At 45.8% G+C, this 111,755-nt stretch overlaps 1 long non-coding RNA gene across 3 annotated transcripts; it reads right to left on the bottom strand.

Annotated features, from left to right (window-relative positions):
* Positions 1-6,049: 6,049 nt before the first annotated feature.
* LOC141277176 (uncharacterized) lies at positions 6,050-86,094 on the bottom strand. 3 transcript variants are annotated; one of them, XR_012328123.1, is made up of 3 exons: positions 85,764-86,094; positions 83,483-83,559; positions 6,050-6,333 (listed from the first exon to the last, which is right to left on the bottom strand). It is a non-coding gene; the product is annotated as an uncharacterized lncRNA (long non-coding RNA). The 3 variants fall into 3 exon arrangements; XR_012328122.1 differs by lacking the exon at positions 6,050-6,333 and adding an exon at positions 21,336-21,450; XR_012328124.1 differs by lacking the exon at positions 6,050-6,333 and adding an exon at positions 23,093-25,228.
* Positions 86,095-111,755: the final 25,661 nt, after the last annotated feature.

The following is a 111,755-nucleotide window of genomic DNA, read 5'->3' as shown; positions in this document are numbered from 1 at the left end:
CTCAGGCTCCCCGACCCAGAGCCTGGAGGGCTGATGCTGCCAGGGCCTGGGGACGCGAGGGGTCCCTCCACCAACGCTGCTCGGCCCCTCCTGCCCAGTTTCCAGGGGAGGGAAGCCCCGTGGAGTCTGAGGACCGGCACAGGCGAAGCTCGTACCTCCCCCCGCCCGGACCTCCAGCCCCGCCCTGCTTCCTCAGGCCCACCGCCTGCCCCTCCCGGTGCCCGCGTCCCACCGACCCACATTCCCGGTGTGGACGTCCACGTGCACAAGCCGCTCCATGTCCTGTTCCCACATGGGACACTCCCATCCCTGCTTCCCCCTAATGATGGCCCGGACCCCGAATGTTCTGGGCAGGAAGAGGGCCGAGGAGGATGCCGGCCTGTCCCACCTGCCTCCCGGGGGCCCAGACACAGGGCTCGGGGCTGCTGGGCCTTGAGGTCTGGATGCTCCCAGGTGTGGGATGAAGCTGCCACTGCCCGCTGGAGCTGCTCCTTCCGAGATTCAGGAAACAGGGAGACCCACCAAATGGAGCCCGTCCTCAGGCTCTGCTGCAAGTCTGCTTGGATTTGCTCTCCCGATCCTGAAGACAGACCTGCGGGAAACAGGGCCTGCGATTCCCATACTGACGGTGTTCTGTGGAATTTCCACTAGACCCGTTCCTACCCTGTTCTGAGCAAATTACTAGTCAGTCCATGCTACCATCACCCCACGAGCAGACCAGGAAGCTGAGGCTCCGAGAAGCCAAGTAATCCAGCCGGAAGCACAGCTGTGGGACCACGGAGTGGGGTCTGCACCCGCCACCCGCCCAGGGGGACTGCCCACTCCCCACAGCTTCCACGCCTGTTCCCTTCACCCCCTCCCGGGGCCAGCTCACAGAGCCTCCTCCTGGGGGGACCCACTTACCTTCTTCTAACAGGATCCGTCTCACTATCCTGTTCTGGGATCACCCGGAAGGCTTGTCACTGAAGCAGGTTCAGCCTCACATCACCAGGGCAGCTTTCCTGGATCACACTCACCACCTGAACGTCCACTCCCAGCTCAGACCCAGAAAGGCCCCCTCGGCCCCGAGCCCCATGGCTATGCCTGGGCTCCCACCCCCTCCTGCCTGGTCCGTCCCTCTCATGACCCCTGCAGGATCACCAGGAGCTCCCACCTGCCCCAGACAGGCTGTCTGCTCTGTCCTGGGGAGGCCTCTGTGGTGTCAGGTGGAAGACACAAGAGGTACCCGTGGGGCCTCCCTCATGCAGCACAGTGGCCAGCACCTGCCTACTGACCTCATCACCCTGGATGGACAGGGGTTCAGGGGGTCCGTGGCATCTGCTGGTCCATGGTTCTCATTTCATCCCAGCACTGCCCACAGGGAAGTTGCTAAGCAACTCTCTGCTGGCTGCACAGAGAGGACGCTCATACATATACCCCCCTCCCAGCCCACTGGGCTCTCATGGCCAGGCCCCTCCCAGGATATGGGGCTCACCTGGGCATGTACCCAGCAGCCCATGGGGCTCTCGTCGTCAGGCCCCTCCCAGGATATGGAGCTCACCTGGACAGGCACCCAGCAGCCCCCGGGGCTCTCGTGGTCAGGCCCCTCCCAGGATATGGAGCTCACCTGGACAGGCACCCAGCAGCCCACGGGGCTCTAGTGGTCAGGCCCCTCCGCGGGTATGGAGCTCACCTGGGCAGGCACCCAGCAGCCCACGGGGCTCTCGTGGTCAGGCCCCTCCCAGGATATGGAGCTCACCTGGGCAGGCACCCAGCAGCCCACGGGGCTCTAGTGGTCAGGCCCCTCCCTGGATATGGAGCTCACTCGGGCAGGCACCCAGCAGCCCCTGGGGCCCTCGTGGTCAGGCCCCTCCGCGGGTATGGAGCTCACCTGTGCAGGCACCCAGCAGGTCTGGGCACACAGGAACCGTGCACGTAGCCCTCAATGCAGAACAACCCCAGCTCACCTGTCGCTCAGAGCTGACACAGAGCACCTCAGAGCAGGACTTGAACGAACAGACAGCAGCTCCGACAGGTCTGTGACCCTGGGCTTCACTCTGGACGGCCTCCCTCTGCCTGGTCTTCCAGAGACTTCCACTGCAGCCGGGGCACCAGGCCCCTGGCTCCACCCACCACCCCTCCTCTCCCTGACTCCTGGGTTCCTCTCATTAGGAAAGGGTCTTCTTGAAGTTGTCTCCCACTCATGGGCCAGATAAAATTATTAGAAAACAAGCTAGAGCTGCAGCCCCTTGTCTATCCTGACCCTCAAGAGCCCACACCTGTTCCTTGGACCTGGCCGGTTCAGCAAGGCCCATTTTCTGCAGCTATGAGCCCGTGATGGGCGAGGATTGGCTGACCTGGGCAGCATGACCCGGCCGGCCAGCCCTTCCCAGGTGTGCCTGGTTTGAGGTCAATATAAACCGCTCCAGGCAGCAAGAGCCCCTGCAGCTGTGCCTGACGCCATATTCTCTGCCCCGTCAGCAGTGTCGGGGCTGGGCTGCTGGGAGGGAGTGAGGGGCCACGGCTCTGTGGGTGGCCCGGTGTGAGTGGGGCTCTGCTGGATTTTCTGCAGGAGTTGCCATCTGCCAGCTGCTAAAGGAGAGGATGTGTCACCCATACCTGCCGCTGGAATTTCTCCCCGGGCAGAGGTAAGGAAGGAAAAAAGCAGTGGGGGCCGGGACAGGAGGGGTATCTCAGGCAGGGAAATGGAAAGCTTCCAGAAGAGCGCCCGGGGCCAGGACCATCCCGGCTGGCCTGCAGGCACCAAGTCGGCCTGCGTGCTGTCGCTGGGGTGGCTCCACGGCTCTTCCTGTAGGCTTTCAAGTCCTTGCACACATTCGGGTGTTTTACCTGGGAAGGGTGGGAACAGTTCAGCAGCAGCTGGCCTGGGGCTCAGCTCACGTTTACTCACAGACGCCTCGGCACCGTCCCCCAGGCTTGCAATGAGGACGCTCCTTGCGGGGGGGCTGCTGGCTGCATGCGAGACGATTCCCCACCTCTGACCAACTTCAGAATTGTTTACCACTGGAGCAAGTGCCCTGATAGGGTTTTCATCTGTGTAACTAGTGGGTTCTTAATTAGCAACGTGAACGGTGACATCAGAGGCCCTGAATCAGGATGGAAATACTTATCCCTAGCATGTACAGGCGTAAAAACCTGGGGAGGCCATGTGCAGCCGGCACCCTTAGGAATGGGCTTCTGACTGACCCCTCAACATTCTGGTGTCCAGCCACTGCTTTATGATTTTTGGGGCCCAGTGCTGACTCTAAGGGCTCTGCAATCCAGCCTCTATCGGCCTTTAATGAGACCCGCACTCCAGGATCCTATAGAGCAGGGTCTGTGTGACTGCTCTGTGGCTTCTGTAACAAATGACCACAAGCTGGGTGGTTTAGAACAACAAGAATTCATCCTCCCCGCAGGCCTGGAGACCAGACATCTGAGATCAAGGTGTTGCAGGACGGAAGTCTCTCCAGAGGCTCCAGGCTAGGGTTCTTCCTGCCTTTTCCAGCTTTTGGGGGCTCCAGGCATTCCCAGGCTTGCGGCTGCATCCCTCCCGTCTCTGCCTCTGTCTTCACGTGGCTTCTCCTCTGTGTCTGTGTTTCTCCTCTTTTGTCTCTCATAAGGACTTTCTCAATTGGATTGAGGGCCACCCTAACCCAAGATGACCTCACTTTGAGATCCTTAACTACATATAGAAAGAACCTTTTCCCAGATATGGTCCTGTTCACGTGTTCTGGGGGGGGGGGCACATCTTTCAGGACCAGCATTCAATCCATTGCCTGTGTATAAAATAACCTTCATTTTAGGAGATTGCCAATGTCCCGTATGGACTGGCACAGACAGCAGCCATGTGGGTGGGGTCTGGGGAGAATGAGGACCCTGGAATCACCTGGAAGGGATGAAGTCCTGGCTGCATTAGGTGAGCTCTTCCACCAAGGGGCCGGCAGAAACAGCCACTGCACTCTGTGCGTAGAAAGGGACCCAGTGCCGAGTCCAGAAATGGTTATATTGCAAAGCTGACTCTTCTGGGATTTCATCATCAATAGCATCATGTGACCAATAACTACGGGCTTGGGGGAATCGGTTTCTGGCACGTGATGACAGCACTGTCACTTTAGGCTCATCAAGTCTAGAATAGGAATGTTTGAAGAAGAGTTTGGGAGATTATGAAGCTTGGTTGTCCAGGAAACTGAGAAGGTTTGTCAAGGAAACTTCTCCCTTAAACTGAAGGCAGGGCTGGGAGAGCTGAACTCCAGGGATCTTTTAAAGGGGCTGCTCTGAAGCACCATCACCTGAGAGGTGGTCCCAGCATGAGCTGGGGTTTGAGAAAAGTGTGATGAGATGAAGCCTTTCTGTGACAGCTGGGGAGGGGTTTGTAAAGCACCTTGGCTTTTAAGGCAGAAGTTTGTTGCTGGAACAAAGTGTCTCCCAAAACTGGGCTGGAGCTCAAGATGTGTCTGTCCCCTTCTTGTGAGAGTCCAGGGCAGGTGGGTGTCAGGTCCCAGGCTCTGGCCCCCTTGTTTCTTCTCCCTGCTTCCAGGTGAGAGCTCCAACCAGCAGGGTGGGGTGACCAGGTGGGCATCATACCCTCTGTCCTAGGATGCAGGCTGGCCAAGGCCCTCACCACCTCCACCCCTTCCCCTTGGTAACATGAGACACTGCGCCCCAGCTGGAAGGGGTGGGAAGGCTGGGAGGTGCAGGGTAGCTGTGAACAGGAAAAAGGGAAATGGGTTCTGATGGCCAGCTGCACGGCCCTGTTGTGAGGGTCACCTGGACGGTAGCGCACAGACCCTGGGTCCTGTGAAGCTTCGATGCTTTGTGGTTCTGGAAGTCCTATAGGAGACGGTCCACAACAGGCGAAGCTAATGCTCTCAGTGGAGCTGGTGAAGCCAGAGATCTGCAGTTCAGACTGAAGGTGCCGACGTACATACAGGACAAAACCATCTTGTGTGAATGGACTTCAGGCACGTTTAACATGAATGCAGCCATGTTAATGCCTAGCATCTTCTATCTTGTGCCTCCCATCAGGGACCCGCTCCTCAGTTCCTGGGGTTCCTGTAACTCACGTACAGGGGGATGGAGAGTGGGCTCTGGACAGTTTGAGCCCTGAGTTACCCTGCGTGTGAGTCTGCTCAGCACCGCCGTAACAAATAGCACAGACAGGGCAGCTTGAATAGCAGACCTATCTCCCAGTCCTGGATGCTGTCGGAGATCAAGGTGTGTGCACGCTGGCTTCTCCTGAGGCCTCTCTCCTTGGTGCCTAGACAGCCGTCTTCTCCCCAGGTCCTCACATGGTCTCCCCCTGTGCCTATCTGTGTCCTAATCTCTTCTTGTAGGACATCAATCGTATTGGATTAGGATCCACCCTAGTGACCTCATTTTTACCTTGATCACCTCTTTAAAAATCCCATCTCCACCTCGTCCTGGGGTCCTGGGGGTTAGGGATTCAGCATGTGAATTTGGGGGGACGTGACTGAGCCTATACCATCCTCCTTAGGAACCAGGTGTGCTTCAGTCCTTCCTTCCGTCAAGTCACATGAGGTGATGTAATGGCTCAGGGAGAGGCCACTCGTGCAGAGTTTGTGTCCCAGCCGGGGAAGCCTTCTCTGCTCTCTTTGATGAGGCCATGGCAGTTGCTGCCCCGTCCTGAGGTGAGCAGTTCTGGGGTTTCCTGCCGTATCTCCCGGCCTGCTGAGGTGCCCATTGTCAGGGAACTCAGGAACCAGCAGCCTAGTGGGGATGCCGGGGACTCTCAGGGCCTTGGCAGATGTCTCTCCCGGCAGATACCCTAGCGAAAGTGGGGAAACATTTGGGGGATTACAGGCGGGAGAGAGTCAGTCTCGTTTATGCTTCAGAAAGACCAGGTTGGGGTGGGATGTGAGACGCACCGTGCGGGCAGGGAGCTTTGTCAGGCCTGATGGGGGAACCAGGCACAAGATCGGGCTTGGGCCAGGGCTGTGGGCGTAGAGGGGAATTAGTGTGGGAACTGGCCACAGATTGTTGTCGAAATCTTGGCTTCCCTGTGCACCGAGGCTGAACAGAAATACGGAGACAGGGATTTTGGAGGAAGAGAGAGATGGCTTTATTTTTCTGCCAGGCAGAAGGGAAGACACAGCTGGCTAGAGCCTCAAGAACATGGCACCCCTCCTTGAGAATCAGGGAAGAATTTATATGTGGGGCTCCCGCAGTCTGGGGTATAGGATAAGGATAAAAGTAGTGAAGGTCTTGCATTCCTCCTTTCTTCTGCATTATTTCAAAACAGTCATAGCTGGCATCAGGCTGCGTGGTAATTGGGGTCCAGTAGTCTGGTAATTGCATACGTTTGCCTCTGGTTTATCGGCGGTGACCTCGTTTCTGAAATGCAAAATCTATAGGGGGCAATTTGTTATGAGGGGCGTATAGAATGTAAGTGCCGGACATAATAAGGTTAGGGAGTGAGAGGCAGGGGATGTAACTCACACGGAGTCAGGGGTGATGGGTGCCGAATGTAAATTACATAGTGTCAGGGAGTGAGGTTAGCTTTGTAAAGTACAAATCTAGTTACTACAAATGAGTGACAAAGGAAAACAAGGAGTGATTAACTCTTTCAGACCAGGTTATGTTTCTTCTCTAGCCTGTTCGCTGTTCCTTTTGTTTTCCTTGTTCTCAGGGCAGGGGAAACTTCATTTCTACTTTTGCTGCAACAAGACTGGAAGAGCAGATGACAGTCACTGGGGCACAAGGAGGGTGGGAGCCTGGGAGGCCCCAGTGTTACCGAACAAAACTTTGGGCCCCTTGCCCGAGTGCAGTAAAGCCAGTCTACTGACACTGGGTGTGGTGGAGGAAAGTGCAGCTTTAATTGTAAAAGTGCCAATACAAGGAGGCCAGGTGGCTTGTGCTCTAAAACCCCAAGCTCCCTGAAGGATTTCAGTAAAGCAATATGAAAGGCCAGGTGAAGGAGGGGGGTCGCAGGGTATGTGATCAGCTGGTGCACAATTCTCTGGTTGATGGTGAGGTAACAGGCGGTTAACATTATAAATTCTTAGGCGCCAGAAGCTCCGGGGCTACATGTTCATGATCATCAAGTACTTAAGTTCTTCCACTTGGTGGTGGTTTTAGCATCTGTAAAACAACTCAGGAAGCGTGCATCAGATACTGTTATCCAGGCACTTCAGAGAGGAGCTACAGCAGAGCATGTGGGGGAGGGTTCTGCCCTGGGAAGGCCCCGTAGGGTCCTCCTGCTCGGTTACACCCTGTGCCTGGGCTGGGCAACCTGGGAAGGTGGGGCTGCTCCTGGGTGTGGGGAGCTGCGGGCCTAGTCCTCTGAGGGGCCTGTTAGCCCCCAAGGTGAGATGGGGATGCAGTGGCTGGACGGAGGCGTCTGGCCTGGGAGAGGGGTCAGGGCTGGAAATGTCACTGGAATCATTGCAGGGAGGAAGAGGAAAGGCCAGTGGGGGCAGGTAGGTCACAGCAGACTACATGCAGGTGACTGTGGTCCTGTTGGAAGCAATTCAGAGCCAGAAAGGAGTGGCCATTAGGGACTCAGCTCCATTCTCTTGTTCCTTTGTAAAACCGCTGTGTCAGAGTTTGAGACACCGCCAGGAGACGTCTGGGCCCAGTGCTGCCATGGCTTCATCAAAGGGCCCAGGGGGAACAGAGAGCCACTGCAGGCCCCGTCCATGTCCGCACTGGGAATGAGCCCCATTGGGGCTCCTGGGCTCACAGACTTGAGGGAACCTCTGTCCTCAGGACCAGTCTTCCTCCCTCCTCTCACCTGCTGGTCAGAGGCCCAGGAACCCCCAACCTGGCTCCACCCCCGGGGCCTGGATTCAGAGGCCCAGGAACCCCCAACCTGGCTCCACCCCCAGGGCCTGGATTCTGGGACAGCTTAAGGGTAAGCAAGCCCTTCATGCTCCTTTATCTGCCTGGGGGTAAGAATGTCTTAAACGCTGCAATTGACTGATTATGGAGGGCTGAGTGTTTCCAGCAGGTATGTGTGGAAAGATGAGGCATGAAGTTCCTTTGTCTGCAGGGTCTTCCCAGCATGAAGATCTGTGTGTTTCCCCCGGCCAGTGAGCATCCTCCCAGGAAGCCCAGATCCAGGATTACGAGGGCAGAGGCTCTCCCCTTGCTTATCTGTAACTTCCCACTCCCACAGCAAGGCTGTGGCTGGCTCCCTGGCTCCCACCATCTGCCATTTATCTGTGCATTGCTTCTTTCCAGGTTACATGTGCAGAGGTTTCAGAATTGTTAGCTACTACAGCCTGGAAAGAACTTCGTAGAATAAAGCCCACTGTTTATATACGGTCCTTTTGCCTTCAGTCTGCAGATTCCATTCATTGCCAAAGGTGACTTAGGTCAGCACCTTTTATCCCATCCCCTACAGTGAGTTGTTTCCATATATTTCTAATACAGTTGGATTCTGTGACATTATGTATTCCATCCTGCAACACTCCTACATCCTAAATAACTAAATTTGAATAGATTATGATTGGCCCCTTGGGCTATGCACATCTATGGGTTTAGACAAATGCATAGTGACAGGTATCCACCCTAGAGTATCACATGGACTACTTCAAACCCCCCACCCCATGATCTGCTTATCATCTACGTAGCTTTGCGTTTCCCAGAATGTCATCGATGGGGTCATACTGTGTGCAGCCTCCGCAGACTGGATTCTTTCACTTAGCAGTACATAGTGAAGATTTATCCATGTCTTTCCATAGGTTGGTGGTGCATTCTTTTCTGCTGAGTAGTATTCCACTGCATGTGTATGGGAGGAAAAACAATTTTCCCTCTACTTTTCTAGGTTCTTGGTTGAGACCCCCTGCCCCTGTAATAAAAGACAGATTACCAGGAGAAAAGCAGAAGTTTAATAACATGTATAACTTCTGAATACAGGGGGGATGCCACGGAAAACTGAATCACTCCCTGAAATGACCAAAACCATCCCCTTAAATACCGTCTTCAGCTAAAAACAGAAGAAAGATGCTGGGGAAGGGGGGAAGGCCAGTTATGGCAGGTTATCATGCAAAGCATAGTAAACAAGGGTATGATTGTTTGCACATTTAAGTCAGGACTTCTCCATTGAAAAGAGTTATTTAAGATTTTATTATCCTTCTATGTTTGGTGCAAAGAGGGACATACCCTTATAAGTGGAGATTTCTCTATTGTAAATGTCCCTCATAAAACGGCAATCTCAGTTTTCTGAGATTTTTTAAAAATAAATTATTTTATTTTTGGCTGTATTGGGTCTTTGTTGCTGCGTGCAGGCTTTTCTCTGGTTGTGGCGAGCAGGGGTTACTCTTCATTGCAGTGCGCGGGCTCCTCATTGTGGTGGTTTTTCTTGTCGTGGAGCACAGGCTCTAGGCATGCGGGCTTCAGTAGTTGTGGCCCGCGGGCTCAGTAGTTGTCGCTCGCGGGTTCTAGAGTGCAGGCTCAGTAGTTGTGGCGCACAGGCTTAGTTGCTCTGCGGCGTGTGGAATCTTCCAGGACCAGGGCTCTAACCCGTGTTCTCTGCATTGGCAGGCGGGCTCTTAACCACTGAGCCACCAGAGAAGCCTTTTTTCCTTTTTTTTTTTAAGCAGACCAATAATCCTTATGCCAGAGAGACATATTTTGGGGTGGCATATTCTACTCGCCTTGACATGGATGTACCCCAGTTTGCTTATGCATTCATCTTTTGAAGGATATCCTGATTTCTTCAAGTGTTTAGCCATTATGGACGTGCTGCTGTGCATAATTGCATCCTTGTTTGCATTTGGACATAGATTTTCAAAGCAGTTGCCTAAATACTGGAAGCATGATTGTTGGAGCCCCACATGAGACTTGTTTAGCTTTGGAAAATCTGCCAAATTGTCTTACAAAGTGGCCGCACATGCATCCCCCCAGCTATGAGGGAGAGTTCCTTTTGTTCCTCGCCCTCTAGCAATTGGTATTGTCATAGTTTTGGAGCTTAGCAGTCCTAATAGGTGTGCTGTGATAGCTCATGATTTTAATTTGTAGTTCCCTAATGGTATGATGTTGAGCTTGTTTCTGTATGACTTTTACTATCTGTTTATCTTTTTCGGCGGGATGTCTGTTCAGATCATACTGTTCATGTTCATGCTGAGAGGAGCCCTGTCTCCTCAGGACCTGCTGGGGCTTTGGCTTCTGGAACACGTGGGGCTGAGTCCACGCTGATGGCCGAGCTTCGGGACAAGCTGGGGTCAAGTCCACACTAACAAAAGCCGGGTCTCCTCAGGACCCACTGGGGCTTCAGCTTTGGGACACTGGGGGGTCCAGTTCATGCTGACAGGAGCCTGGTCTCCTCAGGACCTGCCGGAAGGTGATGCCGCTGAGGGAAAATGTGAGGAAAAGTGGGGAGAAGGTTCCTGTGCGTGGCTGACCGCTGAGGGTGTCTGTCTTCAGAGGACCCAGGAGAGGAAGGGCTTGATATGGAAAACTGGGTTTTTGGCCCCTTTTGCGTGTGGTGTAGACAGAGTGCAGTGTTGTTCTTTGGTGTGTGGCATCTGGTTTTCCCAGCATCGTTCATTGAGGGGACTGTCCTTGCCCTGGTGTGTGTTCTTGGCTCCTTTCTTGTGAATGAACTGACCGCATACCTATAGGTTTATTTCTGGGCTCTCTGCTCCGTGTGCCTGTTTTTGTGCCAATTCCACACTATTTTGGGACTGTAGCTTCATAATGTAGTGTGAAGTCACGGAGCGAGATGCCTCCAGCCTGTTCTCCTTCCTCAGGGTCGCTTTGGCTCTTCTGGGTCCTTTGTGGCTCCACACAGATGTTAAAATCGTTTGTTCTGTTTCTATGAAATGACATTGAAATTTTGGTAGTGGTTGCGTGTATGTGTACATTGCCTTGGGTAGCATGGACATTTTCACAATATTTTCACCCATGCGCACGGGATATCTTTCCATTGATTTTTGTCTGTTCAGTTTCTTTCATCAATGTCTTAGTTTTCAGTGTGCAGGTCTTTCAAGTCCTTGGTTGAATTTATTCCTAGTTTTTGGGGGGATGAGATTATAAATGGAATTGTTTTCTTAATTCCTCTTTCTGATAGTTCATCATTAGTGTATAGAATCACAAATGATCCTGCAGTTTTACTAAATTCATTTTTTTAGTTCTGACAGGTTTTTTTTGGTGGTTTTATGTAGAAACCTAGAATTCAGAAATCCCACTGTTTTCCTCTACATCCAGGTCATCCACTGCACCCAAGACCTAGTGGCTCCTAATATTATCTTCCCACGGTGCCTCTCAATACCATGTGGACAAAGTGATTAGCATCACCACTTTGGTTGAATTTGGTCTGGGTAAGAAGTCTTGACCTCTCTAGCAATGTTTGATGGCATCTCTGATTTTATGGCGTGTTACTGACATGGTTGTATTGAAAGGTATTTTCTAGTAAATTTCAAAAAGTTTAAATTTTAAATAGCAATACAAAGTTTTCTACATTCACACCAAATACTACAGTGTGTTTTAGCCAACACAGGGCCAGTCTCCCAGGGAACCAGGACATAACCCCAAAATGAGGGATCATGATGGTTTCCACATTATAATCCTACCCACAGGACCACTTCAGCTTTCACCAGCTGCCCCAACTTTGTGGAAATGTCTTTTTCCATTCTAATCCAGGTTTCTTTTTCTGGAACCATCACTGGGCTTTCCCTCATTTTAAAAACCTTCATGGATTGAAAGTGTACAAGATGAGTATGATCTCGTGGCTTTTCCTGTATGGCTTCTTTCACTTAGGATGTTTTCAGTGTTTATCCATATTGTAACATGTATCGTTTTTTTTCATTGTGATTGAAAACACATAACATTTATCATTGAAGTCATTTTAATTATACATTTCTATAGCATTAAATACATTCACATTGTTGTAAAAACGTCCTCATCACCCATCTCCAGAACTTTTTCATTTTCCCCAAGTGAAACTGTAACCATTAAACACTTATTCCCCTCAACCCCTGGCAACCTTTGTCTACTTTGTCTTTGAATTTGACTTATCTGGGTACCTCATACTAGTGGAATCATAGAATGTTTGTCCTTTTCGTGTCTGGCTGGTTTCACTTAGTATAATGACTTCAGGGTTCATCCACATTGCAACCTGTGTGAGAATTACCTTAGTTTTAAAGGTTGAATCATATTCCATTGCATATATACTACACTGTACTTATCCGTTCATCTGTTGAAGGATATGTTGTGTTGTTTCCACCTTTTGCCTACTGTGAATAATGTTGCTATGAATATGGGGTACAGATATCTGTTCCATTCCTTACTTTCTAATATTTTGGGTGTATACCCTGGAGCAGAATTGAGGGATCATACGTTAATTCCATGTTTAAGTTTTTGAGGAGCCGCCATACTGTTTTCCACAGCAGCTGCACAATTTTACTTTATTCCTTCATATGACAGAATAATGCAGCTTATGGATCTACCTTATTTTGCTTATCCATTCACCCGTTGGTGGACATTTTAATTGTTTCTACCTTGGGTTATTGTGAACAGTGTTGCTATGAATATTGGTGTATACGTTTTTATTTGAACACTGTTATCCGTTCTTTGGGTATATATCTAGGAGTAGAGTTGTTGAAACATATGATAATTACATTTTTATTTTTTTGAGAAAATGCCAAATATTTGTACACATAGATTGCACCATTTTACATTTCCATAAGTAAAGTTTAAGGGTCCCATTTCCCTACATTGTTGCCAACATTTGTTATTTTTATTTTTGATGTAACCATTCTAGTGTGTGTGAAGGGCTATCACATTGTGGTTTTAATTTGCATTTCCATCACGACTACTGATGTGTGACATCTTTTCATGTGTTTGTTGACCGCTTGTATGCCTTGTGTGGAGAACAGTCCATGCAAGTCCTTTGTGCCTTTCAAAAATTGGGTTGCCCCTTTTACTGAGTGGTAAAAAGTTCTTGATATATTCTGGATAAAGTCTCTTATTAGATATATAATGTGCCTATGTTTTCTTCCATTCTGTGGGCTGTCTTTTTACTTTCTGGAGAGCCTTTTTTGATGTACAAACGTTTGTAATTTTGAGGAACTCCAGATTATCGGTTTTTTTCTTTCATTGCTTGTGTTTTAGTGTCAGATCTAAGAAACTATTGCTAAATGCAAGGTCATGAATCCCTTGGTTTATTCCAGAGTACCATCATCCCTCGGTATCCACTGGGCTAGGGTTTAGGTCTGGGGTTTGAGTCAGGTCAGGGTTTAAGTGTCAGGGGTCAGGGTTTGAGAGTCAGGGTAGAGGGTCTAGGGGTCTGGGGTTAGGGTGTTCGGGTTAGAGGTTAGGGTTCCTTAGGGTTAGGGTTAGGTTTAAGCATAACTGGCTCCCATTGTCCTCCCTTTATCTTCTCTAAGGTCTCCAGGATGGATAGGATTTGCCCAGGGTCACACATGAGTCAGGGAGGTGAGCTGGACCACTGTCTTTCTATCCCCCAGTCCTGGGCTCTGAGAAAAGAGTGAAATTTCTGTACTGTCTCTGAGTGTTTCACATCGAACGCGATGTCAGTCACGGGTTGTGGAGGGTGCCTGGAGTCATGCATGGTTGCATCCTTGTTAACAGTGCAGTCATTCCTGTCCTCCCATCTGGGAAAGGTGGTGTTGGCCCTGCTCTGCCTGGGCAGCCCCAGTTCCAGCAGAGTGCCTAGACAGGAGGGCATTCAGTGGACATGTGTGGATTAATGCAGGACTGGGTGTAGCAACCTGCCAGCCCCCTGGCTACTTGAGGGCTGGTGGGACCCTCCTGGGGCTGCAGGCATCCTTTGTCCCATCTGAGTGGGTAGCAATAGACAATCAAGTCTCAGGCAGGACAATCCTTGGCCTCTGACCATTCAGGCAGGCATCTGTGGTCCTCTAGCTCAGTTCAGCCTGGGCCCTGTCAAGACCTCACGGACAATTAGTGAGCTGACCATGCTGCTGAGTAATGGAACAGCTACCTGCGCAGTGTAGACATTCCTTTAAGATGTTTCAACTACCAACATCCATGTGGTTGAGAAAAGGGCCTCCCCTTCAGAGCCTTCGCAGCCTCGTAGCCTGCCAAGAGAGGTAATAACCCTCTAAATATTTGAGTGTGTCCCTGACACAACCACCATACAGCACACCATGGCCCTTCAATCCTTTGTCCTCTTAGGTGTTAGAAATTTTTTTAATGGAATTTTATTAAGAATTTATGTTCATCAAGACAAGCATTTTAGTGTCTAAAAGCAACCCATGGGCAGAAAGAAAACATTTATAGTATATTTATCTGACAAAGAACTTATACCCATGATATGTTAAAAAGAACTCCTACAAATCAGTAACCTCTTGCAAATTACACAACACATAAAAAAACTGTACAAAAAGAGTTGAACCCTTCTCACAAGAGCATGTCCAAATGCTTAATAAACATAAAAAGATGTTGATCTTCATGAGCCACAAAGGAAATGAAAATTAAAACACCCACAATGGAAGATGATATATTTGTAATACAGTTGCATGACACAAAACTAGTACACAGAGTATAATAAAGTATTTCTGAAAATCAAATCAGTAAGACAGACTACCCAATAGAAAAATGGGCAAAAGACTTGAACAGGCTTTTCACAGAGAAGAAAATCCAAAGAACCAATAAACCAGTAAAGGTGGTCAACTTCCCCCATCATCAGGGAAATACAAGTTAAAAACCACAGTGAAATATTACGATATAATGACTAGTCAAGTAAAGTCTACCAATAACAAGTGTGGGTAATAATTTAGAACTAGTTGTTAGAAAAATTTTGACATTCATATTCATTAAGAATCAAAGTTATGGGAGAAACTGGGCCTCCCAATGGGAGGTTCACACTGAGACTGGATTGTCTTGGAGAGCCATATGCATCCATGTGGCCTCTGGAAACCTGCCAATTATGGGTTCCATGGCATGGAATAATTCTCGAGCCTCCCGTTACTTCATTGCACAAGTGTCCTTACAACCCTAGCATTTGGTTTCTTCCCTTAGAAAAGGAGAGAGAAGAAACTGGAAAAGGAGCAGTATTACTTTTCAGGGATGGGTAGTTAATATGGCCAGGGAGATGGCATAACTCAAGGGCTCCCACCTCTCAGGGGCAGGAATGAGGTCTGTGTGTCTTCTGACGGCACACGGGCTGTTTTGGGCCATCCTCTGAGATGTGAGGGCCTGATGCCCAAGGCAGGAGACTTGAGTTTACCAACAAAAATGATCCTGCCTTTTCAGCAAGTGAAAGAACTTGCAGTCTTGGGAGGACTGTAAGAGCACTGGATGAGTCGCTGCAGCCCCTGACCCTAAGTGAACCCCTTTCTTCCTTTTGTGTCAGATTCTGTGCTGTGCAGTGAGCTGTCATTGACATAGAACCTGCTGCTTTCTCCCAGCCAGCATCTATTCTCATGTCCAAGCCTAGTGCCTCAGTTTTCCTTTGGGAATTACATCTCACCTGCTTCCAGTCCAGATAGTTCCAGAAGGATGACCCCATGTTCCACCCAGCTCGAAGATGGGTTTACAACCCACATCTAGCCAGTCCCATTTTCCATCTTCTGGTGATTGGTCAAGGAAGAGAGTTAAACCCAAGCCAGGCCAAAGGTATTCAAAACCATGACTTTTCTTAGAACCCAAGAAAAGAGAAAATTTTCTTGGAAAAAGGATGGTGGGTGGTTGTCAGCCTAGAATTTCTGTTGGCCCAAGGGCAGTGAGAGAGCCTGTGCCTGTGAATGGAGTCTCCCAAAGGCACTGAGCAGGACAAAGGTTTGGAAAGAAATAAGGTCACACAGAGACAGTGTGAGACACTAGACCTGCCAGGTCCAAACTCATTCTTCAAGTTGCCACTTGCAAGTATTAAATTATTTCTACCCTTACAATAAATACTAATTTATTTTACTTCCGTAAGTGTGTCCAGTCGCTGGGAAAAGAAAAAGTCCTGGTTGATTCATCTCAGTCGATAATCCCTGACCCTTCCTCAGGTGTCCTCACTGGGTAGGCGTGGCTGGGGGAGGTGAAGACACTGGGTGAGGTCATATACTAGGGGAGCTGCCAAACAGCTCTGTCCCTGCTCCTTCCCTGTCCCGGGAGAGGGAAAGCCTGGAACAGTGATAGGATAGCCAGTAGGGGAAGAGGTTCCTCAGTGGTTAATTGGCCTTTTTGTGTTTTCCTTCATTTAGGGTCCATTTTGGTAATGTGTTTTTACAAAGAAATCCCCCTTCTCCTCTAGACTTCCAGTTTGTTACAGTAGGTTTCTCTTATTTGATGTTTAACTTTTCCTGTCTAATTTTCTACAGAATCATCACAAATAATGAACAAATATTGATACTTTACTATTAACTGAGGTCTCTATTCATGTTCCCTTTGTTAAACCTTTCCTTGTTCCAGGGTCTGAGAGGACATGGGGTCATCATGTGTGTTTAGTCTCTTCTGGGCTCTGACAGTTGCTCAGACTCTCCTTGTTTCCATGACCTTGACAGTGTAGGGGAGGGCTGCTCAGGTATTGTATAGACTGCCAGGCGCTGGGATTTGCTTGGTGATTTTGTTGTAATTAGACTTGGCTTTGAAAAAGCAGACCACAGAGGTAAAGTGACTCCTCTTCACTGTATATCAAGAGAACAGGCTCTTAAGGGAACTTCTTCCTTATATTCTTAACTTTGGTCACCAGGCTGAGGTAGTGTTTGTGAAGTTTTCCCACAGTGAGGTTAATTTTTTCCCATGTCCATCCTGTGTGTCTTATGTAGGAGGCAGTCATAATGCAGAAGCCACACTTGAGGAGAGAGGGGTGAGCTTCACATCCTTGATGGACAGCTGAGTGGCTATATACATTGTTTAGAAGCTTTCTGCACAGGAGATTTCTGTTTAACACCATTCATCAAAAACTATGTAATTTATTTTTAGCAGTTTGAACACGTGAATAATTATTGTAAACTTTTGGTTATAATCCAGCTCTACATTATTAGACTGCTTAGTTCATTCTTGCTTTGGCTGTTGAGAGCTTTTTCCATTTGCTCCTGTTTTCATTTTACATAATTTTTCTTTTTGGGGTTTTTTAAATTTTTGGTACCTCTTTACTTTCTGATATTTTAAGATTATCCTGTTTCATATATTTACTGTCTCAGTCCTAGCATCAGCCCTTTCTTCAAAGAGCCCTTGTTCCTTTTATTAGAGAATGGTATTAAAGACTTACATGTTGGAGCTGAATATGCTCAGCTGACAGTGCATGGAAATATATGCATGTATCCCAGCCTGTGCATATACACATAATCATAAAGATTTCCGTGTGGAACTATGTGTGTCTCTGTTAGGCTAAAGAGAGTTTATACTGATGTCTCCAACCGGATCTGTTATGACATGGATATTGCAACCTTCCTTTGTTTGTGACTTCTCACTCCAGTGGTAAGAAACCTGGTTTCCACCATTTGTCATGGCACATGTATACAATGGAATATTACTCAGCCATAAAAGGAAACAAAATTGAGCTATTTGTAATGAGGTGGATAGACCTAGAGTCTGTCATACAGAGTGAAGTAAGTCAGAAAGAGAAAGACAAATACCGTATGCTAACACATAGATATGGAATTTAAGAAAAAATAATGTCATGAAGAACCTAGGGGTAAGACAGGAATAAAGACACAGACCTACTAGAGAATGGACTTGAGGATATGGGGAGGGGGAAGGGTAAGCTGTGACAAAGCGAGAGAGAGGCATGGACATATATACACTACCAAACTAAGGTAGATAGCTAGTGGGAAGCAGCCGCATAGCACAGGGAGATCAGCTCGGTGCTTTGTGACCGCCTGGAGGGGTGGGATAGGGAGGGAGACACAAGAGGGAAGAGATACGGGAACATAGGTGTATGTATAACTGATTCACTTTGTTATAAAGCAGAAACTAACACACCATTGTAAAGCAATTATACTCTAATAAAGATGTAAAAAAAATCAATAGAAAAGTGAACCTAAAAATAAATAAATAAATGCAGTGCTTGTTCCATCCGATGACTGACGTAGTAGTGTCAGTACTGTTAGCTACTACTCCCCATGGGAAAGAACTTACAGAGTCCACCGTGTATGTACGGCATATTTTGCCTTTGGCCTACAGAGTCCTCTCATTGCCAAAGTTAACTTAGGTCAGCCCATTTTGTCCCACCACCAACCGTGAGTTTTTTTCATACTTTTCTAAATCAGTTAGATTGTTTGTTACATTCTGTATGCCAGTCTTTGACACTCCCATACCCGAAGTAAGTAAATTTGAATAGATTATAATTTACTTGTTGGGTTGTAAAAAAATCTGTGGGTGTAGACAAATGCATAGTGACAGGTATTTACTACTAAAGTATCATACGGACCTTTCAATCACATATTCCATAAACTGTTTACCATGTCTGTTTTGCCTTTTCTAGAATGTCATATAAATGAGGTCGTAGAGTGTGTAGCACTTCAGACTGGGTTCGTAAAAGAATATATTAGCAATGTAAGTGTTAGATTCATCTATTTTTTTTGCACGGGTTGATGATTCATTCCTTTATATCTCTGAATATTATTGCATTGCATGTATAGGAGAGGAAAAATAATTTTCCCTCTACCTTTCTATGTTCTTCATTGAGATCCCCCTTGTAATGAAAGGGAGATGAACTGGAGAAAAACAATCAGAAGATTAATATATACCATGCATACCTTCTGTATACTTGAAAGATACCCAGGAAAACAGTCTGGCCCAAGCCATTACCGTAAAGGCTACCTTCAGCTAAGAACAGAAGAAAGACGTTAAGGAATGGAGGACGCCATTTAAGGGAGGTTTTAGGCAAAGCACAGTAAACAAGGGGATGGTTGTTATGCAGATTTACAACCAGACCTATTTCATTGACAAGCTTTTTTTTTTTTAATATTTATTTATTTGGCTGCACCAGGGGTTAGTTGCGGCATGTGAGATCTAGCCCCATGACCAGGGATCGAACCCAGGCCCCTGCATTGGGAGTGTGAAGTCTTAACCACTGGACCATCAGGGAAGTCGTGACAAGTCTTTCTTGATATTTAGTCATCATTCAATTCCTGGTGCAGAGAGGGACATACCCTTACAAATGGAGATACCCTTAATAAATGTAAATTTACCTCATAAAAGGGCATTTTCTACTTGGTTTTCAAAAATTCTCCTGGGTCTGCTCTTTTTTAAATTAATCAGTCCAAAATAATCCTTTTGTCAAAGGGACATATATTGGGGTGGTGTATTCTACTCCCCTTGACATGGATGTGCCCTAATTTGCTTATGAATTCATCTACAGAAGGACATCCTGATATCTTTAAGTTTTTAGCCATTATGCATAGAGCTGCTGTGCATTACTTGATCCTAGTTTTTGTTTGAACACAGGTTTTCAAAGCAGTTGTCTAAACACAAGACGTACACTTCTTGGATCCTAAGGTAAGACTATTTAGATTTGGAAAAAACTGCCAAACCATCTCCCAATCTTGGTTGTACATGCATTCCACCAGCATCTTGAGTATATTCTTGTATGCTTGTTTTAGTATCTGTTTATCTTCTTTGGCCAGGTGTGTGTTTCAATCTTTACCAAATTTTAATGGCACTGTTTGGTATAATTTGAGTACAAACCTTTTATCAGATATGTGTTTTGGAAATAGTTTCTTCCAGTTTGTGGTTTGTCTTTTGGTTTTCTGAATGAGTTCTTTCATAGAGTAGAAATTTTTAATTTTATAAAGTCCACATTATCAATTATTTTTCTTTTGTAGATTGACTTTTGGTGTTGTGTGTTTAAAACGCATCACCAGACCCAAGGTCATGTAGATTTTCTTTTTTTTTTAATAAATTTATTTATTTATTTATTTTTGGCTGCGTTGGGTCTTCATTGCTATACGTGGGCTTTCTCTAGTTGCGGCAAGCGGGGGTTACTCTTCATTGCTGTGCGCGGGCTTCTTATTGCGGTAGCTTCTCTAATTGTGGAGCATGGGCTCTAGAGCACAGGCTCAGTAGTTGTGGCTCACGGGCTTAGTTGCTCTGCGGATCTTCCTGGACCAGGGCTCGAACCTGTGTCCCGTGCATTGGCAGGCGGATTCTTAATCACTACACCACAAGGGAAGTCCTAGATTTTCTGTTTTCTTCTAGAATGTTTATAGTTTGGTAATTTAAACTTGTCTGTGGGCACTTTTGAGTGAATTTTGGTTTACGTTGTAAAGTTTGTGTCTACATTCATTTCATTACATACGGTTTCTAATTAATTGTTAACCGTGTTTTGAGAAGATACAGTGAGATACTCGGCTCCATTTCAGTTTGGATTTCCAAACTTAGTATAAACAGCAGAACAGCATTCAGGATGAGGCCTCTGGGTTTGTGAGTGCGGCACTCCCAGTACTTCTCTGACGTCCCACAGTGGGCGCCGAACACACCTGTCTGACCCTGGGGGCACAGGTGCATCCAGCCCACAGACTTTGCTCTGTGACAAGCTGACGGGAGCTTTGTCTCCTGTCGGGGCTTAGGTTTCTGGACCACGGGGCAGTGTCTATACTGACTGGAGCTGGCTTTTCTCAGGACCCACTGGTGAGGAGATGTCACGAGAGGAAAAAATGAGAAAGTGTGGAGAATCCTCCTGTGCAGCTGACTGCGGGGTAGGTGGGGTGCATCTTCAGGGGACTCAGGAGAGAAAAGGTTTAATGTAGAATACTGTGGGCTTTTAGTTAGTTTTATGTGCAGTGTAGATGGTGACCAGTGTCATTCTTTGGAGTCTGGTGTCTGGTTTTCCTGGTTCTGTTTGTTGATGGCTTTAGGTAGAATAAACACTTTAATAATAGTAATTTTTCTGATGCACGAGCATGGAATATTGTTTTCTATTGTGTCTTTAATTTCTTTATCAATGCTTTATAGTTTCCTGAGTATAGGTCTTTCATCTCCTTGGTTGAATTTATTCCTAAATAGTTTGTTCTTTTTGATGGAGTTGTAAATGGGATTGTTTTCTTAATTTTTCTTTCTGATGGTTCGTTGAGTGTATAGAAACAAAACTGATTTGTGCGTATTGATTCCATGTTTTGCAACTTTACTGAATTTATTTTTTTAACATTTTTTTTGAAGTAATGTGAAAATTTTTAATGCTAAAATCTCACTGTTTCTACTGCATCCCAGGTAATCGCAGGACCCAAGACTTGGTAGCTACTAATATACTCCTCTCGTGATGTCTTTTTTAAAAACAAATTTATTTCATTTATTTTTGGCTGTGTTGGGTCTTCGTTGCTGTATGCGGGCTTTCTCTAGTTGCGGCGAGCGGGGGCTACTCTTCGTTGCAGTACGTGGGCTTCTCATTGCAGTGGCTTCTCTTGTGATGCATGGGCTCTAGAGCACAGGCTCAGTAGTTGTGGCCCACGGGCTTAGTTGCTCCACGGCATGTGGGATCTTCCCGGACCAGGGGTTGAACCCGTGTTTCCTGAGTTGGCAGACGGATTCTTAACCACTGCGTCACCAGGGAAGTCCCTCTCACTGTGCCTCTTAATACCATGTGGACTCCTACAAAGGAAATACCAGTCACAATTTTGGTTGAACTTTGTCTGGGTAAGTCTTGGCCTCTACAACAAAGTTTGTTGACTGTCTTATCTGATTTTCTGGCATAGTACTGACATGCTTGTTTTGAAAATTAATTTACTTTCCAGTAATTGAAAATGTACAGAAAAGTTTCAGTAATGGCAAAAGTACTCACATTTGCCACTTCACAAAATGCTCACAAAACCATGACTCGTTCTGGAGAAGCCATGGGATAGGGAGAGGGACACTCTCCTGAGGAATCAACACATAACCCCTAAATGAGGAAACCATGATGTCTACATTAGAATTTAATACTCAAATTTCGCCTGTTGTCCCAACTGTATGAAAATGTCCTATTCCCTCCCGATCCAGTTTTCTTTTTCTGGACCCATTACTGAGTTTCCCCCTCATTTGGACAACCTTGATGGATTTGAAGCAGGCAAGATGAGTGTGGGATCTGGGTGGCCTTTTCTGCATGGCTTTTTCACTAAGAATGTTTTTAATGTTCATTTATGTTGTAAAAAGTATCAGCACTAAACTTTTGTTTCTTTGTCGTTAAAAATACAAAACATGCCATTTACCATTTAATTCATTTTACGTATACAGTTTTGTGGTATTAGCTACCTTCATATAGTTGCACAAACAAGTTAACTAACATGTGTACCTCCTATGTGCATGGGAGATACCCAGGAAATTGAGTAACACCCTGAAACGGCCCAAGACATCACCTTGAATACCGTCTTCATCTAAAAGGAAAAAAAAAGGAAGGGTATAGCTGTTTCTGTCTACATTCATTTGATTGCCTATGGTTTCCAATTGATTGTCGTATGACTAGTTTTGGAGAAGTCATGGGATAGTTGGCTTCATTTCAGTTTGAATTTCCAAATTTAGTGGATTCTGCAGGCTTGATACAAGGTTTAAAAACTTGATATTGGATCAGGACATCCCATGGTGTAATTGGTATTAATGGTTTGTTCAACAGTTAAAGTTCTGTGTGATATGAGTACAAACTGGAGTAATCATGGTTAGTTTCTATCTGTTATACATTTGACCCAGGATGAAAGGACAAGAAAAATAAGGCCTACTTTATAAAAGTGTCTTCAAACTAATTGATGGTATAATCTCAACCTAATTTTTTAAAAATTTATTTCATTGAAGTATAGTTGACTTACAATGCTGTGTCAATTTCTGCTGTACAGCAAAGTGATTCATATATATATATATATACACACACACATTTACTGTTTATTACATATATACATATGGTTTATTACAGGGTACTGAATATAGTTTCCTGTGCTGTACAGTAAGACCTTGTTGTTTATCCATCCTATATATAATAGTTTGCACCTGCTAACCCCAAACTCCCAATCCTTCCCTCCCCCATCTTCCCCTTGGCCACCACAAGTCTGTTTTCTATCTCTGTGAGTCTGTTTCTGTTTTGTAGATTCATTTGTGTCTCATTTTAGATTTCACATATAAGTAATATCATATGTTCTTTGTCGTTCTCTGTCTGACTTCACTTAATATGATAACCTCTAGGTCCATCCATGTAGATGCAAATGACATTATTTCACTTTGCTTTATGGCTGAGCAATATCCCATTGTGTGTGTGTATATATATATATATATATATATTTTTTTTTTTTTTTTTTTTTTTTTTTTTGCTGTACGCGGGCCTCTCACTGTTGTGGCCTCTCCCGTTGCGGAGCATAGGCTCTGGACGCGCAGGCTCAGCGGCCATGGCTCACGGGCCTAGCCGCTCCGCGGCATGTGGGATCTTCCCAGACTGGGGTACGAACCCGTGTACCCTGCATCGTCAGGCGGACTCTCAATCACTGCGCCACCAGGGAAGCCCCCCATTGTATATATTTACCACATCTTCTTTATCCATTCATCTGTTGATGACATACGGGTTGCTTTCATGTCTTGGCTATTGTGAATAGCGGTGCTATGAACATAGTGGTGCATGTATCTTTTCGAATTATAGTTTTGTCTTCTGGATATGTGCCCAGGAGTGGGATTGCTGGTTCATATGACAATTCTATTTTTATTTTACTTATATTTTGATAAATTTATTTATTTTTTATTTGTGGCTGTGCTGGGTCTTCATTGCTGTGTGCGGGCTTTCTCTGGTTACGGCGAGTGGGGGCTACTCTTGGTCGCAGTGCGTGGGCTTCTCATTGCATTAGCTTCTCTTGTTGGGAGCATGGGCTCTAGGCACTCGGGCTTCAGTAGTTGTGGCATGTGGGCTCAGTAGTTGTGGTTTGTGGGCTGTAGAGCGCAGGCTCAGTCGTTGTGGCACACGGGCTTTGTTACTCCGCAGCATGTGGGATCTTCCTGGGCCAGGGCTCGAACCTGTGTCCCTTGCATTGGCAGGCGGATTCTTAACCACTGTGCCACCAGGGAAGCCCCAGCAACTCTATTTTTAGTTTTATTAGGAACCTCCATGCTTCTTTTCATAGTGGCTGCACAAATTTACATTCTGACCAGCAGCGTAGGAGGGTTTCCTTTTCCCCACACCCCCTCCAGCATTTATTTGTAGATTTTTATTGATGACCATCTTGCCTGCTATGAGGTGATACCTCATTGTAGTTTTGATTTGCATTGTTCTAATAATTAGCGATGTGGAGCATCTTTTCATGTGCCTATTGGCCATCTGTATGTCTTCTTTGGAGAAATGTCTACTTAGAACTTCTGCCCACTTCTTGATTTTTTTTCAGTTTTATGAGCTGTTTGTATATTTTAGAAATTAGGCCCTTGTTGGTCACATCATCTGCAAATATTTTCTCCCAAACAATTAGCACAGTTGCTGGGACAGCTGGATACCCACACGCAGAAGAATAAAGTTGGACCCTTACCTCCCTCCCCATCCCGTATACAAAATCAACACAAAATGGATCAAAGGTCTAGATGCAAGAAACAAAATTCTAAAACTGAGAGAAAACATGAGAGTAAATCTTCATGACCTTGAATTTGGTCATGATTTCTTAGATCTACCAAAAGCACAAGCAACAAAAGACAAAATAGATGCATTGGACTTCCTCAAGATGAAAAACAGTTGTGTATAAAAGGAGCAAGGAATAAGATAATCCACCATCCAAAATGGCCCAAGCTGTTTGCAAACCACGTATCTGATAAAGGACTAGCCCAGCAGCCAAGCCCCTGGTGGTCCAGGGGAGTGTCTGTGCGGCCCCTCCCGTCCTCGGTGATCAGGGGATTTCAGGCCCCACAGCACCCGAGGGGTGGACACGGGTCATCCTCAGCACCCTCAGGGAGTGAGTGCTGGATGCTTTTGAGCCCAGATGCACTCCCATTACTGCCCTCAAAGGCTGAAGGCTTCAGCATGCCTCCAGAAGGACACAGAGTATTTGCAAGTCTTTGAGAACCAAGAGAACCGTCTTCACTTTTCTGAAAAGGGCATCTTATTACTTCACAGCGTGACCATTTTCAATCTGGCTCTCAGGGGTGCCCTCCCACCTCCCCGATTTCTCTGAGAGTGGCCATGGTGGTTTGGCTGTCCCCAGTCCCCACACCAGGTGACAAGGCCAGTGGGGCCAGAACCTGGTGGTCCTTAGCTTCGCTGGAGACTAACCCAGACTCTCAGCCTGCGATTGAACGTGGACGCCCCTGCTTCTCCCCGTCACCGATTGTCATCTCCTCCTCTGTCTCTCTTCCTCCTGCTTTTCAGTCTCAGATTTACCTGCTGGTCACCACTCACAGCTCCTGCAGAGCCCAGAGATTTCTCCTGGAAGGAAAGGTTCTGGAAAATCAGAGGGATAAATAAAGGATGCAGCTGATTCCCGCCTTGTGCTGATGCCCAAGAGGGTGATGAGAATGAGTGTTTTCATTAGAATTTTAAATCTTTCAAGTAATAGATCATTGTGGGGGCATCCTGTGTCTTTCTGCCCATTTTACTAATGTCATTCCTGAATTTTAATGCAGCAAATAATTTATATTATAAATATGCTGGGGGAGATCTATTTTTAAAATGTTAGAGGTAACTCCAAGGGTTTTTTACAACAAACAAGGACATAGAACCCTGTTTCCAGACACTGGCTGAGCGATTCCTACCCTGAGCCTCAGTCTCCTGGAGGGCAGAGTGGCCATGGCCCTCCTCCTGCAGGTGAGCCTACACAGGCACATCCCACGTGGGACCACCGCCTTTCAGAATCTTAGAGTGGCCAATGGCAGGCAGCTGGCTAGAGTTGCGGACAAGAGAAAACTGCCCAGCAGCCTGGGACAACCCCGGGGTGAGGCCTTAGGAAGGGTCAGTGTCAGGTCATTAGTTAGGGCCAGCATATCAGGGCTGGAGTTAGGACCAGTGTCAGGGCATTAGTGAGGAATATAATTAGGGCGTTAGGTAAGGAGTCAGGTCATTAGTTACAGGTAGAGACTTCATCGAGACCTTAGTTAAGAAGAACATGGGGGCTTCAGTTAGGGACAGTGTCAGGACGTTAGTTAGGGCCAGCAACCAGGCCTTAGGGATAGTGTCAGGACCTCAGAGAAAACTTGAGGGCCGTAGTATAAGACAGTTCAGGCCGTTAGTTAAGGACACATCAGAGACTTTCTTAGGGACATATTCAGGGCCTTAGTAATGGACAGGATCAGGACGTTATTTAGTGACAGTATATGCTATGAGGGACAGCGTCAGGGCCTCAGTTAGAGATAACTTAGGGCCTTAGTAAGAGAGAGTTCAGGCCGTTAGAGATATCGTAAGAGACTTTCTTAGGGACATATTCAAGGCCTTAGTTATGGACAGGATCAGGGTGATAGTGTCGGATATCTCAGTCTATTAGGGTCACCGTCAGGGACTTAGAAATAGTTCAGGCTGTTCCTTAGGTATATTCTCATGGACTTAACGCCAGAATCAGAGATGTAGGTATGACCAGTGTCAGGGTGTTATCGTGAGTTGTCTGCAGCTATTAGGGACATCGTCAGGGTATTAGGGAAAGAGGCAGGCCATTATTGTAGACAGTGTCAGGGCCTCAGGTAGAGACAGCATCAAGGCCTTAGGAAGAGCATCAGGGCCTTAGTTAGGGACAGTGTCAGGACCTCAGAGGAAACTTGAGGGACTTAGTAAGAGACAATTCAGGCTGTTAGTCAGGGACACCTCACAGACTTTTTTAGGGACATATTTAGGACCTTAGTAATGGATAGGATCAGGACATTATTTAGTGACCACTTAAGTTCTGAGGGACAGCATCAGGGCCTAAGTTAGGGAGAGTGGCAGGGTCTTAGGGACAGGGTTAGGGAATTTGTAAGTTATAGTTCAGACCATTCATTAGCTTGGGACAGCATCAGGGGCTTTGTTAGAGAGAATGTCAAGGCTTCAGTTAGAGATAATTTACAGGCCTTAATTAGACACAGTTCAGGTTGTTACTTAGGGACATCTTCAGAGCCTCAGTTAGCGACAGCATCAGGGTGTTAGGGAAAGAGTCAGGTCATTATTATAGACAGTGTCAGTGCCTCAGGTAGAGAGTGCATCAGGGTCTTAGGGACATACTCAGGGCCTTAGTTATAGACAGGATCAGGGCATTATTGAGAGATATATGAGGCTATTAGGGACAGCATCATGGTGTTAGGGAAAGAGTTGGGGCTCTTATTATAGACAGTGTTAGTGCCTTAAGTAGAGACATCATCACAACCGTAGTTAGGAAAAGGGTCAGGGCCTTGGTTAGGGACAGGGTCAGGCCTTAGGTGAGGGCATCTAAGGCTATTAGGGACATCATCAAGGCCTTAGACTGGGTCAGCATCAGGGCGACCAGTGTCAGGGCATTAATGAGGGGCAAAATTAGGGTGTTAGTTAGGCAAAGAGTCAGGTCATTAGTTACAGGTAGTTTTAGGGCCTCAGGTAGAATCAGCATCAAGGCCTTAGTTCGGAAGAATGTCAGGGCCTCAATTAGGTTTAGCATCAGGACGTTAGTTAGGGCCAGCAACAGAGCCTTAGTTACAGACAGTGTTGTCAGGACGTCAGAAATAACTTGAGGGCCTTAGTAAGAGACAGTTCAGGCCGTTAGTTAAGGACACTTCAGAGACTTTCTTAGGGACATATTCAGGGCTGTAGTAATGGACAGGATCAGGGTGTTATTTAGTGACAGCCTAGTCTATGAGGCAGAGTGTCAAGGTCTTAGGGACAGGGTTTGGGTCTTCATAAGTTATAGCTCAGGCCATTAGCTTGGGATGGCATTAGGGGCTTGGTTAGGGAGAATGTCAAGGCTTCAGTTAGAGATAACTTGAGGAATTTAATTAAACACAGTTCAGGCTGTTACTTAGGAAAACTGTCAGGGCCTTAGTTAAGAGTAGTGTCAGGGCGTTAGGGACAAAGTTAGGGTGTTAGTTACAGAAAGAGTCAGGTAGTTAGTTACAGATAATGTTAGTGCCTTAGGGAGACATAGCATCAAGTCCTTAGTTAGGAAGAGCGTCAGGGACTCAGGGACACTATCAAGACATTAATAGGGCCAGCCTCAGAGTGTTAGGTAGGGCCATTGTCAGGGCCTTAGTTAGGAACAGCATCAGGGCCTCTGTTAGAGAAAACTTGAGACCCCTAGTAAGAGACAGTATAAGTGTTAGTTAGGGACAGTGTCAGGGACTTAGGGATAGCATCAGTGCCTTAGTTATTGAAAGTATTGGGGCCTACGTTAGGGACAGTGTCAGTGTCTATTTAGGGAAATGTCAAGGCCTTAGGGACAGTGTCAGGGCCTTTGTTAGGGCCAGTGTCATAGCGTAATTAGGGAAAAAGGTAGGCCATTAGTTAAAGACAGACTTAGGGAATTAGGAACAGCGTCATGGCCTTAGTTAGGACCAGTGTCAGGACCTTAGTTATTAACAGCATCAGGGCCTACATTAGGGACAGCATCAGCATCTAGTTAGGACCAGCGTCAGGGCCTTAGTTAGGGACAGCGCCTCAACCATTATGAGAATAAAATATTCTGATGCTTATAAACTACCAAGTCTCTGTATTTCATTTTAGCAGCCGAAGAGCTGGCTGAGGATAAATGTCTCTGAGCTTGAGTACCTGTCAAGAGAAAACTTCAAATCTCAAAACAAAAGAGAAAATGGGCTGGAAATAAACAGAACCAAATAATTGTGGAACAACTAAAAATGCTATGACATATACATAATTGGTACAGCAGGAGAAAAATAGAAAACAGAAAAAAAAATATATATATATATATATATTTTTTTTTTTTTTTGCGGTACGCGGGCCTCTCACTGTTGTGGCCTCTCCCGTTGCAGAGCACAGGCTCCGGACGCGCAGGCTCAGCGGCCATGGTGCGCAGGCTCAGCGGCCATGGCTCACAGGCCCAGCTGCTCCACGGCATGTGGGATCTTCCCGGACTGGGGCACGAACCCGTGTCCCCTGCATCGGCAAGTGCACTCTCAACCACTGCGCCAACAGGGAAGCCCCGGAAAATATTTTTTAAATGACTGATAATTTCCTCAAATGAATGTCTGACACCAAAAACACAATGTGGGAACTCAGACAAAAATGTGAATAGTAAAGAAAACTACTGACTAATATCTCTCCAGAACTTAGATGCAAAACTCCTCAAAAAAATATTAACGAATTGAATCCAATAATGTTTTTTTTTTTTTTTTTTTTTTTTTTTGCGGTACGTGGGCCTCTCACTGTCGTGGCCTCTCCCGTTGCGGAGCACAGGCTCCGGACGCGCAGGCTCAGCGGCCATGGCTCACGGGCCTAGCTGCTCCGCGGCATGTGGGATCTTCCTGGACCGGGGCACGAACCCGCGTCCCCTGCATCGGCAGGCAGACTCTCAACCACTGCGCCACCAGGGAAGCCCTCCAATAATGTTTTGACAGAATTGTATACCATGAATGAGAAGGATTTATCCCAGGTATGCAAGGCCTGTTCCACATTCTAAAATCAAATAATTACAGCCATCATATTAACAACCTAAAGAAGAAGACTATATTATCGTATCAATAGATGCAGAAGACTTTTTTTAAAAATCCAACACTCATTCTTCATGAAAACTCTCAGTAAAATAGAAATAAATAGGAGTTTTCTCAAGTTGATAACAAAAATCTACAAAAACTTTCACCTCACATTGTGCTTAGTGGTAAGAAATATGAAACTTTCCCACTAAATTCAGTTAAAAATCAAGGATGTCCCTTGCTCATGCAATAAGGCAAGAAAAGAAATAAAATACAGACTGGGTAGAAAAAAACAAGAAAAGCAGCTCAGTTAAAAAGTGGACCAAAAAAAAAAGTGGACCAACACAATGTACAGCCACCTCACCAGAGAATACAGACACTTTGCATGTAAGTATATGGAAGAATAATCCAGATTACATGCTGTCATTAAAATGCAAATAAAAAATACAATGATACACCACTATGTAACTCTTAGACTGGCCAAAATGTGGAACAATGACAGCAACAAATGCTGTAGAGAATGTGGAGCAATAGGAACTCTCGTTCGTTGCTGGTGGAAATGAAAAATAATAGAGCTACTTTGGAAAACAGATTGACACTTTCTACAACATTGAACATACTCTTACTGTACAATCCAGAAAGTATTCTCGTGGATGTATACTGAAAGGAGTTAAAAACATTTGTCCACAAGAATCTGCATATGGATATTTTTAGCACCTTGATTCAATATTGCCAAAATGTGAATGAAACCAAGGTGTCCTTCAGTAGATGAATGGAAAAATATATTCTAGTATATTCTGGGAATGCAATAATATTCAGCACTAAAGCAGTAAGCTATCAAGCCATAAAAATATATGGGAAATTGTTTTCTCTCTTTTGAAGTAGAAATGGTTTAAAATAATGTTAGTTTCTCTTGTACAGCATGCTGATTTTTTTTGCAGATTATATTCCATTATAGGTTATTATAAGATATTGAATAAAATTCCCTGTGCTATACAGTAAATCCTTGTTGCTTATCTATGTTATGTATAATAGTTTGTATATGTTAATTCCATACGCTAATTTGTTCCTTTTCCCCTCCCTTTCCCCTTTGGTAACCATAAGTTTGTTTTCTCTGTTTGTGAGTGTCTTTCTGTTTTGTATAAAAATTTCTGTATTATTTTTTAGATTCCACGTATAAGTGATCATACAGTATTTGTAATCCTCTGTCTTATTTCATTAAGCATAATGTTCTCTAGGTCCGTCCATGTTGCTTTAAATAGCATTATTTTATTCTTTTTATGGCTGAGTAATATTCCATTATACAGGTACACACACATCTTTTTTTTTTTTCTTAACGTCTTTATTGGAGTATAATTGCTTTACAATGGTGTGTTACTTTCTGCTTTATAACAAAGTGAATCAGTTATACATATACATATATCCCCATGTCTCTTCCCTCTTCTGTCTCCCTCCCTCCCACCCTCCCTATCCCACCCCTCTAGGTGGTCACAAAGCACTGAGCTGATCTCCCTGTGCTATGTGGCTACTTCCCACTAGCTATCTATTTTACGTTTGGTAGTGTATATATGGCCATGCCACTCTCTCACTTTGTCCCAGCTTACCCTTCCCCCTCCCCATATCCTCAAGTCCATTCTCTAGTAGGTCTGTGTCTTTATTCCCGTCTTGCCCTTATGTTCTTCATGACCATTTTTTTAGATTCCATATATATGTGTTAGCATACGGTATTTGTTTTTCTCTTTTTGACTTACTTCACTCTGTATGACAGACTCTAGGTCCATCCACCTCACTACAAATAACTCAATTTCGTTTCATTTTATGGCTGAGTAATATTCCATTGAATATATGTGCCACACCTTCTTTATCCATTCAACTGTTGATGGACACATAGGTTGCTTGCATGTCCTGGCTATTGTAAATAGAGCTCCAATGAATATTTTGGTACATGACTCTCTTTGAATTATGGTTTTCTCAGGGTATATGCCCAGTAGTGGGATTGCTGGGTCATATGGTAGTTCTATTTTTAGTTTTTTTAAGGAACCTCCATACTGTTCTCCATAGTGGCTGTATCAATTTACATTCCCACCAACAGTGAAAGAGGGTTCCATATTCTCCACACCCGCTCCAGCATTTATTGTTTGTAGATTTTTTGATGATTGCCATTCTGACCAGTGTGAGATGATATTTCATTGTAGCTTTGATTTGCATTTCTCTAATGATTAATGATGTTGAGCATTCTTTCATGTATTGGCAATCTGTATATCTTCTTTGGAGAAATGTCTATTTAGGTCTTCTGCCCATTTTTGGATCGGGTTGTTTGTTTTTTTGATATTGAGCTTCATTAGCTGCTTGTAAATTTTGGAGATTAATCCTTTGTCAATTGCCTCATTTGCAAATACTTTCTCCCATTCTGAGGGTTGTCTTTTCGTCTTGTTTATGGTTTCCTTTGCTGTGCAAAAGCTTTTAAGTTTCATTAGGTCCCATTTGTTTATTTTTGGTTTTATTTCCATTTCTCTAAGAGGTGGGTCCAAAAGGATCTTGCTGTGATTGATGTCATACAGTGTTCTGCCTATGTTTTCCTCTAAGAGTTTGATTGTGTCTGGCCTTACATTTAGGTCTTTAATCCATTTTGAGTTTATTTTGTGTATGGTGTTAGGGAGTTCTAATTTCATTCTTTTACATGTAGCTGTCCAGTTTTCCCAGCACACTTATTGCAGAGGCTGTCTTTTCTGCACTGTATATTATTGCCTTGTTCATCAAAGATAAGGTGACCCTATGTGTGTGGGCTTATCTCTGGGCTTTCTATCTTGTTCCATTGATCTATATTTCTGTTTTTGTGCCAGTACCATGCTGTCTTGATTACTGTAGCTTTGTAGTATAGTCTGAAGTCAGGGAGCCTGATTCCTCCAGCTTCGTTGTTTTTTGTTTTTTTTTCCTCAAGATTGCTTTGGCTATTCGGGGTCTTTTGTGTTCCCATACAAATTGTGAGATTTTTTGTTCTAGTTCTGTGAAAAGTTCCACTGGTAGATTGATAGGGATTGCATTGAATGTGTAGATTGCTTTGGGTAGTATAGTCATATTCACAGTGTTGATTCTTCCAATCCAAGAACATGGTATATCTCTCCATCTATTTGTATCATCTTTAATTTCTTTCATCAGTGTCTTATAATTTTCTGCATACAGGTCTTTTGTCCCCTTAGGTTTATTCCTAGATATTTTATTCTTTTTTTGCAATGGTAAATGGGAGTGTTTTCTTAATCTTACTTTCAGATTTTTCATCATTAGTGTATAGGAATGCCAGAGATTTCTGTGCATTAATTTTGTATCCTGCTACTTTACCAAATTCATTGATTAGCTCTAGTAGTTTTCTGGTAGCATCTTTAGGATTCCCTGTATAGTATCATGTCATCTGCAAACAGTTACAGCTTTACTTCTTCTTTTCCAATTTGAATTCCTTTTATTTCTTTTTCTTCTCTGATTGCTGTGGCTAAAACTTTCAAAACTATGTAGAATAAGAGTGGTGAGAGTGGGCAACCTTGTCTTGTTTCTGATCTTAGTGGAAATGCTTTCAGTTTTTCACCATTGAGGATGATGTTGGCTGTGGGTTTGTCATTTATGGCCTTTATTATGTTGAGGAAAGTTCCCTCTATGCCTACTTTCTGGAGGGTTTTTATCATAAATGGGTGTTGAATTTTGCCAAAAGCTTTCTCTACATCTATTGAGATGACCATATGGTTTTTCTCCTTCAATTTGTTAATATGGTATATCATGTTGATTGATTTGTGTATATTGAAGAATCCTTGCATTCCTGGAATAAACCTCACTTGATCATGGTGTATGATCCTTTTAATGTGCTGTTGCATTCTGTTTGCTAGTATTTTGTTGAGGATTTTTGCATCTATGTTCATCAGTGATATTTTCTTTGTGACATCCTTGTCTGGTTTTGGTATCAGGGTGGTGGTGGCCTCGTAGAATGATTATGGGAGTGTTCCTCCCTCTGCTATATTTTTGAAGAGTTTGAGAAGGATAGGTGTTAGCTCTTCTCTAAATGTTTGATAGAATTCGCCTGTGAAGGCATCTGGTCCTGGGCTTTTGTTTGTTGGAAGATTTTTAATCACAGTTTCAATTTCAGTGCTTGTGATTGGTCTGTTCATATTTTCTATTTCTTCCTGATTCAGTCTTGGCAGGTTGTGCACTTCTATGAATTTGTCCATTTCTTCCAGGTTGTCCATTTTATTGGCATAGAGTTGCTTGTAGTAATCTCTCATGATCTTTTGTATTTCTGCAGTGTCAGTTGTTACTTCTCCTTTTTCATTTCTAATTCTATTGATTTGAGTCTTCTCCCTTTTTTTCTTGATGAGTCTGGCTAATGGTTTATCAATTTTGTTTATCTTCTCAAAGAACCAGCTTTTAGTTTTATTGATCTTTTCTATCGTTTCCTTCAGTTCTTTTTCATTTATTTCTGATCTGATCTTTATGATTTCTTTCCTTCTGCTAACTTTGGGGTTTTTTCGTTCTTCTTTCTCTATTTGCTTTAGGTGCAAGGTTGGGTTGTTTATTCGAGATGTTTCCTGTTTCTTAAGGTAGGATTTTATTGCTATAAACTTCCCTCTTAGAATTGCTTTTGCTGCATCCCATAGGTTTTGGGTCGTCGTGTCTCCATTGTCATTTGTTTCTATGTATTTTTTGATTTCCTCTTTGATTTCTTCAGTGATCACTTCGTTATTGTAGTGTATTGTTTAGCCTCCATGTGTTTGTATTTTTTACAGATCTTTTCCTGTAATTGATACCTAGTCTCATAGCTTTGTGGTCGGCAAAGATACTTGATACAATTTCAATTTTCTTAAATTTACCAAGGCTTGATTTGTGACCCAAGATATGATCTATCCTGGAGAATGTTCCACGAGCACTTGAGAAAAGTGTGTATTCTGTTGTTTTTGGATGGAATGTCCTATAAATATCAATTAAGTCCATCTTGTTTAATGTATCATTTAAAGCTTGTGTTTCCTTATTTATTTTCATTTTGGATGATCTGTCCATTGGTGAAAGTGGGATGTTAAAGTCCCCTACTATGAATGTGTTACTGTCGATTTCCCCTTTTATGGCTGTTAGTATTTGCCTTATGTATTGAGGTGCATAAATATTTAAAATTGTTATATCTTCTTCTTGGATCGATCCCTTGATCATTATGTAGTGTTCTTCTTTGTTTCTTGTAATAGTCTTTATTTTAAAGTCTATTTTGTATGATATGAGAATTGCTACTCCAGCTTTCTTTTGGTTTCCATTTGCATGGAATATCATTTTCCATCCCCTTACTTTCAGTCTGTATGTGTCCCTAGGTCTGAAGTGGGTCTCTTGTAGACAGCATATATATGGATCTTGTTTTTGTATCCATTCAGCCAGTCTCTGTCTTTTGGTGGGATCATTTAATCCATTTACATTTAAGGTAATTATCGATACGTATGTTCCTATTCCCAGTTTCTTAATTGTTTTGGGTTTGTTATTGTAGGTCTTTTCCTTCTCTTGTGTTTCTTGCCTAGAGAAGTTCCTTTAGCATTTGTTGTAAAGCTGGTTTTGTGGTGCTGAACTCTCAGCTTTTGCTTGTCTGTAAAGGTTTTAATTTCTCCATCAAATCTGAATGAGATCCTTGCTGGGTAGAGTAATCTTGCTTGTAGGTTTTTCTCCTTCATCACTTTAAATATGTCCTGCCACTCCCTTCTGACTTGCAGAGTTTCTGCTGAAAGATCAGCTGTTAACCTTATGGGGATTCCTTGTGTGTTATTTGTTGTTTTTCCCTTGCTGCTTTTAATATGTTTTCTTTGTATTTAATTTTTAACAGTTTGATTAATATGTGTCTTGGTGTGTTTCTCCTTGGATTTATCCTGTATGGGACTCTCTGTGCTTCCTGGACTTGATTAACTATTTCCTTTCCCATATTAGGGAAGTTTTCAACTATAATCTCTTCAAATATTTTCTTGGTCCCCTTCTTTTTCTCTTCTTCTTCTGGAACCCCTATAATTCGAATGTTGGTGCATTTAATGTTGTCCCAGAGGTCTCTGAGACTGTCCTCAGTTCTTTTCATTCTTTTTTCTTTATTCTGCTCTGCAGTAGTTACTTCCACTACTTTATCTTCCAGGTCACTTATCCGTTCTTCTGCCTCAGTTATTCTGCTATTGATCCCTTCTAGAGTATTTTTAATTTCATTTATTGTGTTGTTCATCATTGCTTGTTTCCTCTTTAGTTCTTCTAGGTCCTTGTTAAACGTTTCTTGCACTTTCTCTATTCTATTTCCAAGATTTTGGATCATCTTTACTATCATTATTCTGAATCCTTTTTCAGGTAGACTGTCTATTTCCTCTTCATTTGTTAGGTCTGGTGGGGTTTTTTCTTGCTCCTTCATCTGCTGTCTGTTTTTCTGTCTTCTCATTTTGCTTATCTTACTGTGTTTGGGGTCTCCTTTTTGCAGGCTGCCGGTTCGTATTTCCCATTGTTTTTGGTGTCTGTCCCCAGTGGTTAAAGTTAGTTCAGTGGGTTGTGTAGGCTTCCTGGTGGAGGGGACTAGTGCCTGTGTTCTGGTGGATGAGGCTGGATCTTGTCTTTCTGGTGAGCAGGTCCACGTCTGGTGGTGTGTTTTGGGGTGTCTGTGGCCTTATTATGATTTTAGGCAGCCTCTCTGCTAATGGGTGGGGTTGTGTTCCTGTGTTGCTAGTTGTTTGGTATAGGGTGTCCAGCACTGTAGCTTGCTGGTCGTTGAGTGAAGCTGGGTGTTGGTGTTGAGATGGAGATCTCTGGGAGATTTTCACCATTTGATATTACATGGAGCTGGGAGGTCTCTTGTGGACCAATGTCCTGAAGTTGGCTCTCCCACCTCAGAGGTACAGCACTGACTCCTGTCTGCAGCACCAAGAGCCTTTCATCCACACAGCTCAGAATAAAAGGGAGAGAGAGAGAGAGAGAGACAGAGAGAGAGAGAGAGAGAGAGAGAAAGAATGAAGAGGGATAAAAGGAAATAAAATAAAGTAAGGTAAAATTTTTAAAAGTTATTAAAATAAAAACATAATTATTAAGAAAAAAATTTTTAAGTTAAAAAAAAATAGGACAGATAGAACCCTAGGACAAATAGTAAAAGGAAAGCTATACAGACAAAATCTCACACAGAAGCATACACATACAGACTTACAAAAAGTGGTAAAGGGAAAAAAATAATAAATCTTGCTCTCAAAGTCCACCTCCTCAATTTGGGATGATTCGTTGTCTATTCAGGTATTCCACAGATGCAGGGTACAACAAGTTGATTGTGGAGATTTAATCCACTACTCCTGAGGCTTCTGGGAGAGATTTCCCTTTCTCTTCTTTGTTCACACAGCTCCCGGGGTTCAGCTTTGGATTTGGCCCTGCCTTTGCATGTAGGTCACCGGAGGGCGTCTGTTCTTCGCTCAGACAGGACGGGGTTAAAGGAGCCGCTGATTCGGGGGCTCCAGCTCACTCAAGTGGGGGGGAGGGAGGGGTACGGAGTGTGGGGCAGGCCTGCAGTGGCAGAGACCGGCGTGACATTGCACCAGCCTGAGGCACGCCATGCGTTCTCCCAGGGAAGTTGTCCCTGGATCCCGGGACCCTGGCAGTGGCGGGCTGCACAGGCTCCCCGGAAGGAGAGTGTTGATAATGACCTATGCTCGCACACAGGCTTCTTGGTGGCGGCAGCAGCAGCCTTAGCGTCTCATGCCCGTCTCTGGGGTCTGCGCTGATAGCCGCAGCTCAGGCCCGTCTCTGGATCTCCTTTAAGCAGCGCTCTTAATCCCCTCTCCTCACGCACCAGGAAACAAACAGGGAAGAAAAAGTCTCTTGTCTCTTCGGCAGGTCCAGACTTTTCCCCGGACTCCCTCCCGGCCGGCCAGCCGTGGCGCACTAACCCCCTGCAGGCTGTGTTCACGCCGCCAACCCCAATCCTCTCCCTGCACTCCGACCGAAGCCCGAGCCTCAGCTCCCAGCCCCGCCCGCCCCGGCGGGGGAGCATACAAGCCTCTCGGGCTGGTGAGTGCTGGTCGGCACCAATCCTCTGTGCGGGAATCTCCCCGCTTTGCCCTCTGCACCCCTGTGGCTGCGCTCTCCTCCACGGCTCCGAAGCTTTCCCCCTCCACCACCCGCAATCTCCGCCCACGAAGGGGTTTCCTAATGTGTGGAAACCTTTCCTCCTTCACGGCTCCTTCCCACTGGTGCAGGTCCCATCCCTATTCTTTTGTCTCTGTTTATTCTTTTTTCTTTTGCCCTACCCAGGTACGTGGGGAGTTTCTTGTCTTTTGGGAGGTCTGAGGTCTTCTGCCAGCGTTCAGTAGGTGTTGTGTAGGAGTTGTTCCACGTGTAGATGTATTTCTGATGTATCTGTGGGGAGGAAGGTGATCTCCGCGTCTTACTCTTCTGCCATCTTCCCCCTCTGTATGATCCCTCTTTACCTTAAATTTTTGGAGCTTTATAATATGTCTTCGTGTGAACCTGTTTGTCTTCATCTTGTTTGGGTCTCTGTGTTTCCTGGACCTGGATGTGTGTTTCCTTCCCCAAGTTAGGAAAGTTATCAGTTACTATATCCTCTAATAAGTTCTCTGCCCGTTTCTCTCTTCTCCTCGTTCTGGGACCCCTGTAATGCTCATGTTAATATTCTTGATGTTGTCTCAGAGGTCCCTGTACCTATAGTCTTAATTGTTTTTTCTTCATGCTATTCAGCTTGGGTGATTTTCACTACTCTGTTTTCCATTTCACTGATCTGTTCTTCTGTATCATATAATATAATGTTGCTTCCCTCGTGTGTGTGTGTGTGTGTGTGTGTGTGTGTGTGTGTGTGTGTGTGTGTTTTAATCTCATTTACTGTATTTTTCAGCTGTTTGGTTCTTTTTGACATGTTATTACTCTTTGTTGAAATTCTCACTATGTCCATGCATTCTTCTCCTGACTTGGGTGAGCATCTTTATAATCATTACTGTGAACACTTTTTTTATTGGGTAGAATGCTTAACCCTATTTTATTCAGTTCTTTTGCTGATGTCGTGTCTTGTTACTTCATTTGTAACTTATTCCTCTATTTCCTTACGTATCCTAATTCTCTGCACATTTCTATTCATTAGGTTCATGTTGTTACATTCCTGGGTCTCAGAGAAGTGGCCTTATATAGGAGACGACTGATAGGTCCCAGCAGCACGCTGTCCTCTGGCCAGCAGAGCCACATGCTCCAGGGTGTCCCCTGTGTGGGCTGCATACACCTTTCTCTTATGGCAGAGCCAACTACCGTGGACAAGCTGGTAGGCGGTGTTGGACCCTGGCCTAAATGGCTGTGAGCCCCTGTATGTGATTGCCGTGGGTGTGCTGATGGCCAAGGCAGCCCTCCGTTATGGGTGGCTGTGTGGTGCTCCAGGTGCACAGGCGGACAGGGTAGGTCCCCAGTGTGTCTGGTTGTGAGGCCTTGTGGTGCAGGAGTGCTATGGACATGGTGGTAAATGGGGCAGGCCCCTGATTCTAATCAGTTCCAGGGAAGACTCTAAAATGTTGCTTGCCAATGTCTCAGTTCCTCGCGGGAGTCCCAGCTGCCTCTTGCCTTTTCAATAAGCTCTCTGAGAATAGCAAGTGGGTCTGACCCAGGTGTCTTTCACACCACTGGCCCTGCACAGGGACTGAGAACATGTGAGATTTGTGTGTGTCCTATGAGAGCAAAGTCTCAGTTTTCTTTAGCCTCCAGCTTTCCTGAAAGTAAGCCCTGCATATTTCCAAATCCAGACCTGCTGTGTTCTTTTCTTCCAGTGCAGGAACCCTGGGCTGAGCAGCCTGTTGCAGGGCTCAGACCCTTCCCTCCATGTGGAAGACCCATGCAATTGTGATATCTTCCAGCTGTGGGTCACTGTGCTCTAAGTGTGGGTTCCAAGTAGACTGTGTTTCCAGTCCTCCTACCTGCCTTGTGGTTTCTCCTTCCTTATATCTTTAGTTGTGGAAAAACTTCCCTGCTAGTCTTCAGGTCATTCTCAGAGATAATTTCCGTGGAAGTTGTTGTAATTTGGGTGTGTCCATGGCAGGAGGGGAGCTCAGTATCTTCCTACTCTATCATCTTGATATCCTCAAGTATGTTTTTTAAATATATGCATTTATTACTGTAAACATAACTCTTTAAATTACATTGTTTTTCCTGTATTCCATAAATTTAGGTACTTTGTGTTCCCAATTTTGTTTGCTTTAAGACTTTTTTTTTTAATTTCTCTTTTGGGGCTTCCCTGGTGGCGCAGTGGTTGGGAGTCCGCCTGCCGATGCAGGGGACATGGGTTCGTGCCCCGGTCCGGGAAGATCCCACATGCCGCGGAGCGGCTGGGCCCGTGAGCCATGGCTGCCGCGCCTGCGTGTCTGGAGCCTGTGCTCCGCAACGGGAGAGGCCACAACAGTGAGAGGCCCACGTACCGCAAAAAAAAAAAATTTCTCTTTTGATTTATTTCTGTATGCATTGGCTATTCGGGAGCTTATTGTGCAATTTCTAAGTGTTCTTGAATTTTCAATTATTCTTTTTAATATTGAATTTCAATTTCATACCATTGTGGTTGGAAATGATCCTTGATATGATTTCAATATTATTGGAATTTTGAAGACTTGTTTTGTGGCTTAACATAGGATCTACCCTAGGAAATGTTCTATGTGTACTTGAATGGAAATTTTGCTGCTGTTGAGTGGAATGTACTGTATATGTCTGTTAGGTTCATTTGATATCAAGTGTGTGTTCAAGTTCAGTGTTTCCTGATTGATATTCTGTCTGGATGATCTATACAGTGTTGAAAGTTGGGTATTGATGTTTCTTACCATTATTTTATTTCTGCACATTTTCCCCTTCATGTGGGTTAATATTTTCTGTATATATCGAGAGGCTCAAATGCTGGATACATACATATTTATAATTGTCATAATTCCTTAATGAATTAATCCCTTTATCATTATATGATAACCTTCTTTCCTTTGAGAGGTTTGATTCAAGTCTTTTTGCCTGATAATAGACTAGTCAGGCAAGTATCATTTTCATGGAGTATCTTTTTTCCAGTCATTCAATTTTATGCTATATATGGATTTAAAGTTAACATGAATCTCTTGTACACAGTATATAATTGAACTTTCTTTAATCCATTCAGCCACCCTATGGATTAAATTGAAGCATCATTGATTTACAGTATTACATTAGTCTCAGTGGTACAACATATGGATTGAATATTTTTATAGATCATGCTCCACTAAAGTGATTACAAAATAATGGCTATATTTCCCTGTGTTGTACTATATATCCTTGTTTGTTTATTTCATACATAGGGGTATTGGATTTAGAGAAACAAACTACTGTCTTTCCCTCCCCCCTTCACTCGTCCCACTAGTAACCACTAATTTGTTCTCTGTGAGTCTATTTCTATTTTGTTATATACATTCCTTTCTTGCATTTAGATTCCACAGAGAAGTGAGAACATAGATTATTTGTCTTTCTCTAACCTATTTAAGTAGGTATAAATATTCTAGACCTATCCACGTTGTTGCAAGTGGCAGAATTTGATCCTTTTTAATGGCTGAGTAATAGTCTATTGTGTATAGATACCACATCTTCTTTATCCACTCATCTGTTGATGGACATTTAGTTTGCTTCCATATGTTGGCAATTGTAAATAATGCTGCTATGAACATTGGGATGCATGTGTCTTGTCAAATTGGTGTCTTCATTTTTTTTGGACATATACGAAGCCGTGGAATTGTTGGCTAATATGATAGTTCTATTTTTACCTTTTTTCAAGACCTCCATATTGTTTTCATAGTGGGTTTACCAGTTTACAATCCCACTAACAGTGTACTAGGATTCCCTTCTCTCCATTTCATGAACAACATTTCGTATTTGTAGACTTTGGAATAATAGCCATGTTGAGAGGTGTGATGTGACGTCTCATTGTGAGGTTTTTTTGTGGGTCATTCATTAAACTTAATTTACAAAAGAGGGTGATAAGCTGGATGTGATCTCCAGGTTGAGTTTGCTAATGCCTGGTATAGGTTAATTTGAAGAGAATTAATACCTTTACAATGTTATTTATTGCTTAATTTTTTCAGGTTGACATTTAATGATTGGTAACAGATTTTAAATTTTTTCTCCCTAAAAGATATCTGAAGTCTGTTGGTTTGTTTGTTTTATAAATTAGTTCATTTCTATCATTTTTTAGACTCCACTATAAGTGATATCATATGATATTTGTCTTTTTCTATCTGACTTACTTCACTTAGAATGAAATAACGCCATTTGCAGCAACAGGAATGGACCTAGAGATGATCATGCATTTTCATTTCTGAGTAATATTTGATTGTGTACATGGACCCCTTATTCATCATCCATTCATCTGTTGATGGACATTTTGGTTGCCTCCATGTCTTGGCTATTGTAAATAGTGCTGCAGTGCATGTTGGGGTTTGGGTGCATTTGTCTTTTCGAATTCTGCTTTTCTGCAGATGTACGCCCACAAGCAGGACTTCTGGATGATAGGGTAGCTCTATTTTTAATTTTAAAGGCATCCCCATACTGTGCTTTATAGTGGCTGTTACCAGATCACATCCCACCAACAGCATAGGAGGGTTCCCTTTTCTCCATGTCCTCTCCAGCATTTATGTTTTGTAGACTTTTTGATGATGGCCATTCTAACTGTACGAGGTGATACCTTGTTGTAGTTTTGATTTGCATATGTCTCATAATTCGGGATGTTGAGCATCTTTGCATGTGTTTTTCTTAAATACTGTGAGAAAAAGTTACAGTTGACATTGGCTTTTTGAAAGTCTGACTCTTTTGAGTTTCTGTTCGATAACTACCACAGGACATTTGTAAAGGGCAGGTGTCATTTACACCCTGGCAGACCTTGTGACTATTAAGTGCCCATAAGCATATGTTTTAAGTTGCTGTTGTGGGAATGGGCACAAGCGGCAGGATTTCCTTCATGCCCCTCTCTGCTTACTGGGGTAACCAGAGCCACTGTGGAAGATGGGCTCCTGGATTGTAAGTTAGTGTGGACTTTGCCAGAACAGACATCCAAAATCTTGTGTTTTGTTACTTCTTGTTTTTTTAAAATTTAATTTTTCTTTTTTATTGGAGTAAAGTTGAGTTAAAATATTTTGTGTTTGTGGTAGGCGTACAGACCTTGTTCAGTTATGTATATTCGTATGCCTATTGGTCTTCAGATTCTTTTCCCATATAGGTTATTAGAGAGTGTTGAGTAGACTTCCCTTTGTTATACAGTAGGTCCCTGTTGATAATCTATTTTACATGTATTAGTGTGTAAATGTTTTTCCCAACCTCTTGATTTATTCCTTCCCCTCACCTTTCTCATTGGGTAACCATAAGTTTGTTTTCTAAGTCTGTGAGTCTGTTTCTTTCTCTTTTATTTTATTTTTTTGGCTGCACTGAAAGGCATGCGTGATATTAATTCTCCCAACACCAGGGATCGAACCCACGCCCCCTGCAGTTGAAGCTCGGATTCTTAACCATTGGACAACCAGGAAAGTTCTTGTTTTTCTCTTGTAAATTAGTTCATTGGTACCAAATTTTATTTTCACCTATAAGTGGTATCATATAATATTTGACTTTCCCTTTCTGACTTACTTCACTTAGAATGTATCTCTAGGTCCATCTATGATGCTGCAAATGGCATTCTTTCATTCTTTTTCATTTCTGAGTAATATTTCACTGTGAACATGTACCACTTCTTTATCCATTCGCCAATGGATATTTTGGTGCTTCCATGTCTTAGACATTGTAAATTGTGCTGTGGTGCATATATGGGCGCATGTGTGTTTTCCAATTCTGTTTTCCTCTTGTTATACACCTGGGAGCGGGACTGCTGGATCATATGGTAGCTCTAATTTTACCTTGTAAAGCCACCTCCATACTGTTATTTATAGTGGCTGTTACCACCTTAGATCCCAACAGCAGCATAGGAGGGTTCCCTTTTTTCTACAACCTCTCAAGCATTTATTGTCTGTAGACTTTTCGATGATGGCTATTCTGACTCGTGAAGTGATCCCTCCTTGTACTTTTGATTTCCATGCCACTAATAATACAGGAATTAGAGCATCTTTTCAAGTGCTTTTCTTTTAAACAGTGTAAAATTTACCTATGGAAATAGGATCTTAAAAGTCTGTTTATTTTGAATTTTTTTTTGCTTACCTACCCCTGGACATTTCCTGATTGTGGGTGTCATTTACAGCCCTACAGTCCATATGAATATTATCTACCCATAAGCATTGGTTTTGAAGTTGCCGTTGCAGGGAATGGCAACAAGGCAGTGGAATTTCTTCATACTCAACTTGATTGATAGGGCAAAGAGAGCCTTAGTGGAACTCCTCTTGCTAGGTTGTAAATTAGAGTGTAAAGTGACAGGACAAATACCCAAAAGCTTGTGTCACATACCTTCTTGTTTAATTGAATTTTTATTTCTTATCAGAGTAAATTTGATTACAATGTTGTGTTTGTTCTATGTGTACAGAATCTGGTTTATTCACACATATACATATATCTAATCAGGCTTACATTCTTTCCCATGTTGGTCATTACAGAGTGTTGAGTAGACCTCCCTTGGCATGCAGTAGGTCCTTCTTCATTATATATTTTATATGTATTATTAAATGTATATTAACCCCAACATCCTAATTTTTCCATTACTTTCACCTTTTTTCTAAGTCTGTATGGGTCTTTCTCTGTGGAAATATGTTCATGGGTATCAGTTTTTAGATAACACCGGTAAATGGTACCATCGGATATTTGTCTTTCTCTTTCTGACTTACTTTACATAGTATGATTATCTCTAGGCTCATCTGTGGTGCTGCAAAGGACATTGTTTCCTCTTTTCCACGGCTAATATTCCATTGTGTATGTGTACCACTTCTTTGTCCATTCATCTGTACGTGGACATTTTGGTTGCATCCATGTCTGGCTATAGTAAATATCACTGCAGTGCACATTTGGGTGCCTGTGTCTTGCTGAATTCTGGTGTTCTCGGGTTATAGGCCCATTAGTGGTTTGGCAGAATCATATGGTAGCTCAATTTTTAACTTTTAAAGGCACCTTCATTCTGTTCCGATTAGTGGCTGTTACCAGTTTACATCCCAGCCGCAGCATAGGAGGGTACCCATTCTCGGAAGAGCATTCAGCATTTATTGTCCGCAGACTTTTTTTTCTGATGGCCATTCAGACTAGTGTGAGGTGATACCTTTTTGTAGGTTAAATTTGCATGTCTTTAATAATTCTTGATGTTGAACATTTTTTCATGTCTTTTTGAAAAAATAACCAGTGTGAGCAAATTTACCTCTTGAAATGGTCTTCTCGAGAGTTTGCCGTGTTTTGCATATTAATGTCCATTCCTGACCGCAGGACATTTTTTGAGGGCAGGTGTCATTTAAAGCCCTGCAGTCCTTGTGAATATTAAGTGACCATTAGCACTGAGATTAAAGCTGCCGTTGCGGGAATTGGCCACAAGGTGGCAGCATTTCTCCATTCCCAAATCTTGTTACTAGGGCAGCACAGCCTTCCTGTAAGTCGTGTTCATAGGTTGCAAATTAGAGTGGAATGTTCCAGGACAAATCCCCAAAAGCTTATGTCTCCTTACTTATGTTTGTTTTTTTAATTTATATTTTTTATCAGAGTAAATTTGATTAGACTGTTGTGATTGGGTGTACAGAATCTGGTCAATTATTCATACATATATCTGTTCATCTTCGGATCCTGTTACCATGTAGGTTATTACAGTGTTGAGTACACCTCCCCTGGTATTTGGTAGGTGTTTGGTGATTATATATTTCATGTGTATTAGTGATTATATAGTTTATATATTTTATATGTTTATATACAAATAAGATACATTAGTATGCTAACCCCATAATCCTAATTCATCCATCCTCCCACCTTTCATTTTGGTTAACCATTAGTTTGTTTTATAAGTCTGTGAGTGTCTTTTTCTGTGGAAATATGTTCATTGGTAGCAATCTTAGGATAACATTGATAAATGGTATCATATTATATTTGTCATACCCTTTTGACTTACTTAACGTAATATGATCATTTCTGGGCTCACCTGTAGTCAAGAAAACAGCATTGTTCATTTTTTTCCAAGGATAATATTCCAGTAGGTACATGTACCACTTCTTTGCCCATATATCTGTTGACAGACATTTTGTTTCCTTCCATGTCTTGGCTATTGTAAATACGGCTACAGTGCATGTTTGCCTGGCTGTGTTTTTCCGATTCTAGTCTTCTCAGGTTATAGGCCCATTAGTGGATCAGCCAGATCATGATGGCTCAATTTTTACCTTTTAAACGCAGCTTCATTCTGTTCTCATTATTAGCTGTCACCAGTTTATATCCAACCAACAGCATATAGTGGGTATGCATTTCTCCACAAATCCTTCAGCATTTATTGCTTGTAGACATTTGCTGATGGCATTTTGAATGCTGGGTGGTGATGCCTTTCGGTAGTTTGGATTTGCATGTGACCAGTAATTCCTGATATTGAGCTTTTATCCATGTACTTTTATTTAAAAAAGAGTGAGTAAAACTTACGTCTTCAAATTATTTTCTTGAAAAATTTTTGCTGTTTTGAATTTTTCTGGCCATTACATACGCCAGGACATTTTTTGAGGGTAGGTGTCATTTACAAGCCATGCAACAATTATGAATATTAAGTGACCATTAGCACTGGGTTTAAAGCTGCTGTTGTGGAAAACGGCCACAAGGCGGCAGCATTTCTCCATTCCCAAATCTGGTTACTAGGGCAGCACAGCCTTTCTGGAAGTCATGTTCCTAGGTGGTAAATTAGAAATGAATGTGCCAGGAAAAACCTCCATAAGTTTATGTCTCATTACTTGTTGTCTGTCCTATTTTTTTTTTTTTTTTTTTTTTTTTTTTTTTTTTTTTTTTTTGCGGTACGCGGGCCTCTCACTGTTGTGGCCTCTCCCGTTGTGGAGCACAGGCCCTGGACGCGCAGGCTCAGTAGCCATGGCTCACGGGCCCAGCCGCTCCGCGGCATGTGGGATTTTCCCGGACCAGGTCACGAACCTGCGTCCCCTGCATCGGCAGGCGGACTCTCAACCACTGCGCCACCAGGGAAGCCCTAATTTAATTTTTTTTAATCAGGGTAATGATTACAATATTGTCTGTTCTAGGTGTACACAATCTGGTTCATTTGTACATTATATATATCTATTCATGTACAGATCCTCTTCCCATATACATTATTACAGAGTGTTCCACAAACCTCCCTTGGTATATGGTCGGTCTTTTTAATATATGTATTTAATATGTATTTGTATACGTATGGTAAACCTAATCTTAATTTATCCATTCCTCCCACCTTTACTTTTAGATAACCATAGTTTGTTTTCTAAGTCTGTGAGTGTCTTTCTCTGTGGAAATATGTTCATTTGTGTCGGCTGTTGGATAACACCTATAAGTGATATCATAGGATATGTGTCTTTTCCTTTCTGACTTACCTCATGTTCTGTGATTATCTCTAGACTCATCTATGGTGCCTCAAAGAGCAGTGTTTCATTGTTTTCCATGGCTAATATTCCATTGTGTACATGAGCCACTTCTTCTTAATCCATTCATCTGTTGATGGACATTTTAGTTGCTTCCATGTCTTGGCTATTGACAATATGGCTGCAGTGCAGCTGTTGCAGCCTGTGTCTTCTTGATTCTGGTCTTCTCAGGTGAGGGGCCCAGCGGTGGGCCTGCTGGATCGAATGGCAGCTCAATTTTTACTTTTAAACGCAGCTCCTTTCTGTTCTCATTATTGGCTCTTACCACTTTACATCTCACCAGCAGCGAGAGGGTACACAGTTCTCTGAAACCCCTTCAGCATTTATTGTTTGTAGACTTTTTGCTGATGGTAGTTGACTTGTGTGATTTGAAACCTTTTTGTAGGTTAGATTTGCATGAGTCTAATAATTCCTGGTGTTGAGCTTTTATGCATTTTCCTTTTCTTTTTTTTTTTAAGAGTGAGTAAAACTTACCCCTTCTTAGGATCTTCTTGAAAAATTTGCTGTGTGTTGAGATTTTTGGCTATTTCCTACCTCAGGACATTTTTTGAGGGCAGGTGTCCTTTACAGCCCTGAGTCCTTGTGAATGTTAAGTGACCGTCAGCTGTGGGTTTAAAGCCGCTCTTGCGGGAAACGGCCACAAGGCGGCAGCATTTCTACATTTCCAACGCTGGGTTTTGGCCAACAGAGCTTTCCTGGAAGTCGTGTTAGTAAGCTGCAAATTAGAGTGGAATGTGCCAGGGCAAACCCCCAAGAGCTTATATCTCCTTACTTCTTGTTTGTTTTTAAATTTAATTTTTATTTATTATCAGGGCAAATTTGATTAAAATGTTGTGTGTGTTCTAGGTGTACAGAATCTGGTTCATTATATCTATGTATCGATCTATTCTGTGTAGGTTATTACAGAGTGTTGAGTAGACCTCTCCTGGTATTCCATAGGTATTTTGTGATTATATATTTCATATGTATTAGTACATGTCTGTTAACCCCCATATCCTAATTCATACATTTCTTACACCTTTCCATTTTGTTAAACATAATTTGGTTTTCTGAATCCATGCGTGTCCTTCTCTTGGAAATAATTTCATAGGCATCTATTTTTAGGTAACACCTATAAGTGATATCACAGGATATCTGTCTTTTGGTTTCTTACTTCAAGTTGGGTGATTATCTCTAGATCCTTCTATGGTGTTGCCAACAGCATGGTTTCATGCTTTTCCATGGCTAATATTCCATTGTGTACATGGACCACTTCTTGGTGCATTTTTCTGTTGATGGACATTTTGGCTTCTTCCAATTCTTGGCTATGGTACATGTGGCTGAAGTGCAGGATTGCCAACCTGTGTCTTTTTGATTCTGGTCTGCTCAGGTGATAGGCCCATCAGTGGGCCTACCAGATCACATGGTAGCTCAATTTTTACCTTTAAACGCACCTCCATTCTGTTCTCACTACTGGCTCTTACCAGGTTACATCCCTCCAGCAGCTAGAGGTACGCAGTTCTCTAAAACCCCTTCAGCATTTACACTTTGTAGACTATTTGCTGATGATCATTCTGACGGCTGTGAGGTGAACGTTTTTGTAGATTGGATTTGCATGTCTTTATTAATTCCTGATGCTGAGCATTTTTCCATGCCCTTTTTTTTAAACAACAAGGAAAAGGAGATGAAATGTGCGTAAACTATGCCTCGTGAAAATGTCTTCTTGAAATGTGACGTCTTTTGAATTTTCTGGTCGACTTACGACCCCAGAAGATTTTTCAGGGCAGGTGTCATTTACAGGCTGGCGATTATTTTGAATATTAAGTGACCATTAGCGCTGGGTTTAAAGCTGCTGTTGTGTGAAACGGCCACAAGGCGGCAGCAGTTCTCCTCCACCAAACCTGGTTACTAGGGCAACAGAGCCTTAGTGGAACTCGTGTTCTAGGTTGTAAATTAGAATGGAATGTGCCAGGAAAAATCTCTTAATTTTTATTTATTTTATTTTTTTGCAGTACGTGGGCCTCTCACTGTTGTGGCCTCTCCCGTTGTGGAGCACAGGCGCCGGACGCGCAGGCTCAGCAGCTCCGCAGCATGTGGGATCCTCCCGTACCGGGGCATGAACACGTGTCCCCTGCATCGGCAGGTGAACTCTCAACCACTGCGCCACCAGGGAAGCCTAATTTTATTTTTTATGACAGCAAATTTGATTGCAGTGTTTTGTTTGTTCTAGGTGTGCAAGATGTGGTTCTTTTACACATATACATATATCAATTCTTCTTCGGATCCTTTTCCCATGTAGGTTATGACAGGATGTTGAGTAGTCTTCTCTTGCTATTCTGTAGGTCTTTGGTGATTATATATTTCACATGTGTTTGTATATCTCTGTTAACCCCAATATCCTAATGTATCCAATCCTCACACCTTTCCATTGGTGAACCATAACTTTGTTTAATGAATCTGTGATTGCCTTTCTCTGTGGAAATATCTTCACTGGTATCAATTTTTAGGTAACACCTATAAGTGAGATCATAGGATATGTGTCTTTCGCTCTCTGACTTACTACCAGTTGCGTGATTACCTCTAGACTCATCTACGGTGCTGCAACTGGCATTGTGTCATATTTTTCCTTGGCTAATATTCCATCTCTACATGTACCAGTTCTTCTTTGTCCGCTCATGTGTTGATGGGCTTTTGGTTGCTTCCATGTCTTGGCTATTGTAATACTGCTGCCATGCAGATTTGCCTGCCTGTGTCTTTCCAATTCTGTCTTCTTCGGTTATAGGCCCAGGAGTGGGCCTGCTGGATCACATCGTAGCTCAATGTTTACCTTGTAAAGGCACCTCCATTCTGTTCTCATTAGTGTATCTTACCAGATTACGTCTCACTTAAAATTGAGGGTATGCACTTCTCCACAAGCGCTTCAGCATTTATTGTTTCTGGCTTTTTGCTGATGTTTATTCTGACTGGTTTGAGCTGATACCTTTTTGTGGTTGGATTTGTATGCGTCTAATAAGTCTTTGAAATTGAGCTTTAAGGCATGTCCTTTTTTTTTTAAACTGTGAGTACATCTTACCTCTTCAAATTGTTTTCTTGAAGTATGTGCCACATTTTGAAATATTTTGGCCATTACCTCCCTCAAGACATTTTGGGGTCAGGTTTCATTTACAGCCCTCCAGTAGCTGTGCATATGAAGTGACCATTAGCACAGGTTTTAAAGTTGCTGTTGCAGGTAACGGCCAGAGGGCGGCAGCATTTTTACATTCCCCACTCTGGTAACTAGGGAAACAGACCTTCCTGCCAGTGGTGTTCCTTGGTATGTGTCCGGATAAACCCCCAAAAGCTGATGTCTCCTTACTTATGTTTGTTTTTTAAATTGAATTTATATTTTTATTGAAGTAATATTCCAGAGTACATGGACCACTTCTTCTTTGTGAATTCATCTGTTTATCGATATTTTCGTTGCTTCTAAGTGTTGCTATGGTAAATACTGCTGGAGTGCAGGACTGCCAGCCTGTGTCTTTTTTATTCTCATCTTCTAAGGTGATGGGCCCAGCAGTGGGTGTGCTTGATTGAATGATAGCTCAATGTTTATCTTTTCAAGGCACCTCCATTGTGTTTTCATTAGTGGCTCTTACCACGTCCCACTTTGAACCGAGGGTACGCATTTCTCCACAACCCCTTCAGCATTTATTGTTTTCAGAAGTTTTGCTGATGGCCATTCTGACTCGTGTGAGCCGATAGGTTTTTGTAATTTAGATTTGCATGTCTTTAATAATTCCTAATGTTCAGCCTTTTCCCACGCCTTTTTCTTTTTTGTTAAAAAAACTGTGAATAAAATATACCTCTTGAAATTGTCTTCTTGAGAGGTTGCCCTCTTAATTTTTTGGTCAATTTTCGACCCCAGGATTTTTTTTAGACGGCAGGTGTCTCTTTTTAGTGACCATTGCCACTGGGTTTTAAAGCTGCTGTTGTGGGAAACGGCCACAAGGCGGCAGCATTTATCCATTCCCAAATCCGATTACTAGGGCAGCAGAGCCTTTCTGGAAGTTGTGTTCGTAGGTTGTATATTAGAAAGGAATGTGTCAGGAAAAACCCCCATAAGTTTATGTCTCGTGAGTTCTTGTGCGTTGTTGTAGTTTTTTTAAATGGGGTAATGATTACAGTATTGTTTGTTCTAGGTGTACACAATCTGTTTTTTTGTACATTATATATTCATGTACAGATCCTCTTCCCATTTAAATTATTAGAGTGTTTAGTAGACCACACTTGCTAAATGGTCGATCTTTTTGATATATGTATTTGTATACGTATGGTAAACGTAATCTTTTTTTTTTTTTTTTTTTTTTTGCAGTACGTGGGCCTCTCACTGCTGTGGCCTCCCTCGCTACGGAGCACAGGCTCTGGAGACGCAGACCCAGCGGCCATGGCCCACGGGCCCAAACGCTCCACGGCACGGGGCACCCTCCCGGACCGGGGCACGAACTCTTGTCCCCCGCATCGGCAGGCCGACCACCAACCACTGCGGCAACAGGGAAGCCTGGTAAACGTAATCTTAATTTAACCATTCCTTCCACCTTTCCTTTTAGATAACCACATTATGTTTTCTAAGTCTATGAGTATCTTTCTCTTTGGAAATATGTTCACTGCAGCCGTATTACACTAGCTAAGACATGGAAGCAACCAAAATGTCCATCAACAGATGAATGGATAAAAAAGAAGTGGTCCATGTACACAATAGAATATTAGCCATGGAAAACAATGAAATGCTGCTCTTTGAGTAACCATAGATGAGCCTAGAGATAATCACAGAACATGAGGTAAGTCGGAAAGCAAAAGACATATCCTATGATATCACTTATAGGCGTTATCTAACAACTGACACAAGTGAACATATTTCCACAGAGAAAGACACTCACAAACTTAGAAAACAAACTATGCTTATCTAAAAGGAAAGTTGGGGGGAATGGATAAATTAAGATTAGGGTTACCATACGTGTACAAATACATATATCAAAAACACCAACCATATAACAAGGGAGGTCTACAGAACACTCTGCAATAATTTACATGGGAAGACGATATGTACATGAATATGTATATAATGAACCAGACTGTGTACACCTAGGACAAACAATATTCTAATCATTACCCTGATTAATAAAATTAAAACAACGCACAAGAAGTAATGAGACATAAACTTCAGGGGCTTTTTCCATTCTAATTTACAACCTGGGAACAGGACTTCCAGAAAGGCTGTGCTGCCCTAGTAACCAGATTTGGAAATGGAGAAATGCTGCCACCTTGTGGCCGTTTCCCACAACAGCAGCTTTAAACCCAGTGCTAATGGTCACTAAATATTCACACTCATTGCAGGCCTGTAAATGACACCTGCCCTCAAAAAAAAATCCTGGGGTCGAAAATCGACCAAAAAATTCAATAGAGGCACCCTTCCAAGAAGACAATTTCAAGAGGTTTATTGTACTCACAGTTTCTTTCTGTTTTTGCTTAACAGAAATTAAAAAAGGCATGGAAAAATGCTGAACATTAGGAATTATTAAAGCCATGCAAATCCAAATTACAAAAACCTATCAGCTCACAACAGTCAGAATGGCCATCAGCAAAAATTCTGCAAACAATAAATGCTGAAGGGGTTGTGGAGAAATGCGTACCCTCGGTTCTAAGTGGGATGTGGCAAGAGCCACTAATGAAAACACAACAGAGATGCCTTGAAAAGGTAAACATTGAGCTACCACTCAATCAAGCACACCCACTGCTGGGCCCATCACCTGAGAGGATGAGAATCAAAAAGACACAGGCTGGCAGTCCTGCACTCCAGCAATATTTTCCATAGCCAACACTTGCAAGCAATGAAAACGTCCATCAACAGGGGAATGCACAAAGAAGATGTGGTCCATGTACAGAATGGAATATTACTCCAATAAAAAATATAAATTCAGTTTAAAAAACAAACATAAGTAAGGAGACATCAGCTTTTGGGGGGTTATCCGGGCACATTCCACTCTAATTTAGAACCGAGGAACACCACTGGCAGGAAGGTCTGTTTCCCTACTTACCACAGTGGGGAACACAGAAATGCTGCTGTCGTCTGGCCGTTACCTGCAACAGCAGCTTTAAATCCTCTGCTAATGGTCACTTCATATGCACAGCTACTGGAGGGCTGCAAATGAAACCTGCCCTCAAAATGTCTTGAGGGAGGTAATGGCCAAATATTTCAAAATGTGCCACAGACTTCAAGAAAACAATGAAGAGGTAAGCTGTACTCACAGTTTGAAGAAGAAAAGGACATGCCTGAAAGCTCAATTTCAAGGGATTATGAGACGCATGCAAATCCAACCAAAAAGAGGTATCAGCTCACACTACTCAGAATAACCATCAGCCACAAAACTACAAACAATAAATGCTGAAGCGCTTGTGGAGAAGTGCATACCGTCAACTTTAAGTGGGACGTAACCTGGTAAGAGCCACTAATGAGAACAACATGGAGGTGCCTTTACCAGGTAAACATTGAGCTACCATATGATCCAGCAGGCCCATTCCATGGCCTGTAACCTAAGAAGGCAGAGTTGGAAAGACACAGGCAGGCAAATCTGCACGGCAGCAGTATTACAATAGCCAAGACATGGAAGCAACCAAAAAGCCCATCAACACATGAGCGGACAAAGAAGAACTGGTACATGTAGAGATGGAATATTAGCCAAGGAGAAAAATGACACAATGCCACTTGCAGCACCGTAGATGAGTCTAGAGGTAATCACGCAACTGGTAGTAAGTCAGAGAGCGAAAGACACATATCCTATGATCTCACTTATAGGTGTTACCTAAAAATTGATACCAGTGAAGATATTTCCACAGAGAAAGGCAATCACAGATTCATTAAACAAAGTTATGGTTCACCAATGGAAAGGTATGAGGATTGGATACATTAGGATATTGGGGTTAACAGAGATATACAAACACATGTGAAATATATAATCACCAAAGACCTACAGAATACCAAGAGAAGACTACTCAACATCCTGTCATAACCTACATGGGAAAAGGATCCGAAGAAGAATTGATATATGTATATGTGTAAAAGAACCACATCTTGCACACCTAGAACAAACAAAACACTGCAATCAAATTTGCTGTCATAAAAAATAAAAATTTAATTAAAAAAAGAACAAGAAGTAGTGAGACATAAACTTAAGGGGCTTGTACCTGGCACATTCCATTCTAATTTACAACCTAGAACACGACTTCCTTTGAGGCTCTGTTGCCCTAGTAACCAGATTTGGTGAAGGAGAACTGCTGCCGCCTTGTGGCCGTCTCACACAACAGCAGCTTTAAACCCAGCACTAGTGGTCAGTTGATATTCAAAACAATTATTGGCCTGTAAATGACACCTGTCCTGGAAACAAATCCTGGTGTCGTAAATCGACCAAAAAATTCAAAAGACGTCCACATTTCAAAACGACAATTTCAAGAGGCATATTTTGCACACATTTTGTCTTCCCTTTTTTGTTAAAAAAAAGGGCATGGAAAAATGGTCAACATCAGGAATTAATAAAGTCATGCAAATCCAATCTACAAAAACCTTCACCTCACAGCCGTCAGAATGATCATCAGCAAAAAAGTCTACAAAGAATAAGTGCCGAAGGGGTTTTAGAGAACTGTGTACCCTCTAGCTGCTGGTGAGATGTAAAGTGGTAACAGCCAATAATGAGAACAGAAAGGAGCTGCATTGAAAAGTAAAAACTCACACCATTCCATTCAGCAGGCCCACCGCTGAGCCTCTCACCTGAGAAGACCAGAGTCGAGAAGACACAGCTGCACTGCAGCCATTTTCACAATAGCCAAGACACGGAAGCAACCAAAATCTCCATAACAGATGAAAGGATAAAGAAGTGGTCCATGTACACAATGGAATATTAGCCATGGAAAACAATGCAACACTGCTCTTTGAGGCACCATAGATGAGCCTAGAGATAATCACAGAACATGAGGTAAGTCGGAAAGCAAAACACATATACTATAATATCACTTATAGGCGTTATCTACCAACTGACACAAATGAACGTATTTCCACAGAGAAAGACACTCACAGACTTAGAAAACAAACTGCTTATCTAAAGGTAAAGGTGGGGGCAATGGATAAATTAAGATTAGTGTTACCACACGTATACAAATACATATCAAATACATATATCAAAAAGACCATATAGCAAGGGAGGTCTATGGAACACTCTGTAATAATGTACATGGGAAGAAAATATGTACATGAATATATATATACAATGTACAAATCAACCAGATTGTGTACATCTAAGGCAAACAATATTCTAGTCATTACCCCGATTAAAAAAATTAAAACAACGAACAAGACGTAATGTGATATAAACTTATGGGGGGTTTTCCTGGCACACTCCATTCTAATTTACAATCTGGGAACAGGACTTCCAGAAAGGCTGTGCTGCCCTAGTAACCAAATTTGGGAATGGAGAAATGCTGCCACCTTGTGGCCGTTTCCCACAACAGCAGCTTTAAACCCAGTGCTAATGGTCACTAAATATTCACACTCATTGCAGGCCTGGAAATGACACCTGCCCTCAAAAAAAATCCTGGGGTCGAAAATCGACCAAAAAATTCAAAAGAGGGCACCCTTCCAAGAGAACAATTTCAAGAGGTTTATTGTACTCACAGTTTTTTTTTCTTTATTTAACAGAAATTTTAAAAAGCATGGAAAAATACTGAACATTAAGAATTATTAAAGACATGCAAATTACAAAAAACCTATCAGCTCACACCAATCAGAATGGCCATCAGCAAAAATTCTGCAAACAATAAATGCTGAAGGGGTTGTGGAGAAATGCATACCTTGGGACGTGGTAAGAGCCACTAATGAAAACAGAATGGAAGTGTCTTGAAAAGGTAAACATTGAACTACCATTCATTCAAGCATACCCACTGCTGGGCCTACGCCTGAAAGGATGAGAATCAAAAAGACACAGGCTGGCAATCCTGCACTCCAGCAATATTTACCATAGCCAACACTTGGAAGCCATGAAAATGTCCATCAACAGAGGAATGCACAAAGAAGAAGTGGTCCATGTACACAATGGAATATTACTCCAATAAAAAATATAAATTCAATTTAAAAAACAAACATAAGTAAGGAGACATCAGCTTTTGGGGGGTTATCCGGACACATTCCACTCTAATTTAGAACCGAGGAACACCACTGGCAGGAAGGTCTGTTTCCCTAGTTACCAGAGTGGGGAATGCAGAAATGCTGCCACCCTCTGGCCGTTACCTGCAACAGCAACTTTAAAACCTGTGCTAATGATCACTTCATATGCACAACTACTGGAGGGCTGTAAATGAAACCTGCCCTCAAAATGTCCTGAAGGAGATAATGGCCAAAATACTTCAAAATGTGGCACAGACTTCAAGAAAACGATTTGGAGAGGTAAGCTGTACTCACTGTTTGAAAAACAAAAAAAAAGAAATGCCTGAAAGCTCAATTTGAAGAGATTATGAGACGCATGCAAATCCAACCACAAAGAGGTATCAGTTCACACCAGTCAGAATAACCATCAGCAAAAAATTACAAACAAAAAATGCTGAGGGGTTGGGGAGAAGTGCATACCGTCAACTTTAAGTGGGACGTAACCTGGTAAGAGCCACTAATGAGAAGAGAATGGAGGTGCCTTTACAAGGTAAACATTGAGCTACCATATGATCCAGCAGGCCCACTCCTGGACCTATAACCTAAGAAGACAGAGTTGGAAAGACACAGGCAGGCAAATCTGCACTGCAGCAGTATTACAATAGCCAAGACATGGAAGCAACCAAAAAGTCCATCAACAGATGAGCGGACAAAGAAGAACTGGTACATGTAGAGATGGAATATTAGCCAAGGAAAAAAATGACACAATGCCACTTGCAGCACCGTAGATGAGCCTAGAGGTAATCACGCAACTGGTAGTAAGTCAGAAAGCGAAAGACACGTATCCTATGATCTCACTTATAGGTGTTACCTAAAAATTGATACCAGTGAAGGTATTTCCACAGAGAAAGGCAATCACAAGATTCAATAAACAAACTAATGGTACACCAATGGAAAGGTGTGAGGATTGGATACATTAGGATATTGGGGTTAACAGAGATATACAAACACATGTGAAATATATAATCACCAAACACGTACGGAATACCAAGAGAAGACTACTCAACATCCTGTCATAACCTACCTGGGAAAAGGATCCCAGGAAGAATAGACATGTATATGTGTAAAAGAACCACATCTTACACACAAGGAACAAAGAAACCATTGTAATCAAACTTCCTGTGATAAAAAATAAAAATTAAATTAAAAACGAACAAGAATCAGTGAGACATAAACTTAAGGGGCTTTTTCTGGCACATTCCATTCTAATTTACAACCTAGAACACGACTTCCACTAAGGCTTTGTTGCCCTAGTAACCAGATTTGGTAAGGAGAAATGCTGCCGCCTTGTGGCCGTTTCACACAACAGCAGCTTTAATCCCAGCACTAATAGTCACTTAATATTCAAAATAATTGCAGGCCTGTAAATGACACCTGCCCTCAAAACAAATCCTGAGGTTGTAAATCGACCAAGAAATTCAAAAGACGTCCACATTTCAAGAATACAATATCAAGAGGCATATTTTAAGCACAGTTTGTCTTTTCCTTCTTCATTTTTTTTTTAAAAAGAGGGTATGAAGAAATGCTGAACATCAGGAATTAATAAAGCCATGCAAATCCAATCTACAGAAACGTTCACCTCACAGCCATCAGAATGATCATCAGCAAAAAGTTGACAAAGGACAGGGCTTCCCTGGTGGCGCAGTGGCTGAGAGTCTGCCTGCCGATGCAGGGGACACGGGTTCATGCCCCGGTCTGGGAAGATCCCACATGCCGTGGAGCGGCTGGGCCTGTGAGCCATGGCCGCTGAGCCTGCACGTCCGGAGCCTGCGCTCTGCAACGGGAGAGGCCACAACAGAGAGTCCCGCGTATCGCGCAAAAAAAAAAAAAAAAAGTCTACAAAGAATAAATGCTGAAGGGGTTTTAGAGAACTGTGTACCCTCTAGCTTCTGGAGGGGTATAAACTGGTAACAGCCAGTAGTGAGAACATAATGGAGGTGGGTTTAATGGTAAAAAATTGAGCTACCTTGTGATCTGGTAGGCCCTTTGATGCGCCTATCACCTGAGCAGACCAGAATCAAAAAGACACAGGCTGGCAATCCTGCACTGCAGCCACATTTAACATAGCTAACACTTGGAAGAAACCAAAATGTCCATCAGCAGAAAAATGCACAACAAATAAGTTGTCCATGTACACATGGAATATTAGCTATGGAAAAGAATGAAACAGTACCGTTTGCACCACCATAGAAGGACCTACAGATAAACACCAAATTTGAAGTAAGGAAGAAACCGAAAAACAGATATCCTATGATATCACTTATAGGTGTTACCTAAAAGTTGATACCCATGAAATTATTTCCAAGAGAGGGACACGCATGGATTCAGAAAACCAAATTATATTTAACTAAATGGAAAAGTGTAAGGTATGGGTGAATTAGGATATGGGGGTTAACAGACATGTACTAATACATATGAAATATATAATAACAAAATACCTATGGAATACCAAGAGAGGTCTACTCAACACTCTGTAATAACCTACACAGGAAAGGATCCAAAGATGGATAGATCGATACATAGATATAATGAATCAGATTCTGTACACCTAAAACAAACATTATAATCAAATTTGCTCTGATAATAAATTTAAAAAACAAACAATAGTAACGAGATATAAGCTCTTGGGGGTTTGCCCTGGCACATTCCACTCTAACTAGCAGCCTACTAACACGATTTCCAGGAAAGCTCTGTTGGCCAAAAACCCAGAGTTGGAAATGTAGAAATGCTGCCGCCTTGTGGCGGCTTTAAACCCACAGCGAAAGGTCACTTAACATTCACAAGGACTCAGGGCTGTAAAGCATATTGGCCCTCAAAAAAATGTCCTGAGAGAGAGGGGGGAAAGATGGTGAAAGAGTAAGACGCAGAGATCACCTTCCTCCCCACAGATACATCAGAAATACATCTACACGTGGAACAACTCCTACAGAACACCCACTGAACGCTGGCAGAAGACCTCAGGCTTCCCAAACGGCAAGAAACCCCCCACGTACCTGGGTAGGGCAAAGGAAAAAAGAATAAACAGAGACAAAAGAATAGGGAAAGGACCTGCACCAGTGGGAGGGAGCTGTGAAGGAGGAAAGGTCTCCACACAGTAGAAGCCCCTTCGCGGGCGGAGATTGCAGGTGGCGGAGGGGGGAAGCTTCGGAGCTGTGGAGGAGAGCACAGCCACAGGGGTGCGGAGGGCAAAGCTGCGAGATTCCCGCACAGAGGATCAAGGCCGACCGGCACCCACCAGCCCGAGAGGCTTGTCTGCTCCCCCACCGGGGCGGGCGGGGCTGCGAGCTGAGACTCGGACTTCGGTCGGAGCGCAGGGAGAGGATTGGGGTTGGCGGCGTGAACACAGCCTGCAGGGGGTTAGTGCGCCACGGCTGGCCGGGAGGGAGTCCGGGGAAAAGTCTGGAGCTGCCGAAGACACAAGAGACTTTTTCTTCCCTCTTTGTTTCCTGGTACGTGAGGAGAGAGGATTAAGAGCGCCGCTTAAACGAGTTCCAGAGACAGACCTGAGCCGCGGCTAAAAGCGCGGACCCCAGAGACGGGCATGAGATGCTAAGGCTGCTGCTGCCGCCACTAAGAAGCCTGTGTGCGAGCACAGGTCACTCTCCACACCCCATTCCGGGGAGCCTGTACAGCCCGCCACTGCCAGGGTCCCGGGATCCAGGGACAACTTCCCCGGGAGAACGCACGGCGCGCCTCAGGCTGGCGCAACGTCACGCCGGACTCTGCCGCCGCAGGCCCGCCCCGCACTCCGAGCCCCTCCCTCCCCCCAGCCTGAGTGAGCCGGAGCCTCCGAATCAGCGGCTCCCTTAACCCAGTCCTGTCTGAGAGAAGAACATATGGCCTCAGGCGACCTACACGCAGAGGCGGGGCCAGATCCAAAGCTGAGCCCCGGGGGAATGTGCGAACAAAGAACAGAAAGGGAAATCTCTCCCAGAAGCCTCAGGAGCAGGGGATTAAAGCTCCACAATCAACTTGATGTACCAGCATGTGTGGAATACCTGAATAGACAACGAATCATCCCAAATTAAGGAGGTGGACTTGACAGCAAGATTATTTTTTCCCCTTTTCCTCTTTTTGTGAGTGTGTATGTGTATGCTTCTGTGTGCGATTTTGTCTGTATAGCTTTGCTTTCACCATTTGTCCTAGGGTTCTGTCCGTCCGTTTTTTTGTTACTTTAAAAAATAATTTTTTTCTCATAATTATTCTGTATTTTTTATTTTAATAACTTTATTTTATCTTACTTTATTTTATTTTATCCTCTTTCTTTCTTTCTACTTTTTCTCCCTTTTATTCTGAGCCATGTGGATGAAAGGCTCTTGGTGCTGCAGACAGGAGTCAGTGCTGTACCTTTGAGGTAGGAGAGCCAACTTCAGGACACTGGTCCACAAGAGACCTCCCAGCTCCATGTAATATCAAATGGTGAAAATCTCCCAGAGATCTCCATCTCAACACCAACACCCAGCTTCACTCAACGACCAGCAAGCTACAGTGCTGGACACCCTATACCAAACAGCTAGCAACACAGGAACACAACCCCACCCATTAGCAGAGAGGCTGCCTAAAATCATAATAAGGTCACAGACACCCCAAAACTCACCACCAGACGTGGGCCTGCCCACCAGAAAGGCAAGATCCAGCCTCATCCACCAGAACATAGGCACTAGTCCCCTCCACCATGATGCCTACACAATCCACTGAACTAACTTTAGCCACTGGGGACAGACACCAGAAACAATGGGAACAACTAACCTGCAGCCTGCGAAAAGGAGACCCCAAAACACAGTAAGATAAGCAAAATGAGAAGACAGAAAAACACACAGCAGATGAAGGAGCAAGATAAAAACCCACCAGACCTAACAAATAAAGAGGAAATAGGCAGTCTACCTGAAAAATAATTCAGAATACTGATAGTAAAGATGATCCAAAATCTTGGAAACAGAATAGAGAAAATGCAAGAAACATTTAACAAGGACCTAGAAGACCTAAAGAGGAAACAAGCAACAATGAGCAACACAATAAATGAAATTAAAAATACTCTAGAAGGGATCAATAGCAGAATAACGGATAGAGGGAGAAGAACGAATAAGTGACCTGGAAGATAAAACAGTGGAAATAACTACTGCAGAGCAGAATAAAGAAAAAAAGAATGAAAAGAACTGAGGACAGTCTCAGAGATCTCTGGGACAATATTAAACACACCAACATTCAAATTATAGGGGTCCCAGAAGAAGAAGAGAAAAAGAAAAAGACTGAGAAAATATTTGAAGAGATTATAGTTGAAAATTTCTCTACTATGGGAAAGGAAATAGTTAATCAAGTCCAGGAAGCACAGAGAGTCCCATACAGGATAAAACCAAGGAGAAGCACACCAAGACACATATTAATCAAACTGTTAAAAATTAAATACAAAGAAAACATATTAAAAGCAGCAAGGGAAAAACAACAAATAACACACAAGGGAATCCCCATAAGGTTAACAGCTGATCTTTCAGCAGAAACTCTGCAAGCCAGAAGGGAGTGGCAGGACATATTTAAAGTGATGAAGGAGAAAAACCTACAAGCAAGATTACTCTACCCAGCAAGGATCTCATTCAGATTTGATGGAGAAATTAAAACCTTTACAGACAAGCAAAAGCTGAGAGAGTTCAGCACCACCAAATCAGCTTTACAACAACTGCTAAAGGAACTTCTCTAGGCAAGAAACACAAGAGAAGGAAAAGACCTACAATAACAAACCCAAAACAATTAAGAAACTGGGAATAGGAACATACGTATCGATAATTACCTTAAATGTAAATGGATTAAATGATCCCACCAAAAGACACAGACTGGCTGATGGATACAAAAACAAGACCCATATATATGCTGTCTACAAGAGACCCACTTCAGACCTAGGGACACATACAGACTGAAAGTAAGGGGATGGAAAATGATACTCCATGCAAATGGAAACCAAAAGAAAGCTGGAGTAGCAATTCTCATATCATACAAAATAGACTTTAAAATAAAGACTATTACAAGAAACAAAGAAGGACACTACATAATGATCAAGGGATTGATCCAAGAAGAAGATATAACAATTTTAAATATTTATGCACCCAACATAGGAGCACCTCAATACATAAGGCAAATACTAACAGCCATAAAAGGGGAAATCGACAGTAACACATTCACAGTAGGGGACCTTAATCCCCCACTTTCACCAATGGACAGATCATCCAAAATGAAAATAAATAAGGAAACACAAGCTTTAAATGATACATTAAACAAGATGGACTTAATTGATATTTATAGGACATTCCATCCAAAAACAACAGAATACACACTTTTCTCAAGTGCTCATGGAACATTCTCCAGGATAGATCATATCTTGGGTCACAAATCAAGCCTTGGTAAATTTAAGAAAACTGAAATTGTATCAAGTATCTTTTCTGACCACAGAGCTATGAGACTAGGTATCAATTACAGGAAAAGATCTGTAAAAAATACAAACACATGGAGGCTAAACAATACACTACAATAACGAAGTGATCACTGAAGAAATCAAAGAGGAAATCAAAAAATACATAGAAACAAATGACAATGGAGACACGACGACCCAAAATCTATGGGATGCAGCAAGAGCAGTTCTAAGAGGGAAGTTTATAGCAATACAATCCTACCTTAAGAAACAGAAAACATCTCGAATAAACAACCTAAACTTGCACCTAAAGCAATTAGAGAAAGAAGAAAAAAACCCCAAAGTTAGCAGAAGAAATCATAAAGATCAGGTCAGAAATAAATGAAAAAGAAATGAAGGAAATGTTAGCAAAGATCAATAAAACTAAAAGCTGGTTCTTTGAGAAGATAAACAAAATTGATAAACCATTAGCCAGACTCATCAAGAAAAAAAGGGAGAAGACTCAAATCAATAGAATTAGAAATGAAAAAGGGGAAGTAACAACTGACACTGCAGAAATACAAAGGATCATGAGATATTACTACAAGCAACTCTATGCCAATAAAATGGACAACCTGGAAGAAATGGACAAATTCGTAGAAGTGCACAACCTGCCAAGACTGAATCAGGAAGAAATAGAAAATATGAACAGACCAATCACAAGCACTGAAATTGAAACTGTGATTAAAAATCTTCCAACAAACAAAAGCCCAGGACCAGATGGCTTCACAGGCGAATTCTATCAAACATTTAGAGAAGAGCTAACACCTATCCTTCTCAAACTCTTCAAAAATATAGCAGAGGGAGGAACACTCCCATAATCATTCTACGAGGCCACCACCACCCTGATACCAAAACCAGACAAGGATGTCACAAAGAAAACTACAGGCCAATATCACTGATGAACATACATGCAAAAATCTTCAACAAAATACTAGCAAACAGAATCCAACAGCACATTAAAAAGGTCATACACCATAATCAAGTGGGGTTTATTCCAGGAATGCAAGGATTCTTCAATATACACAAATCAATCAACGTGATACACCATATTAACAAATTGAAGGAGAAAAACCATATGGTCATCTAAATAGATGTAGAGAAAGCTTTCGACAAAATTCAACACCCATTTATGATAAAAACCCTCCAGAAAGTAGGCATAGAGGGAACTTTCCTCAACATAATAAAGGCCATAAATGACAAACCCACAGCCAACATCGTCCTCAATGGTGAAAAACTGAAAGCATTTCCACTAAGATCAGGAACAAGACAAGGTGGCCCACTCTCACCACTCTTATTCAACATAGTTTTGGAGATTTAGCCACAGCAATCAGAGAAGAAAATGAAATAAAAGGAATCCAAATCAGGAAAGAAGAAGTAAAGCTGTCACTGTTTGCAGATGACATGATACTATACATAGAGAATCGTAAAGATGCTACCAGAAAACTACTAGAGCTAATCAATGAATTTGGTAAAGTAGCAGGATACAAAATTAAGGCACAGAAATCTCTGGCATTCCTATACACTAATGATGAAAAATCTGAAAGTAAGATTAAGAAAACACTCCCATTTACCATTGCAAAAAAAGAATAAAATATCTAGGAATAAACCTACCTAAGGAGAAAAAAGACCTGTATGCAGAAAATTATAAGACACTGATGAAAGAAATTAAAGATGATACAAATAGATGGAGAGATATACCATGTTCTTGGATTGGAAGAATCAATATTGTGAAAGTGACTCTACTACCCAAAGCAATCTACAGATTCAATGCAATCCCTATCAAACTACCACTGGCATTTTTCACAGAACTAGAACAAAAAAGTTCACAATTTGTATGGAAACACAAAAGACCCCGAATAGCCAAAGCAATCTTGAGAACGAAAAACGGAGCTGGAGGAATCAGGCTCCCTGACTTCAGACTATACTACAAAGTTACAGTAATCAAGACAGTATGGTACTGGACAAAAACAGATATATAGATCAATGGAACAGGATAGAAAGCCCAGAGATAAGCCCACGCACATATGGACACCTTATCTTTGATAAAGGAGGCAGGAATGTACAGTGGAGAAAGGACAGCCTCTTCAATAAGTGGTGCTGGGAAGACTGGACAGGTACATGTAAAAGTATGAGATTAGAACACTCCCTAACACCATACACAAAAATAAGTTCAAAATGGATTAAAAACCTAAACGTAAGGCCAGAAACTATCAAACTCTTAGAGGAAAATATAAGCAGAACACTCTATGACATAAGTCACAGCAAGATCCTTTTTGACCCACCTCCTAGAGAAATGGAAATAAAACCAAAAATAAACAAATGGGACCTAATGAAACTTCGAAGCTTTTGCACAGCATAGGAAAACATAAACAAGACGAAAAGACAACCCTCAGAATGGGAGAAAATATTTGCAAATGAAGCAGCTGACAAAGGATTAATCTCCAAAATTTACAAGCAGCTGATGCAGCTCAGTAACAGAAAACCAAACAACCCAAAGCAGAAATGGGCAGAAGACCTAAATCGACATTTCTCCAAAGAAGATATACAGATTGCCAACAAACACATGAAAGGATGCTCAACATCATTAATCATTAGAGAAATGCAAATCAAAACTACAGTGAGGTATCATCTCACACGGGTCAGAATGGCCATCATCAAAAAATCTAGAAACAATAAGTGCTGGCGAGGGTGTGGAGAAAAGGGAACACTCTTGCACTGCTGGTGGGAATTTGAATTGGTACAGCCACTATGGAGAACAGTATGGAGGTTCCTTAAAAAACTACAAATAAAACTACCATATGACCCAGCAATCCAACTACTGGGCATATACCCTGAGAAAACCATAATTCAAAAAGAGTCATGTACCAAAATGTTCATTGCAGCTCTATTTGCAATAGCCAGGAGATGGAAGCAACCTAAGCGTCCATCATCAGATGAATGGATAAAGAAGATGTGGCACATATATACAATGGAATATTACTCAGCCATAAAAAGAAACGAAATTGAGTTATTTGTAGTGACGTGGATGGACCTAGAGTCTGTCATAGAGAGTGAAGTAAGTCAGAAAGAGAGAGAAAAATACCATATGCTAACACATATATATGGAATCTAAGAAAGAAAAATGTCATGAAGAACCTAGGGGTAAGACGGGAATAAAAACACAGACCTACTAGAGAATGGACTTGAGGATATGAGGAGGGGGAAGGGTAAGCTGTGACAAAGTGAGACAGTGGCACGGACATATATACACTACCAAACGTAAAATAGATAGCTAGGGCTTCCCTAGTGGCGCAGTGGTTGAGAGTCCGCCTGCCGGTGGAGGGGACATGGGTTTGTGCCCTGGTCCGGAAGGACACCACATGCCGCGGAGCGGCTAGGCCCGTGAGCCATGGCCGCTGAGCCTGCATGTCCGGAGCCTGTGCTCCGCAACGGGAGAGGCCACAACAGTGAGAGGCCTGCATACTGAAGAAGAAAAGAAAAGAGCTAGTGGGAAGCAGCCGCATAGCACAGGGAGATCAGCTCGGTGCTCTGTGACCACTTAGAGGGGTGGGATAGGGAGGGTGGGAGGGAGGGAGATGCAAGAGGGAAGAGATATGGGAACATATGTATATGTATAACTGATTCACATTGTTATAAAGCAGAAACTAACACACCATTGTAAAGCAATTATACTCCAATAAAGATGTAAAAAAAATGTCCTGAGGTAGGGAATGGCCAAAAAATTCACAACTGGCGAATTTTTCAAAGAGATAATATGAAGAGGTGAGTTTTACACACTCTTTTCAAAAAGGGAAATGGATAAAAGCTCAACACCAGGAATTATTAGACTCATGCAAATCTAACCTACGAAAAGGTTTCAACTCACATCAGTCGAATGGCCATCGGCAAAGTGTCTACAAACAATAAATGCTGAAGGGGTTTTAGAGAACTGTGTACCCTCTAGCTGCTGGTGAGATGTAACGTGGTAAGAGCCAGTAATGAGAACAGAAAGGAGCTGCGTTCAAAAGTAAAAATTGAGCTGCCATTCGATCCAGCAGGCCCACCGCTGGGCCCCTCACCTGAGAGCCGAATCGAGGAGACAGGCTGACAAATCCGTACTGCAGCCATATTCAAGATAGCCAAGATATGGAGGCGGCCAAAATGAAGCAACAGACGAACGGACAAAGGAGAAGTGGCCCGTGTACCTGATGGAAGGTTAGCTTTCGAAACAAATGAACAACGCTGTTTTCATGACTACAGGTGAGTCTAGAAGTAATCATATCACGTTAAGTAAGTCAAAAGGGTATGATATATATCCTATGATATGTTATAGATGTTATCTTAAGCTTCCTACCAGTGAACATATTTCCAAAAGAAAAGACAATCAGAGACGTATAAAACAACCTAATGGTTAACCAAAATGAAAGGTGGGAGGATGGATAAATTAGGATTATGAGGTTAACATACATACACTAATGTATGTTATATATATATAAACATATAACATATAAAATATATAAAGTATATAATCACTAATACATATAAATTATATAATCACCAAACACCTACCAAATACCAAGGGAGGTCTACTCAACACTCTGTAATAACCTACATGGTAACAGGATCCAAAGATGAACAGATATATGTATGAAAAATTGCTCAGAATCGGTACACCCAGAGAATCACAACACTCTAATAAAATTTTATCCGATAAAAATCATAAAATAAATTTAAAAAACAAACATAAGTAGGAGACATAAGCTTTTGGGAGTTTGTCCTGGAACACTCCACTACAATTTGCAACCTAGGAACACAACTTCCAGGAAGGCTCTCCTGCCCTTCTAACCAAAGCTGGGAATGTAGAAATCTGCTGCCTTGCGGCCAATTCCCGCAACAGCAGCTTTAATCCCAGTGCTATTGGTCACTTAATATTCACAAGGACTGCAGGGCTTTAAATGCCACCTGCCCTCAAAAAATATCCTGCGGTCAGGAATGGACATTAATATGCAAAACAGTAGAAAATCTGGAGAAGACAGTTTCAAGAGGTGTTTCCACAGTGTTTTTTTTTTAAAGAACATGAAAAAATGTTCAACATCAAGAACTATTAGGAACATGCAAATTTAAACTACAGAAAGGTATCACCTCACAATAGTCTGAATGGCCATCAGAAAAAAGTGTCTGCAAACAATAAATGCTGAATGGGTTTCCGAGAATGGATACCCTCCTATGCTGTTGCTGGGATGTAAACTGGTAACAGCCACTAATCAGAACAGAATGAAGGTGCCTTTAAAAGGTAACAATTGAGCTACTATGTGATCCTGCCAAAGCACTAATGGGCCTGTAACCCGAGAACACCAGAATTCAGAAAGACACAGGCACCCAAAAGTGCTCTTCAACGATACTTACAATAGGCAGACATGGATGCAAGCAAAATGTCCATGTACAGGTGAAAGGGCAAAGAAGAAGTGGTACATGTACACGAGCGAATATTAGCCGTGGAAAAGATGAAACAATATCATTTGCAGCACCACTGATGAACTAGGGGTAATCATACTATGTAAAGTAAGTCACAAAAAGAAAGACAAGTATCCGATGATATCATTTACTAGTGTTATCTAAAAATTTATACCCATGAACATATTTCCACTGAGAAAGACCCATACAGACTTTGAAAAAGGTGAAAGGAATGGAAAAATTAGGATGTTGGGGTTACCATGCATTTAATAATTCATATAAAATATATAATCAAGAGGACCTACTGGATGCCAAGGGAGGTTTACACAACTCTCTCTAATGACCAACATGGGAAAGAATGTAAGCCTGATTAGATATATGTATACGTATGAATGAACCAGATTCTGTACACCTGGAACAAACACAACATTGTAATCAAATTTACTCTGATAAGAAATAAAAATTCAATTAAGCAAGAAGGTATGTGACGCAAGCTTTTGGGTATTTGTCCTGACACTTTACACTCTAATTTACAACCTAGCAAGAGGAGTTCCAGTAAGCCTCTGTTTTCCCTAGCAATCAAGTTGAGTATGAAGAAATTCCGCTGCCTTGTTGCCCTTTCCTGAAACTGCAACTTTAAAAACAATGCTTATGGGTAGATAATATTCACAAGGACTGTTGGGCTGTAACTGACACCCACAATCAGGAAATGTCCAGGGGTAGGTAAGCAAAATAAATTCTAAAGGAACAGACTTTCAAGATCCTATTTCAATAGGTAAATTTTACACTGTTTAAAAGAAAAGCACTTGAAAAGATGCTCTAACTCCTGTATTATTAGCGTCATGGAAATCAAAACTACAATGAGGAATCACTCCACGTGAGTCAGAATAGCCATCATCGAAATGTCTACAAACAATAAATGCTTGAGAGGTTGTAGAAAAAAGGAACCCTCCTATGCTGCTGTTGGGATCTAAGGTGGTAACAGCCACTATGAATAACAGTATGGAGGTGACTTACAAGGTAAAATTAGAGGTACCATATGATCCAGGAGTCCCACTCCCAGGCATATAACAGGAGAAAACCAGAATTGGAAAACACACATGCACCCATATGTGTACCGCAGCACAATTTACAATGTCTAAGTCATGGAAGCAACCAAAGTACGCATCAGCAGATGGATGAAGATGTGGTGCATGTTCCCAGTGAAATATTACTCAGAAATGAAAAAGAATGAAGGAATGCCACTTGCAGCATCATGGATAGAGTTAGAGATAATCATACTAAGTGAAGTAAGTCAGAAAAAGAAAGTCAAATATCATATGATACTACTTATACTTGAAATTTAAAAATTGATACCAATGAACTACTTTACAAGAGACAAACAGGGACTTTCCAGGCGGTCCCATGGTTAAGAATCCGAGCTTCCACTTCAGGGGGCATGGGTTCGATCCCTGGTGTTGGGAGAACTAATATCACGCATGTCTTGCAGTAGAGCAAAAAAAATGAAATAAGAGAGAGATAAACAGACTCACAGACTTAGAAAACAAACTTATGGTTACCCAATGAGAAACGTGAGTGAAAAGAATAAATCAGGAGGCTGGGAAAAATACTTACACACTAATACATATAAAATAGATTATCAACAGGGACCTACTGTATAACAAAGGGAAGTCTACTCAACACTCTCTAATAACCTATATGGGAAAAGAATCTGAAGATCAGTAGACATGAATATACATAACTGAACAAGGTTCTGTATGCCTACCACAAACAGAATATTTTAAATCAACTTTACTCCAATAAAAAAGAAAAATTAAATTAAGACAAAAACAAGAAGTAACAAAACAGAAGATTTTCGGTGTTTGTTATGCCACAGCCCACACTAATTTACAATTCAGGAGCCCATCTTCCACAGTGGCTCTGGTTACCCAAGTAACCAGAGAGGGGCATGAAGGAAATCCTACCACCTGTGCCCATTTCCACAACAGCAACTTTAAAACATGTGCTTATGGGCACTTAATATTCACAAGGACTGCCAGGGTGTAAATGACACCTGCTCTTAACAAACGTCCTGTGGTAGTTATTGAACAAAAATTCAAAATAGTTAGACTTTCAAAAACCCAATGTTAACTGTAACTTTTTCTCACAGTGTTTAAAAAAAACACACGCAAAGATGCTCAACATCTCGAATTATTAGACACATGCAAATCAAAACTACAACAAGGTATCACCTTGCACAGTCAAAATGTCCATCATCAAAAAGTTTACAAACCATAAATGCTGGAGAGGACATGGAGAAAAGGGGACCCTCCTATGCTGTTGGCGAGATGTAAGCTGGTAACAGCCACTATAAAGCACAGTATGGAGATGCCTTTAAAAAGTAAAAAGAGAGCTACCATATCATCCAGCAATCCTACTTCTGGGCGTACATCTGCAGAAAGCCAGAATTCAAAAAGACAAATGCACCCAAACCCCAACATGCACTGCAGCACTATTTACAGTAGCCAAGACATGGAGGCAACCAAAATGTCCATCAACAGATGAATGGATGATGAATAAGGGGTCCATGTACACAATCAAATATTACTCAGAAATGAAAAAGCATGATCATCTCTAGGTCCATTCCTGTTGCTGCAAATGGCATTATTTCATTCTAAGTGAAGTAAATCAGATAGAAAAAGACAAATATCATATGATATCACTTATAGTGGAGTCTAAAAAATGATAGAAATGAACAACTTTATAAAACAGAAACAAACCAACAGACTTCAGATATCCTTCAGGGAGAAAAATTTTTAAATCTGTTACCAATCATTAAATGTCAACCTGAAAAATTTAAGCAATATATAACATTGTAAAGGTATTAATTCTCCCCAAATTAACCTATACCAGGCACTAGCAAACTCAACCTGGAGATCACATCCAGCCTATCACCTTCTTTTGTAAATTAGATTTAACGAATGACCCACAAGAAAACCCATAATGAGATGTCACGTCACACCTCTCAACGTGGCTATTATTCCAAAGTCTACAAATACGAAATGTTGTTCATAACATGGAGAAGGGAATCCTAGTACACTGTTGGTGGGATTATAAATTGGTACACCCACTATGAAAAGAATATTGAGGTCATGAAAAAAGCTAAAAGTAGAACTATCATATTAGCCAACAATTCCACTGCTTGGTATATGTCGAAAGAAAATGAAGACACCAATTTGAGAAGATACATGCATCCCGATGTTCATAGCTGCATTATTTACAATTGCCAACATATGGAAGCAAACTAAATGTCCATCAACAGATGAGTGGATAAAGAAGATGTGGTATCAAAAACAAAAAGAAGATGTGGTATCTATACACAATAGACTACTACTCAGCCATTAAAAAGGATCAAATTCTGCCACTTACAACAACGTGGATAAGCCTAGAATATTTACACCTCCTTAAAAATGTTAGAGAAAGACAAATACTCTATGTTCTCACTTCTCTGTAGAATCTAAAAATGAAAGAAAGGAGTGTATATAACGAAACAGAAATAGACTCACAGAGAACAAATTAGTGGTTACTGGTGGGGCGAGTGAAGGGGGGAGGGAAAGACAGTAGTTTGTTTCTCTAAATCCAATACCCCTATGTATGAAATAAACAAACAAGGATATATAGTACAACACAGGGAAATATAGCCATTATTTTGTAATCACTTTAGTGGAGCATGATCTATAAAAATATTCAATCCATATGTTGTAGCCCTGAGACTAATGTAATATTGTAAATCAACGATACTTCAATTTAAATAATCCATAGGGTGGCTGAATGGATTAAAGAAAGTTCAATTATACTGTGTGCAAGAGATTCATGTTAACTTCTAATCCATATATAGCATAAAATTAATGAGTGGGAAAAAATACTCCATGAAAATGATACTTGCATAAGTAGTCTATTATCAGGCAAAAAAGACTTGAAGTCAAACCTTCAAAGGAAATAAGGTTATCATATAATGATAAATGGATTAATTCATCAAGAAATCATGACAATTATAAATATGTATGTATCCAGCTTTGGAGCCTCTCAACATATAAAGAATATATTAACCACGAGAAGGGGAAAATGTGCAGAAATAAAATAAAGGTAAGAAACGTCGATACCCAACTTTCAACACTGTATAGATCATCCAGACAGAATATCAATCAGGAAACACTGAACTTGAACACACACTTGATATCAAATGAACCTAACAGACATATACAGTATATTCCACTCAACAGTAGCAAACTTTCTATTCTTCTTAAGTACACGTAGAATATTGCCTAGGGTAGATCCTATGTTAAGCCACAAAACGAGTCTTCAAAAATCCAAGAATATTGAAATCATATCAAGGATCATTTCCAACCACAATGGTATGAAATTGAAATTCAATATTAAAAAGAATTGAAAATTCAAGAACACTTAGAAATTGCACAATAAGCTCCTGAATAGCCAATGCATACAGGAATAAATCAAAAGGGAAATTTAAAAGAAATCTTAAAGTAAACAAAATTGGAAACACAAAGTACCTAAATTTATGGGATACAAGAACAAGACTGCAATTCAAAGAGTTATGTTTACAGTAATAAATGCATATATTTTCAAAGAATTCTTGAGAGGGGATCAAGATGATAGAGTAGGAAGATACTGAGCTCCCCTCCTGCCACGGACACACCCAAATTACAACTTACACGGAAATTATCTCTGAAGACTAGCAGGGAACGTTTTCCACAACTCAAGATATAAGGAAGGAGAAACCACAAGGCAGGTAGGAGGACTGGAAACACAGTCTACTTGGAACCCACACCTAGAGCACAGTGACCCACAGCTGGAAGATATCACAATTGCATGGGTCTTCCACATGGAGGGAAGGGTCTGAGCCTGTCATCAGGCTGCTCAGCCCAGGGTTCCTGCACCGGGAAGAAAAAAACACAGCAGGTCTGGATTTGGAAATATGCAGGGCTTACTTTCAGGAAAGCTGGAGGCTAAAGAAAACTGAGACTTTGCTCTCATAGGACACACACAAATCTCACACGTTCTCAGTCCCTGTGCAGGGCCAGTGGTGTGAAAGACACCTGGGTCAGACCCACTTGCTATTCTCAGAGAGCTTATTGAAAAGGCAAGAGGCAGCTGGGACTCCCGCGAGGAACTGAGACATTGGCAAGCAACATTTTAGAGTCTTCTCTGGAACTGATTAGAATCAGGGGCCTGCCCCATTTACCACCATGTCCATAGCACTCCTGCACCACAAGGCCTCACAACCAGACACACTGGGGACCTACCCTGTCCGCCTGTGCACCTGGAGCACCACACAGCCACCCATAACGGAGGGCTGCCTTGGCCATCAGCACACCCACGGCAATCACATACAGGGGCTCACAGCCATTTAGGCCAGGGTCCAACACCGCCTACCAGCTTGTCTACAGCAGTTGGCCCTGCTGTAAGAGAAAGGTTTGTGCAGCCCACACAGGGGACATCCCTGGAGCATGTGACTCTGCTGGTCAGAGGACAATGAGCTGCTGGGCCCTATCAGTCGTCTCCTATATAAGGCCACTTCTCTGAGACCCGGGAATGTAACAACCTGAACCTAATGAATCGAAATGCACAGAGAATTAGGTAACATAACGAAATAGAGGAATATGTTACAAATGAAGTAACAAGACACGACATCAGAAAAAGAGCTGAATAAAACAGGGATAAGCATTCTACCCAATAAAAAAAGTGTTCACAGTAATGATTATAAAGATGCTCACCCAAGTCAGGAGAAGAATGCATGGACATAGTGAGAATTTCAACAAAGAGTAACAAAATGTCAAAAAGAACCAAACAGCTGAAAAATACAGTAAGTGAGGTTAAAACACACACACACACACACACACACACACACACACACACACACACACACACACGAGGGAAGCAACATTATATGATACAGAAGAACAGATCAGTGAAATGGAAAACAGAGTAGTGAAAATCACCCAAACTGAATAGCATGAAGAAAAAACAATTAAGACTATAGGTACAGGGACCTCTGAGACAACATCAAGAATATTAACATGAGCATTACAGGGGTCCCAGAACGAGGAGAAGAGAGAAACGGGCAGAGAACTTATTAGAGGATATAGTAACTGATAACTTTCCTAACCTGAGGAAGGAAACACACATCCAGGTCCAGGAAATACAGAGACCCAAACAAGATGAAGACAAACAGGTCCACACGAAGACATATTATAAAGCACCAAGAATTTAAAAATGTAAAGAGGGATCACAGAAGCAGTGAAATAAAAGGGTCTAGTTATGTTCAACGTATTCCCATAAGACTGTCAGATGACTTCTCAGCAGAATTTGCAGACTAGGAAGGAATGATAGGATATATTCAATGGGCTAAAAAGAAAAAGTCTACAACAGGAATACCCTACCAGCAAGATTATGATTCAGATTGAAGGAGAGGGCTTTCCTGGTGGCACAGTGGTTGAGAATCCGCCTGCCAATGCAGGGGACAAGGGTTCGAGCCCTGATCCAGGAAGATCCCACATGCCACAGAGCAACTAAGCCTGTGTGCCACAACTACTGAGCCTGTGCTCTAGAGCCCATGAGCCACAACTACTGAGCCCGCAAGCCACAACTACTGAAGCCTGAGCACCTAGAGCCCATGTTCTGCAACAAGAGGAGCCACTGCAATGAGAAGCCCGCACACCACAACGAAGAGTAGCCTCCACTTGCCACAACTAGAGAAAAGTCCACACACTGCAATGAAGACCTAACGCAGCCAAAAGTAAATAAATAAATAAATTTATGGGGGAAAAAAGAATTGAAGGAGAGATCAAGAGTCTCCCAGACTAAAAAAAAAAAAAAAAAAAAGTCTCCCAGACTAGCAAAAGCTAAAACAGTTCACCACTACTAAACCAGCCTTATATGCAATGTTGAAGGAATTTACTTAAGCTTAAAAGAAGTCTCACTAATTATTGATAGTAACAAGAAAACAAACAAAAGTAAAAGTCTCACTGCAAAAAGTATAAATAGAGTAAGGGTAGTAGATCAAACATTTATTAAGCTTCTGTAAAGAATAAAATAGTAGTATGTTTCTTTAAAAAGAGAGGGCCCAAATAAATCAGAAATGAAAGTGGTGATGTTACAACAGACACCACAGAAATACAAAGTATCCTAAGATACACACAGGGTAACTCAGGGCTCAGAATGGACAGAGCCCACTCTCCATTCCTCTGTACATGAGTTACAGGAGCCTCAGGAACTGAGGAGGGGGTCCCTGAGGGGAGGCACAAGATAGAAGATATTAGGCATTAACATGGCTGTATTTATGTTAAACGTGCCTGAACTACATTCACATGAGATGGTTTTGTTCTGTATGTACATTGGCACCTTCAGTCTGAACTGCAGATCTTTGGCTTCACCACCTCCACTGACAGCATTAGCTTCACCTGCTGTGGACCGTCTCCTATAGGATTTCCAGAACCACAAAGCATCGAGGCTTCACAGGACCCAGAGTCTGTGAGACTCCACTCAGAGTCTCAACTGCACTCAGAGACTCAGAGTCACAAAAGAGACTCTACTCTTGGAGGGCACACAACAGTAGTGTGCACATCAGGACCCAAGGGAAGGAGCAGTGACCCCATAGAAGACTGAGCAGACCTACCTGCTAGTTTTAGAGGGTCTCCTGCAGAGGCAGGGGGTGGCTGTGGTTCACCGTGGGGACAAGGACACTGGCAGCAGAAGTTCTGGGAAGTCCTCCTTGGTGTGAGCCCTCCCAGAGTCTGCCATTAGCCCCACAAAAGAGCCAGGTAGGCTCCAGTGCTGGGTCGCCTCAGGCCAAACAACCAAGAGAGAGGGAACTCAGCCCCATGCATCAGCAGACAAGTGGATTAAAGTTTTACTGAGCTCTGCGCACCAGAGCAACACCCAGCTCTACCCACCACCAGTCTGTCACATCAGGAATTTTGCACAAGCCTCTAAGATGGACTCATCCACCAGAGGGCAGACAGCAGAAGCAAGAAGTACTACAATTCTGCAGCCTGTGGAAGGAAAACCACGTTCACAGAAAGACAGACAAAATGAAAAGGCAGAGGACTTTGTACCAGACGAAGGAACAAGATAAAACCCCAGAAAAACAACTAAATGAGGTGGAGATAGGCCACCTTCCAGAAAAAGAATTCAGAATAATGACAGTGAAGATGATCTAGGACCTTGGAAAAAGAACAGAGGCAAAGATCGAGAAGATGCAAGAAATGCTTAACAAAGACCTAGAAGAATTAAAGAACAAACAAACAGAGATGAACAATACAATAACTGAAATGAAGAATACACTAGAAGGAATCAATAGCAGAATAACTGAGGCAGAAGAACGGATAAGTGGTCTGGAAGACAGAAAGGTGGAATTCACTGCTGTGGAACAGAATAAAGAAAAAAGAACGAAAAGAAATGAAGATAGCCTAAGAGACCTCTGGGATAACATTAAACGCAACAACATTCGCATTATAAGGGTCCCAGAATGAGAAGAGAGAGAGAGAAAGGACCCGAGAAAATATCTGAAGAGATTATAGTCGAAAACTTCCCTAGCATGGGAAAGGAAGTAGCCACCCAAGTCCAGGAAGCACAGAGAGTCCCAGGCAAGATAAACCCAAGGAGAAAAATGCTGAGACACATAGTAAGCAAATTGACAAAAATTAAAGACACAGAAAAATCATTGAAAGCAACAAGGGAAAAATGACAAATAACATACAAGGGAACTCCCATAAGGTTAATAGCTGATTTCTCAGCAGAAACTCTACAAACCAGAAGGGAGTGGCATGATATACTTAAAGTGATGAAAGGGAAGAACCTACAACCAAGAGAACTCTACTCAGCAAAGATCTCATTCAGATTCGATGGGGAAATCAAAAGCTTTACAGACAAGCAAAAGCTAAGAGAACTCAGCACCACCAAACCAGCTCTACAACAAATGCTAAAGGAACTTCTCTAAGTGGGAAACACATGAGAAGAAAAGGATCTACAAAAACAAACCCATAAAAATTAAGAAAACAGTAATAGGAACACACATATCGATATTTACCTTAAATGTGAATGGATTAAATGCTCCAACCAAAAGACACAGGCTTGCTGAATGGATACAGAAACAAGATCCATATATATGCTGTCTATAAGAGACCCATTTCAGACCTAGGGACACATACAGACTGAAAGTGAGGGGATGAAAAAGGATATTCCATGAAAATGAAAATCAAAAGAAAGCTGGAGTAGCAATACACATATCAGATAAAATAGACTTTAAAATAAAGAATGTTACAAGAGACAAGGAAGGACACTACATAATGATCAAGGGACCAATCCAAGAAGAAGATATAACAATTATAAATATATATGTACCCAACGTAGGAGAATCTCAATACATAAGGCAACTGCTAACAGCTGTAAAAGAGGAAATTGACAGTAACACAATTATAGCAGGGAACTTTAACACTTTACTTACACCAATGGAGATCATCCAGACAGAAAATTAATAAGGAAACACAAGCTTTAAATAACACAATAGACCAAATAGATTTAATTGATATTTATAGAACATTCCATCCAAAAACAGCAGATTACACATTCTTCTCAACTGCACACAGAACATTCTCCAGGATAGATCACAACTTGGATCACAAATAAAGCCTCAGTAAGTTTAAGAAAACTGAAATCATATCAAGCATCTGTTCCGAACACAAGGCTATGAGATTAGAAATCAATTACAGGGGGAGAAAAACGTAAAAAACACACACATGGAGGCTAAACAATATGTTAATAAATAACCAAGAGATCACTGAAGAAATCAAAGAGGAAATCAAAAACTACCTAGAGACAAATGACAACAAAAACACGATGATCCAAAACCTATGGGATGCAGCAAAAGCAGTTCTAAGAGGGAAGTTTATAGCAATACAAGCCTACCTCAAGAAACAAGAAAAATCTCAAATAAACAATCTAAACTTACACCTAAAGGAACTAGAGAAAGAAGAACAAAACCCAAAGTTAGTAGAAGGAAAGAAATCATAAAGATCAGAGCAGAAATAAATGAAATAGAAACAAAGAAAACAATAGCAAAGATCAATAAAACTAAAAGCTGGTTCTTTGAGAAGATAAACAAAAATGATAAACCTTTAGCCAGACTCAAGAAAAAGAGGGAGAGGACTCAAATCAATAAAATTAGAAATGAAAAAGGAAAAGTTGCAACAGACACCACAGAAATACAAAGCATCCTAAGAGACTACTACAACCAACTCTATGCCAATAAAATGGACAACCTGGAAGAAATGGACAAATTCTTAGAACCGTATAACCTTCATCAGGAAGAAATAGAGAATATGAACAGACCAATCACAAGTAATGAAATTGAAACTGTGATTCAAAATCTTTCAACAGGGCTTCCCTGGTGGCGCAGTGGTTGAGAATCTGCCTGCTAATGCAGGGGACACGGGTTCGAGCCCTGGTATGGGGGGATCCCACATGTCGTGGAGCAACTAGGCCCGTGAGCCCCAACTACTGAGCCTGCGTGTCTGGAGCCTGTGCTCCACAACAAGAGAGGCCGCAATAGTGAGAGGCCCATGCGATGAAGAGTGGCCCCTGCTTGCCACAACTAGAGAAAACCCTCACACAGAAACGAAGACCCAACACAGCAAAAATAAATAAATAAGTTAATAAACTCCTATTCCCAACATCTAAAAAATAAAAAATCTTCCAACAAACAAAAGTCCAGAACCAGATGGCATCAGAGGTGAATTCTATCAAACATTTAGACAAGAGCTAACACCCAACCTTCTCAAACTCTTCAGAAATTTGCAGGGGAAGGAACACTCCCAAACTCATTATATGAGGCCACCATCACCCTGATACCAAAACCAGACAAAGATACTACAGAAAAAGAAAATTAGAGACCAATATCACTGATTAATATAGATGTAAAAATCCTCAACAAAATACTAGCAAACAAAATTGAACAACACCTTAAAAGGATCATACACCATGATCAGGTGGGGTTTATCCCAGGGATGCAAGGCTTCTTCAATACACAAAAATCAATCAATGTGATACACCATATAAAAAAATTGTAGAATAAAAATATGATCATCTCAATAGATGCAGGAAAAGCTTTTGACAAAATTCAGCACCGATTTATGATATAAAAAAAGCTCTCCAGAAAGTGGGCACAGAGAGAACCTACCTCAACATAATAAAGGCCATATATGACAAACCCACAGCAAACATCATTCTCAATGGTGAAAAACTAAAAGCATTTCCTCTAAGATCAGGAAAAAGACAAGGATGTCCACTCTCACCACTATTACTCAACATAGTTTTGGAAGTCCTAGCCATGGCAATCAGAGAAGAAAAAGAGATAAAAGGAATACAAATTGTAAAAAAAGAAGTAAAATTATCACTGTTTACAAGTGACACGGTACTCTACATAGTGAATCCTAAAGATGCCACCAGAAAACTACTAGAGCTAGTCAATGAATTTGGTAAAGTTGCAGGATACAAAATTAATGCACAGAAATCTCTTGCATTCCTATACACTAACAATGAAAGATCAGAAAGAGAAATTAAGGAAACAATCCCATTCACCATTGCAACAAAAAGAATAAAATACATAGGAATTAACCTACCTAAGGAGGTAAAAGACCTGTACTCAGAAAACTATAAGACACTGCTGAAAGAAATCAAAGATGATATAAACAGATGGAGGTATAAACCATGTTCTTGGATTAGAACAATCAATATTGTGAAAATGACTATACTACCCAAAGCAATCTACAGATTCAATGCAATCCCTGTCAAATTACCAGTGGCATTTTCTACAGAACTAGAACAAAAAAATCTTAAAACTTGTATGGAGACACAAAAGACCCCAGATAGCCAAAGCAGTCTTGAGGGAGATTAAAAGAGCTGGAGGAATCAGACTTCCTGACTTCAGACTATACTATAAAGCTACAGTAATCAAGACTATATGGTACTGGCACAAAAACAGAAATATAGATGAATGGAACAGGATAGAAGGCCCAGAGATAAACCTACGTATCTATGGCTAACTCATCTATGACAAAGGAGGCAAGGATATACAGTGGAGAAAAGACAGTCTCTTCAGTAAGTGGTGCTGGGAAAACTGGACAGCTACACATAAAAGAATGAAATTAGAACACTCCATAATACGATACACAAAAATAAACTCAAAATGTATTCGAGACCTAAATGTAAGACCAGACACTATAAAACTCTTAGAGGAAAACATAGACAGAACACTCTATGACATCAATCACAGCAAGATCCTTTTTGACCCACCTCCTACAGAAATGGAAATAAAACCAAAAATAAACAAATGGGACCTAATGAAACTTCAAAGCTTTTGCACAGCAAAGGAAAACATAAACAAGACGAAAAGACAACCCTCAGAATGGGAGAAAATATTTGCAAATGAAGAAGCTGACAAAGGATTAATCTCCAAAATTTACAAGCAGCTCATGTAGCTCAATATCACAAAAACAAACAACCCAATCCAAAAATGGGCAGAAGACCTAAATAGACATTTCTCCAAAGAAGATATACAGATTGCCAACAAACACATGAAAGAATGCTGAACATCACTAATCATTAGAGAAATGCAAATCAAAACTACAGTGAGGTATCACCTCCCAGCAGTCAGAATGGCCATCATCAAAAAATCTACAAACAATAAATGCTGGAGAGGCATTTACTGGAGAAAAGGGAACGCTCTTGCACTGTTGCTGGGAATGTAAATTGCTATAGCCACTAGGGATAACAGTATAGAGGTTCCTTAAAAAACTAAAAATAGAAGTACCATACGACCCAGCAATCCAACTACTGGGCATTTGCCCTGAGAAAACCATAATTCAAAAAGAGTTATATACAACAATGTTCATTGCAGCTCTACTTACAATAGCCAGGACATGGAAGCAACCTAAGTGTCCATCGACGGATGAATGGATAAAGAAGATCTGGCACATATATACAATGGAATATTACTCAGCCATAAAAAGAAACAAAACTGAGTTATTTGTAGTGAGGGGGATGGACTTAGAGTCTGTCCTACACAGTGAAGTAAGTCAGAAAGAGAAAAATAAATACCGTGTGCTAACAGAGATATATGGAATCTAAAGAAAAAAAGTTTATGAAGAACCTAGGGGCAGGACAGGATTAAGGACACAGACGTAGAGAAAGGACTTGAGGACACAGGGAGGAGGAAGGGTAAGCTGGGACAAAGTGAGAGAGTGGCATGGACATATATACATTACCTAATGTAACATCAATAGTTACTGGGAACAGCCATATAGCACAGGGAGATCAGCTCGGTGCTTTGTGACCACCTAAACGGGTGGGATACGGAGGGTGGGAGGGAGATGCAAGAGAGAGGGGATATGGTGATATATGTATAGGTATAGCTGATTCATTTTGTTATACAGCAGAAACTAACACACCATTGTAAAGCAATTATACTCCAATGAAGGTGTAAAAGGAAAAAAAAAAGAAAAAGAAAGCCCAGAGATAAATCTACACACCTATGGTCAACTAATCTATGACAAAGGAGGCAAGACTATACAATGGAGAAAAGACAGTCTCTTCAATCAGTGGTGTTGGGAAAAATGGACACTTACATGTAAAAGAATGAAATTAGAACACCCCCTAACACCATACAGAAAAATAAATTCAAAATGGATTAGGGACCTTAATGTAAGACCGGACAGTATAAAACTCTTAGAGGAAAACAAAGGAAGAATACTCTGACATAAATCACAGCAAGATCATTTTTGATCCACCTCCTAGAGTAAGGCAATAAAAAAGAAAACTAAACAAAGGGGACCTAATGAAACATAAAAGCTTTTGCAAAGCAAACTACAAACAAGACGAAAAGACAACCCTCATAATGGGAGAAAATATTTGCAAACGAATCAATGGACAAAGGATTACTCTCCAATATATACAAACAGCTCATGCAGCTCAATATTAAAAAAACAAACAACCCAATACAAAAATGGGCAGAAGATCTAAATAGACATTTCTTCCAAGAAGACATAGAGATGGCCAAGGAGCACATGAAAAGCTGCTCTACATCACTAATTATTAGAGAAATGCAAATCAAAACTACAATAAGGTATCACCTCACACCTGTTAGAATGGGCATCATCAGAAAGTCTACAAACAACAAATGCTGGAGAGGGTGTGGAGAAAAGGAACCCTCTTCCACTATTGGTGGGAATGTAAATTGATACACTCACTATGGAGAACAGTATGGAGGTTCCTTAAAAAACTAAAAATAGAATTACTATATGATCCAGCAATCTCACTACTGGGCATATACCCAGAGAAAACCATAAATCAAAAAGACACATTCACCACAATGTTCACTGCAGCACTATTTACAATAGCCAGGTAATGGAAGCAACCTAAATGCCCACAGACAGACGAATGGATAAAGATGTGGTACATACATACAACGGACTATTAGCCATAAGAAGGAATGAAATTGGGTCATTTGTAGAGAAGTCGATGGATCTAGAGACTGTCATACAGAGTGAAGTAAGTCAGAAAGAGGAAAACAAATATTGTATATTAATGCATATATGTGGAACTTAGAAAAATGGTACAGATAAACCAGTTTTCAGGGCAGAAATAGAGACACAGATGTAGAGAACAAACGTATGGACACCAAGGGGGTAACGCCATGGCGGGGGGTGGGGGGGGATAAATTGGGAGACTGGGATTGACATGTATACACTTATATGTATAAAATAGATAACCAATAAGAACCTGCTGTATAAAAAAAATAAAATAAAATTTTTAAATTTTTAAAAATATATAAAATTTTAAAAATAAAACAGAAAATAAAGTTCTTCCCTTCCCATAGATGTATTTATATGAATGAATTATTTCCATGCTTATATCTATAAACACAAAAAAGAGCAATAAAACCTACCTTGAACCAAAAAAGAAAAAAAAAAACAGAACCCACCAGTTATACAGATGAAAACCCTATCAGGGCACTTGCTCCAGCAGTAAACAATTCTGAAGTTGGTCAGAGGTGGGGAATCGTCTCGCATGCAGCCAGCAGCCCCCCACCCCGCAAGGAGCGTCCTCATTGCAAGCCTGGGGGACCGTGCGGAGGCGTCTGCGAGTAAACGTGAGCTGAGCCCCAGGCCAGCTGCTGCTGAACTGTTCCCACCCTTCCCAGGTAAAACACCTGAATGTGTGCAAGGACTTGAAAGCCTACAGGAAGCCCCGTGCACAGGAAGGGCCGTGGAGCCACCCCAGCCACAGCACGCAGGCCGACTTGGTGTCTGCAGGCCAGCCAGGATGGTCCTGGCCCCGGGCGCTCTTCTGGAAGCTTTCCATTTCCCTGCCTGAGGTACCCCTCCTGTTCCGGCCCCCACTGCTTTTTTCCTTCCTCACCTCTGCCCGGGGAGAAATTCCAGCGGCAGGTATGGGTGACACATCCTCTTCTTTAGCAGGTGGCAGCCCGGCAACTCCTGCAAAAAGTCCAGCAGAGCCCCACTCACACCGGGCCACCCACAAAGCCGTGGCCACTCACTCCCTCCCACCAGCCCAGCCCCGACACTGCTGACGGGGCAGAGAATATGGCGTCAGGCACAGCTGCAGGGGCTCTTGCTGCCTGGGGCGGTTTATATTGACCTCAAACCAGGCACACCTGGGGAGGGCTGGTGGGCTGGGTCAGGCTGCCCAGGTCAGCCAATCCTCGCCCATCACGGGCTCATAGCTGCAGAAAATGGGCCTTGCTGCACCGGCCAGGTCCAAGGAACAGGTGTGGGCTCCTGAGTCAGGATAGACAAGGGGCTGCAGCTCTGGCTTGTTTTCTAATCTTTTTTTTTTTTTTTTTTTTTTTTTTTTGCGGTACGTGGGCCTCTCACTGCTGTGGCCTCTCCCATTGCGGAGCACAGGCTCCGGACGTGCAGGCTCAGCAGCCATGGCTCACGGGCCCAGCCGCTCTGCGGCATGTGGGATCCTCCCGGACCGGGGCACGAACCCGTGTACCCTGCATCGGCAGGCGGACTCTCAACCACTGCGCCACCAGGGAAGTTCTGTTTTCTAATCATTTTATCTGGTCCATGAGTGGGAGACAACTTTAAGAAGACCCTCTCGTAATGAGAGGAACCCAGGAGTCAGGGAGAGGAGGGGTGGTGGGTGGAGACAGAGGCCTGGTGCCCCGGCGGCACTGGAAGCCTCTGGAAGACGCGGTGGAGGGAGGCCACACAGAGTGAAGCCCAGGGTCACAGACCTGTCCAGGAGCTGCTGTTTGTTAGTTCAGGTCCTGCTCTGAGGTGCTCAGGGTCAGCTCTGACCAACAGGTGAGTTGGGGGTGCTCTGCAATGAGGGCTATGTGCACGGTTCCTGCGTGCACAGCCCTGCCGGGTGCCTGCCCAGGCGAGCTCTGTATCCTGGGAGGGGCCTGACCACGAGAGCCCCATGGGCTGCTGGGTACCTGCTCAGGTGAGCTCCGTATCCTGGGAGGGGCCTGTCCACGAGAGCCCCATGGGCTGCTGGGTACATGCTCAGGTGAGCTCCATATCCTGGGAGGGGGCTGTCCACGAGAGCCCCTTGGGCTGCTGGGTACCTGCTCAGGTGAGCTCCGTATCCTGGGAGGGGGCTGTCCACGAGAGCCCCGTGGGCTGCTGGGTACCTGCTCAGGTGAGCTCCATATCCTGGGAGGGGCCTGTCCACGAGAGCCCCGTGGGCTGCTGGGTACATGCCCAGGTGAGCTCCATATCCTGGGAGGGGGCTGTCCACGAGAGCCCCGTGGGCTGCTGGGTACCTGCTCAGGTGAGCTCCATATCCTGGGAGGGGCCTGTCCACGAGAGCCCCGTGCACTGGGAGGGGGGTATGAACAAGCCCCCTCTCTCTGCAGCTGGCACAGAGTTGCTTAGGGTGTAGATTAAAATCAGCCGAGGGCAGAGGTCAGGAGCAGCATCGGGGGTCCCTTGGGTGTGGCCACCCAGGGAAGCCCTCCTGAATCCTGAGGTGCAGGGTTTTTTGGGGTCGGTCATGTCGACATGAGGACCACCATGTGCCCGACCTCGGCCTCCAGCCCCCGGGAAAGGAAGCCCCACTGTGTATCATGCCGTCAGCACAGACCAGCCTGGAGCGAGGCCCATGGAGCACGGACACTCCCGTCAGACTCAAGGTGACCTCTGGAGCCAGGACAGAGGCCCGGCCTCTCTGTGGGCAGGTGAACCCGCACCACACAGGCTGGTGCAATGCCCGTTCCGTGGGGTCAGCATGGGTGCACGCGGGTCAGCCAGTGTCCCTGTGCCTCAGCCTGTGACCGCTGACCACACTGTCCTGCTCTGCTCACAAGAGCGAGGCCAATGGAGGGACAACGGGGGTGGGAACAAAGCCGGGTGACAGTCAGGTGAGAAAGGGTCCAGGGAGCGAGAACCCGGCTGCTCTTGCCTAGTGCGCCGAGAGCTGACGTCCGCCCTGTAGTCAGTCAGTCGTCTCCCCATATCCTGAGATAGGGCTGCCTTTCCTGCACCCTGGGACAGGGTCATGCCTGTGTATACAGCAGGATACACAGCGGTACCTGCTGCAAGCCCGATGCCTGCCCTCGCCATGTAGTTGGGGCTTGGTGACAGGGGACATCCCGACAGCACATGGGGCCGACCCCGGGGAGGATGTTGGGGCGAAGCGTTTGGGAGCGTCTGGAGGGAACACTCACCTGTCAGCACAGGGGGACTGAGGACACCGACCAAGGGGGGCAGGCGGGGAGCCCAGGGAGGGTCCTGGGTCATCCCCGAGGCTGGAGAAGGGGTGGTAGCTGCGGGAGATGGCGGCTGGGACGAAGAGCTTACCACCCGACAGGAGATAGGCCAGCCGGGGCAGCAGGGGGAGGTGAACACTGTGCCCGACAGAAGGACGGAGAGACCAGCAGGCCCAGCCGTGGGCGTGGGTATCCGGGCTGCTCTTTGTTGGCCCGAACCCGAAGGGCCCCCAGCGGCCCGGAGCCCGGCTCCGCCCCCAGCGCCCGGGGCCCGGCTCCGCGCCCGGAGCCCGGCTCCGCCCCCAGCGCCCGGGGCCCGGCTCCGCGCCCGGAGCCCGGCTCCGCCCCCAGCGCCCGGGGCCCGGCTCCGCGCCCGGAGCCCGGCTCCGCCCCCAGCGCCCGGGGCCCGGCTCCGCCCCCAGCGCCCGGGGACTGGGTCCCGCTCCGGCCCCAGCGCCCGGGGCCCGGTTCCGCGCCCAGCACCGCTGGAAATCACCCCGTGTCCAGCCAGACCCCAGCCAGGAAGAGAAGACCCGTGTACAGCCTTAACGTGATTAATATGCCCAGAAGTGTCCTTTAAAGTCAATCTCTCCTCTGGCTCTGATTCTACACTGAACGGTGCAGATAGCCAAGCAGGAGCAGACCAGCACCCCTGGCCAGGTACACCCACAGTGGCCACCCCCAGGAGAGCCTAGAGCTGCGGGTACCCACGATGGCCCAAGAGGCCCAGCCAGCAGGGAGTGCTTGCTTTGTGCATGGGATCAGAGGTCGGCTCTGGGCATACCTCAGTCAGGTGTACACCGGGGCGTATGGACAGCAGATGGGAGATGTGAGGGCACCTGGGCTCCCCAGCAAAACCTTCAGGCCAAATGTAGCCCCCAACCAATCTCCCGGGCTAGCCCGCCCACCCCCTGCCCCCCACCTCCTGCAGAAGGAAGGCAGGCTCAGGGAAGGCTTCCTCCAACAGGGCCCCTTGGCTGGAGACAGGGACCACTCACCTGAGGACCCGTGCGTCCTGCAGTAAGGCCAACGCTACCCCAAAACCCACATCCTTACCCCTCCTTCTGTGGGGCATCGTGTGCCTCCCAGTCTTCCCACATGGCATCCGGGGCCTTGTCTCCAAATGCCACCACTGCCTGGAATGAGCCCGTGTCCACGGGAAGAAGAGTCAAAGGGGCATGGCAGGAGTCAAACGGAAACTGGTGGAGAGAGGGAGCAGCAGAGGAGAGAGACAAGAAGAGAGGGAGAGTTAACAGCAGGCCTGCAGGCGGGCCTGCAGCCGTGAGGACGCCCGCGCCGGGGCCGGGGAGCCTGGCGAACGTGCTGCCTCACCAGCTCACCCACAACGGGATGTAGTCTCTCCTCCCGGCCCCCCTCCCCCCCGGCCAGTCAGCAGGGGCACAGCATCATTTCAGAGGACAGAACAGGATGACAAGACGCATCCAGTGCCCCGGGAGAACAGAGATGGGAGGTGTGTGGCCGGACACTCCTCCCACCCAGGCCCACTCTCTGGATCCCTGAGTCTCTTTGGGTGCTCATCCGGGGTCAGCCTTTGCCGCCTGCAGGTCCTGAAGCCCAGCTGAAGGGTGAGCGGGCCATAAAACAAGCAGAACCCCTCTCTGAACCCCTCTCAGCTCCGTGAGCCCCAGCTCTGAATACAGGAAGAGCTCAGCGCAGTGAGCAAGGTGGCAGGAATACCGTGCCAGGGGTGCTACCCGGTGATTCCGGCTTCCTCATGGGCTTCCACTAGGAAACCGAGGATGCACTGCTCCAAAAGGGCCCAGGATGCAATAAAGTCACTTGAGAATTCATCAAGGCTTCTAAAACCATGTATTTGAGAAGTTCACTTGAGACACTAAATTATCTGCTGACAGAAAAACATTTGAGGGATTAATATAATGAAATGGAAACATGCAGACCAGTGTCACTTCCATGTGAAAGATGGGGAGGGAGGACCCCCTCTCCCCAACAAAGTCCGGAGGCCTCAGAACTCCCAACACCCCCTCCCCCTCAACACACACTATTTGGGGCCTCTCTTCTCCTTGAAGAGCTCCCGATAGCAGCTGATCACGTTGTTCACGCCCCGGCAGACGCGGAGGCTGCGCTCCAGGTTGGGATCGTTGTCCCTGACGATCTGCAGGCCAGCATCGAAATGTGCTAGGGCCTTGGCCAGGTACCTGGCCGTGAGCTGGCGGGAAGCCGTCGAGCTGTCCTCACCCTCCTCCCCGGCTGCCAGCTCCTGCTCCAGCCCCACCAGCTCCTCGTTGGACAGGTCTGCGCCCTGGCTCTGCAGCAGCTCAGCCACATCCGCCTCTGCCACCTCCCCGAAACCCAAGCCGTGCGCCAGCGCCACGACGTCCCGCCTGATCTGCGGGAGGGCCTCCCCGGGTCGGGGGCGGGCGTCGTGCTGGAGGCACTCGGGCCACAGCTTCCTCCAACCCCGGTTCAACGTCGCGGGCGGAACCTCCTCCCAGGACTCGAAGATGTTGTGCACAGCGTCCAGGATGCTATAGTCCCGCCAGAAGTCCGAGGCCGCTGACCGCTCGCCAGCGCCTCCCGCCCTCGCCGCCAAGAGGCGGAAGACCCTCCGCAGGTAGCAGGCCTTGAACGTGGCGACCACGTCCTGGGTCATGGGCTGGATGAGGGCCGTGGTGTCCTTGGGCAGGTACTCCACGCGCACGTGGTCGGAGAGGTCGTCCAGGTTCCCTGGGCGGCCAGGAGTGCTGTCCAGGACGAGCAGAGCTTTATACGGGAGCCCGTGCCGGGCGCAGTACCTCTCCACAGCGGGGCAGAAGAAGTGCACGAACCACTCCTGGAAGAGGCTCACAGTGACCCAGGCCTTCCTGTGCGAGCGCCACAGCACGGGCAGGTTGGGCTTGGAGAAGCCCCGGAGGGCGCGCGGGTTCTCTGAGGGGTACACCAGCAGCGGCTTCAGCTTGAAGTCGCCGGCGGCGTTGCTGCCGAGCAGCAGGGTCAGGAGATCTTGGGCGGCTGTGAACCCGGGGCCTGGCTTCTCCGCCATGGAAGGGCCCGTCCTGCCCGGCAGCCGCCTCCAGAAGAGCCGGGTCTCGTCCACGTTGAACACCTGCCGGGCCGTGTAGCCGCCCTCCTGGATCACCCTCCGCAGCAGCGCCGGATACCTGCGCGCAGCCTCTGCGTCTGCGCGCGCCGCCGCGCCTCCGGCCCCGAGGCTGCGCAGCCCGTGCCGCGCCTTGAAGCGCGCGAACCAGCCGCGGCTGGCGCCGAAAGTCTCCGCCTCGGAGCCCTCACCCTGCGCCCGCTTGAGCTCCTCAAACAGGCTGCGGGCCTTCTCCTGGACGAGCACCACGCTGACCGGCACGTCACGCCGGTTCTGGTCCTCGATCCACACGCTCAGCAGCCGCTCCATGTTCTCCATCACCAGGCTGCGGCTGCGCGTCAGCTTACAGGCCGCGTGCGGGGTGGCCGCCTGGGAACTCGCTCGGATCTTGTCCTTGTTGTCACGAATGGTGGCCACAGTGGAGGTGGAGAGACCCAGTGCCCTCCCGATTCGGCTGAGCTTCTCTCCGGCTTCGAAGCGCCGCAGTACCTCCAGCTTCACCTGCAGGTTGATGGCCTTTCGGTCCCGCTTGGCACTTGGGCGCTGGCCCGCCCTCGGCGGCCTCTTCAGGGGGGGCTTCGGGCCCGCATCACTCTCTCCGGACACCACAACAGAATATTTATGTTCCCGCCCTGAGCCCGCTGATTTCAGGGCCGCTGCCGCCCCAGCCCTGACCCGCTGTAAAATGGGGAGACAACGTTTACCGGTGGGAAGTGCTGACGGGCCTGGGTAAAACCCTTAGAGGTCCCTGACTAGTCTCTCTCTTTAGGTGGGAGATTCGGGGCCACATCCGGCCACTCGATGAGTCTGGCCCCGTGGACTAAATAAACTCCACCCCCAGGATTGCAGCAAGCCTCTGAAAACCCTCTGCCACTTTCCTTCCACTCTTCCACTTTTTTCTGAAAACCCTCTACCACTTTCCCCGCTGACACCACCATCCCCGGTCACCTACTCGCCGGCCTCCTGAAGCATCCAGGGTGGCGTAATACACCACAAACTGATGTCAGACCAAATACAGAACCCAGAAATTACCAGCACGTCATAGCCGGGCCCAGGGACGGGCATCCACAGTGCATAAACCTCAGCTCAGAGCTTGGTGGCAACCCGGGAAAGCAGAGGAACGAGCTGTCCATGGAGCCAACACGCTTCATGGCCCCGAGCTCGCAAGACCTTGAGCAATGTCATTAATTAAGGGTGTCAGGACTCAAGGTTTTTGTTTTGTTTGTGTGTTGTTTTGATTTTTTGGTTGGTCTGGCCAAGCCGCGCGGCATGGGGGATCTTAGTTCTCCAGCCAGGGATCGGACCCGTGCCCCCTGCCGTGGAAGAGCGGAGTCCTAACCACTGGACCACCAGGGGAGTCCCTGTTTTTGGTTTTTTTAATGAAGGAAATACTTGTGCAGGGTTCAATTACCCAGACGGGCTCCTGGAGAACCCGGCGAGGGGCAGGCCTGCCTCCAGCCCTGGGGCCCCGAGGTGGCCAAGGAGACCCACTTCCCAGTGTCCTTCCACAGGGGGGTGGGCCAAGCACCTTGTTTCTTCCAGGAGCAGCATCTCTCAGAGCCCAGCTCTACACTCCCGACTGGTGATGGGAGTTTGACAGTAAAGCAGCCCTGGGTGTTCTCTGAGAGTTGCCGGCAGGACACCGGCTGAGCCGGACTTGGGCAGATCTAGGCAGGGCCACCGCAGGCGTTCCCAGGCCTCGCAGTGTCTCAGGAAGACCAGGAATGGCAGTCAAGGGTGGGAAAGGTCAGGGTGTGGTCCACTCTCCCCCCTCACCTGGCAGGAGACCCCAGCCATGCTCCTTGGCTGGTCTGCCCTCCTTCCCACGTGTGAGCAAGTCCCTCTGTCCTCCTGGGGAAGCCCCCTGGGTTACCCACCAGGATCAAAGACATGCAGGCACCCCGTGACACAGAGATAAGCTTTGGTCCTTGTGTCTTGAGGCCACCCAGAGGACAGGCAGGCCCAGGGGCAGAAGAGCCAGAGGGGCAGCAGCCAAGATGAGGGTGTGTGTTCTGGGATGAGAAACCAACAGCGGCCCACATTCCCTAGCGGGGCTGGGCACATGACTCCAAGATAGCCACTAAAAAGAAAGGCTGGAGCTGCCTGTGCCACTGGAAGGGACCTCAACACAAGACAAAGTGAAATCAGTGAGGTGCAGAGCGTTAATGGGCTTCCTTTGGAAATGTCTGTGTGCCCCGTTCATACACACGCCCATGTGTGTGAATTGCACGTGTGTACAGGAAAGAGGAAGGGTGTACGATGGGTGGCAGTGGCCATTTCCAGAGAGGAAGACTGGCTGTGGGGTTTCAACGTTATGTGCTTCTCTTAAGGTTTGAATTACTTTATAATGCATATACATGTTTTATATACATTTAAAATTTTTCTTTAAAATGGGAGGATAAATAATGACTGCTGTATTTCTATCTCTGTGCAAGAGAGACTACAACTACAGTAAGTCCCCTACGTATGAACGAGTTCCGTTCTAAGAGCACGTTTGTAAGTCCAATGTGTTCGTAAGTCCAACGACGTTAGCCTAGGTACCCAACTTACACAATCGGCTATACAGTACTGTACTGGAATAGGTTTATAATACTTTTCACACGAATAATACATAAATAACAAACAAACACAAAAAATAAAGAAAACATTTTTAATCTTACAGTACAGTACCTTGAAAAGTACCGTAGTACAGTACAACAGCTGGCATCCAGGGGCTGGCATCAAGGGAACAGGCAAGAAGAGTTACTGACTGGAGGAGGAAGAGGAGGTGGGAGATGGTAGGGCTGAAGGATCGTCAGCAGTAGGAGACGGAGGGCAAGCTGCAATTTCACTCACGCCTGACGTGGATGGCACAGGCTCGGGTTCCTTGCTGGATTTAATTCTATCCACCCTCTTGTAAAAACGATCCAGTGATGTCTGCGTAGTAGCTCTTTTTTTCTCGTCATAGATGACACGGTAGCACTGGATTGCATTCTGAACGGCTGCTGCAACCTTCGTGTACCGTTCTACATTCGGGTCCTGTGCCTCAAACACCAACAGCGCCTCCTCAAATAAAGAAAACCCCCTTGCCATTTCCTGCGTCGTGAATCTCTTCGGTTCTTCAGTTACTTCTTCTTCCTCCTGTCCCTCTTCATCCTTTCTCTGGGCCTCCAATTCCATCAGGTCTTCATTAGTGAGCTCCTCATGTTGCACAGCAAGGAGTTCAATGAAGTCGTCCTCTTGCAGATCTAGCTCCAGCTTCTCGCTGAGGGTCACTAAGTTGCTGAAGACCTCTTTGGACTCCTCATCCACCTTCTCAAATCCACGAAAATCGTGAACAAACTTCGGGCAAAGGTTCTTCCAAACCCCATTCATGGTGACGGCCGTAACCTCACTCCAGGCAAAGTCAATGTTTTTTATGGCCTTGTAGATGTTATAGTCCTTCCAAAATTGTCGCAAGGTTGTTCCTGATTCGTCACTCGCCTTTACTGCCTGACGAAAAGTGTGACGTAAGTAATATTTCTTGAAAGTCGCTATAACTCCCTGGTCCATAGGTTGGATGAGCGCCGTAGTATTCAGTGGCAGATGCACTACTTTGACGTTGGGATGAAAGTCGTCCATGAATGGGGGGTGGCCCGGAGCATTGTCAAGCAGCAAAAGAATGTTGAATGGGACGTCCTTCTCCAAGCAATATTTCTCTACCTCCGGGATAAAGTGGTGGAAAAACCAGTCCTGGAAAATGGCCTGTGTAACCCAGGCTTTGGGGTTACTCTTCCACACAACGGGAAGAGAGCCCTTGGCTATGTTTTTAAGGGCTCTTGGGTTCTCTGAGTGATAAACTAACAGAGGCTTCAGCTTCATATCACCGGAAGCATTGCCACCAAACAACAGCGTGAGCCTATCCTTTGATGCTTTATAGCCCGGCATCAACTTTTCCTCCTTACTGATGTAACTTCGGTCCGGCATCCTCTTCCAGTACAGTCCTGTCTCGTCCACATTAAACACCTGCTCGGGTAAATACGCGCCTTCATCGATAATTTCTCGAAGCGTTTCAGGAAATTCCCGGGCAGCTATTGTATCTGTACTCGCTGCCTTGTCACTCACTTTTACATTATGAAGTTTGGCTCTAGCCTTGAACCGGTGAACCCAGCTACGGCTGGCATTAAAAGATTTGCCCTCTGATTCTTCGCCGTGTTTCTTCTTCAAGTCTTCATAAAGGCTCTTGGCTTTCTCTTGAATCAGCATTAAGCTGAGTGGGACTCGACGCTGACGCTGATCCTGCATCCACACACTGAGAAGTTTCTCCATCTCCTCCATCACTTTTCCACGCTTCTTTGTTATTATTGTGGACGTCATCGGCATAGCAGACTTCACATGTTCCATGATCTTGTCCTTGTTCTTTACGATTGAGCCGATGGTTGAACGATTCAGGTTATAAGAATGAGCGACGTCTACCATCTTTTCGCCTCGCTCCACTCTCTCAATTATTTTCACTTTTGTTTCCATCGTTATCGCGTGGCGCTTCTTAGCAGTACCCGCTACATCACCGCTGCTTTTACGCTTGCTTCCGGACATCCTGGGCTTGAAATAAAGATACTGTACTACTGTACTCTATACAGTACTGTAAAGCACACAAAAGCACAACCACTTGTAGAGGATGCACGCACATGACAATGTACGCCAGACACGTGAACTAACTTACGTGATTGGACATGCGAACGCATGTTCGCATCTTTGAAAGTTCGTAACTTGGAGGTTTGTGTGTAGGGGACTTACTGTACTCTGTATTCAAATGGTGTGAGCCTGGGGAGGCCCCATCCTCAGACCCAGGAGCTGGGAGAGGGTGATGGGCAGGTCCTGAGCCCAGCCTGAGGGCGAGGGGTGGTGGGGGTGGGGGCTGGGCACAGTTGCTGAATGTGACCCTCCACGGCCTGGGGTGAAGGGGGGGTGGGAGGCGGGCTGGGTCCCGCAGGATGTGGCATCTCTGACTTTGGAGGACTCACAGCTCACCTGAGCTCCATCCGTGAAGGGCTTGGCCGGCTCTGCCAGGTCTCCAAACCGTTGGTCCTCGGGAGGGGCCTGGGCCAGGGCTGAGGGGAAAGAGCAGTGTTAGTGTCTGCAGGCCCACCCTGGGGACAAAGGGGTGAGGCACCCAAGCCCATTAATCAATCCGGAGGTCAACATGTCCTACTGGCCAGACACTCTGAGCCAGATGACACACCGCTTGCCCTCTGATTCACAGAGAACACCGTACCCTGGCTGACAGGCAGCCCCTTCCGATGCACACACACATACGTACCTCAAGAACACACCCAAGGCCCCTGAAACCCAAGTCACTGAAACACCAAGGAGATAGTCATTAGAAGCTTCCTTCAGCTGCAGCTGGGTGGTCAGTAAAGGGCTGACTCAGCAGGCCTGAGCTGTCCAAACCCTCCACACTCCAAACGAAAGTCTGGCCCTTGACCTGCTCCTGGGAGGAGACCTCTAAGCCCTTGGAAGATTCTGCCTGATAAGAACATCTTTGTTTACCTAAGTTCTTGGGTCACACAGATAGTTCATGCTAACAATGTGACATGGTAGTAACCCTGGGCCACACTGTACAGGTCTGACCTCTGGCGGGAGTTCAGGCTGAGTAACTAAGGTCAGTCATGTTCCATAACTCGGTGACTGACCCCCAGTAAAAATCCTGGACGTCACTGCAGGCGAGCCCCCCAGTGGCAGCATCCTGTGCGTGTCGTCGCACATCACTGCTGTGGGAATTAAGCACGACCCACACGACTCCCACAGGAAAGGACACCCGGAATCTCGTGCCTGGTATCTCCCAGACTAGGCACCTTTTTCCACCGCTGACTTTAATCTGTATCCTTCACTGTAATAAACTACAACCACGAATATAATAGCCTTGTTGAATTCTGTGACTCCTAGCAAATCACTTGAGGCTAAGGGGGGTCTTTGGGACCCCCGAACACACAGCAACAGTGACAGCCAAGGAAGAGCTTGGGACATCATTCTGGTCTCCCTGATAGCATCAGAGCAGTCATCTCCAAAACCACCCAGAGAAAGCCAGGGCCGGGCCCTACCCTCTCCCATGTGGGGACATCGAAGGGGCCAGCAACAGGCTGAGAGCAGGTAAGGGTACGGAGCAAAGGCAGGAGTTTTCGTGTAAACGTGAGACCATGCGGCTTCAGGACTGAGTGGACATAACCATGCATGCCCCAGAGGATCCTCGAGAGCACCAGGCCTAAGTCCGTTCAGTGCCAGCGGCTGCTTTGCCAACGTCCACACTCTTACGATGCAAAATCTCTTTTAACAGTGTGCATCACCTAAGCATCCGTTCCGTGGGAAGCTGGGAACTGGTACAGTTCCCTAAGAACAGTCCCCTAAGACGACAAACGCTGCCCATGGCTCAGAGAACAGCCCAGCACGACAGCCAGACACCCTGGGAGGACTGTGGACCCATGCGTACAAGGTGTCTCACCTGCACCTCACGTTCATGCCTGGGTGAAAACCAGTCGTGCATTATCAAGGGTTTCTTTAGCAGCAGCTAGATCCAGTTTGCAGTTTTTCCAACATGTGCAGAACCAGCTGCGTGCTGTCCCCCTGGGAGACCCCAGCACCATCCAGCAGCAGCCCCACCTCCCAGCCCCTCCTTTGAGTCTCTAACTGTCATAATTCCGACCTCTTCCCGGAGCGGACACAGTTCCCTGCAGTTCCTACCGCCATGACACCTTAGAGTTCTTTCTGTACTTTTTCACTCCTTCAATGCCTAGGTTACACTCTCTACATTAAATCCCCTCTCTTAAAACAAGTGGTGTGTTAGCAGTTCCTCAAAAGGCCAGAGTTACCGTGTGATCCAGCAATTCCACTCCTAGGTATATAACCAAGAGAATAAAGTATACGTAAGTTCACGTCAGCATTAATCGTAACAGCCAAAAGGTACAAACAACCCAAATAACCGTAACAGATAAATGAATACACAGAATGTGGTATAACCACACAACGGAATATGACTAGGCATAAAGATGCGTGACGTACTACACTGTGGATGAACGCTGGAAACATGACGCTCGATGGAAGCAACCCATCATAAAAAGCCATGTATGACTCCAGGAAATGTATGATACCATTTAATAAAACGTCCAGAATAAGAAAGTGTACAGAGACACAAAGCAGGTTGCTGGCTGCCAAGGCACTAGGAAAGGGAAGAATGGGGAGTAGCTGCTGGCGGGTACGGAGTTTATTTGAAGGTGATGACATTAGACATGGGTGATGGTTGTACAAACCTGTGACTATACTAAAACCCACTAAGTGTACAATTTTTTGATTATGTGGGTTAGAGCCTAATAAAGCTGGGTTTTTGTTTGCTTGTTTAAGTGCTATGGTTTCCACCCCTCGATACAAGGGGCCAAGCAGGCAAAAGGAACTGCACAAATACACGAGTAAATAAGTAAACACACGCCAGGGTGGACCGAGGTGGTAACCAACCATCTCTCCTCCCTGCTGCACGGCTGTCACCTCCTCACAGGTGCGGAAGCACACGTCCAAGGTGAAGACATCACACAGCACGAACTGCAAAGCCACCCCTGGCCGGGCCGACCTCTGTGCCCACCTCCTCTTGCCTCCACCCCCTCTAGAGAAAGAAACACACCCTACTTGTGATTGGAGGTCTCACTGTCCCAACTCTCAAACCAGACTGGGCTCCAACAGGCCAAGGACCTTGCCTCTCTCCCTTCCCTGCTGGACCCACAGGGCCTACCACATGGCACGCACTCCGTGACTTTGTCAGGAAGGAGAAAAGGAAGAGAAAGAAGGCCAGTGCACCTGAGCAGGGGAAATGCTACACCAACCCCAGGCTCACACCTCTGGGAGGCTAAGAGTCTAGAAGAGTCTCCAAACATGTCACAGCTTCTGAGTCTTCTTCCCAGAGATGAGGACACAGGGCCTGGGCAGAGCGGGCAGGCACTCAGGACCCGGCGTCATGAGTTGTGTCCCCCTGCACTTTCCCTGCCCCCAAGCCCAGTCCCCCGTGGCTCACCAGTCTCCTGCAACATCTGAGCGAGGTCCTCCACGAGTGCCACAGCCTCCTCGCCACTCTCGGGGCACTGGGACTCCACCCAGACCCGGGTGTCAGGTGGCAGCACGCCCAGGAACTGCTCCAGCACCAGCAGCTCCAGCATCTGCTCCTTGGAGTGCACCTCGGGCCGCAGCCACTGGCGGCACAGCTCCCGGAGCCGGGCCAGCGCCTCGCGGGGCCCTGCTGCCTCCTCATAGCGGAAGCTCCGGAAGCACTGCCGGGGGTCCCTACCAAGCCCAGGCAACAGGGTTTGGGGCTGAGGCTTGAAGAACGGTTCAGGATCCCACAGGGCGGCCTCATCCTCCTCCATCTTGATGATCACGAGCTCTTCCTGACCGATGGGTGCTGGGTCGGCTGCCATGGCGAAACCTGGGGAAGCTGGCCTCTCTGCCTTCACTCAGGCCACACACACCGTCTTCCTGGGACACACACCCAACCAGTCAGGGCCATGGGCCACCCACACCCCTCCACCGACTCATAGCCTGCAAGGTCACTTGCTGTGGTGGAAACTGTCCCCACACCTGGCCAGCTGACAACCTGGCATGGGGACACCTCCAGCCTCGACCTCCCTATCTGTGCCCTCAAGAGGATGCCTCACACTGGGAATCTGGTTAGGACAGTGAGGGAGCGCTTCCTGCAGAGAAGCCTTCAGGAGTTCAGGCCAGACTGGACCAGTAGGAGGGCTGCTCCTGGGGATGGGGCGTGGACGTGTCCAGGGTCTCAGGGGTGGAGAGAACCCCATCAGCAGCCAAGCAGAGGTGCTGGCGGGAACTAGCAGAGACTCAGTGCCCAGGGAGGGTCCGTGCAAGTGAAGGATGCAGTCTGTGGGGCACTAGAAAGAGTGATGTGGGGGACAGGCTGGAAGGCCAAGATGGTAGTAGGGACGGCTGCAGTGCAGCCGCACAGGGAGAGCAAGAGCTGGTTCCTACACTGGAAGGACTTCCTTCCCTCATGGCACAATCCTATGGGGCCTGAGAGGCTCGGCCCAACTCAACTAGGCAAGGTCAACAATGGACAGTGAGAGAGACGTCCACGCTACAGTGCTAAACAAGAAAGTAAGCTGTGGTCCTCCTCAACTGACATGATCCCACTAATGTTAAAATTTCAAAACAAAAAACAGGAGCTACTGCTACAAGTGTTCAGAAAAGGATCCTGAAAACCAGCAACGCCTCAGCTGGCAATTCTGGAGAAAGGAACTGGGGGAGGACATCTGCTTTTTCTTTTGTAATGTCTGCAGAGCACCTGAATTTTTCTGCCAACGGCCATTTGCTACCACTGTAACTTCAGAAAAGAACACAGATTGGGACTTCTTCCCTGATGGTCCAGGGGTTAAGAATCTGCCTTCCAATGCAAGGGGTGTGGGTTCAATGCCCCGTCCGGGAACTAAGAACCCACATGCCGCGGGACAATTAAGCCTGCGCGCCACAACTACTGAGCATGCGAGCCGCAACTAGAGAGAAGCCCGCGCGCAATGAGAAGCCCACGCGCCGCAATGAAGATCTCGCGTGCCGCAACTGAGACCCGACACAGCCAAAAAAAATAAATAAATAAGTATTTAAGAAAAAAGAACACAGATCATTTTCAATGCCAATGCACGTCTTTAAAGCATTGGTCAGGGCTCCCCTGAACCAGGCCGCCCCATCCAACAGCCCCCAACCCCCGGCTCTCACCCCCAAGTACCCTGAGATGACAGCTAAAGTGGAGGACGGTCTACGTAGCGGAATCAGCAAATGCGAAGGCTGTGTGGCCTGGGCGAACTTGCACAGCCTTCGGCCAGGGAAGGATCTGGATTTAATCCCCCTGTGCGGGGAGCGTCCCCCCACCCCGCCCGCACTCTCACTTTATAGAGGGACGCACGCAGGTGCAGCAGGAGCAAAGAGGTGGTCTGAGCTGCAGAAATCCAGGAAGACTTTCCAGGGGAGGTGAGTTTAGGGGGAGCTGGGTGGAATGGTGGACAGAAGCCCAGGAATTCCGCCGAGAAAGGGACTAGCGCGGGTGCACGTGCACGACCCCCGAGGCGTGGCGAGAGCCCAGCTCGGCCCAGAATCACTTCCGGTGCAGGCCCAGCCCCGCCGGACTCCATGTCCCAGCAGCCCACGCGCCGCCCTTCCCCGTGGACTCGCCGGAGTCCTCGGAAAGCAGCTGGTGTTCCCCCGCCCCCCTTCTCCTGCCGCCCTCTGGCCAGCTGCACACCCTACCCCGGGCTTTTCCGAAGCCTCCACCGCGTCGCGCCCAGACTAACCGCCCCAGGAAGCCAGGCGGACGGCGTCAAACGACACCGTGCTGGAACAAAGACCAACCACCCTGGGGCCCCAGGACCACGAGCTTCCGTCCGTCCCAAGGACTACTTCCGGTGCCTTGTGCCCACCCCGCCCCTTCCCTCCCTTCCCTAGCAACCACCCACCTCCCCACGACAGGCCAGCGCACGGAGGTGAAGGGGAGGTAACAGTATACTTCTGCAACTCTTTGGCGACGTCCGGCGCCCGGAAGTGGAACGTGCGCAAGCCCGGCCCTGTCCGCGAAGCCCTCTGGGAAATGTAGTCCTTGGCCCGCCACAGTAACAGCCCGGGTGACCTATAGACACTACATTTCCCAGAAGGCAGCGAGCACCAGCGCTCGGCGCCGCCGGGAAATGGAGTTCTTCAGGGGCCTGCAAGGGGGCGCCAGTGGTGCGACTGGCGGTGTCCCGGGTTCCGAAGTAAAGAGTTATGGAGCCAGATGGGCCCGTCCGCGCGTTGTCTCCACCACGCCCTGCCCGCGCGACCTCAGATCCCCTCGCTATCCGTCCGCTCGACTGTGCCAGGTTGCCCCTCAGCTGCCTCTCTACTCCCGCCCGGCGGATGTGGCATTTCCTCCTACCTGGTCACCTGCCTCTTTCAGCTGCTGTGCCGCACTCCGCCTCCATCGAGGCTGCTCCTGCTTCCCCGTCCTCAGGGCTTCACCAGCCAAACCGTGCTGGGCCGTCTAAAACAGGCCCCTCTGTGATGCCTGGCATTTTGAAATGACCGGTTTCCAAAAGCTGGGGCAGCACCTCCCCAAAAAGCCTTCCCTATCATGTCCTCTCCTCTGACCCCAGCTAGGTTTAGGTCCCTCACAAGTCGCCCGTCATAGCCGTCGTCACACAGAATGTAACAGCCTTTGGACCGGCAGCTCCTGAAGCCAGTCTCTCCCACCCTGGTCTCCCCAACACCTAGCACATTACAAGTGCTTATAATTTGTGCAGTTTATTAATCCAGTCAGTCACCAGGCTCCTAAGAAAAGCTCTTCTACTTCTCCTTGCCATCCCTTTTGCCACTCTCCCCAAGAAAGCAAACAAGGGGCCTCATCTGACCTTTCTCCCAGGAAGGCTGGACCCTGGAACCCCTCCCTGGCCTCCGGCCCCTTTTACGTATTGACAGCAGGCCCAGCACTTCAAGTGTTAGCTGGGACAGAGGTAGAAGGAATCCTTTCTCCCAACTTTACTCTTGGCATGCGTGTGTGTGTCGCGCGCACACGTTCACGGACACATGCAGGTACCTGTGTCGAAAGGAGTCCAGGAGGCCAGGCAGCCCTGTCTCACCGCCTGTGGCTCACCTAGCTGGAGTACAAGAACTCCTTCCCTTGATGACTCTCTGGGTTTTGGTGGCCCATATGGTATGTCTACAGAGTCAAGTGGATACCCCAGTGTGCTTGCTGTTACAATCTAGGGGGACAGGAGAACAAGCTGGAATGACGGAGATAACAAGACCGTCCAAGGAGCCAATCCATTGGAATTGGAGCCATGTTTCTAACCTTGGGGAGAGGCTGGGCGGCAGCCAATGTGCTGGGAGCTGACCCTGAGGTAGACACTGAGCCCTCAAAAATGGCTGAGATTTTCCAAAGAGCTCTAGATCTGGGAGACCATCGAAGAGTCAGAAGGCTCAGCCTCAGAGGCTGGAGGGAAGCCAAGACAACCACGGCACAGAAACCCAGGGAAGAAAACATCTCCAAACCAAGGAAAGCCACACACGCCCATAGGCTCGGGCACAGGGAAGGTACCAGAAACCTCAGACAAGACAAACCGTGGAAGCCAGAAAGAGTGAGGATGGCATGGAAGGTGAGCAAGGAGAGCAGGAAACCCCCACCTAGAGTTGGCTACGAAGAGTAACAACGGTGCACGGACAGGTCAGGGCTGGCAAATAGGAGAGGCTTGTCTCAACCCTGGCCCCTCACCACAAGGAAGGCTACCCTGGTGGGCTGTGCTTGGCAACCGCTGTCCTACAGGGTGTGTCTCTGACACGGATGGGCACTCCTGGGTCCCGCAGCTCATCTGCCAATCAGAGAACACCACCCTCTTGTTCCCCAAGCCTGACACTCTGGGTGCCACTGTACAAAGATGGCAGTGCATGAGGTATGAGAACCATGGGTGAGAAGTGGCAGTGTCTACCCTCCAGAAACAAAGCATCATCAGACAAAGCTCATCTGAGGTCAGGCCCAAGCCCTAAATCACACAGGACAGCCAAAGAGGTCTGTCCTTCAGGGTTTGTGCCCTTGGCCACTTGCCCACCCTCTGTGGGCCCCACCTGGGGTGAGTGCAGGCTTTCTGCCAACTCCTTTGTTGCCACCATCATGGGGCCCCTTGAGGCCCCGCAACTGCCCGAGCCTGTCGCCTCCTTTCCCGCTGCAGCTCTCGGAGGTGGGCGAGGGCACAGTGGACACCCCGGGACACCCGCAGGCTGCGTTCCCGGTTGGGATCGTTCTCTATGAGGACTCGCAGGCCGGCAGCAAAGTGGGACAGTGCCTGGGCCAGGTGCTCAGGGCGCAGTGCACCCACACTTACTTCCTCAGTCTCCACACCCACCATGGCCTCCATGAGATCTGACTCTGGTCTTCTGGAGGCCAAGCCTTTCCCCGCCTCACAGGGCAGCCCAGAGTCACTGACACCCCCAACCTCCACCTCCTGGGGGATGCTGCGGGGCGAGGGCTCCCCATGGGCCTGCAGCAGGTGGGCAACATCGGCCTCAGCCACATCCCCGAGGCCTGCGTGGCTGGCTAGTGTCACAATGCTGTGACGGAGCTGGGGGAGGGCGTTGGGCTCGGGGGCACCAGCAGGCACGCACTCGGGCCACAGCTTCCTCCAGGCACTGTTCATGGTGGCAGGCTGCAGCTCTGCCCAGGCCTTAGCAATGTTGTCTACAGCGGTCATGACAGTATAGCTGCGCCAGAACTCCCGCACGGAGGGCCGGTCTGTACCCGCCGTCTCCTGGACCAGCTGGCTGAGCGTGCGGCGCAGATAATGGGCCTTGAAGGCGGCAATGACACCCTGGTTCATGGGCTGGATCAGGGCTGACGTGTTCTTGGGCAGGAACTCAACACGCACATGGGCTGAGAGGCCACCCAAGTGGACAGGGTGGCAGGGTGCGCTGTCCAGCAGCAGCAGAGCGCGGTGTGGGAGGCCATGGCTGGCACAGTAGCTTTCCACAGCTGGGCAGAAGCAGCCAGTAAACCACTCCTGGAAGATGCTAGGTGTCAACCAATCATTGCGGTTGGAGCGCCAGACCACAGGCAGGCTGGCCTTGGAGCAGCCCCTGAGGGCACGCGGGTTCTCCGAGGGGTACACCAGCAGGGGCTTCAGCTTGAAGTCACCAGCCGCATTGCCACCAAGCAGCAGGGTCAGGTGGTCCTTAGAGGCCTTGGGCCCAGGCCCAGCTGTCCCCTCCAGTGCCAGAAGCATGCGCTCAGGCAGCCGCTTCCAGAACAGGCCCGTCTCGTCCACGTTGAAGACCTGCCGTGGTGAGTAGCAGCCCTCCTCCAGAATGGCGCGCAGCACCACGGGGTAGCGTGCGGCAGCCTGGGCGTCGGCCACAGCCGGCTCATCCGTCAACAGCACGTTGTGGCGAACCTTGAAACGGGCAAACCAGCCATTGCTGGCCCCGAACGTCTCGGCCTGGGCGCCGCTGCCCTGCTCGTGCTGCAGCTGGGCAAAGAGCCGGCGCGCCTTGTCCTGGATAAGCAGCGTGCTGACAGGCAAGTTCTGCCGCTTCTGCTCCTCAATCCACAGGCTCAGGAGGCGTTCCATGCGGCCCATCAGCACACCCCGGCAGCGGGTCAGCTGGGTGGTGCTGACGGGCGTGGCTGCCTGGGAATTGGCCCGGATCTTATCCTTGTTCACGCGGATTGAGGCAACCGTGGAGGTGGCCAGTCCCAGGGCCCGGGCGATCTGCGTCAGCTTCTCACCCTCCTCAAACCTCCGAAGCACCTCCAACTTCACATGCAGGGTGATGGACTTCCGGTCCCGCTTGGCACTGTGGCGGAGGCCAATCCCAAGGGGCGCCTTCCCCAGCACCTGCGGGTGGGGAGTTGTCTTCATGCCGCTTCCCCGAGCCATGCACCTCAACAAGCTCTCTCCCCACTGCCCATCCACGGTAGCTACTGCCGTGCCCACAATGGCCTCTGGGCCTCTCCTGCCACGCCCGCCTCTGCCTGAAGAGGAGAACACATGGGCATTAATGTGTGAGTACATGAGAGTCTGGACCACTGCCTGGCCTTCCCATGCTCTGACCTAAGGCCCCCAGCCCTGCTGAGCACTGCCTCAGAGGCAGGCCCAGTCCCTTCTCTCCCTAACGATAAAGACACTGCATACACACTTCCGAGCATACTTTGCGTGTAGATGAGCATTTCATTTAGTTTTAGCTTATGAGACCAAAAAAAGTGCTGTGGGGAGACTTTGTTCTTCCCCCAGAAAACCTCTTGCAACCACAAGGAGATGCAAAGAGAGTCTAGAAATCCTGACCCATCTCTCAGACACTGATGAGCAGAAGCATCTCCATGCTATTCAGAGACATGGAACATCAGTGTGGGAGACTGAATAATGGCTCCTAACCACACCCACATCCACATCCCAATCCCAGGAACCTATGAGTAAGTTTACCTTTCAGGGCAAAAGGGACACTGCAGGTGTGATTAAGTTAATAATCTTGAGAGGCGGAGATTATCCTGGATTATCCCGGTGGGCCCTAAACGTAATCAGAGGGATACTTGTAAGAGGACACAGAAGATTTCACTCAGTCAGAAGGCAATGTGACCACTGAAGCCTAGAGCTTCCAGAAGGAACCAGCCCTGCCAATACCTTGATTTTAGCCCAGGAGCCCCATTTCAGATTTCAGACCTCCAAGACGCTAAGATAATAAATTTGTGTTGTTTTAAACCACTAAGTCGGGACTTCCCTGGTGGCGCAGTGGTTGAGAATCCGCCTGCCAACGCAGGGGACACTGGTTCGAGCCCTGTTCCGGGAAGATCCCACATGCCACGGAGCAACTAAGCCCATGCGCCACAACTACTGAGCCCGCGCGCCTAGAGCCCGTGCTACGCAACAAGAGAAGTCACCGCAATGAGAAGTCCGCACACCGAAATGAAGGGTAGCCCCCGCTTGCCACAAGAGAAAGCCCGCATGCAGCAACGAAGACCCAATGCAGCCAAAAATAAACTAATTAATTAATTAATTTAAAAATAAATAAACCACTAAAGCTTGTAGTAATATGGTAAAGCAATCACAGGAAACTAACACAGAAGGTAACCTCCTTAATTCTTGCCACCACCGTGGAGTACCTGGGGATAGAGGAGGAAGGTGGTTCTCCACACAGCAGTCGGAATGATTCTCTAAGAACCAAGTCGGGGGGAGTTCCCTGGCGGTCCAGCGGTTAGGACTCCGGGCTTCCACTGTAGGGGGCACAGGTTCAATCCCTGGTCAGGGAACTAAGATCCCAGCAAGCCGCACGGCGCGGCAAAGAAAAAAAAGCAAACAAACAAAACAGTGGCTCCTCTGCTCAGAGCCCTCCCAGGCCTCCCACCTCTGAGTCAAAGCCACAATCATCACCAGCTTTGTCAAGGGCCTCCTTTGTCCTTTGCGTACTCCTGACCACATCCTCAGGGCACACTAAGGGCACTCCCGACCCAGGGGCCTTAGCTACTGTGGCTCTTTGGCCCACTGGGAGCCCTTCCCTGTAATCTGCATGGCTTATTCCCTCTTCTGCAGGTCTCTGCTCAAATGTAACCTAATCAGAGAGGCCCTCCCCACCTATATTTTATTATGCATCCATCACACGTTGCCTGAGGGCAGGAACTGTACCTACTGAGCACTCTGTTGGGTCTCCAGGCCCAGGAAGAGAGCCTGGCACTTTGGAGGCATCCAACAGTCACTTGCTGACTGAATTATTTAATGAAGTATAGTGATGGAGGCAGGCTTCTCGCTTTGTCCCTTTTGCATTTCAAACCATGTGAAAGTAGCACCTGATCAAAACAGTAAAAGTTTTTTTTGAAGGAATGCGTGTGAAAAACAAGGACAGTACCTGACAGGTCTTTGTATTTTGGGAGTGTCTATGGCACCGAGGAAGAGTACCTTCAGGGATCCATGGGCTGCACCTGGCTTAAAGGGGAGGTGGGCATGGGGAAGGCTTCCTGCCTGGAAGGAGGCCCCAAATTCCGAACCACTCACGCGCCCATCCCTCCCTCTCCACATGCCTGCCTTCGCCTGCTCACCCACAATTTTTTTTTAATAAATTTATTTATTTATATATTTTTGGCAGCGCTGGGTCTTCGTAACTGTGCACGGCACGGGCTTTCTCTAGTTGCAGCCAGTGGGGTCTACTCTTCGTTGAGGTGCGCGGGCTTCTCACTGCGGTGGCTTCTCTTTGTTGACGAGCATGGGCTCTAGGCGCGCGGGCTTCAGTAGTTGTGGCACGCGGGCTCAGTAGTTGTGGCACACGGGCTTAGCTGCTCCGCGGCATGTGGGATCTTCCCCGACCAGGGTTCGATTCCCAACCACTGCACCACCAGGTAAGTCCCTCACCCACAATTTTAAATTAAATTCATTCATTTTCACCCTCCCGCTCTAGAAAGTCCCCAAGCCCGCCCACGGGGAAGGCTCGAGACTACATTTCCCAGAAGGCCGCGGGGCCGCCGGAGGCCCCCGATTGGCCCCCTCGCGCGCGTCCGTTCCCTTCCCCCCACGGGAACCAAGGGTATAGGCGCCTCGGCCCCTTCCCCCCGGAGCCCGGGCTCCCGCGCGCCCGACCGCTCTCACCTCCGGACCGCGACGTAGGCCGGCTTCCTCAAGTGGGCCGACTGAGCTGCGGCCCCTCCCCATCTCCGGCTTCAGGCGCCGCTTCCCGGCGGCGGCCGAATCCAGCCTCCATCTTGTCGGCGGAGGCGGAGGTTGCCGGGCGACGGCTGGGATTGGAGGAGGCAGCGTGGGCCCCGCCCCCGACGGCGCTCTAGGTGCTGCGTCCAGTCACCCAGGGCCTACCGGGAAACGTAGTTCAGCGACGAGGCCGCCGAGCACAGAGTCCAGGCGGGGTCGCCCAAGGCCGCCTCTGCCCAAGGCCGGATTTCTCGCCTATTAATTTCTCTCTCCTGTCTTTCCTGCCATCTACTTTCGGTCTCTTTCTTTTCTTTCTTTTTTTTTTCTTCTTTCATAAAGTTTTTAATAACCTATAATTTTCTTACATGTACACTAGTAACCTTAAAAAGACAAATATTTACTATCAAATGTTAACTACTGTACAGTTTACAAAAACATATAATTTTAAGAATTTGGAATAATAAAGGGAAGGTACCTACTTCAAATGGATTAAATAAGAAATTTCCACTTTTTAAGAAATTTAACCAGGAAATGGGAACTTTCCAATTTCTCTAAAGGAACACCAAAACATTTTACTGAAGTCAGAGAACTTACTATTTTTGTTCAAGACTTCATCTCCATAGTTTTAAATAAACCCTAAATAATATTTTCCAGTATATGTAAGGCCTCTACACAGAGCGCACGACTAGGGAAAAAAGGACTCCGTCAGAATGAGAAGCCATGAAGAACAGAGATATGTCTTGCTCACCTTTACATCTCCAGTTCCTACCATAGTGCCTGGCTCAAGGTGAAAATGCTTAAGCAATGGTTGCCGCTTTACATTGAACCAGGCAGATACATCTTTGGTCCAGTTTTCATTCCATATTAAGCATGACCTGAGCTGCAGTCCCAGTTCTTGGCCCTTGACCTTAAATTGAGTAAGGTAAGCCAATATACATACACTTTCTACATCAGCCTTCTGACAGGATCCTCAGAACTGAATTATCACAGGTTGTGAATCTTCTCTTACGTGGTCTAATTCTTATTTCTTGAATAATACCAGTGTGCAAAAGTAATGCATTTTCGGGACTTCCCTGGTAGCGCAGTGGATAAGACTCCATGCTCCCAATGCAGGGGGCCTGTGTTCGATTCCTGGTCAGGGAACTAGATCCCACATGCATGCTGCAACTAAGAGCTCGCATGCCACAACTAAGGAGCCTGCCTGCCGCAACTAAGACCTGGTGAGACCAAATAAATAAATATTTTTTTAAAAAAGTAATGCATTTTCAGTGCAGTACAAGTATATTCATACGAGTAAGAATTGAATAACGGCCTTACTTTTCCATGTTTTAAATAACAGATACATAGCATCTTATATTATGAGGTAATTAGCAATTTTTAGACACTGAACATAATACACTGTATTACAATGCAATGTGGTAGGCTTCCATTTTAGGAACAAAAATCAATTTCACACGAAAAAAGAGTTATTTTAAATTCACATAAAATACATTCAGAATAAGTCTAAAATGTTAGCATTAAGTAATGTAAAACAAACACAGAGGAGCTTTCTTTATTATTATTACTTTTATTTTGGCTATGGCAGGTCTTAGTTTTGGCATAGGGGATCTAGTTCCCGGGCATAGAACCTGGACTCCCTGCATTGGGAGCACGGAGTCTTAACCACTGTACTACCAGGGAAGTCCTTCCATATGGGTCTGATTTTTTATGAGCTTTGGATTTTTCTTCATTTGGACCTGATGAATAACCTTGGGCATTTTTTCTTTCTGTGTTTCCGATTCAGTTCCTTTATCACTATTTTTTTTCTTTAAACTTTACTTCTAGCTTTTGCATTTCTGTAGAGACTTCTCCTTCCCCCCCCCCCTTTTTCTTCGATTTATTTATTTTTGGCTGCGTTGGGTCTTCGTTGCTGCGCGCGCTTTCTCTAGTTGCGGCGAGCGGGGTCTGCTCTTCATTGCTGTGCGCGGGCTTCTCATTGCGGTGGCTTCTCTTGTTGCGGAGTACGGGCTCTAGGCGCGCGGGCTTCAGTAGTTGCGGCACGCGGGCTCAGTAGTTGTGGTTCGCGGGCTCTAGAATGCAGGCTCAGTAGTTGTGGCGCATGGGCTTGGTTGCTACGCAGCATGTGGGATCTTCCTGGACTAGGACTCGAACCCGTGTCCCCTGCATCGGCAGGCGGACTCTTAACCACCGCGCCACCAGGGAAGTCCCCCTGTCCCCCCCCCCTTTTTCTGCTTGGTGTTCCACATCAGAATCACAACGTGAATCTGATGATTTGGACTCTTCTTGGGTACCAAGTGACTTTTCATTGACTTTACTAGAAAGCAGATCGCCAGAGTGTGGAATGAAATCATCAGGTTTTCCCCATCCGGATTCCCCTGTTTCTGAATTATAATAATAGGTATAACCATCTTCACTTAAACCTTCTACCCAAACAGTCTTCACTGCCGTCTTCTTTTAATTTCCTTGAAATCCTTCAGGTTTCTCCCACTGAGATTCTCCTGTGATAAGATCATAGTGGTAATGGTAACCCTCAGAGGTTATGCCTTCTACCAATCTGCCCTTTGAAGGGTCTTTTTTTTTCTTTTTTTCTTTTGCTGATTTGATGCAGAGGCGGATGGGATAGTGCTGGTTACTGGTGATATGCTTGGCTCTGAAGTTTCTGACTCTAAGCCAAGGCTTTTCAAATCCCCTTGGTATTCTTTCAGGGCAGCTGCCTCCATTGCAGCAAACTCCTTTGATGCCTTCTCTTCTTCCTTTGCCCTATCCAGCCTTTTCGGTTTAATCTCACTGATCCTCTTTGCCACATTTTCCTTATGATTCTTTCCTCTTTCATGAACTTCAACACTAGACCTATTGTCCGCAATCCAGCACCTGCAGTAATCAGAGAATTTCTTTCGTTGTGACCTCCAGTATTCTGCCATGACTGGACCAGCCGCCCCGAGGGTCACCCTCATGCCCGGCTGAGGCTCGCGTTCCTCACGCGGGATGAGTCAGGGCCCAGCTCACTGCGAGGCCCACCGGAGCCTCCGCGCCTAGACCTGGTCTCTTTCTTTCCCACCATCCTCGCTACCTCCTTTCCTTTCCTGGGTCTGTCTCACTGTTTCCTCTTTCTCCCTGTCTGTCCCCCATTCCGGAGAAATGGTTCCCTTTAGACTGTCAAGATATAATTTTCGAAACAGATAAAAACAAACTCCGTGAGCACACGTCAAATATCTATTTACCTCCGGCGGCAACTAGCAGGATGACATAGGTGGTTCCGGGAAGATGAGAGAGAAGGAAAACAGCAAGGGTGAAAGAACGAACAGTGAAATAAAAGCTCCAAGTCGGATCGGTAGTGCACCATGGGGCAGTGGGCAGGCATCTTAGTGTCCTGCTTAGTGTCCTACTGGGTGACAAAAAACTTGGGGTACTCTTCTCTACTGGACAGAAAGCATTTACAACCTATCAACCTTTTACTCGTTAGCATCTAACTTCACAGTATCTGGACTCTGATCAAAAGCAGTTAACTTAAAAAAAAGTTGCTTCACTTAGGGAATCAGATGACCTGAAGCAGGCTTGGTAGAGACGGTGCTAGTTCTTCCAGTCATCTTTTTTTCTCTTAATGGCAAGTTTTGGATAAGTTTTCTTAACACGTGTCCCTCCCGCTCCGTCTTTCTCTCTTCTTGCTGTCACCCTTCTCTGAGTCTTTAAAAACTCTCGATCCACTTTACTGTATCTCTAATGTCTGTCCCTTTCTCCCCTCTTGCTTCTGTACTCCTGATCCTTGTCTGTCCCTTGAATCTCGAGCTGCACGTCTTGTCGCTGTAAATCTTTGTCTCTCCTTTCCTCTCCATCCCGCCCTGATCGCTCTCCCTCTTGTTAACTGTTCTGACACACATGTCTGCCCAGCCCTGACTCTCTGACCTAGGTCTCTTTCTGTCCTGCCCGTGTCTCTGTCCCTGTGTCTGTTCACTTACTTTCACTGTCTCTCCTCACAACTCTCCGCGCCCCCGAGTCTGTGTCTGTCTGTCCTGTCTCTCTCGCTCCGCATCTCTACCCTCAGCCTACCTCTCCCATCCTCTTTCAGACGCCGGTCGGTACCCAGGGTTGCCCTGGAAACCGCCCGCACGGCCCACTGGTTACCATGAAGACGCCCGGGCCCGCCTACCGCCCACGAGCGCAAAAAAAAAAAAAAAAAAAAAAAAACTGTCATCGCGCCGCGCACGCGCGCGGAGGACTGGCTGACCTCCTCCCGGACAGGAGCCGGCCAAACCTCTCTCCAAGGCGAAAGTGGGAGAGGCTCGCTTGCGGTCCTGAGGGCGGTGGAAGGGGTGGCCGGGTCTCCACAGGGGGTTGCCATGGAGACAGGGGCTGACGGCGTCCTAGCGAGGGCCGTGATTGGTGCAGAGCCCTGCTAATCCCCGGAAGCCCCGTAGAGAATTCAGGGAGACTTGGTGGCGGCATGCGCGGTTGGGAAGGCGGTGCGGCCGCCCGTTACCCCCTGAGAAGCTTGCTCGCGTCGACGGGCGCCTGGACGCCTGGATTTGAGGCTGGGAGCGCGGGAAGACGCGGCCCGGAGTGTGACCCGATCGTTGCGAACAACGCTGCCCCGGGGCACAGCGGGAGGAGGGTGGAAACTGAGGCGAGGGTGGGGGACGGGCAAGGCGGCGCTTCCGGCTGGTGCGTGGAGCGTTCTGGGAGACATAGTCCGGCCGGGGAGGGAAGGTCGGCGAGTGCGCATGCTCAGGAGCGCGGAGCGGCCCGCTGAGCGCGGAGGTGAGGGCGGGGGCCCCTCAACCGGGAAGGTTCGGGCGGGGACGGGGGCGGCGGCCCAGCGGGATCGGGAGCGTAGGACAGGGGCCTGGGTGTCCCCCGTGGCCGGGCCCAGCGCTGTCGCGCGCGGCTCGTCAATCACTGCGCGTTGCCACGGCGACAGAATCTGGAGTCCCCGCCCCCAGTTGCCATGGCGGCACCCGGACCTGTCCCGGCTCCCTAAAGCAGAAGGTGCCCGCCCAGGCTTCTGGTAAATGTAGTTCAGGGAGCTCCGCAGGGCCGGCCAGATTACGGAGGCCCAGCCGTCTCCTGGGGTTTCAGGTTGACTTGGAACCTTGAGGAGCGAAGGTTAGACCCACGGGATCAGGCGGCCCTCGAAATCGAATCCACTTCCTTAATAAACTCAGATCTCTCTACAAAGGTTGCACTGTACCTCCAGTTGCATAAGGAGCAGCGCGAGTGTGGTGGGGGTGGGGGAAACGGAGGTTCACAGTGGCACAGCGACAAGCCGAGGTTACGTGGCAAATAGGCTGGGCAGAATCTCCGACTTTCCTTGCAGGCTCCGAGTCCAGTGGTCTTGGCTCCTTTGTAGCTCCCCTCTGAAAACTCCCCTGTTACCTCCTAGTCCCACCTAAATCAGGAAACGGAGGAGATAGTGGGGCATTGCGTGTTGTGACAAGTCGGGCTCAGAGAACGGGGCTGAATGGGGGGAGAATGGTGTCTGGGTGCTGGGCCATACAGGTGACCTTGCACAGGTGTGGGGTGGGGCAGGTGCAGTCAGGCTGCGCTGTGAAACCGCGCTGGGAGGGGAGTGGTCTGAGAGACAAGGCGGGAGACTGGACGCTGCAGTGATAGACTGGCGTTGGTGGGGGAGGGGTGGTAGTGGTGTAGATGCCTAGGCAGTGGATGTTGTAGGTGGCATTCACCTGGTAGAGAGAGGGATGCAGAGCAGGGGTTAGGTGGTGCATG

The sequence above is a fragment of the Tursiops truncatus genome, chromosome 19, assembly GCF_011762595.2.
Source record: "Tursiops truncatus isolate mTurTru1 chromosome 19, mTurTru1.mat.Y, whole genome shotgun sequence".
Taxonomy (NCBI): domain Eukaryota; kingdom Metazoa; phylum Chordata; class Mammalia; order Artiodactyla; family Delphinidae; genus Tursiops; species Tursiops truncatus.
This window is presented reverse-complemented; position numbering and strand designations above follow the sequence as displayed.